Source organism: Carassius gibelio, chromosome B5, assembly GCF_023724105.1.
Source record: "Carassius gibelio isolate Cgi1373 ecotype wild population from Czech Republic chromosome B5, carGib1.2-hapl.c, whole genome shotgun sequence".
NCBI classification, from domain to species: Eukaryota; Metazoa; Chordata; class Actinopteri; order Cypriniformes; family Cyprinidae; genus Carassius; species Carassius gibelio.
In genome coordinates, this window is record NC_068400.1 from 42,098,066 (window position 1) to 42,242,244 (window position 144,179).

Below are 144,179 nucleotides of genomic sequence, written 5' to 3' on the forward strand. Positions count from 1 at the left end.
AAAACACAAGAGAGCTATGAAAAGAAACACATTAATCATTTCTTTCCACACACAACAAAGCTGCCTTTACATGAGCAGAAGACATGTGAGGGACGGAGAGCATGCACTGAACACTGAACCAAGCTGTTTCCTTCCCACAAGCTGTCTGTAATCTATAGCTTACTGTGTTCGGTGGACTTTATGATGAAAGGAAAGGTCAATGCAGAAGGCCTACAGCTCTACTAGTGCTTGACATGTGAATGCGACAAAAATTAACCAGTAAAACTAGTTCCTTAAAGAGAACAACTTGTTGCAGTGTAATGCATTTTTCTGTATTGTTACCTGTATTAGCATATCAGTAAAGTGAACACCTTTCTTCAGCAACGGTGCAATCAGTCGATCAAAAGTGAGAGTAGAGACAAATATTTATTTCTAATGTCAACATATTAGTGTGATGTGACACTGAAAACTGCTGAACATTCAGCTTTGCCATCACAGGAATAACTAAAACTACAGTACATTCAACTGTAAAAAGATTTTACAGCACTCGTTTCCTTGCTTTTTAACCAATTAATGACCTAAAATTGTCATTATAGAAATTGATATCATGGGATTTGATGGGAAACAATTCATTTTGTACTTTATTATGCAGAAGGTACACTTTAGCTGTCTTGTATTTAAATCCTAATCATTACTGACATTAAAACACATTTTAGGCTTAACATCAAGAAATGTGCATTGTACTTAAATAGCACTCAAAAATAAATAAATAAATAAATAAACACACACACACACATTTTTTTTTTTTTTACATTTTATAAATATTAGCTGTTAAAAATTGTGAGAACATTGTTAGTACAGTCTTCTATATTAATAATAATAATTATTATTATTATTATTTATTTGTCTCCTGTGCTTTTACCTGTCTGAAGCGGTTGTGAGTTGATTATTGCAATTACAGCAGGTTTTAAGAACACTCTGGAAAACTTCTTGAAGGAACTTCTGGAGATCTGAAAGATATCAACAGATAAAACAAAATTTATACCATCAATATAAGTTTTACAACGAGGCATTACAATATAGTATGATTGTTTATAAGTGCATAAGAAGGCCAGTTCAATTTCCCTTCCGTGTGTTCTGATATTTATGCTTTAACTTAAGCGAATCGTTTTAATATTGTGCAAACTTTTATATATTTTCTGTTGTCATGTCCACCATAGTTCTCTAATAGAAGCCGCGTGCACGTGTAAAATGATCCGCGCGCGCCCTCTGCTGGATGAACACTATTTCTACACACAGTAAAAACTCGCACATGATCTACATAAACAGAAGATGACAGCAGAAATTACCATTCAGCCCGTATATTCATCCAATAACTATTCAAACAGATTTATCACCATGAAAATACCGTCTCCCTCAAATACAACACTTGATTAACTGAGACAAAACACATGCATCTGGAGTAAAAATGAAGTTTTCATTACAGAAAATAAACTGTTGGAGACAGATGCAAAAGGAAGACATAACTCTTAAATAAATTGGTTGGCTTCATGCCTCATAAACACAAACTATAGCAATGTCATTTTCAGATTTATTATCTATTAATAATATATAGACTTAATAAATTGGGAGACTATTCATGTCTATAAGATGGCATAATAAATAATGAATGTTCAAGGCTGATTCTTCCCATCAGTGATTATTCTCAAATACATTCTCATGCTGCAGGTTTTCTCCCAAACCTAATTAAACCGGCAACAATAGAACTTAGTAAAGAGGGATATCTTCAGAGTCCAGCTCTTGGGTTTCACCCTTAAATCGTTTGGATTAGTCCCTCGCTCGATTAGGCTTTATTAAGCCTTTTGATTTCTCTTATAGGAAATGAAATAGACGGTAAAAACTGAGCGAAAACAAAGGAGGCATTGCCAAGCTCCCAAGCTTTCATCTCTGATCTGATCTGTGGGGTCTAGAGAATTTCAGCTAATTATCTTCAGGCAAAAATGCAAGATACCTATAGTGTGCATTAGGCCCCTGTCACACGAAGGGCCCTAGCCGCCACAGAAAACAGCAGAGCATCCGTGCATTTAAAACCAAGGGAGGGATTCTTCAAAGATTCACCGAGAGGAAAGATTTGCACCAAAACGCTTTCCTGAAAGTGATGCTTATTTTAGTCTTTCTTTGTCCTGAGAGGCAAACAGCACAACGCTGAAGTGCATGATGATGATGGGATGCACTGTTGCCATGACGATGTGCTACATGGCAGTGAGGCGGGAAACAGATAACACTCGTTTTGTGCTCCATCCATCAAGAAACGAGTGTGTCTCTCTGAGTCAGTAAAAAAAAAAAAAAAGGAAACAAGTGTGTAAATGTTGTTTAATCAAAAATGTTGCATTGTGAAAATGATTAGAATTTAAACCATCTGAAATCTTATTTATTCCTGTGATGCAAAGCTGCATACTCTTCAGAAATCATTCTAATAAGTGTCCAGAAATATTTCCGATCATCAGTTAAAAACAGTCCTGCTTAATATTTTCGTGTTAAACAGTGCCACTTCATTTTTTCCTGACTCTTTGGTAAATATAAAGGTCATTTAAAGACCTGATTTGAAACGGAAATCCTTTGTAACATTATAAATGTCTTTACTCTCACTATTTCATGAGTTCTCGCTGAATAAACATATTCACGAACCTTTGATTTCTGTGTATTGTATAAAAAGCCTAATTGGAATTTCGACCCGTAATTATCCATTGAATTGATTATAAATAGTCTATATGAGAGTGTAATGTATTAAATGAACAGTTTGAGCGTGTGGTTTGTGATTCACATCCATGTTTTCATTATAGGCTTCTAAACTGATGCACGAGTTGAAATCCTCAGTGGCAATCAACATTTCACCACAGATGGCAATCCTAGAGATCATCTTGAACCCATCTCAAATATTATTCTCATCTTCTCACATGCCTAACACACTTATAAAATCAGAGAGCTTTAAAGAGCTCATGTAAATCATACAGAAGCATGATTGAAGCTGAAGGTTAACCGGTGTAACCTATACTGTGATGATGAAGGGTGATCTGGAGCCAGAGATGACCCGGTTATTCTCTTATTCTCCCTGAAGAAACACCTGATGGCCTGGATGTGAGATGCTGTGTCTGTTAGAGAGGAAAAACAGTGTTGAGGTTATATTGCAACCCAAAATAAAGAGAAGAAAGTGAAGCCACTTCAGGATCATTCTAATTATTTTTGCATTATGACATTATTTTCAAGGCAATTCAAAATCATTCTACAGAACCACACCAGATCCTCTTTACTAATTAGTATATTTAAGAATGTAAATAATACTATACATATTAAACACACACACACACACACACACACACACACATATAGTTTATATGTGTGAGTGTATGTGTCAAAAATAACATATTTAATTTCTTAGTCCTTTCTTTTAATTTTAAAGCAGAAATTGACCTGGATATTTCAATACATTCATTAAAAAAAAAACAAAAAAACAAGACCTACATTATACCGGAAGAAACATTTGAAAGAATATATATGAAAAAGCATATAACTAAAAAATGTATTCATAGTATCTCCAAAATCATACATTTTATAAGACAAGACAAATAAATAAGACACATTTACACAATTACAATCAGATTACAAAGGAAAAATAACTTTTTTATTTCATAGATAACACTGTGCCACTTTGAACTTGTCCTAAATAAAGGGAGAATCAGTGTGCAGATTCATTTTTGTATTATATGATCCTTTTTTTTTTTGATCTGGCACATGGCCAAGATGCTTTGTACGTGCGTACTTTGACTTTATTTATTGAGATGAATGTTTGAATGAATGATAATGAATGTGTGAATGCTTTCACGAACACTATATGTGCACTACAGAGTATCTAGCACAGTACTCTAGTATTGCATTGCAAACACCCGAAATGTTTTGGGAATCGATGCCACAGTGGCGATGATCACTCGGTTACCAGCTCAGATGTTTGGTCATCAAGCCACCTCTCATGTACAAGTTTCCTCCTACAGACGGAGTAATTAGCTCTTTGCTCATTAACTGTGTTTTCCAGAAAGCGTCTAAACCCAGTGGCGTGCTTAAAGAGAACACATCGCTTCACAGAGCCACAGCAACACAAACATTACAGCGTGAAAGAGCCGATTTGGAGGAGCAAACCTTCGGCGGGCGATAAACTGCTCCCACTTGGCCTCTATTGCCTTTTTCTCATTCAGCCTCTTTATCGTGGTTCTGCTCGTTCCAGGGTCCCTGAGAGATACAGAGAGAGAAGGACAGACGCAGACTGATAAAGAGACATACCGAAATTTCTTGACATATTAATTATTCGTGTGATCTCTCTATAATGCGCTGAATATTATCAAACCTGTAAAAGTCACCTTGAGAGGACAGGAGGAGGAAAACAAGCGCACACATCTCTCTCTCTCTCTCCTCCTGGCTTGGGTCTTAACGGCGGCTGATAAAGTTTCATTATTTTTTTGTAATATCTGCTCTCTGCCGTGCTGTACCGGTTTCCCATAAAGCTTCACTTTACTGGAAATTGGATTCGGGGATGGCAGAAGCCCCTCCAGACTCTTCTGGAAGAGGCTTCTTACAATCTCTCCTCCTCTTTTCCCATTTGTTTTGGCCTCGCTCTCTCCGTCCGTCACCTGTAGCTCCAGGAGATGAAGGATTGTATTCTCCTCTCGCTCTTTTTCCTCTTGTATCTCTCTATTTAACACCACCTAAATTTCACGGTTTCATCATTTCTCCATTAACTCTGATCCGTGTTGTTCTAGTTCACTGTTGTTCCTGTAGGATCTCATTAGTGCTGATGGCTAAGACAAGCATTGCTTTTAGTGATTTGAACAAAGCCCTGAACCCAAGCATTAAACTTTGGCACAGAGATGAATAATACCTCATTTTTAGGTAAACTCATTTTTTATGCATGAAAAGATGTGTTAGCAATCACTACATGTGCATGAAACCAATTAAACTGAACCAGCAGGGACTTGTGAAAGAGGTTATACCTTCTTTAAATACAGACGAAAAGTGCTAATAAGTGAAACACAGAAAGAGTAAAAGCCTGTTCAAAATTGTATTATTGCACTACTCTGCACAAAATACTACCATCCAAAAGTTTGGGATCGGTAAGGTTTTTAAAATATTTTTGAAAGAAATCTCCTATGCTCATCAATTTAATCAAATATGTATTTATTTTATAAAAGAGAAAACTAGTTAAAAACAGTTACACTTTACTTAAAGCCTTTATATACAGTATAATGCATTATAAAAGTAGTTTTGATGCATTATTTAATTATGCCTTGCAATGCACCTTATAATATAATCTCTTAAATAATTGTATGCATTAAACCACTCATCAATTCACTGTCACACTATGCATTTCAGATTTGGTTATAATTATTTACAACAAGATATAATGTATTATGAATAATTACAATGCATCATATTGTTTAATATCCCTTTATAAAGCATTATGCATGATAACTCACTACTTAATATTTTATTACTCTTTTCTATTTGAATACATTATATCATATGATAGAATTTATTTATTTGATCAAAGCATCATTACTCCATTCTTCAGTGTCACTTAATTCTTCAGAAATGATTCTAAAATTCTGATTTGCATCTCAGAAAACATTTCTGATTATTATATATGTTTGAAACAATTGTGCAGCTTCATATTTCCTTTTTTTTGATGAATGGAACATAAAAAAAATTGCATTTTTAAGAATTGAAAATCCTTTGTAACATTATTTCTCTTTTGATCATTGCATCGCAATGCATCTTTTTCTAAATGTCTGTTTTAACTTTAAAAAGGTGACAAAAAAAGGACCACTGACCAACAAAACCAGATTCTGCAATGCTGTAGATCCTAAGCGACATGGTCTATAATGTATGGGGATGTCTCAACACACAAAAATCCTCTGAACCACTGGTGGCCTAGTAAAGAATGCTCCGGGCCCGTCATTTCAGGATTACAGGTTCAAACTCTGGAACATCCAGTTCAAGCACAAGAACACAGTTGTGCCCTTGAGCAAGGTAGTTAACTTTAGGTTATTCCAATGGGGATGCTCAGTGCAGAAAGGATTCTGGAAGATGTGTGGCTGCTAAATGACAGACCAATCCACTAAAACAGATTGACTGAACAGATCAGTTCTCATCCACAGTCCAAAACATTTAGTGTCCACAAGCTGCTTTTTCATGCAAAGCACATCAGCTTCCTGTCAGGCCATGTGAAAAGGAAGTGATCTAAACATGTTCTTTGTTAAGATTGTCGGGTCATGGTTTATTATTCTGTACTGAAAGCACAACTTGCAAAAGGCTTATGGTTTTGGTTAAAACAGTACTGGAATTTAATAAGGATTAGTACTTGCTATAAATAACACAAAGTTAATAATTAATTTTTGAATCTCAAAATCTCTAATTTTGAACCCAAGGCACAAGTCCTTACTCAAAGACCCATGTTTCTTTTTCACTGAAATGAACTGAAATGCTGCATGTTATTCAGTGACTAAAAAAACATTTAGAGAGAATTTGTAGTAATTATAATGGCAAGAAAAACATGTTTGAGGTCCATGTTGATGATATAAAACAGATAATTTATACTTTTATTTGGTAATGATACATGCAATGATCAAAAGTAGCAGTAAATGCATTTAAAATGTTACAAAATAATTCTATTTCAAATGAAAGCTGTTCTTTTGAACGTATTCATCAAAGGAACCTCAAAATGTTTCACAATTTTAAGGAAGGAAAAAAGGAAGGAAGGATGGATAGATGGAGGTAGATATAGAGAGATAGATTTATATTAACTATATATTAAAACAAACAACAACAACCAAAAAACACCCATAAATATGCCAATGCAATTTTCTTGCAGGGCGCAACGTGCAACCTTGAGTCAGCAACAACGCTCAGCTTTGAAATCCTGTGTAATTGCTTAGTTTTTATAAGATGATGCACAACAGAAAGCCTAAAACTAGAGCCTGACAGCTTGCTTTTCATAATTATAAAAAAAAATCATGATGTACGAATCACATCAGATGCAGAATCAAAAGCTTTGTAAAGCTTGAAAGCCCTCTTGACGACAAAACAGAAACAGAACTTTGCTATTGAGGCTGTCTAGCAATAATTATTTATATATATATATATATATATATATATATATATATATATATATATATATATATATATATATATATATATATGAGCCATGAGTAAAAAAATAAAAAGCATTGTGCTTCTGTAAGAGACAGTTTCTTTTAGTTAGACAGTTGGATTTTATTTGTGTCTTCACAACTATAGTAACACTTTGGGGGCATTGTCTGCAAAAACTGTGAGAATCAAATCTATTGTTAATAGATTCAGTGTTTAATCTCCTGTTTAAAGATGAAAGAAAACTCTAATGGAAAAAAGGAACAGATTGAGAAAGAGAGAGAGAGAGTTACCCTGACTGTGCTTTGGCTCATTTGTTACAAGCTAACATCTCAAGGCCATCTCCGTGTCTAAATTAATTCCTCTCACTTTCTTTTCAGCATGAAGTAGAGTCATCACTTTGCTCTCTGCTTTCTGTTCAAACATCAAGGTTAAGATGTTCAATCAGGCCTTCAACCAAACACATCCACCGACTCACTGTTGGCAGACAACAAGCTTCTTGACATCACGCCACATACACAGGATAGTTAGCCACAGTGTGAAACGTGGGTTAAATATCCGGCTCAAAAGACACAAAGGTGATGGAACAGGACTCCTATAAATGCCACATTCAAGCGGAGGCGACCAGACACTCAGGGAAACTGTTAATCATAAGATCTTCATTCAAAAGACCCTAAACGGTAATTTTATTATCATAGCTATTGGCTAAATAAGAGAACATATTATAATGATACTGAGATGCAGATGTGGTGTAAGATGTCATTATTTTTTAACTATTTAATCAAAAATTATTTTTATTTCTCAAAAGTTTTTTACTGAGACAACTTGCCCCATTTAGAATATATTTTTGTAAAATTAATTTTGAATGGATTTAAAAGATCCAGTCATATTGTAACTTGTAGTTAATACATTAGTTGAATTATAAGGAGCTTTTAAAAGACTCAAAATTTGGGGGTGATTACGATTTGTAATGTTTCTGAAAGAAGTTTCTAACGCTACAATAAAATATAGAAACAGTAATGTTATTATAAAATTAAAATTCTGCTGAATACTCAAGTCTTAAGTTTCACATGATCCTTCAGAAAATATTTTAATAATTTTATGGAAAGCTTGATTTATTTATTTATTTGTTATGGACCACTGAAGCAGAGTAAGATTTACAAACCTGCATTGAACTTACTGATTGGAGTGTTTTTTTTAGGCTGCAGCAACTGATCTTGATGAGTTTACTGACACTGTGACATCCTACATCAGTTTCTGTAAAGACACGTATTTTCCCACCAGGACTTATTTATCTTTTAACAATGGCAAACCTTGGTTCAGTGCTACACTCAGGCCCCGTCCACACGGAGACGGAGCTTACCCCAATCCAATCTTTTTTTTCATCGTCTCAAGAAATTTCCGCGTCCACACGAAGCCGCAAAACGATGTAGTATACATGCCAGACCAGTATGTGGCGCTGTAATTCTGCCACAGAGATACACTAAAAACAGAGAAGAAGACTTGGAATATGCTCAAAAACCTTGCGCGTGGTACACAAACGAACATGGAACAATACATTTATTAATCAGTGTTAATGATAGTTAATAAAAAGACAATTGTTCAGTGTTTGTTCATGTTTTTGTTGCTGTTACGTGAAGTAGAGGTGTCTGACTAGGGGGGAGACGTGGGCTGATGATGTCATCGTTTCAGAAAATATACGGATTAGCAGTCCAGACGAAAACGCAAAGACGACGTTTTCAAATTTATCCACTCTGGGACCCGGTTTCAAAAAATAGCGGTTTCAACTTACAAAAACGCCGGATGCGTGTGGACGAAATGCCTATCCGATAAAAAATTTGTGCGTATTCACAGAAACGCGTCTCCGTGTGGACGGGGCATCAGTCTGTACTCAAGGTCTTCGATGAGGATGTGTGCAAAGTCTTCAGAAGCAGAAGATACGGAAATCCAAATGCCCAGATGGGTTCTCTAAGCCTGTGGTGTCCAGCTATCACCCATCTTCACATTGATCTTCAACAGACCCCCCCCCCTGCTTCAAATGCTCAGCCATCATTCACTTACCCAAGAAACCAAAAATGACAAGACTTAATGATTACAGACCTGTTGCTTTAACATCTGTGGTCATGAAGTCATTCAAGAGACTGGTGCTGGGCTACTTGATGAGTTAGTCAACATGAGATTGCACTATATCCTTCAAACCAGGGACTTATGCAAGAATCTTGTTTGTGGACTCTGCTTTCAACACAATCATCGCGGACACCTTTCAGAATAAACTCACAAAGCTCTCTGTGCCCACCTCCATCTGTCAGTACATCACAAGCTTTCTGACAGAAAGGCAGCAGCTAGTGAGGATGGATAAACTCACATCCAACACCTGCAAAATCAGCACCGGAGTTCCTCAGGGCTACGTTCTCTCCCCGCTGCTCTTCTCCCTGTACACCAACGACTGCACCTCTAAGGACCCTTCTGTCAAGCTCCTAAAGTTTGCAGATGACACCACAGTCATCTGCCTCATCCAGGATGGAGACAAAATAACCTGCCTGAGAAATACCTCCATATGCAATGCATCACTGTAGATACAGGTCAGGAGTGTGTATGTGTACAGTGCCCTCCAAAACGTATTTGTGCACTTTTAAATACATGTAAAGAATATCAAAGCAAGTGCATTGGATAACAAAATATCAAACCTATAAGCCTACAGGCCACCAGAGGTAACTATAGTATAATCCCCATCAGAACCAAAAATTTGTTTCAAGTGCTGGCAGAAAATGCAAATAGGTCATCAAAGGAGTAATGGTGCATCGAAGATGTACTTTGACTCCAGCATGACGTTACATTCCATCAAGAGACACTGTAAATGAGCCATGTTTATTTTTTCTTTTCATTTTGCTGCATTAGATCCTTCTAGTCAGAGGGTAATCGCTCTATCCTGCTGGGTGAGACTGATGGTTGAATGGATTTTGTTTTTCTGGAAGCTGAGACCCTCACGGTGAAAACTCGCACAGATTGCTGTGGCTCATTCCAGCAGAGAAAGGCATTATTTTCTTGTTTTTCGATTTGGTTTAATGCATTTTTATGTCTGTGTGAACTAAATGTTAATGTCAGGAAAAACATGAGAGTTTTTCTGATGTGATTTGTCAGTATCCTAACCATCCGTGTGAAAATGTGACACACAGGAACTCTTTAACCACATGTACAAATCATTGAATTATGACTTAGAAAACTGAAGTTAATTCAAAGGGAAAACATATTCATATACTGTACATCAATGACAGATTTGTTCTCGTTTTAAATGTAAACTCACTTTAGTTTTAATTGACCAGAAAACAAGACTTTAACTACTGTATCTCAATTTTGCATCTTAAGTAAATGCATCTTGATTCAATGATGTTAATAATATATTTATATTACAAAACAAGATGAGGAATGAGGAAGATATTAATTTTCCGAATGCATGCAGCATTTAATGCAATGACTTTATAAATGATTTTAAGGCTTTAATGCGAGGAATGACAAAATAAGACCTTTTTTTAATATCGGCAGAAACACTGGCAAGTGATATCATGGTTAAAAAAACCTTCAACTGATATCTATGGCAATAGTTATTGGCAATTAGAGTAAATTCATGTAAATACGTTTTTTATTCATCTCAGTGGAAAGAAGCTGCACAATTTCCTTTTTGCATTCATTTAATTGTTGTGAAGAAATTATAACCATACCAGATCAAATTTAATAAAAAAGTATGTTTCAAGTACATGATGCCCAGAGATTTAATCAATGATTTTGACCAAGCATGAAGTAATTGAGAAAAATTTTAGAAAAAGCAAAGACTGATACAGAGTAAACATATATAACTTGAATGCAATGTTAATTGCGTTGTATTAAAGTGTCTGCCAAATGCTTAAATGTAAATCCACTCTCCTGAAGCCCCGATTTACAAAAATTCACTCACCCTTAAGTTGCTCCAAACCTGTTTTCTGCTGTTGAACACAAAAAAAAAAAAAAAAAAAAAAAAAAAAAAAAAACAAAAATCACAAACTTCTACTGATTGTATTTAGGCATCACAATTCATAAAGATTTAGTTCAGTTGTGAAGATTATGAACATGCAAGAATCGTAAGCATTTGTTGGTCACAAAGCTAATTTTCTGCAATAATAATCTTTGTGGGTTTTTGTCGAGGGAACCAGTATTTTTCTCACTTCCAGGTTGGACTACAAAAATATGTTATCTGTGCATCATGGCATTTTTTTTATTACTAGTACATCAGCTACATATTTCATTAAGGCCAAAAGTAAAATTAACTAAATAACTGAAGCAATATTGAACAAAATACTCTATAACTCAAAAAACTCAAAAAACTTTATATGCACAAGAATGGAGACCTTATCCTTTCTGTGTTTCATTGAAAGCAGCCACAACAATTGCATTTTTCCCTTCAACAATGCCAGTCTTCATGAGAATGAGTATGAATATTTCAGCACGCTTGGCTACGGTTGTGTCTGTCATAAATGTCAACCATTTTGCGATGCGCAGAAAGAGAAGCAGAGGAAGAGGGTGAGAGAGGGACACAGAGCTCTTGCCTGTCGTGAGAATGTGTTAAAATCCCTCACAAACAAAATGCCATCGGTGATGCCTGCCAGGTTGAAAGCATAGCCGCTGGGCAAGACGCAGTGGGGTGAAGAGGAGGAACAGATAATAATAGGTCTTGATGCTAGAACACACAGTTTAATTTAAATTACTGGCTACATATGAATTTCTTATTATGCTTTAAACTTAATCAGAGCTGTTCTGGTGTCTACTGGGGGCAGAAAACAGAAAACATTATACTAAAATGTCAGTACTTCTCAATATGATTTAAAGGGATACTCCACCCCAAAATGAAATTTTTGTCATTAATCATTTGATGATTTTATTCACCAATTCCTTTGTCCAAAGTCTCCTCTGTGACTCTCCAAGCCACAAGGATGTGTTGTTTCTAGCTTTGATTTGAAAGAAAACAGTGCATCCTTGTATGTGGCGGACACAGAAGAGCATAGACAGCATATGTTGACAAAGAAATTTTTTTTTTTTTTTTTTTCACACAAAAAGTGTTCCCGTTGCTTCATATAAGCCAGATTGCATGTCTGATAGCAGATGGAGCATTTTTTCATAAGTTTTCTGGACCTTGACACTGTTATTTATTTTTTATTAAAATATCTTAAATTGTGTTCCGAAGATGAACAAAGCTTTTACGGGTTTGGAACGACATGGGGGTAAGTGATTAATGACACAATGTTCATTTTGGGGTGGAGTATCCCTTTAAGAATTTCATTATCTGAAGACTTTTGTGTTCTCTTGTGCATGTCTTCTTTTTAACTCTTCCCTCATTATGATTTAATTAACTGATCAATGCAGTAGAGGTGTGACAACTAGCCGCGGCATGAATGTTCTGTCATGTTACTCTAAATCTGTATGGCTTTCCTTAATCTGTGAAACCTGAAAAAAAAAGAAAAAAAAACATGAGGGTGATCATGTTATTTATGAATTTTATTTTATTTTTTACCTATTTTTTTTTTTTTTACTGCATTCTGTTTAATACAGTTATTTGTAAATTAAATTCTACTTATATAAGTTCATGACAGCCATCAATAAATATATACACTTTTGCTATATATTTTTACCTTGGTGACATATTCAATAAGCAAAAGTGCAAAACTGGCATCAATTATTTGCTACATTTTAAAATTCATAATCTTCTAATGTTCTGTGCATATAAATGCATGTAAATGATCATCACATAATTTTTACTGACAACACACCTAGTTTTCCTGTGAAGAATGTGGTTTTGTGAACGAGATCTTCATCAACTTCAGAGATCTTCTCATTTGGTGCCAAGTAGAAGAACACAAGGCATTTCAGGAAGATTTTACTGGCAGCACAGAATTAAAGTACAGCCCACAGAATCCAGAGAAGATGTGGCATTACATCATAAAAGAAGTTAATTACAGACAAAGTGCTTAAAGTTTTTCTCCACTTAGTGATAATGAATTTCAAAAAAGAATTCTGGCTTCATCAAAGATGTTTCACAGCAGCTAGCTCATTACATATACGGTTTTATTTTCTCATTTAAAAAAAAAGCAAAGTAAATAAATTGCTACTCATTCTGTTCTAAACCTCATGGCCCTAACTGAGACTTGGATCACATCCGCGGACACTGACACTCCTCTCCACTAGTTTAAGTTTTTCCCACACCCCTCACGTGATTGGGATGGGTGGAGGTACTGGTCTACTTATATTAAATGAATGGAAATTTGATCTTCTACCATCTATTACAGGCAACAGTTTATTTAAATCACATGCAATTACTATTACTCACCTGGTATAATCCACTTTGTAGTTGTTTATCATCCTCCAGGTCAACTGGGTAACTTCTTGGAGGAGTTGGATGTGTTACTATCAAACTTTTCTGAGGACGGTTTCTCATCTGGTACTGCTTGGTGACTTCAACATCCTCCTAGAAAACCCCAGGCTGCTGACTTCAACACATTTGATCTCAAGCGAGTGTTTACTACGGCTACTCACAAATCATGTAACCAACTGGACCTTATCTACACACTCACAGATTAGCAACTCCACTGCACACCTCAGACCACTTCTTTATCACTTCTAACCTCACAGAGAGCACACACTTCTACGCAGGTAACATTTCAATGTAACCTACACTCACTCTCTTCCTCTCGCCCATCCTCTATAATCGCATCCTCACTTCCTTCACCCTCTCATTTTCAGCACTGGACATGAACAGTACTACTGACACTCCTGTCACTCCACTCTTTCTACTCTGCAAATGTCTCCACTAATAAACACTATCACAACAAAATCATCAACTCTTGCAAACTTTACAAAACTTTCTCTCCTCTGTCCTCCTTCACCTCCCCCTTCATCAACTCTTACGGCTGATGACTTTTGCAACATTCTTCATAAATAAAACTAGAAACATCAATGAGCAATTCTCCACACCACAAATAGATGATAACTTCATAATGACAAATCCACACTCTCCTCCTTTCTCTCCGCTCTCGGAGATGGACGTTTCCTAACTTATCCTTTCCAATCATCCTACTACCTGTCCACTTGATCCTATCCCCACTCACATACTTCAGGTAATTTCTTCAGTCATACCTGAACTTACTCACATGATCAACGCCTCACTTCACACTGGTACATTTCTAATTGCATTTAAGCAGGCTCTGCTAAGCCCACATCTTAAAAAACCCTCTCAGGTATGTCTTTCAGGGTGTCACAACTTCTTGCTACTGGGGTTCCTCAAGGCTCGGTGCTTGGACCTCTTCTCTTCTTCATCTACATGATGTTATTAGCATCTGTCATTCCCACTGGATGATGCCACAATAGCTGTTAACATTGTAGCTTGTCTGAGAGACATTTCTAGCTGGATGATGGACCATCACATTCAATTCAACCTTGCTAAGACAGAACTGCTCGCAGTCTCAGCCAACCCAGCACTTCATCACAACAGCTGGGTTCGTCAACCATAACTCCTTCCAGGACAGCCAGAAACCTTGGAGTTATAATCGATGATCAGTTAAACTTCACAGACCATTTTGCTACAATGGCCCGGTCCTGCAGATTTGCCTTATAAAACATTAGGAAGACAACACCCTTCCTATCAGAGCAACGTCTTGGCCAAGCTCTTGTTCTCTCCAGACTGGACTATTGTAATGCTCTCCTGGCGGTCCATCCTGCATGTACTATCAAGCCTCTGCAGCTGAAACAGAATGTATCAATGAGTGAGAGTGGTCTTCTACGAGCTGAAAATGCTCATGTTACACCTCTCTTCATCAGTTTACACTGGGTAACAGTTGCCAATCACATCAAATTCAAGGTACTGATGTTTGCCTACAAGACAGCAACTGGCACTGTACCAATATACCTAAACTCGCTAGTTCAAACTTCTGCGCACCCCAGAAGCCTGGGTTCTGTAAGTGAATGATGCCTTGTGGTGGACCTGGACTGTGCCCAGCTGGTGGAATGAACTCCTGATCTCAATTTAAACAGCTGAGTCTTTTGCCATGTTTTTTTATCTGCACCTGATGAACTAATACTTGCACTTACCTATTCTATTCTATTCTGATTCTATTCCATTCTATAAAAAAAAGTCCTAGCTATGTGTGATTTGCATGACTAACTGAGACTTGTCATTGTCAGTGTGTGTGTGTCAGTGTGTGTGTGTGTGTATATATATATATATATATATATTACTGCTGTCAGTAAATTAAAAAATAAAAAAGTAAACATTTATATTTAATTAATCACAATTAATTGCACTGAAAATTTTTGTTTGTAATAAAATCTATATTTTCCACCTTAAATCCTCAAATAATGTAAAAACTCATAAAGACAGCTTATTTAAAATATTTGATGAATAACTTATTTTTAGTTAATAAGAATTAAAGTCAGTATCACTTGTACCAATACTAATACTGATGCCTGTTAAATAGATTATTTAATCAATTTCTCAGGATAACTGTAGAGCTTCTGTCACTAAAACAAAGTCCTTGTACGTGTAAACATATCTGGTAATAAAGCTCATTCTGATTCTGATTAAAGAAGTACATTCAAAATTAAAGTAAAATTTGTACCATAATTTTAAACATTCAATAGGCCTAAACTTTTACAAAACATTGAAGAAAATAACTTTTAATTTAAATTAAACAAAAACAATTTTCCCATAAAACAATTATAATAAATGTCACATTTAGCTGTGCCTTTAATATAGCGTGTTATATATAGTGATGTTCAACAAAATATATAAAGCAGAAATTTTCATTATGCATTATTTTCAATTTCTGTTATTCTTTAAAAAAAAAAAAGGTAAATGCCCGGGATAAAATCAAAAACAGTGCTTCGGTTCACTGTAAAAGTGCATGCATCTCTGAATGCCAGCTCCCTCCACTATGAAATACCACAGGTCAGATGCATCTCATAATTCTGGAAAAGAGGTAGAAAAAGAGACAGAGGCTGAAAGAATGTCTCCTTTCTTGGGCAGAGGTCTCTGCTCCGGCCGCTCCCTCACTCATGTCCTCCATGCCCTTGTCCACATCTTTGCTCTCCCCTGCTGATAGATGATCTCATTTGCAGTAAATCTGCTTGTGTCTGAGCCAGACCTGCCAGAAAGCTGTGCCTCCACTGCTCTACCCCTGCTGGGCCTAAAGCCACAACATATGAGCCGCATTTAAACACAGTTTAAAGAACCGTTACCTTAAAGAGTGCATCGACTTCACACTGACCATGCTTGGTTACTAAAAATGGCATATTATGTTCAACAGGACCATAATCAGTGAGGTTTATGGATTATGTTGACACGATTACAGCCATTCAGAATGCATTTGATTTTTAATGCATAGCTTAATGCATTTTTTTATGGCTTTTATTTATCATTTTATAATTAGAAGTTGAATTTTTCCAACAACACTTAATTTGTCCTTCCACAATGAAAGCCAAGGAGCTGTCAAATTTTTACATATTTTATATTTAATATACAACAGAGGTGGGTTGCAGGTTTTATAGGTTTAACTTCTAAAAGAGAGGTTGGATCAAGGAAAGATTGTGGACCACGGGACCAGAGCTGATAAACTTGATTTAGTTGAATCAGTGTGTTTTTATAAATTAGTGATTAATTGATCAAATAAATGAGACTCTACAATGTGACTGTGATAAAAAAAAAATGGACGGAGTTTAAAATATATTTGGAAGCTCACAAATAGTTGTATAACACAAGAATCAAAGTAGAAACTGAAAATCCTAAATTAATCTACATCGGGTTACAATTTTGCATTTTTGTCACATTTTATGTAATGTAGTTTCGCAAATGTGATATTGGCTTTATGCTTTAATATCAAGTGACATAAATTTTAGGCACAGTGTGGTCACTCTTTAATAATTTAACCACTAATTAAAGTGTCTTTTTTAAAAGTTTTTTAAACATTAAATTATTTTTTATTCAAGATATTATAATTAAAACATTAATCTCATAACATTATGCAGTTGCTTTATTGCCCCCAGATTTTATTGTTTGTGAATTTATTGTTATTTAAAAACAAAAAGAAAACTATCATTGTACGATTTTTGTGTGTATGTAAGATTGCATACATTAAAATAATCGAAAAATACCCATAAAAAAGTTTAAATAAATAAATAAAAACAAAAACAAATTTGAAGGAGGCAAAAGCTCCTCATTTTTTTTAATTTTGCAAAATAAGTAAGTTCACGGCTTTGGATTTATAGATTGATTCATTAACTAATATAATTTGTAAATAGTTTTATAGCTATAGTTGTTTTGAGCCAGATAAACATTTTTCAGATTGCTAAATTTGGCAATATCTGAAAGCTAAGCAATAAAGATAGTGCCTCATTATCTCTACTATTTGCAAACTACTTTCAAGAGGGCAGCTTTACTTAATTACTTTTAATTATGAGTATCCTATTATAACTAAAGCAGCTTCCCTCACACCAAAACTATTAAAGTAATACTTTAAAAGGTTGATGCTTTAAAACAACAACAACAACAGAATACATCGAAATCCTCCTTAGGCAAATACAAACGTGCATATGTTCGCTTCATTGCTTCAGAGAAGTGAGCACACAGGTGGCAAATAAAAGCACACCGCAGGAGCACAAAGGACATTTGTTTAGTCTATCCTTGGAGAAGCCTCACGCTATCCTGTTTCGACGCAAAAGGAATGTGTACAACAACCGATAATGCGACTAGAATGTTAAACAGACCATCTGGGAGAATAGTTTTAAGAGCACTGAAATAGTTTCAAAAAGCATGGTGTAAATATCAAATCGTACTTACAATTGCATAACAGCATTCCTTACGTTACTGTTGGCATGCTACCTAATAACAATTCTCTCCCTGTCACTTTAAACACTGAGAACACACAAAAGCCACCTGCCCGTGCATGCCTAAACATATAATGATAATAAATGGAAAGCTCATAGCTCTGGCACTCATTTAATATTGTAAATTCGCATTGAGCGCTAGGTTCTCATTCATTCTGTTCTCAGAATGTTAGCTCAAAGACTTAATGTATATGTTTTTGTTGGACGTTAAATTCAGAAAACATTCCCATTATATTCTCTAAATGATAAAATGCAACGTTCTCTTAATTTTTTCTCCAATGTTCACATACGCAATAATAATTAGATGTTTTAATCATCACTTTTTTACATTGCATTATATGTTTTGCCCTTCACATGCAACACAACTACTACAGATATCTCATCATAAAACTAAGCATTTAAATATTAAATATTGCATATAGAGTAGTAACTGATATTTATATGCACTTTCTGTAATTAGTCTGCTATTCTGTAATTAAGATCTTACGGATTGACATTTGAAAAAAAATATCTGAATTTCAAATGGCATATTGTTGCTTAGTTTGGACTACTGAAGAAAACATATGAACGAGAAGAAAAAAAAAATTATATATATATATATATATATATATATATATATATATATATATATATATATATATATATATATATAAGGTTAGTATGATTAAAAAAAAAAAAGAAATTATGTGCATTACATTTATCTAAAGTGACAGTAAAGACATCCGTCATTTCACAAATAAATAAATACATTTATTTCAAATTAATGCTATTAATGTTTTAAAAATTAAAATGCTATTAAGGCTTTTAAACGTTCTATTTATCAATGCAAAAATGCATTAATCGAATACATGTAGCCTTTGTGAGCTTCACAAATATTAATACAATCGTACCAACCTCAAACCGTTTAACAGCAGTTCAGAAATATTCAGGCCTATAAAAGCAGCAGCAGTCTCACAGTGCAAACTCAGCCTAATGTTAGCCGCTTGTTCTCTCTGGTCGTAACAAGATGATTAAAAAACAGTCTGAACCTGTCCAGCCCACGGTTTTTGAAGCCATGCTGGATGGATTATTAGCACAGTTGTGCATCAGATATTACACGTTTAAAATAACAAGCATCTTTATAGTAACACTAAGTGAAATAACATTCACTGATATACTTTTTTAATCAAACTGCACACCAGGTACAGAATCCAGAAATACAGCATATTAAATAAAACCTGAACACAACAATAAAGTGTTGAGCAAACACAATAGTGCAGCAGCTGAGATTAATAATGTTGAGTTGGGTGCACTAGTCCCATTAAAGAAACTCCCCTCCGCACTCTTTCATTTCTTATTCCAGGAAATAAAGTTAACAAGCACTTAGACACCTTCACAACCTCTATATAGACACCTGAGCACTTTAATAGTTTCTACATGACCATTAACGATCAGTTCAATACAAATCTTGTTGCCTGTCAAAGGCTTAGCAGGATTTCACTCAGGTTGTTCGTTCTCATCAAATAGCCATTTGTTGCTTCCCTTTTAGATCTATAAATATCCTTAATTAGCATCTCCCACAGAGCCCCTCCACCCTTCCAGCAGCAGACTGAACCTAGCCATCACTTCGTTCCTACATTCTCCTCTGGAAACATCATGGTTAGTGCTTAGTAAGTGTTAAAACACAAGGACGCTATATAAACAGCGATATTAGAATTTAAATAAATAAATAAATAAATAAATAAATAAATATCTCTCGACTCTCACGTCCACAGTGTCTGTTTATTTACCCAAGTAAGTTACGCGTTGTCATTCACACCCGACGAAAACCGCCCACTGATTCTAGTGCTTTTGACTGACATGTAAACTGGCCAACCATCGATGAGCGTCTGTACGATCCAGCCAATGAAATTAGATCTTTTTGAGGCAGGCGGTTTGTTGGCATGTAGTATTTTACTAGATTTATTTATTTGAAAATTAAAATGGATATTTCAAAATTCATCTTCTTCTCCTTCAAAAAAGGAAGTAAACCCCCCCCCCCCCCCCAGCCAAAACACTTTAATGCCAAGATAAAACAGCTTCAAGTAACATCTGTAACTTTTAATCTTAGTATTATATTTCTTTTTCGGTTTTAAATTGTGTCTGATTTAACCTTACATTTTGAACATCTAACAGTTAACGGTTGCGCAGCACAGTCTTTAGGACACACACAGACACACACACTCCGCTCCGAACTCCCGAACTGCTTCAAATGATTCACGATCCTCAAACAGACTCAAATGATTCGCGATCCCGCTACGAACTCCCGAACTGCTTCAAATGATTCACGATCCTCAAACAGACTCAAATGATTCGCGATCCCGCTACGAACTCCCGAACTGATTCAAATGATTCACAATCCTCAAACAGACTCAAATGATTCGCGATCCCGCTCCAACTCCCAAACTGGAGTCAGATGACTCAAATGATTCGCGATCCCGCTACGAACTCCCGAACTGCTTCAAATGATTTGCGATCCCCAAACTTACTCAAGTGATTCGCGATCCCGCTACGAACTCCCGAACTCACTCAAATGATTCGCGATCCCCAAATTGACTCAAATGATTCGCGATCCCGCTACGAACTCCCGAACTGATTCAAATGATTCGCGAACCCGCTACGAACTCCCGAACTGACTCAAATGATTCGCGACCCCCAAATTGACTCAAATGATTCGCGATCCCGCTACGAACTCCCGAACTGATTCAAATGATTCGCGAACCCGCTACGAATTCCCGAACTGACTCATATGATTTGCGATCTCAATACACATAATGCTATAAAAGTGTGCACATCGAGAGAAATAAACAGCAGATGTTCATGTTAACAACTTTTTAAACTTGAGCAAATGCTGCTAATACATATACATTTGTTAATAAAGTAAATAAAACGAAAACATGAATGTTTTAATGCTACTGAATAAAAATATATGATCCACTCGAAAGTCTCTGCTCATCATGACAGGACCTGGATTTTTTTTTTTTTTTTTTTTTTTTTTTTTTATGACAGGACCTGGATCAGTGAGCTGCGTCTAGGGCCGATGACGTCACTTCCATGGAGGCATGTTGTACACGCCCCCGTCCACTGACTCCGCCCCCGCGTCAAAACAGTGCCACAAAGAGAGACGTGCAGAAAAGTGAAGCGCAAAGGAAAAATGGCATCGCAAGCTCAAACTAGACTGACACGCAAAATAAAAGCAGCGTTGCAAATAAATTAATAAATATGACCATGGAAAATATGTATTGCAAAAAATCATTGCTTTTGCGCTGTTTCATTTGTTTTGCAATTCTTAATTTTTGTTCGCATAAAGCAAATGTATTTTCCTCAATACTTTAAATAAAATGTTTTAAATTTGTTTTTGTTTTTATTGTTTTTTTTTTGTATATTTGGTAAATCTTTCTGATTTATTAAAATAAAAAAGTCACATACATAGATTTTTCTGGGCTAAGCCCCAGATCTCCACTCACCCTAGAACCACCCCTGGTGATAAATACTACATAAGATGATTTTTACATTGATGTTTTGTTTGTAAGGAGGACAATATTTGTCTGAGATGCAACTATTTGAAAATCTGGAATCTGAGGGTGCAAAAAATCGAAATATTGAGAAAATATTCATGAAAAATGAAGTTCTTAGCAATGCATGTTACTAATCAAAAATTAAGTTTTGATATATTTATGGAAGGAAATTTACAAAATATCTAACAAGATCTTTACTTAATATCTTAATGATTTTTGGCATAAAAAAGAAAAAGCGATAATTGCGACCCATGCAATGTTTTTTTTTTTTTTTGGCTATTGATAAAAATATACCTGTGCTACTTATAACTGTTTTTGTGCTCCAGGAACATATATAAATTGATCTAAATTGATCACTTTTTATCAGGTTCCTATGTTTAGTTTCAGTGATTTTACTAATAGGTTCATTTCTATGTAATTAAAGTGAAAGAACTGAAACTAATTATAGGAGCCTGATAAAAATGCTCATTTCAAATGGCCCTTAGAGGCTTTTGCATCTGAACTCTTCATATGTAATTTTGTATTTAATATCAGCTACCAAATGACACCATGTATTTATTGAAAGTTCCATTGTTGATATTTTTAAAAATCTCAAAAATATAAAATGCTCTTCTTTGAGCTAAAGTTATTAATCGCTCAATTTTTGATCTATAGGTAAGCATGATGAAAGACGAGATGAACATGGCTTCATTGCTAGATGTTTCACAAGTGTGTTCTTGTTGAATAAAAGTAATAATTTATGTTTTAAAAATCCTTTGAATGGTAGACTAAATGCCTATTTTATTCTGTTTAGCACAGTGTGTGTGAAATTTTCACAAAGCTGTTCATCATGAAAAAAAAAAATTAACAGATTTTTTATTTATTTATTTTTTTACCTAAGACTTCCAGGTGGTGTTGAAGCTGAAAGTCCTCTGATGTCAATATCCCCATCCAGGTATTGATTAGTTCTGACAGCTGTTTAATCTGTAATCATACAGTCTGAACATTTTCATTTATTGAAGCTCAAAATCAGGCACTGAGTGTTCTGGGTGGCATGCATTGCACTTGTTTATAATACATCCTCAGTGGTGTTTTCTGTCATTCACGGTGAAATGGCCCCATTATTATCATTACTGAAAACTTTTCTTGGTAAATCCAAGGGGAAAACACTACCCATCCATCCACTGGTGCCTAATTGGATTTGTATAAAAGCTAGACATCGCAGGTAAGTAACTGTCTACCAGAAGCTGAAATACTGGCAAAAAGCTGACAGCAATTTAAGTTTCCAGGAGAAACTATAGTGTAATGACTTGAGTGACTTCTCAAAACCTATTATTTAAATTATTTTGTTGTTATATTATTGCATAGGATCTGGCCACTCAAATGAACTTCTCTTGCTTTAGAAATGCCAGATATTGTTTACCCGTTGCATGTATTTTTCAGCCAATTTATTAAGGCATCAAAACAAAATGTTTTTTTATTTTTTATTTTTTTGCATCAAAGCCAAAAGGATTTCAGAAATAATTAGAGGTATACGATTCTACAATGCCCCATAAACGTCAAATGCCAAATTTAAAGTCAGTTCATAAATTAATTACCCAGCAATTCCAATTACCAGGCTCATCACTGTTCTAATAACCAACAAAGAGATTCAATGCAAGCTTATTTTCCCGCAGGGGACATATGGCCTTTCTTCACAACCCAGAAAATTAATCATTTTTGTGTACACCGACCCTGGCATTTTAGGGTCTTGATGTGGCATTTAAGCTCTTGACTTCATTTAAAGACTGTTTTGCGTTTGGCACAGGTGGAGGAAACCATTGGAGGAAAACAAGAAGTTGAGTCTCAGACCTGCGTTGAAGCCAAAGCCAAACCAGAATCATTTGAAGGAGAAACTCTTGTCCCAAACTGAGCATGCTGAAGGTGTACAGCTCACCGAACCCGTATCTGATGTAAATCCATCTAGAGACATACAAACCCAGTCCAACTCAGAAGCTGCGATGGTTACCATTGAGTCCGGAAGAGAGCGGGTCGGTGATCCCACAGAGGAGGACAAAGAAGCTGCTTTTCAAGAGGCAACAGTGGACACCAAACGAGACAGAGAGGAGTCTGCAGACAAGCCTCAGGCTCCAGAGACTCCAGACAACATCACCTCCGAACAAAGAGAGCAGGCAGAGGTCACGCCACATCGAAAACTGGAGGGTGAAGAGGAATATACAGACCCTGCTGTGACAGAAGATAAGCAATCAACTTTCAGGGCAAACCTTCAGCATGTGCTCCAAAAGAAGATGGATGTAGACTACATCAACATCCCAACTTTTTCCTTAGCCTTCAAATTTACTCTAACATGCATCTTCTTTGTGTAACCCCTCTCTCCCGGGTCCTCTCTGACACTCCTCACAATCACTCCAAGTGGGGCTTGAACCCAGGTCTTTGGCATGGGAGGCGGACGCACTAACAAGGAGGCTAAATGGCTACAGCCACTAGCATCTGTCGCTAGTGCGTCTCTTGAGATCGGGGAGTGAGGTTTACCTGCACAGCACTACTCGCTGGCCTCCGTTACACTCATCCCCCTAAACCTCACTCCCATCCGGGTCACGGCACCAATGTAACCCCTCTCTCCCGGATACTCTCTGACGCTCCTCTCACTCGCTTCGAGCGGGGCTCGAACCCGGGTCTCCGGCATGGGAGGCGGACGCACTAACAAGGAGGCTAAATGTGAGGTTTTACCTGCACAGCACTACTCGCTGGCCTCCGTTACATTTGCACTAATAAAGACCTGAGCAAGAATGTGTGAAGCTTCTTGTTGGGCTTTACAATAGCACGAGTAATTAATCAGTAAAAGCTGAGAAATGTTTCTAAATGAATGTGACAGATTGTGGCACCTAGTTGAGCTTGTACAGAATTGTATATTAATTTTTTTTATGCAGTGAATAATGTTGCACATTACATCCCTCGAGTTCTAGGAAATATTGTGCAATCCTCATCTAACTCGGATGGTTATGATGCCAGCGCCTCATGAGCATGGTTATATTTGTGATTCATTAACCCCAAACCCTGAAAATTATACAGTGCGAGAAAGCAGATCGATTTGAGGGAGAAAAATCCAATGGGCAGAGACGTCAGTTAATCAGCAGTGGAGTACCGTTTTCTTCAATATTTTCTCTTGTCGAGGAGATTGAAAGCGAGCCAAAGCGTTCAGAATAATCTCCACACTAATCTGTCACCCAATTACAGCCACCGTGCAAAGACAGCTCCCATGGAGTCGCTCCCATAAGCACAATCTGCCGAGCCAACACCCAGATGTGATGAGGATTGTGAGACAGAGAGAAACCAAGGAAAGCGTGATGCTTGATGTATTACTCGATGGCATAAGGAGGTTATATAAGTGGGATAAGCAAACAGGTGTAAAGCTGTAGGAGAAATAACATCCGTAATGCAGCTCATTTATTAACTTTAGAGATTTACAGAGAGGAGTAATAAATACAAGGCTTGCTTTCGTAAATGTCATTTATTATAAAAATGCATGGCATACATCCCTACACAAAAAGATGAAAACAACACACACATACACACACACACACACACACACATAAGAAAAGAAGAAGAGAACATACCAGAACATACTCTACACAATCTGTAGCTCCACAAGCTTGATTTTGCATCTCATAGTAGTTTATGTAGAGTAACATTTGATTTATGGACTAGTCACTAGCAGATTAAGGACTTTTGATTTAAGTACATTTCTGAAACTGATAAAACTAGATTTTGGCACTGGCTTGGAACAAACACCAAGGGACTGTCAGCTTGCGTTCACTCCCTGGACGCATAGACTTCGGCTGAAGCCATGCTGGGTTCCTGAGGTCTGGCCTCGTGTTCTTCCATGGGTTCTGTGGGCATTTCGTTGCTGTAGAGGTAGTACGGAGGGGTCTGCCGCGCTTCAATGATGAGAACCCCTTCTGGAGACAGAGAGGCGAACACAGTGATTGGGTCCACATCGGATGGGATTCTGTGAAAGAAGAAAGAGGGTTTTCACATCAATGCCATAAACCACTGTAAAAGGACCACTGTGGGTTCCTCAGAGATCTTTCAGTAAGCAGTTCTTAAAAGAACCCTTTATCTTAGGGTGAAGAACCTTTAAATAATCTATAGAACCTTTGTGGAATTAAATGCTTCAATGGATGTTAAAGTTTCTACACATAACCATCGATGCCAATGAAGATGCACCACTGAACCAGAGGCCATTATAAATTGTCATTGGACTAAAAGCTAATATGCCCACAAAAGCAATAGGAAACAAATACACCGTATGGGTCAAAATTATATTTATTTTTCTTTATGCAAAAAATCATTAGGATATTAAGATCATGTTCCGTTAACATATTTTGTAAATTTCCTCCCATAAATATATCAAAATAAAATTTTCTGATTAGTAATATGCATTGCTAAGAACTTAATTTGGACAACTTTAAAGGCGAATATATTTATATATATTTTTTTATTTTTTTTTGCACCCTCCGATTCCAGATTTTCAAATAGTTGTATCTCAGTCAAATATAAAAATATATTTATTCAGCTTTTATATTACTTAAAAGAATCTGACCTTTATGACTGGTTTTGTGGTCCAAATCTACTGTAATTGCATACCATAATTTTTCACATTAAAAAGCACTTTTGTTTTACACTCTGCAGTTGCACTAAAGCTTTAAATCAAAATAGGTTAAATATTAACAACTACCCAGTATTGCCTGAACATAACAAACCAAGACTATTCGAGTTTTAACTCGAGTCTAATGTTGATATTAACCCAGAATTGATCAAGTTGCTCAAACTATCCCCAATGTGTACTCAGTCTATTCTCATTTTGGTTTAATTTCCAACAAACTTCATTTTCTTGTGTGGCAGCTTGTGGCTAGAAGATAATTCCCAGTGCATTTCGTGGTTTTCATTTAAATGTTCTGCCTGCCATCACTTGCAATGAGAGAAAGAGAGAGAGAACGTGAGCGAGTCCTGCTCCCTCCAGGTGCTGGGCTCAGAAATAGAGTCTGTTGCCAATTATTACAAATCGCCTCCTGATGCAAAGTTTATCAGCAGAAATTTCCATCTACACACTTGTCTAATCATCCGGCAGGCAGACTGACTGCAGCGGTTTTAATGAGAGGAGTTCTTACTGTCTGTTTGCATTGTGATGCCTTTAAGCCTGGATTGCCATAAATTCATATCTGCTCTACAGAGAAAGGGTGGAACTTGTTTTGAACATGAATGGGTGGTGATGTCATATAAAGTCACTTCCTGCTGGTGGGGGAACTTTTAGGGCCACTTTAGAGATTTAAGGGGCGGATGCAGGGTTTGGGTAATGCTAGATAAAATAATTGTACTTAATGCAATGTATGGAAATAAATGCATTTCCATGGTCAGCAATACATTACTAAATGCACAGCAAAAGACAACTTCCAAACCTTCCTTGTAATGCTTTGAATAGGCAGAATTAGTTATAGAGTTTGAAAAAAATGAAGTTTCAAAACTAATGATGAGATGCAATACTCTTAACAAGCATAAAAATATACAAAGCACACAAAACCGGACCATTTTTAAGTAGACTGACTTTTTCAACATATACTTTCAATATATTATCATTGTCAAAAAACTGTTTTCACTGAATACCGCCGTTCAAAGGTTTGGAGTCTAAGAATTTTAATTTTAGTGCAAATAATTTTATGTGCACCAAAGATTTATTTGCACCAAGAAAATATAAAATATTTTTTATAAAAGTAATTTATTCCAGTGATGGTACAGCTAATTTTTCAGCATCATTACTCCAGTTCTCAATGTCTCATGATCCTTCAGAAATCATTGTAATAGGCTGATTAGCTTACAATAAAAAAAAACAAACAAACAATTGCTGCTTAATATTTTTGAGCAAACCACAATACATTTTTTCTTTTCAGAATTTCTTGATGAATTTAGAAAAAAACAAACATTTATTTGAAAATTCAATCTTTTGATCAATTGTATGTGTCCTTACTGAATAAAAGTATTAATCCCAAAATATTTTGCATTACACCTATTCTGCCTAGTTAGTGCTCACTAGAGTTTTGTTTAGAACAGAGCTACTGTCATGTTTCATTGTTGTTTCTTAATCTCTGCCTTTAGAAAGATACAGAGACAAAGCGAGAGAGACAGAGAGACTCTGCGCTGTGTCTGTCATCATGACCAAATAAGGATGGAAGGTTCCATGCTTGTTGCCAAGCTTCTGTGGAGTTTATATAAACCTTATCATGAAGCTGCCTTCAGTGACCTGACTCTGTGCAATGCTACAGCCATCCTGCTCTGTGACTCCAACACAAAGACTGAGATTTCATTCAATACTGACAGCTATCAGTTAAAATGATTAATGATGCATAACTGTATCTTCTATCAGAGTCTTGTGTTCTTAGATCAGCAGAAAACTAACGTTAAAACACTGTTTCTAACATTTAGCATCACTAACATGGTCTGTCAACATCAGATAAAACAATCAGTTTAGACTGTATTTAGACTTGATAAAATACAGTAAAAACAGTTATATTGTGAAATATTATTACAATGTAAAATAACTGTTTTTTAATTTTAATATGTTTTAAAATGTAATTTATTCCTGCGATGCAAAGCAGATTTTTCTGCATCATTACTCCAGTCTTCAGTATCACATGATCCCATTTTTCTAAAGCGGATCACATTTCCATTTATTATTTTTATATTTTTGTGTAGCTGTGATATATTTAAGATTCTTGGTAAACAGAAATACAGAGATGAACATCTTCTGAAACAGAAATCTTTCAAAGCATTAAAAATATCTTTACTGTCACTTTTGATCAATTTAATGCATCCAAGTCAAACTTGAACAAAGTGAATAAAACAAACTTTCTGTTCCCCAAACTTTTGAATGACAGTGTGTTAGAATCCTAGAATAGTGCTGCATTTGTTCATTATTTTAATTCTTTTTCTTTCTTAAGAGTCTCGTTCTTGGTCTCTGACAGAGAAACAGCATGGTGACAAAAAAGAACAACGTCAAATCGCTGTGTCGCTTAATTACCGCAGACATCAGAGCCACATGATATGTTGTCTGACTCTAACAAGAGTTTTCCCTTCTCTATTTTATCTCCTAACTTTGATTCTTTTCTCTGTCTCTACCATCCAATTCGACTCTGAAGAGCGAGAAGAAAGCAGAGAGGTTGATTTGGCTGGAGGAGTGGGAATGCTGTGTGTTGCTTTAATAACTCAGAGTGACGCTTCATCGTTCTAGAAGATTCCAAATCAGAAGCCTCCGGAAACTTTTGATACAGTCATGATGATACTTACTGAATTTTCTTTGTGAAGTTTTTGGTAACAATTCCGCCCTCGTCTTGCTTTTCCTCATGCTTCCCTGGTGAAAAGACATAAGGGCATGTGTTAAAGCAGCGAGAGGATCGATATGACCATACAACACTTATGACATTCTGCAGTGTTTAAATAAGAGGTGTAGAGAACTGCTTTTGCTTTAAATACAACATCAACACACACAGGTATCTTGAAGTCGATCCCAGCACTGGTTGCTCATGAAAAGCTATAATGTTTGGCACAGAAGTGTAACCTTTACCACACTGACATTAAATTAGACTCAGACAGTTTTGTCCATATGAGGATGTTTTTGTGTTGCTGTTGAAGTCTCTTCCCGTTTTACAGTCATTGTGAAGGCAACACTATATTTTGTGCTTCTTCTAATCGAGACGGTCTGTTTAAAAGCCTCTTGGCCTCATTCTCTGCAGCTGTCGGTCACTAAATGCCAGTCATGCCACACTGTGTCTCGCCGTGGCCTACATATCTACAATAACTGGCTCTTTAGAGAACACTATGAGCACAAACACGTTTGATTGATTGTCCTCCTGTCAATGTGCTCATGCTCTGTAGCTAACATCATTTTAGCTAACAGTTTAACATGTGTATGTCTGAAAAGCTACATTTCTCAATGTAAATATATATATATTTTTCAATTCTCATAATTGCGAGTTTATATATTATATATGCAAGTTATCACAAGTAACAAATCAGACTTTTTTCCCTCATAATTCTGATTTCACATTTCACAGTTTTTAAATTTTGTAAAAAATTCCGAGTTTAAATCTCGCAGTTCTGACTTTTTTTCTCACAATTGTGACTTTCTTCTTGGAATTCTATCTTACATCTTACTCTGGATTTTAGAGTTTATCTCATAATTCCGACTTTTTTTCCTCATAAATGTGTTTATATTTTAGAACTGCAAGTTATAAACTCGTAATTGCAAGTTGTCGCAATTCTGTCCTAATTCTGTTGCCATCTAACAGTTGTGTTAGAAGATTCTGGAAGAAACAAAATCAGATTTGCAAGATGTAAACTATGTTTCAATTATGAAAAATAAGCTCTTAATTGCTGGTTTATAAATTGCAATCGCAATTTTGAATAATAATAATAATAATAATCTGAATTATGGGATGTAAACTCCCAACTGTAAGAATAAAACTCAATTGTGAAATAAAAAGCCTTAAAATTAAAAAGAAGATGTTTTAACATGTCTGTGGCATTTGTTTGACTATGCTTTCCTTCAGGATAAAGTTGATCATCAGAATCTGAGTCTGTGAAAAGGCCTTAGGCAAAACAGAGCATATGTTAGAGCACTTTGATATCTGTGTGTGACGCTTTTAGATTGAGGTTGTGTGACGTTGAGTCGTCCTCACACTGTGACTGAGAGACCCAGCTGGAATACCAGAACAGAGTTTATACAAATCCGTCTCTCTCCTGAACTCTGTACTTCTGCCCTGCCGTCACAGTCAACAAATATATAGTGTTTCCCCAAAGAGAAATACAAGGTATGCCAAAGGCCTTCCATTCTCAAACCGTGATGTATGGAATAAGCATATGGAGCCCAAAAGGGCATTTCTGAAAACCTGGTGGGGTTTTCTTTTTCTTTTTATATTTGATTAATGGTCGGGGTAAGCAAAAGAAAAGTTGCATATAAAAATTAAGTCAAATAAAATGTCATTTTATTTTTATATTTAATTGTTGTGTTGATGAAAATCATTTAAAGTGATAATTTGTATTAAATTAGAAAAACAAATCAGAAAAGTAAAACTCGTACTAAAGGAGTTGTGTGCTCTGTGCAAACAAACAAATGAGGAAATAAATACTTTTCTAAATTACAAAAATAAAACTCATACTAAACGAGTCGTATGCTTTGCAAATAAATAAATAAACAAAAATCTAAGAGAACATAGAAAAATAAATAAAAAACATACTAAAGGAGTTATGCTATGCTTCATGCAAATAAATAAATAAATACCTGGCCAAATGTATTTATTTGTTTTGTTTGGTGAAAAGAGGTATGTAGATAATATTTGTGGCAATAAACGTTTCAAATCATCTCATAATCTGCTTTTTTGGTTGTACGTATTGTATATAACATTCCATGATTTATTATTTTAGGCTGTAAAATATGTGACCCTTCACCACAAAACCAGTCACAAGGGTCAAACTGAGACATCTTATCCTTTCCATTTGCATTAAATGGCTTTCCATTGATGTGTGGTTTGTTAGGAGGACAATATTAGGCCGAGATACAGCTATTTGAAAATCTGAAGGTGCAATAAATAAATAAAATATATAAAATATTGAAAGAATTGCCTTTAAAGTTGTCCAAATTAAGTTCTTAGCCATGCATTCCACTGATAAAAAAAAGAAAAAGAAAAAGTTTTTTATATTTTTAACAGTAGGAAATTTAGCATTAAAGATAACTTAATAACTTTGCCCCATACATTGTATTGTTGGCTAATGCAACCAATAAACCCATGGTACTAATGACTGCTTTTGTGCTCCAGAGTCACATTTATTCTCAATTCCCCATCCTTGCGTTTTCTCACCTGACACCTCTACAAAACCGTCTTTAGTTTTGACATTGAGCTCCTCGGGTCTGAAGCTGTGCACGTTCACGCACACTTTCCACGGCTGGTCAGGGTCGGTCAGAGGAGCGCTGGATCTGCGTGGACCCTCGCTGTATCTGGTGCTGAAGCCACGCGGGAAGCTCGAGCTCACCGGTCCCGTCCACGGCGCGTCGAGGCGCGCGCTCAGTCGAGGTCGTGCCCAGCCGGGCCAGTCCATAGATAACTCGTCGTGAAACGGTGGCAGTCCAAAGTCATCGTCCATAAACCGAGATGCGAGCGACTGTTCACCAAACGGATCCCTAGGAATCCTCTGTCGATTGCCCATAGTGTAGTAATCCCCTTCTGCCATGGTGAAACTCGGAAAAAGTGACTTTAAAGAACTTTTTTTTTTTTTTTTGGTTAAAAAAAAACGCGTTCCTGTGAGAAATCCGGAATTAATCAATTATCAAAAAGAGCGTAGTTTGGAAAAAGTCTCCAGGCGCGTAATGACGCAGCAAAGTTAACGCGTAACACTGCGCTCACGTACGAGTTCTAGAAGTTTACTGACGATGTTAGCACTTTCCACTGGTTTATATGTGATTTACCAGTCAACAAAGTCCAGAAAGTGCACACGACAGCTGACCGAAGACCCTCCCCTTCCAAGTTTAGACCCCAGGCTGTGACTGGCTCCACCGGACAGAGACTGCTCCAATCTCACCCTCCCCCAGATGACTCATTCACTTCATAATAGAAAACTACTCACTGCTCAAGGCCGGAGAGCAATCACACACTCGTATGAAGAACGCTAATAATGTTCTAAACACGAGATGTGACGAAAGGCAACAGAGGCATGCGGTATCTGCTTCTCCTTCTTCAGATGAGTCATTGCATATGAAGAGTAAAGCTGAAAGATGAGCAAGAAAAACATGCAACAAGATATAGCTATTTCAGGATGTATGAAGTGTGCACTGGCCAAAAAAGCTCACTTTAAATGTGATTTCACATATAAAACCAACTGATAATTATTTTATCAAACAGCACTTTTCTGTCAGAAAACACACACACACACACATATATATATATGTATATATTCTGCACAGAATTTAATCTTGCACATTTGTTAATGTTACCTCTACTATCTCAATTTGTACATTGTTACTCTTACTGCTATTATTATTATTAAGTAGTTGCACTCAATTCGCTAAAGGTCACTGTATTATTGTTTTGCACATGAGTCAATATTGAACACTTGGACATACAGATTTGCACAGTCTATATTTCTGTTTTGGCAACATAGTTGTACTTTTATTATCTTTGTGTGTTTTTAGTTTTTACATAGCTTGCACTTGTCTCGGCTTTTACTGTGGACAGGAAATAAATAATTTAATTGTACAATGAAACTCGTTTTTCCTCACTGTGCACTTGATAATAAATGCTCGGAATCTTGAATCTTAAATAGCACAATTATTTTTTCCACTCTGGGGTGCGTTTCCCAAAACTATAGTTGCTAGCTAAGTTAGCAACTTTGTTGGTTGCAATGCAATTTCCCATTGCCAACTAACAGGTTAGCAACTATGGTTTTGGGAAACGCAACCCTGGCTGACTCATCTTACCCCAATCTGCCTTTTTTTTCCACTTAACCAATCACGAATACAACTTCAGTGTGAATAAAGAAGCAAAACACTGGGAGAAATTATAAGATGAATAATTTATTTAGAAATCTTTGAATATCATTACATAATCAGACCACAGAGAACTAGTCATTAATTTACTTTAGCGAGGGAGACACTGATATTCTTGTGCACATAGACAACAGTGTATATACATTGGGGAATAATTGAAATTTGGGAATGTTCTTGACACAGTCTTCCAGCCTGGCATCCTGCATTGAGAAATTTGCGCTAAAACACAGACTTGCTCGTTTATTTTTTATTCTGTGCAAAAATAAATAAATAACTCATATTACAGGGGTTTGCAATATTTTTTGCAATCACAGAAGCCAGATTTGGTGAAATCGGTTGGATTCATGGCAAAATTTCAGCATGTTTTTTTTGTGGGGAATGCAAATTTAGTAAATTAGAAAGCCAGCCTTGTCAACAGTCAGCATCGCTACTCCATCTCAATAAATAAAGCCCATGCCTAATATTGCCGCACTAAACGTTGGCATATTTACACAACGGATTTACATAATCATTTACTAAACTCATTTACGGTTTGAGAACAAGATGAATTCAGGAACATAAAACATTTGCGATACACTTTCACGTTTTTCATCTTTCGTCTACGACTTATTATCTGTACAAGAGTCAGAATTCACAACAGTCAGACATCTAATAATGTACAGTGCATAGAGATCACCATGCCTTCGTTAGACTTTATGACACAGAAACAAAGAAGCTGCCATCATCTGTCATGATGAAGGTGATGATTTTTACACGCCGCTTCATCAAGCGTTATGGCACAGCAAATATATATCTTTGATCCTTCGAGAAAAGTCCTAGATCTAGTCACTCGGACTGATTTCTTATGACAGCCATTTTCATTTTCCCGGTCTGTAATCGTTTCAACCAATATGCAACCAATAAATATGCTTTATAAATCATTCATATTTATAAACATCATTGTGTGTGCTTTAATTAATGCAGGACTGGATCTTTAAACAGAGGAAAACAAACGGAAACTAGTCAGAAATGAATGATACGATACGATACGATAAATGATACGAACAAAACACTTTTTCTATGTGAATATCAAAGGTCTCACCTTATAAATAATTCAAGCGGTCTAAATAATAAATATCCGAACTGCACTAAGAAATTATCTCTGATTAAAAAATAATAATATTATTTGAAAATAACATACAATTTAACACATCTCAAGTGTAGTGCATCTCGAAATTGACATAATAATAATCCTAATTATTGATTATAGCAGTGCTTTGTACCTCATAAACTACAGGACATTGAACATATACCTTTTCTAGGTTCGTTCAGACGCAGCCTCGAATCCTACGGATAAAAATAGGTCTGTGAGATTAATATGTATGTTTATGCATTTGGTAAAAACCCGGAAAACGTTTCCCGCCAGTGGAGCACATCCGCTGCATTTTGATTGTCCACCATCTCCATCACAGACAATGACATTTGAATTGTTTTCCAGTTCAACAGAAGATAAATAAAGCTGGCATTTGAGCCGATGGGGCGTGCGCTTGCCAATGGGGCCGATTCGGATGGCACATATTTCAAAGCGAAGGTGTGGGCAACACAGAAGCAGCTGTTATGGAAGCAATAAATCTGTCTCCTCAAGCGCTTCTGACATCTCCTATGAAACAAATACATTAGATTCATACATGGGCTTTTACGGTGACCCTGCACTTCCTTTGATAAACGACTAGCAGTATTCTCACACCTATGAGCAAAACTAGGTATGGCAGAACTCACAGATTGAATTTCCCGGTCCGGTCTTTTCTACAACAGCAGGCTTTGTGATTGATAGACAAGTTTTCCTTTGAGCGGGATGGATGAAAGCACACAGTTTAGTACACAACAATATGGAAAGCTTCAGTCTTATCTGACACTGAACAGATGATCCTGTCACTGCCTGGTGTTCCACATCTAAGCACAGCATGTTCTTCTCAGCGCCGCTCCATTTCACTTTCAGTTACAGTGAGATGTGGTCCTGGGATTGTGCTGTAGCTCAGTTCTTCTGTGAATTAGCGCCGGGCTCTGCTGTAGCTCACTACTGACTCATAGCTTCTGCTCCGACTGCGACTGCGTCTGCTGTACATAGAGTTCCACGACGAGCTGCGACTGTAGCTCCTGTACGACGAGTAAGTGTGACTGCGACTCCGTGAACGGCTGCGATTGAGAGAAAACAGACGCCAGGACAAGATGCTGGAGGATCGGCTGCTGACGGAGGGACTGGGACGGTAATATGGGATCGGACGCTTTCTGGCACTGTGCAGGAAAGAGATACAAACAATGGCATGTTCATACATCATTCTGAATGGGGAATAAAAGTCACAAAGAAGCTGGAGTGGTCCACACATTGAGAACATATAATCAGACCAACAAAGGACTATCGAAAAAATATATTTTATTTTCCATGTGCAAAAGTGCAAAGTATTTTAGTCAGTAAAAACCAGTCATAAGTGTCCATTTTTCAAAATTGAGATTAATGCATCATCTGAAAACTGAATAAATAAATGTTTCATTGATGTCTGGTTTGTTAGGAGAACAACATTTAGCTGAGATACTACTATTTGAAAATCTGGAATCAGGTGCAAAAATTCTAAATGTTGAGAGTTTAAAGCCTTTAAAGTTTTCCAATTGAATTCTTAGCAATGCATATATATATAAAAAAAAATATGCATTTAGCAGACGCTTTTATCCAAAGCGACTTACTATGCACTCAAGCTAACATTTTTTACCTAACATGCATTCCTTGGGAGTCGAACCCACAACCTTACCACTTGAGCCACAGAAACAACATTATTACATTATAACAACAAATACTTATAATCAAAAATTAAGTTTTCATATATTTATGTTAAGAAATTTACAAAATATCTTCATGGGACATGATATTTACTTATTTAACATAATGATTCAAAGAAAAAATGTTGACACATGCAAGGTTTTTTTTTTTTTGTTTTTTTTTTTGGCTATTGCTACAAATATATTCCAGATACTTACAGTAAGACTGTGCTCCAGGGTCATATATTTCATGGGCACTGAAGAAAGCATGGGCTGAAATGTCTGCTCTTTGGCCTGTTTTTAAGACAGTTTGCACCTTTTTCACTTTTGCATTTGGGAAATGTATATATATATATCTTTTTATATACCTTATTTGGTCAGTGTGATTCTCCACTTCAGCTACTCGGGTGACTAAACTTCTTTTTTTGTTTACACATTATTAATAATAATAATGATAATACAGAAATTACATAAATTAAGGGATATAAAATACAGACTTTTTTAGGTATTTGTCTAAATACCTAATTTTATTCTGCTTTAGCAAAATAATAAGTAGATATTAAATTTGTAAATTAGATGTTAGATTTTTTTTGAAGGAATGAATACATATGTTCAAAAAAGATTCATAAAATGTATCAAAAGTGAAAGAAATGACTATTTTATGAAAGATAAAAAATTCTAAGATTTCTATATCTATTATTTTTAATGATATTAAGAAATATCACTCGATTTTACTATTGCAATTAAATTTTCCCTCTTTTTTTCACGACTTTGTTGTATAGCTGTATATCTTTATACTTTGTAATGTTTTTTATTCCTTTTCAATGCATGCTAATGTTTTTTTGTCTAATAAAAAATGTTATCACTAAAAAGAGAAATGTTTCTTGAGCAGCAAATCAGCACATTAGAAAGATTTCTGAAGGATCATGTGACACTGAAGACTGGAGCAATGACTGATATACTGATATATACTGTATACGTACATTAATTTGAAGAATTAATTTGTTTCTCTTGAGGATGCAAGCAGAAAGAATTGGAACGCTGACATTCCTGCAACTTGCATTTTAATTTGTTAAATATTTTTGCTAGTTTGATGATGCCTTCAGCTTCCAATCAGAATTCTACCAGTATATTATTAGCTCAGTTTAAACATTTAAATCCATTCTGCAGTTTTCCCGCTCAATCAGTAAACCCATCTCCAAAGAAAGATCAGCAGAGCAGTTTCCATTTGTGATTCATACAGTAGGTTGTTAGCTTGTATTGTAACACCATAGCTCTGTAAGAACAGACCTTGTAATTCGCCGGGCTTCCAGGTGACTGGGGGAATCTCTTCTTCTCTTCCTCATTGGAGAGCGAGGTCTTCTTCTGCTGTGTTTTCTACTCTTGCAGGAACTGCAGTCTCTTTTCCGCTCTCGAAACCTTTTTATCCACACATGAAAGAGATGTGAGCATGTATGTGTTAATAAAGTCGCGGTCATCGCCAAACCATTATTTGAGATAAAACACTTCTTCTTTTAGCTGAAATTCACCTGTCTAGCGTGCACCGTGAGTGATTTAAACTGCGCAGACTGCTCGCACTAGACTGACTGTCTCTCCTAGAATCCAGGGAATAACTGGATGAACGGGAATATGATCTGTAAATGAGCCGAGGGAGATGATATTGTCAGATTGTCAGTTTGCAACTAAATCGAAAGCGTCAAACCAAAGAGTTGTGTTTTCTATAATGAATAGTAAATGTGTGACCCACCTCCTCCCGAGGGACAGGGATCGGCTTCTGGAATAGCGTCCTGAGTATCTGCTTTGGGATGATATGCTTCTGCTTCGAGACCTCGCTCGATCCTGATATCTATCATAAGACGGACTCCGATTCCTATCAGTGACGACACCCAGGGGCTGTGTCTTCTCCAAATCAGAACACCGGCCCGCTTCTTCACTGCAATTATAAGAGGGAATTATTAATTACACTGGAAAGATATCGTTAATGTTTATGGCATATGTTAATGGTATTTTAGACAGTAGGTGCATTTACATGGACACTTTTTGCTCCCATCGAAATTAATTCATTCTGATTGACGAATCCGAACGTAGTGTTTACATGAACGATAAATAAAGTGATCGGGTTGATTTGCGCATTTACATGTCACAAGCTTCTGATCGGATTTACTCTTTTGACATGCGCACACTGCATGAATATACAGAGTTTCTGCTGCTGTTTTAAAAAGCACACGTTATATTTATCTACTTCGGGTCCTAATTAGGCGACGACCAGCACAAGAACTGTTGTGCCGCTTAACTTTACTCTGGAAAAAAAAAAGTAGTAAAAGTGCCTCTTCCAGCACTCAAAACTAGTCATCTGTTGACTAGAGAGTTTAATAAAAAAATATTACCAAAATAATTGATCATTTATCCACCTCAGAAATAATGACAGACCTACTGCACTCCCCTACACAAGTTTTTTTTTTTTTTTAAATAAAAAGTATCGTATTGGTATCGGTATCGGCGATACTGACCCTATATGTATTTGGTATCGGATCGATACCAAATTTTGCATTATCGCCCACCTCTAAGATTTATAATTACAGGACACTTATCTATGACACTTTATTCACCAGGAAGAACAGCTCGTTCCGGGCGTCATACGTCATTACGCTATTTCTAAGTCACAGCGCATGCGCAGTACTTTCCAGTTTCGGTTTTCAATCCGATCGTGTTTACATGTCCTCTCGCTCGGATAACAAAAGGGATAAAACACCCCTTACAATCCGATCGAAATTTTAGTCGGATCGAGCCAATTCAATTAGATCGACGTGTTTACATATTACATTTTTATTCTGATTGTGCTTCTAGTCCTATTACGATCGGATTAGAAGGGTCCATGTAAACGCAGCTAGTGATACATATATGACCCTGGAGCACAAAAGCAGTCTTAAGTCTCTGGGGTATATTTGTAGAAACAGCCAACAACACATTGTGTGGGTTAAAATGATTGATTTTTCTTTTATCCCCCAAATCATTAGGACATCAAGAAAAGATCATGTTCCATGAATATATTTAGTCAATTGTCTACTGTAAATATATAAAAACCTATTTTTTGATTAGTAATATGCATTTCTAAGAACTTTAAAGGTGATTTACTCAATATTTAGATTTTTTTGCAATCCAGATTTTCAAATAGTTGTGTCTCAGCCAAATATTGTCCTAACAAACCATACATCAATGGAAATCTTGTTTATTCAGATTTCAGATCTATTGAAAAATTGACCCTTATGTCCAGGGACACATATATTCTGTTTACTTACTCTTACTGTAACTGTAATAGAATGAATTCAGACAGATGTAAAGCTGATGTAAAATGCATTTGAAGCAGTCTCACCCTTTGAACTTGTTGAAGACGGAGCTGTGTAGTGTGTTTTCTTTAAGCACTGGTTTACCCAAAGAGTCATAGCTGGTTAGAGAGTTGCCTGAATCTGAAGCATTGTCCCCGTCGTTCAGCCTAAGCTTCTCAGGAGATGTCAGATCCTGACATCTGAACTTTCCGTTAACGGACACCTTTGACTTTGGGATGCCCGTTTTACTGGACAATGGAGAGGACGTGTCATTTCCTGAATCGTAATCTGCATGTCCTTTTCCCTTATTGGACATCGAGTCCTGGACGATCACCATTTTGTGTAAACCCTCAACCCCAGGACGCGATGGCGAGACCTGCGAGCAGACAAAGCAAAGTTGTTGTTATTTTTCCAAAGAAAATCAAGGCAGCGTTAATAATCTGCAACCTGCATGATGCAGTTTGAGTACGTCCCTACATACGTCCCTACAGAGCACAGAGAGGATGAATCAAGTTTGTTTTCAGGGGGGACAGAAACTAAAAGATTAAAAACGCCATGCAGATCTGTCACATGCGAGAAATTTGAAAAGAAAGGAGAAGAACAAAGCAAGAACTCTTACAAAAGAAACTAATGAAATAGAGACTGAAGAGAGAAAATAAACAATGAACCGATGCTAATGAGAGAGACGGATCAGAAAAGAGAGAAAATAACCTACAAGAAGAAACTTCAAGCTACTTTTATGTTAGAGGAAAGAGAGTTAAAGGAAAAAAAAAGAAAAACAGAAATCCCCAATTTGAAAGCACTTTTCCTTTAAGGAACACTGAACAGACATCACAGAATGGGCTTAAGTAAAAAATAATATATGTAATTATATGAAAAGGGTTGCAGACAAAAGAAATATCTCCATCAGTCTAACTAGGTAAAATCCTTGAGAAAAACAAAAGAACATGGTTCTGCTTTAGTCCCCTGTCGGAAGAGATTTTACAGTCCACCAGCGGCCTACAATAAGTCCCTAAATCTGCGGATAGCATCGACTTACCAATCAAGACTTCCTCCTTAAGTAGGTAAGGTGTAAGAAAAAGGGAAGAGCGGGTGACATAAGTGCATCATTAGAGTGATAAAGTGCAAGAAAAAGACAATAACCCTCTCTTCTTTAAATCCAACTCCGCTCTGCCACATACCGGGGCATGAGCCTTTTCTTTACTTTTGTTGTGCACCTGTTTTTTTTTTTTTTGTGTTACATGAGTTCTCATTTTCTGTTGTGGGACTGATGGAACAAATTCAAACAGACTCTGCTTTAGTCCCCTGTCGGAAGAGATTTTACAGTCCACCAGCGGCCTACAATAAGTCCCTAAATCTGCGGATAGCATCGACTTACCAATCAAGACTTCCTCCTTAAGTAGGTAAGGTGTAAGAAAAAGGGAAGAGCGGGTGACATAAGTGCATCATTAGAGTGATAAAGTGCAAGAAAAAGACAATAACCCTCTCTTCTTTAAATCCAACTCCGCTCTGCCACATACCGGGGCATGAGCCTTTTCTTTACTTTTGTTGTGCACCTGTTTTTTTTTTTGTGTTACATGAGTTCTCATTTTCTGTTGTGGGACTGATGGAACAAATTCAAACAGACTCTGCATCCTTCGTGGAAAATGGAAAGAAGCTGCTAAACTTCAATCAAGTTTGCTACAGTGACGCAAAAAGCAATCAAACTCTGGTTTGTGGTAGAATTTGCACGACTCTGACAGAGCCCTGTGGTTGTTTGTAAGGATCTAGCTGTGAAGTGAGACTGAAACAATTATGTGCAGGTTATGTATAGATCATCAGCTTTTTACAAGCTTCAATATATGAAACACACCGCACCAGAGCAAAGCATGCTTTATACAAACAGAAAAAGGCCACTGCTAACCAACAGTGCAATAAAATGCATCAAGACAAAAAACATTAGCAGTGATTAAAATATTATAGAATGCATTAAGTGTAACTATAATGATCATGTCAGGAAAAGTGATTTATCTTCTGTGCATACTGACCATCACCAAGGGCTGCAAAGCTATGATACAAAAGCTTATCTAAAACCTTAATGCAATTAATGTTAGAAAACCCACAATGCACTATACAGGTTTACGTTAATTATTAACATTAAATTAGGACATTATATGACTTCTCCCCTGGACCATGTTCGTTAGTGACAGTGAAATTTTCTTTATTGAATGATTTTAGATGTTTGTCTAGGAGTGGATGCAGTTAGAGTGTAGCAGTAGGTTGCATGTCGCTTTTTTAAAAAGTGTAATTACTGAGAGCGGAAAACACTCGAAAAGCACTCTCATTCAAAAGTTAATTAACTGAAGTTTAAATTGTGTGTCAAGCATGTGTGGAATATGCAAATCTCACGTTGGTTAAAAATTACACCCACAAAAATAACCTCACTCAAAGGCATTGCTACAATAGTGATTACTGTTCCCATTAAAAAAGGAAATGGCAATGCAATATTTGCTAATTTTCAAAACAAAAAGGACTGTAGAAAAACTTCATCAGTGAGAATTAAAAATGCTATACTTTTAGCTAGCTTCAATCCAAATCCTACCCACTTTTATTGTAAAAGAACTAAAAAACATGCATAAATCACAAAAAATAAAATACTTTTCCATTGACACCTTGACACCTATTAAGCAAAAAGAATCAATGGTTTCACGAGTGCCTTAAACTGAGCAAGAGTTTGTCGCTGAAAGTGCATCAGGTATAGCCATCAGAAACACTTACGGTGCTTTCAGAAAAGTGGCAGCAGCACTTAGAGGAGATTTTACTGGTCAGCTTGATTGCCGACCTGCATGAGTTGCCTCCACGGACAGCTGATGAATGGCCACCGTCTTGCAAACCAGATTTTCCACAATCTTCATATCTACATACACAATGCAATTGATATCATTGTTAATGTCCCCTTCACGTCAAGGAGGAATTTAAATGTTCATATTCACATTAAATATACATAATACTGTAAGTTGAACCATTTCACCATTTCATAATGTGGGACAGCGAAGGTATAACAGTCATTCATCAGTTTCTACAGTATCTGGGCAGAGAGGTGGAAAGGTGAATCCTCCACGGGTTAGCATATGGAAAATATCATTGCAAAGAAAATGTCAAAAAGTATAAAAAAGGAAGCACTTTGTCAAAGGAATCCATTATGCAAACCAATATTATATTTCTGCTGAAATAGCAATTGAAGAGAGATCCAGCTAATGTCCATTTACTTAAACAATTGGCGACATGCAGACTTCTATTTCATTGTCTTCCATGATCGGCTAGTTCCTCTGATCTGCACGCGCTTAAGGTGGAATAAAATGGTTTCCTATGAAAGGACGTGCCAATTATACCAGCTCAGGACATAGATTATCTGTAATAGGTCTTTGTGAAGTGAATGAGGATTCACCGGAATGGGAACTGACGGTCATTGTTCCTGTTGTGTGGCGTGAGTGGGCTCTCTGTGCCTTTTCAACTCCTGAAACCATGTAAAGCTTCACTGTGCTCGCTTTCTATAATGATTTCGTCTTTTGAATATCCCTACGAAATTCAAAATAATGGAGAGATCAGTTAGGGATTTAAAAGCAATCATCTCCAGCTCAAGATTATTTCAATTTTGAAAGCTGAGCGCGTTTTTCTCTGGTCTTGAAAATGGCAGATATTCTGTGATGAATGAATGAAAGCAGCTTTTGTATGAAGGACTGATGAAGTAATCAGAGGGGTGACACCTGGGAGAGCGTTTGAAGCCAATTTAATGCATGAAAAACTGTGTCTGTGATTACTCTGATGCGTTCATCTAATTCAAAAAGTGTTTTAAAAAAATACACCTTTGACCCAGTACAGAATGGTCTTATTTTACATCTAATAAACTACTCTAGTTCAAGTCTAGTGCAATACTTCAACATCCTAACTTGTTTGAGCATGTACATGGGCAATGAGCGAGATTGACATTTATATGCTTTACTGATCTTCACTGACACCTTCTATCAAAGGAAACAGATTTAAACTTGAAACTTTATTTCAACACTATTCCCTGTAGTGCTTCATCTCTACAGTACCTGAACCCCATCACCCCACAACCCACTCCAAAGAGGTGCAACCGTCCATGGGGGCGAGATCTCAAATTTCATTCCCTTTCCCGTTTCGATTGATCTACACGCCAAATGTTGGACATCAGCTGTGAGAGGCAGATAAAAGAGTTTCCTCTGTGTCACCTCTACCTTTATCAGTCATCGCCACAGTGCCACTGGATGCTCACTGATAAGATAAAAGCCTGACTGGCCAGCGTTAAGCCATAAATATCTCTGGCCGCCCAAAAAACCCTGAAAAAGTTTTAAAATGTTTGGAACGTTCATTTAAAATGTTCTGAATATGAATGTTCTAATCTGTATGAATGTGGGAATGTGCAGGTGAATGAGTGTGCTTAGAAACTTCTATTCTATTCTATTCTATTCTTACTTGAATTTGACTTAGATCATTAAATGTGATATTATAATGCAACTTATAGACTGGAAAACAAAGCAGCTAACTTCGGTTTTAGAATCTATTCTATTCTGCTCTATTCTATTCTATTCTATTCTATTCTCTTCTATTCTATTCTATTCTTACTTAAATCTGTTTTAAATCATTAAATGTGATGTTATGATGACACTGATAGACAGGACAACATAGCAGTTGTCCTCAGTTTAAGACACTCTATTCTATTCTATTCTATTCTATTTTATTCTTACTTAAATTTGTTTTAAATCATTAAATGTGATGTTATAATGCCACTGATAGACTGGACAACATAGCAGCTAACTTAAGTTTTAGACTCTTTATTCTATTCTGCTCTCTATTATATTCTATACTATTCTTACTAGAATTTTTTACACAATTAAATGTGATGTTATAATGCCACTGATAGACTGGACAGCATAGCAGCTGCTTTCAGTTTTAGACTTTCTGTTCTATTCTATTCTTCCTTGAACTTGTTTTAGATCATTAAATGTGATATTATAGACAGGACACTGATAGACAGGACAACACAGCAGTTGTCCTCAGATTTAGACTCTCTATTCTATTCTATTCTATTCTATTCTATTCTATTCTATTCTATTCTATTCTATTCTTACTTAAATTTGTTTAAATTCATTAAATTTGATGTTATAACGCCACTGATAGACTGGACAACATACCAACTAACTTCGGTTTTAGACTTTCTATTCTATTCTATTCTATTCTATTCTATTCTATTCTATTCTATTCTATTCTATTCTATTCTTACTTGAATATGTTTTAAATCATTAAATGTGATGTTATAATGCCACTGATAGACTGGACAACATAGCAGATGTCCTCAGTTTTAGACTATTCTATTCTATTCTATTCTATTCTTAAATTTGTTTTAAATCATTAAATGTGATGTTATAATGCCACTGATAGACTCAACAACATACCAGCTAACTTCAGTTTTACACTCTCTATTCTATTCTGCTCTATTCTGCTCCATTATATTCTATTCTATTCTAACTAGAATTTGTTTTACATCATTAAATGTGATGTTATAATGCCACTGATAGACTGGACAACATAGCAGCTGCCTTCAGTTTTAGTTTTAGACTCTCTATTCTATTCTATTCTATTCTATTCTATTCTATTCTATTCTATTCTATTTTATTCTATTCTATTCTATTCTTACTTAAATCTGTTTTAAATCATTAAATGTGATGTTTTGATGCCACTGATAGACAGGACAACATATCAGTTGTCCTCAGTTTAAGACACTCTATTCTATTCTATTCTTACTTAAATTTGTTTTAAATCATTAAATGTGATGTTATAATGCCACTGATAGACTGGACAACATAGCAGCTAACTTAAGTTTTAGACTATTCTATTCTGCTCTCTATTATATTCTATACTATTCTTACTAGAATTTTTTACACAATTAAATGTGATGTTATAATGCCACTGATAGACTGGACAGCATAGCAGCTGCTTTCAGTTTTAGACTTTCTGTTCTATTCTATTCTTCCTTGAACTTGTTTTAGATCATTAAATGTGATATTATAGACAGGACACTGATAGACAGGACAACACAGCAGTTGTCCTCAGATTTAGACTCTCTATTCTATTCTATTCTATTCTATTCTATTCTATTCTTACTTAAATTTGTTTAAATTCATTAAATTTGATGTTATAACGCCACTGATAGACTGGACAACATACCAACTAACTTCGGTTTTAGACTTTCTATTCTATTCTATTCTATTCTATTCTATTCTATTCTATTCTATTCTATTCTATTCTTACTTGAATATGTTTTAGATTGTTAAATGTGATGTTATAATGCCACTGATAGACTGGACAACAATCCAGATGTCCTCAGATTTAGACTCTCTATTCTATTCTATTCTTCTCTATTCTATTCTATTCTATTCTATTCTATTCTACTCTATTCTATTCTTACTTAAATTTGTTTTAAATCATTAAATGTGATGTTATAATGCCACTGATAGACTGGACAACATAGCAGATGTCCTCAGTTTTAGACTATTCTTTTCTATTCTATTCTATTCTTAAATTTGTTTTAAATCATTAAATGTGATGTTATAATGCCACTGATAGACTGGACAACATAGCAGATGTCCTCAGTTTTAGACTATTCTATTCTATTCTATTCTTAAATTTGTTTTAAATAATTAAACATGATGTTATAATGCCACTGATAGACTCAACAACATACCAGCTAACTTCAGTTTTACACTCTCTATTCTATTCTGCTCTATTCTGCTCCATTATATTCTATTATATTCTAACTAGAATTTGTTTTACATCATTAAATGTGATGTTATAATGACACTGATAGACTGGACAACATAGCAGCTGCCTTCAGTTTTAGTTTTAGACTCTCTATTCTATTCTATTCTATTCTATTCTATTCTATTCTATTCTATTCTAACTTGAATTTGTTTAAGATCATTAAATGTGATATTATAATGTCACTGATAGACAGGACAACGTAGCAGCTGCTTTTGTTTTAAACGGTCATAAGATCACCACTGTACCTGTTTTCCTTGCAGGAAGAACTCCTAATTTCAGCTTTCCGGCGCCGGTGTCTGCGATGAGAGTGGCTCCTTGCCCTGAAGGGTAACCAACAGAGACATGCATGCAGGGAATTAACTATCTTACCCGCATATTCTACTATTTCGTACTGGGAAAGCAACATCAAGACTCAAATTTACATTACATTCCCATTACACCTCTTATCTTATTATTGCAGTGATAGAGAGAGGAAAAGAGAGAGCAATCAGTGAGTGTAAGATTAATTAAAATGCCAACAGACAATAAAAAAACATGACACATGAATTCTCTAAAGTGATATAATTTAATGTAGCACACGTAAAACAGTGTTAATTGAGTCTGAAATTGAGACAGTTTAGTCGCACATTCAGTAGTTGAGTGCAGAATGACACGAGATTGCTGAGTGATTTCAATTAAAGTCTTAAATTGAATTCAGCTGCTCAACAAACTTTACATTATGAAAGAGCAGAACGTGTTTAATAGATTGATGTAAAATGATTACATATTAAACAGCAGCTTTTACAGCTAATATATTCGATTAAGAGATAAACATTAAGGTGTTGTTTTGAGTACTCTATTTTAAATATATATTTATATGGTCATCCTGAATTAATGTCATTACTTATTCTATGTTTTGAGGACAGAGATAAGGATCTTAATATGCAGCTTTCACAACTTTCTGGGTTATCTCTATTTTTATGTTAAAGTCAATCAAAGGGCTATTTTTTCTATCGGTCGGGTTACCAAATTTATCACCACCCTATATCTTAATTACAGGGTACCCACAGGGCCTTAAAAAGTCTTAAATTTAGTGCAATTAAATTAATTCCATATAAGACTTAGATACGGTAAATTGTATAAGAAATGTTTAATTATAATTTCAAGAGGTCTTACATTTGATACTGTAGACAAGAATTGCAATACAGCTTAATGTGATGAATAAACTTCAAAAGGCTCGGATTTCATTGAGTATAATGTGGTCTAAAAGTCAAAATGCGGTATGGGTCGTTTTATATCAATGAATCTCTGAGGAGTTTTGATGGCATTTCTTTCCGGCATTTATTTAATCTTTCTTATAATAGCTGATAAACCAGCATTTATGAGCATAAAACTGCATTGTGTGCTGGCATTTATTTATTATTTTTTTTATTGTGGAAACCACTATATTTCTGTAATTCCAAAAGTGCCACCTGCTGGCAGAGAATGAATGTGCATCATTGATAATTATACAGATCAGTGATTTGCATTGTCAGTAAGTCCATCTGCAATTTAAAATAGTGAAGGGCTACCAGAGATTCAGAAATTTAGCAAACCCCGATTTCTTAGTGTATAAGGATACTTTATGAAAAAAAAAAAAAAAACATTAATAAACATAATATTTTCTTCTGGGGTGGAATATGAATATCAGATGGAAAAAATCCATTCGTGCAGAAAAGATTCTCATGCCCTGACTATTTCCTAAATCATCCTCAGCATCAGAAAATCAAAAAATTTCACATAAATCAAGAAAACACATAAATGAATATAACTGAAAATGAATGAAATAAACAGTTTCCGTACATGTGCAATTCAGTTGCAAAGGACAAAGAATTTAGAGTCCTGGGTCGTAAAGCAAAACCACTTGAGATCCACTGATTTAACTCACTCGTTTTGAGCATCAGAAGCCCAGCGAGGCACTTCTTCTCTTGCTGTGTGTGCAGCAGACTAGCACCGTGAAATTGGTTCATGTTTCTGTCTCTGTGACTGCACTGGTCTCCTTCAGTTTGAGAGCCAGTAACAGCAGTCTCTGAGAGGAGCTGAGGTGCACTACAGTGTGGCTGTCAATGCATCGTAATCTAATCTAGAGTATGTGATTCTCCTGCATTAGAGCTCATGCAGGTGCCTTATTCTCTGGAATGCATTAAGCTTTTGACACTAAATGATAAACCACAGAGGAACTTGAATATAACTCAATGAACGGTCAGTGCTTGAATACATTCAACAGAAGTGCGAGCTAATGGATTTTAAATTATTAATTTTAAATTCACCAACCTCTTTTTATGCTTTTTGTCCTCCTTTCTTTTACTTCTGGGACTCGAGCCACTGTAAAATGGGAGAAAAACTATCGATTAGGTTTACATTAAAGATCCCACAGGAGAGAAAGCAAACAAATGAGATCTCTTTGCGGTTTCTGCTAGAAAACATTAAAATTAAATGGATTCTGTTTGTACAGATCCCTATAGTCTTACAGTATGTAAAATTATCTTAAAGAATTTTAGGAGAAACATCCTGATACTTAAATGATACATTATTTCAATCTCCTGAGCTATGAAAGAGGAACTCTGAGCAATAAAATCGTCCTCCGGGGAGCCATAAACTACTTAAGGGCACAATAATCACAATAATCATCAGGTATTATCTGTACTCTGTGAAAATCACTGTGCCCTTTATTCTAGGAACAAACACTAAAAACTAACATTAAATAAATATAAAATTTACCTGTGACGTCCCTTCCTTGAGGCAGACCTGGAGGCAGAGAGGAGCTGACTTTAAAGGCAGTCGTGACAAACACACACACACACACACACACACACGCACACACACACAAACACTCTAAGCAAACCTCTAAACATGATCTGATCTGAAAATCAATCACTACCTATGTCGCTTCCTTTTCTTTGAGCTCTTCTTTTTCTTCTTCTTCCTCACAGGTGATGGACTGCAGGAGGGAGATCTGGAAGATCAAATATGGTCACATGTAGCGAAAACACATATAGCATTCTGTTTTTATAGTAACGCCTAAGGGATTATTTAGCCCATATATGAAAATCTTGGAATGTGGCTTTTATATAATTGAATATACTTTAAAATAATTTTAAATATAATTCAAAAGATGAGTAAATTTTTGTTGTTGTTGTTGTTTCAAATAAATTATTTTCAAATAAAAACAATGTACACAACTTTAACGGATTACAACTGTTTTCAACATTTATAAAAAAAAAATTAAAAAAAATCCTGAAGGACCAAGTGGATAAGGCTGCCAGAATTTCAGCTTTGTCACCATAGGAATATAAATCACATTTTAATATGCATTAAAATAGAAAGCTATTAAAATTTTTAACAATATTATTTCACTGTATTTTTGATCAATTAAATAAGCTTTGGATAAATCCTCTTAACTGACACTCATGTTTTCCAACACGGACTTTATAGAGCACGATTCAAACTTAAATTTTTATAATTTATGACTGAAAACATTTTGTAACATGATATTGATGTGCCATTTACATGGTAATGCAGTGTCTGATTTTAAAATGGGCTTTAAAGGATGAATTTTGAGATTTTAAGTTTTCAGTTGATATATAATGTCTGATGATTTCTAAAATGTGATAGAGAAAAAGGCAACAAAGAAGTCTTTTTTTTTTTAAACAAGGTCAAAACTCCTGTTATGATGTAGATTTTTGAGGGTGCACTCTTGTTATAAATTAATCTATTACTTTTCCTATATAATTTTTAACAAAAAAAAACATTGGTAAAATATATATTTGGGATTCTTAGACCTTTCCAACGATATATAGTTTGACAAGATTAGATTAGATTTGATTGTAATATAGTGAAGTAGGTGTCCTGTATACTGGACAGGGTGACAGTTAAAGGGTTAAAATAATAGACCTAAACTTCTTAACAGTAATGATATATGATACAGTTACAGTAGCATGTGATAAGGAAGTAAATAATAAGGAATTGAAGACATATGCTTTGAAGATATACAGTATGTTTTGCTTTGGATATTGATTAAATACAGCATGAAATTGCTCTGTCTATCTGAACTGTATCACGTTGTCAGTTTTGTTGACTGCTATATAAAATATTATTGTTGTCATATGATTTCATTCTTTCTTTCTTTTGGCTGACCTGTGTCTCCTCCTCTTTCTCTGTGACTTCTTCTTCTTTTTCTTTGCTTTAGGCACCGGCCGAGGTGAAAGATCAGAATCAAAAGAGACACTGGAAAAGCAAAAACACAAGAGGGAACACATTTTTCACAATCTGTTTCTGCTATTTCATTTTATACAGTAGGTCATGCAAAGACAATTATTCAATAGTAGGAGCTTGATGAATGACCGGTCAACCACTCTAAGAGAAGGTCAGGGTTAAGTTAATCAAAATCTGATTCATTTCTAACCACTATAAAAGACAGAACATTTCTGAAATGGAAGAATCCAATGCTTTAGCAAAACAAGCTTATTGAAAAAAAAAAAGCATTGCTTTTTACACACTTTTCTTCCAAACCTAAGTGATACAGATGTTAACTAAGCAAATGCAAACCTCAAAATGCATTCGTTTACAAATCATGCACTATTGGAAAAAAGTGTTCTACTGTCATAACATAGTATTGTGCAAGGAATTGCATCTTTATTAATCAATAATTAGTGTTTTAGTGCCACTAGTGTTCATTTCAGCATCTAACTGCAGTGAATTTATGGGAGTTTTACAAAAATGTTGGTAGAGGCACATTTTTTTCAATCAACCTATATGCTGGCAATCCATTACCCAAAACTTCTAAATTCTTAAGAGCAGTAAAGGCTCTTGTTAAAATAGAGGTTAAATAGGAAGGACGCGTCAAAGGAGAAATAGAAATAGAAAGCTGCATGCCCGGACAGGTAGCTTTTAAAATCAAATTACTTTAAGCAGCAACACTTCTGCAACAACAAAGCAGAAGATCAGAGAGAACGGACGGCGAGTCCTGATTGAGCGGGACATGTGTGCCGTTTCAAAAGCACCGAGGTGTCACCTCAAAAGCATCTTTTAAAGGCAATAACATCGAGTGCACGGAAGGATTTGAAGCTTAACAGAGAGATGCCACACTGCATCTTCTACTGAGAGTCTCGATTCCTCGGGAAAGCAATTCAAGTGCAATCATCAACAGAGACATTTATATCACACGTTTGCAATGTTTACTAAAGCACGGGGCGCAACTGTTATTATTTTGATTGCAGCGATTGCACACCACTCTCATTCCATCAGGAACGGCAGAAGATTCAATCAAAGGTGGGCGTGAAACGCTTTACCCAAACCACCAATAATGCAGATTCAAACCCAAACTTACACACATTTTTCACGCTAATTGCAAAGGTTACATTTCCGACTCCCGAAACAAAGGGGATTTATCAAATACAAAAACCAGAATTCTGGAATGAGCAAACGCTATTCCCACTGCCCTTATCTTATTCAGCCACATCAAATAATGTCCTTCCATTTCTTTTAATCCTTTTGAAAAAAAAAATCCATTAGAAGCTCAAAAATCCCCAATCTGTAGCATTCAAACACTGATAAGGCCCATGAAACGGAAAAGCTGACCTCTATAATATTTTCAAAGGCAGATTTTCTGATACTGACCCTATTTATATCAAAGAGATTCATTTTAGCTTGTTATTTTTATCTTAAAAATGCTCTGTGACCGAAAGAGCTTGTCTCGCTAGAATTAGCAGTGGATTGAACACTGAAAATGTAATGCTTTTTCTTTTATGGAGGTATGTGTGCACTAAATAGCTCTTTATACTGTACACATACACATCAAAACATCACAATGACATGCATCTGACAGGCAGCTATGAACATATAAAGCGTGGGAGAAGGTATACAGGATATCCATGACAAATACACATGACTCGGTGCAGGTTACAGGAACGGTGGCAGCAGCAATGAGATTTCCTTCTCGCGGCACATCGCTACAGCAGGATAATGATATTTCATAGACACAGGGGAGAGCTGTCTGTGACAGTCGATGAATTACAGTCAGACTGCTTTGCCCAGCCAGTCAGTGATTCAATATGAGCACTGAGAGGAAACCATTTAGATGCATCAAAACACAGACGGAGAGCCAGTGATGTGCTCGCGGGGGATCGGGCTGCTGAAAGGTGGTTTGGTCTGATATAGGAATAGTTCATCCAGCCGTTGTTGCATAAGCAAGTCTGAAATGCATTAAAAGCTGATAAAAGCAAGTGGCATTTCTGCTAAATTAGGAACCTTTGTCTCACATTACACCGTCGACACAAAGGCACACACTCACTCACAAACACACAAACACTGCAATAGTTCAGGATTTGTGCGGTTAGTTTTTGGTCCTGCCCTTTTTCTGATAGAATAAATGAGATTTGGTTAGTTGCAAAATATAGAAAAGTAACTTAATCTACACTACAGTAATCACAGTAGATCACATCATTCAAATACACTATTCATTTTTTAGTCATTGTTTTGGTCCTGCTTTACATTAATTATATATATATATATATATATATATATATATATATATATATATATATATATACTGCTGTTGAGGTGGGATAAGCAATGTAAAAACATTTAGATTAATTTAAATGTAAGTACATAGTAGTTATGACCACTTAATATTATATTTTTTATATATATAAAATTTATAAAAATTTATAAAATTGTATTTGGGTTTTAATTTGCTATAGTTCAAACTGATTAAAAACCAAATACATATTTTAGTATTGTATTTTATTAATAAAGTTTGTTTTATTTCAAATAACAAAGTATAATAAATCACAATGGATAGAGTTATTTTTTTAACAATATTTGGCTCACTCACATATCAAACAGACTTATGGGTTGGGTGATGTTGGATGGGGGATCTGGTTAACAGGTTAAACATAAATTCGACCGATCTACTTTTTTTACCCATTTTGTTATAGTTATGGGTCTAATATCGTTTTCGTAAACTCTTTTGGTCATGATAATCTTGATATCATGATAGCCCTAGTTCCAATCAGCTCTGAAATCGACCACACAACCTTTTCTGCAACACTGTTTGATCCACTGCCTAATGTTTTTAATGCTATGCTTTTTATTCAGCTTGTTGGTTTTCTCTCCAGCTTTTAAAGTCTTTCCGTCAGTTTCAGTTGACCTTGAATGCGCACAGGTAACGAACACACCCCTAATGGCCACCATCACTTCAGCTGTCAGAAGGAACGGCGCGGAGAGGGTCGTCTTGTGAGTCAGACCGAACACTGACACACTCAGGAGAATAGACAAGGTTAGAGAGCTAAAAGGCTGTCAACATTGATAACTGACATTTTACTGAGGGTTTCAGCACTGTTTACATTGCCAGCACTGCTGTACGTACCTTTCTGCTTTGGCAAAAAAACACAAACATTACTCTCAAACCTAAAATACAGAGGCTTAAGCTTGTTGCCAATGAAATGAAAGGAAAAGTGTGCAAGCATAAGACAGCACAGAGAGCTTTTGACTACTGACACACTCCAAAGGATGTCAAACCTGCAATGCCAAAGCACTGTCAGAACTAATAAAAGACATTTTACTGTCTTTACTGACACTAAAATTGACACTACACAATAAGACTTTCCACATTTGAGATGTTTCTTTTATTTGCATAAGAAAACAACGGTTTATGTACAGCGGTTTAGGATTCTTCAGGTGTTGTGATGAAGGAAAGAAAGCTGTTTGTGGATTTCGGAGCTTTAGATTGATCTGACTTAATCGCTCTTTGATCTCGCATTGTTGCATGCTTGATTATAAAATCTCAATAAAAATAAAAACACCTTTGCATCTGCCGTTCTCTGGCAGAAAACACAGCATGAACTCTCCTAGAGATTAGCATGTTTAAGATAGCGTCCTCCCTGTTTTACATACTGATGCATTGCTTGTGCTCTGCGTTATCACCAACACTTTGAAGGTATCAGAGGAATTACGGCGTTAAGAATCAAATGCTGAATCGATTTCATTCACCAGCTGAGTTTGAATTTTGGTGGATGGGAAGTAAGAGGACCCCATAAAAGACACCCGTGTTAAAATTTCCAGCAACACCTGAGTGCTTACACTGTGGCGAGGAGATAAGAGTGTTTGTGCCTGCCTCGCTTTAAAGTTTGGGGTTTCTAATTCATGCTTATAGAGTGCGGATGTGGCTTCGAAGTGGATTCGGTGCTTCATATTTTCACGTGTTTGATCTTCTCTGGGGTCAGAAATGAAAATAAAATTCACATTTGAATAGATTTATCTATACAAAGGTTCTGTGGGTGAATTGTACATTTTTAAATGCACATGCTGTTTTCAAGTGCTTCAAAAGCAGCGGAGAGCAGCTATTTCACCTTCAGAGACTCTACAAATAGGTTCTTTTCTAGAACGGCGAATGCATTCTTTACATTGAAGTGTTCACTCCTAAGCACCGAGACATCTTTGATGAAGATGTGTGTATGAGGCACAGCTTTAGAAGATACAGACCTGCGAGCTCGACGGTGACTGTGCCGTTTACGTCCTCTGCGCTTCTCGTGTCCACTTTTCTCATGAGTTTTTGCAACTGCTTCTTTCGTTTTGGCTTTCTCCTCATCGTCTTTAGGTGCTAGGCTGACTGCTGTCTCCAATCTGGAAGAACAGAATGACATGAATTAGTCAACAGGTTGATAAATAATATGTGACAGGACCACAAAAGCAGTCTTAAATCGCTGGGGTATATTTGTAGCAATAGTCAAAAATACATTGTATGGGTCAAAATTATATTTTTTTCTTTTATGCCAATAATCATTAGGATATTAAGTAAAGATGATGTTTCATGAAGATATTTTGTGAATTTCCTGCTGTATATATATATATGGTTTAATAATATGCATTGCTAAGAACTTCAAGCTAAGACAACATTAAAGGCAATTTAATTTTATTTTATTTTATTTTATTTTATTTAATTTTATTTTATTTAATTTTATTTAATTTTATTTTATTTTATTTTATTTTATTTTATTTTATTTTATTTTATTTTTGCACCCTCAGATTCCAGATCATTAACCGCTATAGGTAAATAACAACAATAACATTGTGCAATAAGCGGTAAAGCACAACAAACAAGTACAAGACAATACATTAAAACAATATGGTAAGAGACATCAATTTTTGCACAGCTGGATGCAGATGAGACCAGAAGCTAGACCCATAGAGTTTACAAATGGCCGTGCCCATTTTTACGACAAAAAAAAAAAGTGGATAAATGCATTAATGTTTGAGGAAGCAGTTCTCTTCTGAGAGACATTGAGCATATTCATGTTTCTCTCCTAGACCTTCATAAATGCAGAGGTCATCTGCTCAGCATTCAAATGAGGTGTCAACAGAGAAGCCTTTATTTACACGCCTCAGTTGAACCGACATTTCTGAAATTATTTGTGCGTATCCCAAGGTTGTAAGGCGAATAGTTTGAAAACTCAAGACTCGCATGTGCATGTCTTTTTGTCCATGGGGGAGAGTAAAAAGAGTGATATGAGTATCCCTCATGATCTGATATTAAAATTTCACACTAAATTCACAGAAAAATATACTTTTCATGCTGTCTAATAACCAGTCAGGCTGTAAAATGTAACAATTTGTTATCATTTGGTTTGTGTTAGCTATATAGCATAGAACTTACTTACTTTTCTTTTAAATTCATAGGTGTTTCATGTGAAGTGTACATATTTTTCATATACATATTTCATATTTCGAAATCGTATCCGGTTGAGTCTTGTGCACAGATAGACCCTGGTGATTCATCAAAGACGTGACACTTGAGCCATTCTTTTCCTATAATTGCCAGGTTTTCTTACAAACAGTTTGGAAATAAATGCATAAATAAAACTGATTGCTAGAGCTGTGTAAGTAGGCCTGACTTGATCTCCGTGGCATAATTACAGATCCACCTCTGGAGTGTGAGAGAAGTGTGTGTTGCATGTGGCCCTGTGTGTTTGTACATGAGTTTGTGAGTCTGAGTGCCTGCATGGTGTGTGTGTGTCTGATTGTAATGAGAAGTTAATCAGTCTTGCAGATTAAATGCTGATTGCCTCTCTCTCTCAGCAGCAGGAGGAGGCCTGCCCTCTGCCACCTCTGGATAAGAGAGGGCAAAGCACAATCACATTATTAATGTCAACCTTCCGGCATCGCAGCCTTACACGGCCCTCCAGTGCGCCAGGACGTGATTGGAAAATACAATAGGGGAGAGGATTACAGACGGTGAAACACTGAAAACATGTTGGTGTGAGGGCAGCTGAATGACCCAGACATCAAAGTTCAAGGGAAAATCTGTCATTTAGAATTAATATTTGATTTGATTTATTTTTCTTTTTTATGGATTATTGCCAGAAGCAATGGTTTATATTCATAATGCATGGAATGAACATGCAGATTTTCACATTTCAAGATGTTAAGGATTAGAGATGCGTGGACTGCTTGTGGATTAGTTTGGACTCTCATTCTGACGGCACCCATTCACTGCAGAGTGGTATAGCAAGTGATGCAATACTCCATTTCTCCAAATATTTTGAAAATGAAAAAAAAAATACATTTTTATTTTTGGGTGAACCATTACGTTAAAATAATTTCTAAGACGTTCCTAAATGCAATTCTTGAAAAAAATCTAAATTACAAAAATGCAGAGATTTTTGACATTAGATGAATCTAAAGAAACAAGAATGGAACATCCATAGAAAATGCATGGGAAAAACAAAACATTCTTAACTTTAACCTTAAGTTAGAAAACACAGTTAAGCAGATTTTTATTTTTAAGGATGTTTTGTGAATTTGGCATCTGGTGACCAAAAAGAAGAAACCAACTCTAGCTCAGGAGGTTAGCGATCATTACATCCTTCCGCTGTAATAGATTATTTCTCCTCATTTTCCACAGACTTCTTTAAACCCAGACTCTTTCTTACTGGCCGTCAGCTAGAGATGAGAGCTTTAAATGAAATTGATTTCCCCATCACTGAATGACTTTTCTCTGATCGGCTTCAGAATTTATGGAAGATCTTCTCCATATTATATCTGTCTCAAAGACACGCATACACACGCGCACTTGCTTCGGTTTGGGTTTGCTAACTTTCAAAGCTGTCTTGAGTGCTTGTAATCCATTACTTTGGAAAGTACAGACCATTTGAAGGGTCTAAATGGAACTATTCAAAGTTCACAGCAGGGAAAAGCTTTTTAGCAAATAATAAGCTGCAGATTTTAGCTGCTGAACATTTACCGTAGAATTGTTCAGACACGTCAGCCTTTCTGTTTGTTAGCAGCTAGGGAATGGAGACTTCTTTGGTTTAGCTTGATTACCAAAATAACTAGCATTGGGGAAATATGTTTTCATACGTACATTTTCAGGTTACAATGTTGCTTTTTGGTTCAAATGAAAAGAGCACACAAAACATATATGAGTTGTTATAATTTATAATGTTTGCTGTATATTACAGATACAAACACTCTTTGACAATCCAAGCTTTTTTATGTATCAATCATGCCAATCAAATTACAGTAAGCAGTATAAGAAATTATTTGTGAACCTGGAGCACAAAATCAGTCTTAAGTCACTGGAGTATATTTGTAGCAATAGCCGAAAAAACACTGTATGGGTCAAAATTATAGATTTTTCTTTTATGCCAAAAATCATAAGGATATTAAGTAAAGATCATGTTCCATGAAGATATTTTGTAAATTTCCTACCGTAAATATATCAAACCTTGCATCTCGGCCAAATATTGTCCTCCTAACAAACCATACATCATTTGAAAGCTTATTAGACTTTCTGTTGAATAAAGCTGTACAGTTTGCAGTATTTATCGTGTTTGTAGCACAAACATTGTGGGATGAAAAAAATCTAGTATAGATAACTAAAGTAGAAAAAAACTAAAGTATAGACTTGAAAACGAACTTTGCACACTTTGGATTTCAAGCAAAAACTGTTGACTGCTGCATAGCACTTTCAAGGACAGATGATCAGGCATGTGAAATATCACATCACGTTTTTTTATTAATTCATTGTTTTCAATAATTTATCTTTAGCAGTTTTCATTTTTCTAACACTAAAACTGCAGATTAAACAAATGCTCAAATTTTAAGTATTAAAAACGTACGTAAGAAATCACCAATTAAAAAAAAAAATGTGTTTGACAACTACAACTATAAAAACACATTGTTCATATTAATAAACAGGTAAGGCACAAGACAATATTAATTGGCAAGCAGGGCCTATAAAGTGTTGAAAATGTCCTATGCATGGAGTGCTGCTTGTGCTGTTATGTGGGTCTCACTCGGTGGCAGTCTAATGGCAGCTCTCCAGGTTGTGTTGATGTGTTTCTGTTGTTGTGAATGAGTCACGGCTCCTAGCTTGGGTCTCCTCACTGCCACTGTCATAAGACACTGATACCGGTGTGATGGGAGAGAAAAGCAGGGGGTGTAAGGGAAGAGAAAGGAGCGTGATCCAGAAGGAGAAGGCAGATGGCTCAGGACGCACACAAACACACAAAAAGGTGGGCGGGAGAAATATCTCTTCTTTGCAAAGATGACAGAACACAGGGCTGCTTCAGAAGTTCGAAGACATGAACACACACACATGCGCACACACACACACACACACACACACACACAAACACACACACACATACACACACATTACACATAGAGCAATCAGACTTCAAGCTAATGCCTCAATTAAACCATGTGATATTTCAAATGGGTTGAAAGAGGTGGCGTTGACCTGAAATAACCTGATCAACTGGAAAAATCAAGCATGTAAACACTTGAATCCAACTATTTTCTGAGTTGACTCAAAAATGTCTTCATGTTTCTATAATGTAGAATCTAATGCAGCCCTTTGGGAAAGATCCTAAAAAGCATAAACACTCAGTGTTGGGGAAGCTGCTTTGAAACTGTAGTTTTACCAGCTACAAGCTACTCGTAAATTAAAGTAGTTACGCTACAGTCAAGCTACCCTTCTGAAAAGTAGCTACTAACTGTGAATGGAGTAGCTTTAGGATGTCAGTCAACAGCTGTGCATGTGAATACTGCTTTGTGTGCAATCCTGCCACAACCATCCTTTGTCAAATGATACTACTATATCACAATTTTATTTTCTGTTCGATTAGTGTTTATTACAAATCTGTGGGGGGACAGGTTAAGTAATTGTAAAATATACATTTGATATAGAGTGAAATAAAGCAGGAAAGTTAATCAGTTTAAAAAGGCTATTATTCACCTCCTGTACATGCTTTAAGTCTTCGACGTAGACTGCATTTTAATCTTTGTTATGCATAAAGTGCAGTTGAAATATCCACTCTTGTGCATCCTTTGCAAAATCATCAGACGATCTCATGTTGGTGGACATACTGTAAAACCATAGGATGCATGATACTATATAAATCAGATGGCAATAATGAACAAATTTAGTGTGTGATCTAGTCAGAAGAAAACACTGCGCTGTTTCAATGCATTACAGGCTCGTGACTCGTCAGAAATTAAAACGAAATGTAGCTTAGAAATGTCCCGCAACATCGCTACTTGCTGGAAAAAAGTAGTTAGCCACTGGGAAGGCTACACTGTTTTAATTTATTTGAGTGGCTCAATACAGCAACCAATGTTGTGAGATTGGGATGGGAAAACAGTCATTGTTTTTGAAATTCTGTCAGGTGACAGAAACTTCAGCTTTAATTACCACTCAGGAAATACACGGCTGTCCTTCAGTATATAGCACCAATTAGAATGGTTATGCAATGAAATTTAGAAAAGCATCCTGAGATGACAGCAAAACAGAGAATAATGAACACATTTTATTAACCCTTGTGCATTGTTCTATTTATTCTCAATTTTTTTTGCATAAATCTGTTAATCAACTCTCTCTCTCTCTCTCTCTCTCACACACACACACACACACACACACACACACACACACACAATCATTTGCTGTTATACTCCATATAAAAGCCAGAAACTAAGCCTTTTTTTGTTTTGCACGGGCCTATCTAAAGGGTTAACAGTCCCACCTAGTGATCAACTGTAAAAATAAAAAATTTTACCTCTTCTCAAAGGGGAAAACCTCAAACAATCAAGAATGCATGATTATATGGTGTCATGGCTTTGCAATCAAAAAATGTCGTTATAATGGAAGTCAATGGGGCAAAAACAACCACCAACAACAAATGAGGGAGAAAAAATTAAAATCTAATGCTGCACAAAAACTAACAATGCAACAAAGCCAATCTTGTTACTAATCTTTGACATGCCCAAGACTATGATAAAAGGTAAAAAAAAAAAAAAAAAAAAATACATTCCACAATCACTTTTAAATTGAAAATATGTAATTTTGTGTGTTTTTTTTTTTATAATTTATGAACTTGGTAATTAAAGAGTTAAAATCTTGGATTTTTTTTTTTACATTTGGTAGTTTTGATCAGGACTGAGGTTGATTAATAGATTTATCTATCAGCAGTTTAATTTAGTGGATGTTTTCATCCATGAACATAACGAAAGGGTAGTGAATTTGCCCAGAGTGTACCGTTGAGTTTCTGAAACATTTCAAAGCATTTTCTTAAAATATGGGTCAAAATAAGATTTGTCACGAAAAATAATTCCATTAGCTCAAACACAGAGAAAGTTGAGGCCAAAATAAGTCTCAACTTTTCCCCTAGTGGACGAAAACGTCCCTAACAACACATAAGGGTTAAACATAACCCTTAACCTTTTTATCATAATCTAGTTTGCCTGGATGCACACACAGTTTATGTATGTGAAAGAATATAATTTAAATAATCTCTCGAGTTCTGAACAAATTGCTCATTGTTTCACTTTTCATTATATTGCTCTTAAATCCTAAGGACACTCTGATTCATCAGGGGAAGAAGTATTATTTGAGAGTGCTGCTAGTTACCATGGCAGCCAAATATGAACATGTTTCATGCTAGCTAACGCATGACCCATGATTACATGCTTTAACACTTAGACTAATTAGTGCCATTAACACTCAACAAGAAGACCTGTCAGAGACTGCGACAGAAAAGTAAAACATTATTATTCACATGGATACAGACGGAGGATTCTTTTTTAGATCATTTTGACACACACACACAAAAAAAAAAGAAGTTTCAGAGCTATGTTTTAGTACTACTAAAAACCTTCAATACTAGTCACTGGGCTCTGGGTCTGCAAAAGGACAACAGACATAAAACGAGACACCGTCCTCCCGCTGCGGACACATCTGATATACGAGGTCCATCATGCAGTTCACTGAGGCTATCCAGTTCTATTAGGCCTGTCATATCCACAGACAAACAACTGATAATCGCTTTCATGAAAAAGGCGGGCGGCAGATCATTTTGAGAGAGAGACATGATTGAGCATGTTAATTAAGGGTGGATACAGATTAACTGACTCCAGAGCTCCATCTATCAAAATGGAAAGCGATTATATTGTTTGTGTAACATTCGGGATAAAAGACAACCTCTTTTCATCGTGATATTGATACTAATGATGGGTATGCTTAGACAGGACATGGCAATTAAACTTGTTTAGGCAAATGGACATGTCTATCAGAATCAAGACTTGATATTAAACATTTTAAAATTGACAGAAATTAGAAGATCCTCTGCATGAAATATAATCTGACCAATGACCAGAAAGCTAAGCACACTGTATTATCTTAAAAAAATATATCCTCTCTAAACCCCTCTATAGCTGACAGCAAGCTAAATCTGTTTACCACTTAACGCTAAAATTATATGGGCATACAAACTTGTGAAACTATATATAAAAAAGAAAACATCACCAGCTGCTAAAGAGACACACAGAGCAAGAGACACATGCGTTTTTTTAAAGCACTGTGCATTATAACCAATCACATACGATTCTGTTGAGTTTATGAATGCAAGGACCAATCAGAGGCGTTCAGATGAGTCACAGCTTTTGTCACTGTGCATTAAATCTCTGTTCATTAATTCTCTCATCAGAAACAAGAAAAGTGAAGATCTAAAAATGTAAGGAAGACATTCATTTCACAGTGTAAACAGCTTATTATGGGAGTTTTTCAGAGTGCTTGAACTTACTGGACTGAAGTGAAAATTTTCTTCGATAATGTGTTGGCAATGAAAGTGTTACATGCTAATGAGTAATTCACAATGTTTGTATTAAATTCACATTAAATGCAAAGTCAGCCGTATTAAAAATATTTTGTAGTATGACACCCGTATCTGGTACTTAAAGGGTTAGTTGAACCCAAAAATGAAAATAAGGCCTTAAATGACTCACCCTGAAGTCATCCTACAGGTGTTTATGACTTTCTTCTTTCAGACTAATCCAGCTGGAGTTATTTTCAAAATGGTCTTTGATCTTTCAAGCTGTTTGATGTCACTCAGTGAGTGTTACACTGCATCAGTCCATGAGAAGTTTAATAAAAAGCACATCCATAAAAATAAAAAAAAGTCTCACATGGCTCTGGAGTGGTGAACAAAAGCTTTCTGTAGTGAATCGATGTGTTTTTGTAAGAAAATATCCATATTCAAAATGTAAGAATCACTTAATTAGCTTGCACTCACAGTTGTGAGAAGCAGCTCCCGGGGAATGACGTATGAGGTCAGCTAATTTTCATTTTTTTTGGGTGAACTAACCCTTAAAGTTAAGTTAATAGATTGCTACTTTGCCCATCGCCCATTATAGATCAACTAACATTATCTATAAAGGTGCAAATACTTACACATATTTGAGGATCAAGATATTTCATGATATATTTTGTGAATATTTTGAATAAAAGAAAATATTATATTTATAAAAAACTTGCTGAATAAAACAATAGACACCATTATAAAATGTGTAATGGTTTTACTGGTAATAATGGCACTTGTATTGGTTTTTAATGGAAACTGTAATGGACCCTGTTGGTCTTTACTGGTAATTGATTCGTCTTCTATTGGTGGCTTTTTAAAACCACTAAATCCTACTGGAATATGTCCCAAAAGGGAATACAGGAAACCATTTTTGATGGTTTTAATGGTTAAAAGTTGATGGTTTGTAATGGTTATTTATAGTGGAAAAATTACAATTTTCTGTGATGGTTTTTATTGTTTTGCTTAGCTTTTTCCAGTAGGGACATAAGCCTATATCAGGTTTACAGTGGTACTGTTGCTGCTGTGTGTCACATGACACGGATGAGAGAGACCCCCCCCACCTTCACTTGTGCCCCCTCAAAAATAATGAGTGCATGATGTCCCTTACACTACAATACAAAATTATTTGTCAAATACATGAAACATGACGAAACATTCATTTTTAGTTAGAATTGTTATAGATTACTTCTAGAGACCGCACTGATACATGACATGGTGAAAAATGACTGAATGGATAATAATTAAAGTAGGTAAAGATGTACCCCCCAACTCTCCCCCACTCCACTTAACATCTACTCAGTGTAAGGCTGAGCTGTCGCTTCTTATTTGACAATAATACCAGCTTAAATTTCTGCAACATGAGGCCTGCTGCCTCCACTGAGAAAATAACCTGTGTGGCATCATGGGAGAAAGACAATCACAGCACCAGACCTCATTATCTCCCACAGACAATGTCCTCGCTAAATCCCAAACGAGCCAGGGAAGGTAATTGATTTGTAGAGACACTTTTAGAGCGAAGGGGAAAAGGAAAGCGAGTGAGGCAAATAGGGTGGGGGCAGCCAGAAAGAAGAAAATCCACAAACAGCTGAAGCGAATGGAGAATTGGCTGCCCTATTTCCAACTCTGCATGAAGGCTCCGCTGAGCGATACAAGTGGACATGAAGGATTTAAGAACAATCAGACTGATTTAGCAGCTTATTCCAGCCCTCCCATCTCTCCCACATTTGTTCTGCTCAGCGGGAGGTACTCAGGAACGACATAACACCAGAAAGTTACAACCTCGCAGGATTTCTTACTTCGGCTACAGGGTATTTTTTTCACACAGTCTGATGTGATGCTTCTGTAGAACAGATGTAGAGTTAGGTATGACGGCGAACAGAAGGGTTGGCAGATGGAATGATAAAAAGGAACGATTTCAGAATAATTTTCTTGTTTATATAATAAGCAACCAGAAAATCCTTCACCAACCAAACAGATGCAATGTAATATTTCTAACCTTCCGTGCAAAATACAGCCGGCACACGTAGTGAGGAAAGTCATTCGGAAGACAAGTGAAGTTAGTTTATTCAATTATTGCTACCTGATGATAAAACGGAGCCACATAATGGTTTGATTAATTTCCTTATCACACCAGGCACAAAGAGTAATTATGGCCCGGTCCACTACTCTACGAGCCACCAATCAATCAATTTAAGCACTCTTCACTCCCTACCGTCCCCTCTGCTCAAACAAAACAAATTACCCCTCTCTCTCGCTCTCTCAGTCTCTGGAAGACTTTTGCCCCGGGCCGTGGAAATAATGCCAGGCAAACTCTAGATTTTCACACACACACGCACACACTCAGGCCAAAGTCTCTATACAACAGCCAAACAATTATTCTGCGGAGACGCAGTGTGAGAAAAAGAGCACTGTTCACAATGAGCAATCAACAGCTTGCCTCTTCAACTTCACCGAGAGCAATGGTGGGGAAAACATGTTGAAGCATATGTAAATGACTTAACAGATGCGTTTGGAGCGTGCCTTCATAGTTTCCATATTTTCTCTTGCCTGATCGGCTTCATTTATCCATATATGTCCTTAACTGAGAGGCTTATCTGAGGTCATCAAATATAACCGGGGAACTCCTCACAGTTCAAAGAAAACCCCACTGTTGTGTCAATTAAAGTAAGGTGTATTTATCATAAGATATATTTATGAATGTCTCACATGAGAAGGCACACATTCTGCATTTGATGTCTCTATCAAACACTGTAATAGAAAATATTACAACACTCTCAGAATAGAAATGGTTTTAGGAATAGCCAAGAGAGAGTGAAACAAGACATTTATGTCATACATACTGCATACCTAATCTAGCATTTAACACAATAGTGATAAACATGTTATACATGATATGATATCAATATCTGAGGAAGGTTGTATAAATGAGCACCTTACTGTCTGGACACCTTTGGCTCTGCTCTATATCACTGCTGCCATGTTTCACAGCCCTCGGGACACAAACCTACACCAATCTCCACCCCATTTCCACATTCCCACTGACACTCTTCAAATTCCATTACCTTTACAGCCTCCCATGCATTACAAGCCAATTTATTTCATTTCATTAACTTCTATCAAAAACCTTTCATGATTGCTGGGAGACAGAAAGAGGAGAATGCATTGTTGGACAATTTGTTTCATCTCCGGGATGAAAATAAAGACGCTAATGGAAGGTATTTTTTTCTTATTACCTAAGGCAAAGCAATATGTCGCAGGTTTGTTTAGGAGTATTATTGCCAGTATAACGAAGAGTGAATATCAAAAAAAAAAAAAAAAAAAAGACAAACCATCTGGGTCATATATTACGCCAACCAACAATAAAAAAAATAAAATAAGCAAAAAAATTAAATAAAATAAATACATAAAAAAATAAATAAAAAATAAAATTAAAGATAATATATATATATATATATATATATATATATATATATATATATATATATATATATATATATATATATAAAGATGTAATATATATTGAATTATTGTAATTTACAAAAAAAATATAAAATAAAAAGTACTGTTCCATAGTGCCAAAAAATACTAGTTTATTTGTTTATTTATTTTTAATTATTATTATATTATTATTTCAATAGCAAAGCAATACTCTCTCTCTCTCTCTCTCTCTCTCTCTCTCTCTCTCTCTCTCTCTCTCTCTCTCTCTCTCTCTATATATATATATATAAAATGGTAAAATATATTAAACCTGTTAAAGATATTAAATAATAAACACAATAATTATTATTAGTAGTATTTAAAATAGGATATGTGAGAGATTTACCCCTTTAAACTTGCAGTGCTCCAGTGCACTGAGTGAGAGAATTTTAATGCCTCTCTAAGGTCATATTTAACAATGCTAATCTCACCCTCATCAAGAACAGATATGCTTTCATTTGTTAACAAGCAAAGAATGTGTATTAGATCACAATCACTCACAGAGCCCATCAGCTAGTCAGCAAATTACTCTGCAAAATGAAATTCAAGAAAATGAGGCATTCTTTGTGGTGCAATGATGGAGGCGAAATATTTCAGCACTTAGAATTTCGTGATAAGCCCAATCTCTACAACACTCTTCCTGTCTGCCTCCTGGGGAAAGAGAAGACGCAGTACACAGCTAATAGACAAAGAGACTAAGGGGTCCAATCAGTGGGCACACAGTAGCTAATTACAGTGAAAGGGATGCGAGGAGGACGTAAGAACAAGTGTCAGCTGGGGTTGTTGATTGGAGTGTGGCATTTCAGAGGGAGCAAAGGATCCACCATTAACACATCAGGCATGGATCACTGCAACAGATTTAGCTTCTTAGCACAGAGAAACTCCATTGAGCACCAGGCTTAGATGTGGGCCAGTTGCCACTCAGAAGCAGCGGACCGGAGAATTCGATTGAAAAGATGAGAGGGCTGGTCCAAACCCACGGGCTCGATTTAATACACAAAAGAAGACAGATGGCTCGGCTTGAGATGAGAAACTTCTAAATGTGTACTTCTTTTGATTTGGGAAGCTTTTTTCCACGTTAAGGAGAAGGACAGGAACTTAGCAGGAAGTCTATACGAAGGAGGCCAATTAATTTCAAGCGTGCTGATTCTAGATGGATGAGGAGATGAGCAAAAGACCAAATACAAATTCAAGCTAATTGCTTTTCCGCTGAGACTGTATTACATTCTATGAACTCAAGTGTTGTGGTTTTCATGTACCAGAAAAGTTGAAAATAACGTTTGTGGTGTTCAAACGCCACAAACCTAAAGAATCAAATACTGATGCTGTTAAATAAATGTAAACTGTGCTTAAAACATGTTAAGGATGAATTCCCATTAATTTCTTATTTTTAAGAAGGATCGCTAAATGTACAACTTTTAAGGAAAACATAAAATATTTAATGAAATCATTTTCAAAAATCACTGAAAGAAGAGTCCAACTTGAAGCGAATTAGCTGAGGTGAGTTAGAAGACAAACAGAGAAAGCCGTACAGTCTGTGCTGTCTGATAGGGCTGGAAAATGCAAATAGAGCTTATTATCTTTAAATTACACATGGCTAAAAATAGATTCACAAGCAACGGACCCTCGAAGCTCCCTCCTTATGTGGCACTGGCAGAAACTCCAGACACAGATCAGGAATTCAGAAAACGAGTACTGAAATGTGTAATTTGTTATTATTGAAAAGGGCCATTTAAAAAGTTGGTTGAGGGTCAAAACCTGTAGAGTTTCTCAACAGATGATGTCTTTATATTTGGGATTGTCTGGAAGAACTACTCTGCTAATGCCAGTGCTGTGCTAATAAATGGAAACTCAACTCAACTCCTGCAAAATCTGCTGAAGCTGTACTGTAGTAATGAAGAGAAAAACCTATAAACCTGTCACACTGTGGTGAGATAAATGCACAAAGAATATAAATGCAAATATACCAGGACAGTACAGGTAAGAGACATAATCAACCGGAGGAGAAACAGTGAACAGTGAAAAGAACACAATTAATATAGTGGAGCAGATGATGATAATTAACCAGACACACCTGAAATAAATGACACAATCAAACATGAGGGAAAACTGAGTCACAAAACACATGAGGGATGAAGACAAAAAAAACAACAACAACAACCTTATAGCCAAATCATAAAAGTACGGAGCCCCGCACATGGCATGCAGGAAAATAAACAATTATAAGCTAAACCGTGTGCACGATTTATTATTTTGTTCCCTCGATTTATAAATAGTACGTAAGATTTTCATAGTAATTTCCTCGATTTACTAAAACGTGCACACGATAACTATTTTGTTCCCTCAGTTTACAAATTGTGCATACGATTTACTAATTTGGTTCCTCGACTTGCTAAATCATGCACATGATTTATAAATCATTTTAGTAAATTGTGCGAATGATTTAGCAAATCGAGGAAACAAATTAGTAAATCGTACAAACAATTTTTTACTTTAGGGAAGAAAATAGTAATTGTGTGCATGTTTTAGCAAATCAAGGAAACAAATTAGTAAATCGTAAGCACAATTTTAAAATTTAGGGAAGAAAATAATAATTGTGTGCACGTTTTAGCAAATCGAGGAAACAAATTAGTAAATCGTAAGCACAATTTTTTTACTTTAGGGAAGAAAAAAGTAATTGTGTGCATGTTTTGGCAAATCGAGGAGATAAATTAGTCAATCGTAAGCACAATTTATAAATCGAAGGAACTAAATAGTAATCGTGTGCACGTTTTAGCAAATTAAGGAAACAAATTAGTAAGTCGTAAGCACAATTTTTAACTTTAGGGAAGAAAATAGCAATTGTATGCATGTTTTAGCAAATCAAGGAAACAAATTAGTAAATTGTAAGCACAATTTTTTACTTTAGGGAAGAAAATAGTAATTGTGTACATGCTTTAGCAAATCGAGGAAATTAATTAGTAAATCGTAAGCACATTTTATAAATCGAGGGAACGAAATAGTAATCGTGTGCATGTTTTAGCAAATTAAGGAAAAAAATTAGTAAATCGTAAGCACAATTTTTTACTTTAGGGAAGAAAATAGTAATTGTGTGCATGTTTTGGCAAATCGAGGAGATGAATTAGTAAATCGTAAGCACAATTTATAAATTGAGGGAATGAAATAGTAATCGTGTGCATGTTTTAGCAAATTAAGGAAACAAATTAGTAAATCGTAAGCACAATTTTTTACTTTAGGGAAGAAAATAGCAATTGTGTGCACATTTTAGCAAATCAAGGAAACAAATTAGTAAATCGTAAGCACAATTTTTAACTTTAGGGAAGAAAATAGCAATTGTGTGCACATTTTAGCAAATCAAGGAAACAAATTAGTAAATCGTAAGCACAATTTTTAACTTTAGGGAAGAAAATAGCAATTGTGTGCACATTTTAGCAAATCAAGGAAACAAATTAGTAAATCGTAAGCACAATGTTTAACTTTAGGGAAGAAAATAGCAATTGTGTGCACATTTTAGCAAATCAAGGAAACAAATTAGTAAATCGTAAGCACAATGTTTAACTTTAGGGAAGAAAATAGCAATTGTGTGCACATTTTAGCAAATCAAGGAAACAAATTAGTAAATCGTAAGCACAATTTTTAACTTTAGGGAAGAAAATAGCAATTGTGTACATGTTTTAGCAAATCGAGGAAATTAATTAGTAAATCGTAAGCAAAATTTTTATATATAGGGAACAAAATAGTAATCGCGTGCATGTTTTAGCAATTCAGGGAAACAAATTAGTAAATCGTGTGCACTTTTTAGTACAGCGAGGGAATGAATTAGAAAATCATGCGCACAATTTATTTATTTTTTCGTGCATAGCATGTGCTGAGCTCCATATAAAAGTAACTCAAGTTGTCTTTTTTTTCTATTTTAATTAAAAAAGTTTCACTGTGAGGTTTCACATTTCTATTGCATCTTTTTTGACTGTGCACCAGTCTGTATTGTTGAAGATATCAATCTTCTTGTATAGATAACCTATAAGTATGCAAAGTGAGTGTGTGGCAGTGTCTCATAGACTGAAAGGAAGGGGGATTGTGACAGCGACGAACCGAACGGCTAACATTCTGTGCAGTGGAGCAGGACTAAGCAGCTTCACACTGAGACTCAAAATGGAAACCACAAATCATTGATTATTTCAGTCCTGACTGAGTCCCTCTCTCTGAGGAGGATGCCATTTGTGGAGAATAGAGCCTGCGTCGTTAAACCAAACCCCACCAGAGCAGCCCTAATTATTCCAGGCTATCAACAATACACCATTTGTGAGTGGGGAGGTTCATTTTGTTATAGCCCTGGGAGTACAGTAGCCGAAATAAACATAGAGTAAAGCCTAAAGCAACCATGGCGTTTGTGTAAGACTCCTCCTGATTATGTTGGCATGAATAATTAAGTGAAAAACAGACAGATGTGTCCATCTTGAGGTGAAGTAATTGACTGTATCATTTCCGAGTGTATCCTGCACAGCTACAGGTGTGCGATATTTACATAAAGTGATTCAAATTTATGCTAAATCTCAAGAGAAGGGGTATTGCTATCATTTATAATAGCATTCCCAAAGCTCCTCACAGATAACCTGGCAATCAAGTCCTCGTTTCCATCAAACATGTGTCCCACTTTTTATTCATTTCAGTCACGTCAGTATGGATCAAATCCAATGATCTGATGGTCATTAATATGACAGATGAGTGTATAAATAAATAAATGTTCTCCTAAAAGTTCTTTTCTGAATGCCATAATAATTTGTAGCTTTAATCTCGTCAATCCCTTACTGAAAAACAAAGACAGATATCCTTTTCTTTCCACTGACAAACTGTCCGCATGCGGCTGTGACTCGAGAGGAACTGTGGCCCCGACGAGAGCCAGATACGGTAATTAATGTGATGAGAAGCTGAGACAAGGAAGCAACACTGTGTCATTCCTCAACTCGAGCTTCACCAGACTCCACAACCCACTCCTCTCTGCTGGCCTTTGCTATGCAAAACAGCTCACTGAATAATTCACAAAGCGCAGTCTTTACGAGCGTCCGACGTACTTCACACAGCACTCCTTATGAAATAATGAAACTGAATAAAATATAGATTGTTTTGTGTGGAGAGGAGAGACAGAACTTCTGTAGCAAATTTACAGTTCCTCATAATAGCTTCATTACCTTTTTAGGAGGAATTTCACCTAAACTACTCAAACTAAAGAGTAAATCAGTGTTCTTTGTTAATATTCTATGAAATTTGGGCATCCTAAAGTGTTTTTCCAGTTTAATGAATGCATAGTATTCTCATTACTGAATACCTAGGGATGCAGTATCATCTATCATCTATGCAATATCATCACTACACTGGCTCCCTATCAAACATTGTATAGATTTTAAAAGCTTGTTTATTACTTATAAAGCCCTGAATGGTTTAGCACCTCAGTATTTGAATGAGCTCTTGTTACATTATATTCCTCTACGTCCGCTACGTTCTCAAAACTCAGGCAATTTGATAATAGCTAGAATATCAAAATCAACTGCGGGCGGCAGATCCTTTTACTATTTGGCTCCTAAACTCTGGAATAACCTACCTAACATTGTTCGGGAGGCAGACACACTCTTGCAGTTTAAATCTAGATTAAAGACCCATCTCTTTAACCTGGCATACACATAACATACCAATATGCTTTTAATATCCAAATCCGTTAAAGGATTTTTAGGCTGCATTAATTAGGTAAACCAGAACCGGGAACACTTCCCATAACACCGTACTTTTTACATCATTAGAAGAATGGCATCTATGCTAATATTTGTCTGTTTCTCTCTTATTCTGAGGTCACCGTAGCCACCAGATCCAGTCTGTGTCCAGATCAGAGGGTCACTGCAGTCACCCGGATCCAGTACGTATCCAGACCAGATGGTGGATCAGCACCTAGAAAGGACCTCTACATCCCTGAAAGACAGCGGAGACCAGGACAACTAGAGCCCCAGATACAGATCCCCTGTAAAGACCTTGTCTCAGAGGAACACCAGGACAAGACCACAGGAAACAGATGATTCTTCTGCACAATCTGACTTTGCTGCAGCCTGGAATTGAACTACTGGTTTCGTCTGGTTAGAGGAGAACTGACCCCCAACTGAGCCTGGTTTCTCCCAAGGTTTTTTTCTCCATTCTGTCACCGATGGAGTTTCGGTTCCTTGCCGCCGTCACCTCTGGCTTGCTTAGTTGGGGTCACAGATACTATTTAAACTGAACTGAGATGATGACATCACTGAATTCAACGATGAACTGCCTTTAACGGTCAATTTGAATCATTGACACACTGTTTTCCTGATTAATGTTGTTCAGATACAATTTTTTTACAAACGAGACCTGTAGAATTCTCCTTTACAAAATGTGCACACCAAATAAAACAAAAACAAAATTCTAACATTTAAATAAGCGAAATATATTAACAAAAACTATAATACTAAAATATCTCTGCTCCAAACACACACCCACACACATGCACTCCCTGGACCTGCTCATTAATTGCATGCACAAAGGATCAGATCTGTCCTCCCCACCTGTGCTCTGTTACATGGGCAGATGGAGAGAGGGCTCCACTCTGAGCAGGACTCATCCGTCTACTCTGTGAGGTACAGTACCCAGCCCCTCTCTGCTCTGCCAGACACTGAAACCAACCGGGCAAACACTGCAAGAGCAGCTATTTTGGAGTTGGATGCTACTGACAGTGGCCTGTGTAATGGTTGCCCGCTGACACTGTTCCGCTTGAAAGGATGGGAGAGTGCTGGGACATGCACAGAAAGCATACACGCGGAGACAGACCACCAACCAAGTCCTTTGGTCTTTTATCAATAATTAATTATTGATTTACACTTTTTTTTAAATGCTTACACATTTTCAAAACTTTACACACAAATCCAAGAATTGCACACAGAAAATGTAAAATGCCTCACATCGCTTGCAAAATAATTTGCAATGCACTGCATTCAGAATATCACATATCGCAAACATTTGTATTGCGTTGCGAACACCTTTGCCATAATATTGTATTTTGGGATATATTACACGCACATAGTTATTTAAAACCTTAGCTTCTTGCTCTTCATGTGAGGCACCAATGAATAAGTGTGGGATTTTTTGTTTTGCAAAAACTGTTTCATGAAATTGAAAAAACTGAGTCAAAGGCCAAGAATTAGTGTATGGTTTTGCAGATTTGGTGAATTTTTTTATTTATTTGTAATTGCATACAATGTTCCATTTAGAAAATCAAATGCATGCTTCCAAACTTTGACAGGGAGATAAAAAAAAATGCAAGGAAAATCCCTCACTTGGCGGGAACTGCCCGCTGTAAATGTTCGTAATCTGTGAGTCCTCATTAAGGGGACTGTGACCCCCTCCTAACAAGCAGGTGTAGGAAGGCCATTATGTGGACGCTCAGTAAAAATGCTGCCATCATTTCCACTAACCTTCTATATTATTTAGTACCCCATCAGAAAGAGGCTATTTCCATTTTATGCGAGGGAGGTTCATTCACTTCGCTCAGTCTCCTCAAGAATGCTCCCTTTCAAGGGCAAGTGGATTATTCTGTTATCCATAGTGTGTCACATGAAGTGCACTCAAGGACCTACAATTTACAAAACACAGTGACATTCTGTATGTTTGATGGCGCATGTCCTAAAAAAAGAGGTTATTCATAATATGGTACACAGAATACATTCATTGCCTGTTGAAACTGAATTTCATTACGCACAAGTCAAACAGGGACTTGCTAATAATGCATTCTGGAATTGCCACCAAAAATAATTTATTTTCAAGTCAGTCTTGCAATAATACTGTTGATCTACTAATGTCTAATTGATTCATTTTGTTTCCGTTATTATCCAGTTTGTAAGCTTAAACCCCTGGTGAGGCAATAAAATGAAGTAAATATCATAAACTTGCATGAGCTTAATTAAACTCTGTCCATTCAGTTTTCAGGCAGCTCAAGGAAATGACCGAATATTGCAACACATGCTTCTCTATGCTTTAATTACATTAAGTGGAAGCTAATGAGAAAAACGAGTGCATTAGTATAAGGATTTAATTGCAAATTCTAAGAAGCTAATGAGTAATTGCCTGAATTAACATATTTTATGTTGTTTTTTGTGCAAGTTTAAGGCAGATTTAAAAAGCAGAGGACGTCATCGTCACGTCAGGAAAGAAATTCTGGAACAATTACAATCTAGTGCATTCTGTATGTTTAATTTGAAGTCCAGAAAATCGTAATAACCATAAAACATAGAAGGGAGCACCAGTTTAAAAGTGCCTTAAAAAACTACACTCAACTCCAAGCTTGTGGCATTACTTTGCCCTGTTCTTGTCAGCTTCGATATACTACAGTAAGTCATTCAGAAGTGTCAGTCAAATTTGTGCCGTCCTTCTCCCACTCAAATACCTTTGTTCTTATGACCCTGATACTTTAAAGTAGAAATGGAGAGAGGATGAAAGCATAATAACTGATTAGTCACACAATTTCCCTATAGATTTTGACACAAAGAGAAAATTTCATATCAAAGCAAAATAACTTTTAGCATATACCGCATCGATCAAGAGAACGGGTCTCTTAAGAATAAATCCACAAGCCACTGTTTTCCATATAATACGATCAGAAAAGCATGGCCACAGAATTAAAAGGCAAAAAGTGCAATACTGTATATTGAGGGCGTTTAAATAATTAAATAGCATCTGATTCAAAAGTCTCATTATAATGTGCATGGGAACACGAGCACCTTGTAAAAGGCCTGATTTACTGTTGTCAACTTCTTTACAAAATCCTAGCTCACATTAAGGTGTTTTTCTAAATTCTACAAAGCATTTTTAATTAAAAACTTGAAATAGTCACGTCATTGCTCACCTATCTACATGCCTTTCTTGTTTTGCACATGCACTATTTGAAACACATATGTGAAAGTATTACTTTCTGATAACAGTGTGTTTGAAGATAGCCTCTGAAAAACGTTCTTCAAAGCCTGTGAAGATACAATCTTTTAATAGCTTAATCTTCACTTGGGAAGAATTTAACTGTTTGTGAAAATTATTATTATTATTTTTTTTCAGAGACGTTCGATATCACTTGTGAGTTCTTGCCTTTAATATCTATAGCTTTCGGAGCAGATACGACTGAATCTTAATGATCAGAAGTACAATTTTACGTAAATCACTGTGAACCTCCCATGCAATACGCAGTGAGACAGAATACAGGGAAGCATTATTATAATTCTAGTTCATTAAACTTCACTGTTCGGCCTCGATAGAAACATACACATTACAAAGAAGAGCCAAAAACAATAAAGAGAACATGCTGATGCCAACATCTTAAAAAGCCCATCCTGGATGTTGAATAAATCACTCCGTGGCTTACTATCAGAGCAGTGCAGACAGTTGAAGCCCGAACATCTGCTCAGCCTGAGGGTGAAGGAAAGGAAATGTCAACTTAAGGAACACTTGTCCTTGACTGCAAGATTGATCCCTAAATTGAGAGGTGGGAGAGCTCCATTCGCTCGTTATTGCACAATGCCGAGGCAGTGACATCGCCACAGAAGCAGTCCCAGCCCAAATGAAGCATCAGTTATGCAAATGGAAGCAATTTTGCGTGAGTGGCAGATCGTCTTCCTGAAATGAGGATGGGCAAGGGATGGAAATGAAAAATGACGGGGAGGCAGAGAAGAGGAGAGCCAGCCGAGCTTGAAATGATTCAATTTAGGCGATGAAGGTTTGACTTTGATAAGTTTGCATTTTAATAATGGCCTTTGATCACTCCTGGAGTCCAGTGGTGAGGAAAATAGCACTAAAGCACGTGTGCATCAGTTGTCGGCGAGCTGAGATATACGTGAGACACAGCTTGTAGTAAGATGTGCCTGCTACTCGTCTCATGTTCGGTTTGACACAACCTGCTCGACTGAGTCTCAGAAGATTGTGTGTGTGTTGAGCGACGGTGTTCAGCATCATCGGTGCAGCAGCACGAGTAAATAAGGCACAAACAAATTACAAAAAGCATGTAAGTTGGACATATGGGATATTAATTAGCTGGAGTATATCATCAAGTTTCTCAAAGTCGTGTAGATTTACCTTCAAACCGCTTTCTGAATGTCACAAACATCAACAGAGACTGCTATGTGCCAAACATTTTGATGGGAAAGCTATTTTTCATACAGTGCAGTGTTGCACTTCAATTAATGTTTTATTTATTTATTTATTTATTAAACTATGCATCATGTAAACAAGATGTGCTGGTTTTCTAAATATCAGCATTCTGTCAATCCTGGTGCTGTAGGAAATCATCACACCAAATCTGCATCAGACCAGTATAATATTTGATTACTGAAAATTATTTTTGAATATTTTTTACATAGTTGCATCTCAATAAATTAGAATTTCGTGGAAAGGTTCATTTATTTCAGTAATTCAACTCAAATTCTGAAACTCGTGTATGAAATCAATTCAATGCACACAGACTGAAGTAGTTTAAGTCTTTGGTTCTTTTAATTATGTTAACAATTTTTGAGATTTTTGAGATTTTTGTTGTTGTGTGTTTTGGCATTTAAAAAACGTCTTAATTATTTTAGGTCTTTAACTTAAAATGAACGTGTGAATTGTTGCCTTGGGAACTAGCTATTTTCATATTTTATTTTTATTTTTTATTTTTTACTATTTTTGTCTAACTTACACGAAAGAAAAAAAACATATTGTGTGTTTTTGCTGCATCTGGAAATATTTCCCTATAAATCTGTTCATACAGACTTCTTGGCATAGCATTCTATTCATACTACTTCTAATGAGATAAACAGATATAATAGAGTAATGGAACTGTGACGTCACAGTTTTGTGTCGGCAAAAACCCGGAAGTGAGTTTGAAAGCAAGAGTTTTCTGAATGGGAGTTTGGTTAAATCCCCTAAAATAAGGTCCGTGGTACACACAAACTCAAGATACTTTCATGTTTTATTCTACGACATAAAACACACCAGTCACACCCCACTCTTGACTTTATTAAACAATTACTTTTCTTTAAAAAGACAGTTGTTAACAAGTTGCTAAATGGGACATTTTATATTGTTGTTCTACTATATATATATTTTTTTTTTTTTTTGCTTCGTCTCGAAATGCAACATAAGTCTTCAAATGGAAGATGATAATTTTATCGCTTTTCTACTTAAAGTAAACTCATATTACGATTATTACATGTAAACACCACATTTACTGGCTTAGTCACGGTGAAAGGGAAACTTTAGTGATGCATAGTGCTTAAATCCACAGTAATATTAATGTTTACGGCCACATGAAGCTTTTTAACGAAGCATATAGATTGAGTATTTTCTAGAAGCAAGGATAAAATACAATTTTGTGCACCCACCATAACAAAATGATAGCTAAATGTGGTACTTTATTCACTAAGATAAGTTTAATCTTACCAAATCCAAAAACTCGCTCACTTTGCTGTTATTTAATAGAACAGTACATGGAGACACGTTTTAAAATATAATTAAAATATTCATATTAATCAAGGACTTTTAATGCACCTTATTTCAACATGTTTTCATATGTCCTTTATTTATGATTATTTCATTTATATACTATACTATTTATTACTAATGTCTCAGTCTCATAGTCTTAGTTTGGCTCAAGTTTTGTATTTATTCCAGTTATTATGAAAAGGTTCATGTACAGTAGCATGGATTAAAATCAATATATGAAGCTGAAGATAGTTCATTTATAGCCTAAGTTTAGCATTTATTTACTCTATAGAACCTGTTTGAGTAGCATTCTACTACACAGACCGACAGAGACTGTGTCTCATTTTGAAGGCTGCACCCTCTGAAGGTTGCATTTGTCATATTTCAGAAAAGTACCCATTATATTGCCAAAGTAAGAAAGAAATTACAGTCATTTACTCCACACAGGAATTAGAGTCTGCATTCTAATGGTTGTTTTCTGAAATTAGATGACATTATGTGGCTGCCGAATGCTTTCTCTGAAAGGTGCAGGCTTCAGAGTAAGACACATGCAGTCTGTCGTGACTGTCTTGGGTAATACACACATCAAAATTAGTTTAGCAGACTTGAAGTATACCAGTTTAGTACACTATAAGTAAAACTGCAAGGCATTTTATTGATGCATAAAAATTAAAATGTATTTGTAGTATACTTAGCATGAAATAAATGTATTTCAAATGCATTTGAGTATATTTATATTTCACTTGAGGTGTGAAAGCAGTAGAGATTTGTAGTCGCTTCTTATAGTTGTCACACATGCTTTTTGGCAGTGCTATATTTTTTTTTTTACCTTGTTACACTTTGACATTAATATTAGTTTGGCTTTTGGCTAAAAGAACTGCTAGAAAACATCTTCCCGTGGGATACTTCCTAACAGCCTGTTTTGATTCTATTTGCATATAGAAAAAGTTAAATATAACTTGCTTATTCACGTACGCATTGCTGTAAATCCCGTGCACAATAAATAATGCAGGAAAAGTAATAAAATAATAGCAAATGTAACCTCTCAAAAAGTTCAACCCAGCAAACAAACTAACACTTTCTAAATGCTATTGCAAAATATAAACAGGATGAAATCCTTGGGAAAAATTTGTAAAATGACCGCACCTCTCCTGGAAACTTTAACTTATAGCTTTTATTGTGTATTATGAGTCCAGACAGCTTTACATACATCACAGCTGAAATTCTCCCGAACCACTCAATTTGCTGAAAAAAAACTTTATTCATCTGAAATAAAGTCTGTAAATTATCAAGGCATGGAAAAAAGTGCATAAGTGGATTTATACTCATTAAATATGGCTGTTAATATTTAATGGAATCAGTATTACTTCCATAAATGTATGCAGTCCTGTGCCAGCACTTTATGGATTATTCATCCTGGTGATATTACTCCAGCATAACCCCAGGTTGTACCTCGTTTTCCTTAATCTCACCAGCGATGTTCTACAGTTCCTCTGAACATAGTAAAGGTTTGTGGACTCCACAAGAAAAGGGTAAGATGGGGGTGAAGCATACATTTAGTGTAACATTCCTCCGGGGGAAATGTGATTTAATGTGGAGTTCACTGTGATTAAAATCCAATCTACAAAAGAAAGATTCGACGCTGTGCAGAATAACCTTGAAATAGCCCAGAGAGCTTTAATACATTTCTAAAGTGAATGGCAGCACATATTTACATGCACACACAGTTCATACTCTCACATGAATGGTGTTAGACGCGCTATATAATGACGATTAAGACTTTACTTTGACTTTCTCAGAACAGACATGAAATATTCCATCACTCGAGTATCAGATCGCCAGCATACAGTAAGTCCTCCATATCAAGTCCATATACTGCATCTCCCTGGTGTTTCACAGCTGTGCTTTTCATCTTGTTATTGACTGAATGTTGGACTCTCTTCCGGCTAAATAAAATGTGTCTTCTGCCTCTGCTGGAATGAAACGGTGGCTACATTTAAAAGGAATTATAGCTGAACCCTGCAGGCCTGGCAACCATATCAGTATTTCTCCAGCTGTCTGTGAGACAGAGACCCCACCCACCCAGAAGAACACAAGAAATTGTGCAAAACGGCCTTACAAAAAACTAAATAAGTGTCTAAATAAGATTCCTTGGAATGGCATAACTCTATTTGCGACCAAGCTGATGTAAATCGAATGAATTGGAACTAAACGGAAGTGAGAGTTCTGACTTGGCTTCTACATATGTTAGGCCTTGACACACACAACCTTTGAACAATCCCGCTTCCTTCTGCTTTCAGAGAAAAAACTGGATGTACTAGACCTCGCCAATGAAGAGCACTGAAATCATTGTCCTTCTGTTCGTTTTATAGCTCCAGCAGTAGCTTGGGTTTGTGGTGACTACTCAATTAAAAACAAAAAATAGAGGCTTGCACAAAGCTTTACAGATGTTACATAAAACACAGTATTTTAGGTAACACTTTATTTTGATAGTCCACTTTAGACACTCTACTAGCAGTAACTTTGCAACTACATGTCAACTAGCAGTTAGCAGAGTATTAGTAGATTGTCTGCTTAATATCGTCTAACACTTTCTTTGTCAACTTATTGTCAACTAATACGAAGCCTAAACCTACCCCTAAAACTAACCCTAAACCTACCCTAACAGTGTACTCTGAGAGTTAGTAGACATGTAGTTGCAAATTTCTGAGATTAAGTTGATATGTAGTTAACATGTAGTTACAAAGTTACTTATAGTCAGTAGAATATCTAAAGTTGACTATCGAAATAAAGTGTAACCGTATTTTATATAATGATTTGCAGGTCAATAGCAGTTTTATACATCGGAATTTAGCTTTTGCACAAGAGAATGGCTGTGGAAAATCTTACACGAGCTTGATTGGGTTATGATAATGAACGACAGGGTAACCGCAGTCTTCAATTCATTCAGCTTCATCCAGTCGAATCAATAGCAGACCAACAATCAATCTACGAAACAAGCAACTTCGGTAAACTCAATTCCTTCTCAAAGCAAACATGTCTTGAAGAAAAATAAACCTTCCCTGGAAATTTGTGCAAAAAGAAAAGACCAAGTAAATTCGCTTGAATGTTAGCAGCAGGGTTTTAAAAGCAATTTAAAAGCAAGTTTAAAGATGATATGACAAGTACCAGTCAATTATTCGCATAGGGGCAAAATTGCATTTTTGAGAGAAAAACAATAGATGTAAGTGTACGAGTCAGATTTTACTATTATAGTCAGCAGTAAAGTGAATAAAACATTTATTTAAACTCTATAAATATGTCTTTTATTTAACACCCCCCCCCCCAAAAAAAAAAAAAAAAAAAAAATATATATATATATATATATATATATATAAATATATATATATATATATATATATATATATATATATATATATATATAACAACATCTATTATAAACACCATAGTTGAACAAATTGGGAATGCATTATACAATTAATTCTAGGCTCATGTGTGTGTATACAGTATATATTTATAGGATTTGTATTGTTTACTATATGCTGTAATATAGTGATTTCTCTTCTTTTGGATTCGGGAGCAGTCCCATTCCCAGGTCTGTTACCCTAATCTTTTTATTCTCCTAGTTAAACTAACATCTGCTAGGGGATGTGGTTGTCCCCCTTACTCTTTCTCCCACGGGCCATCTGCTTCCTAACCCACACAAACACACTTAGACTGAGTCCAGCTGAAACCCTCTGCATTTTTAATGAGGTTTGCCACTGAGAAGAACAGATTGTGTGGCTACAGTGACCCTCTTACTGCACGGGGGTGAACTCATCTCTCTAGTCTTGCCAGAAAACACTAGGTCTACAGACGAGGATCAGCAACACCCTTTGTAATCGCCCTGCGCTGTGGGACTCTTGAAAGCTCAGTGACACCACGAGAAAGGAGGAGGAAAATTAAACACAGCCGATTAAGTAGAGAAGAAAAAAAAATCATGCATAGGTGACCAGCATTTTTCAGCTGAATAACCAATAATGATGTTTCTCCAGTCATGCAGCTGATACTACAAGCTAATGGGCCGTATGCTCTGTGATTTATTACTGCAAACAGAAAGACATCATTTTATTTCTCAACCATTTTAACATCTTAAAATCTCGTAATAGCTTGTGTGATCTGTGCCTGCACTGTAAGCAATTGCTGTAAATTTACAGCCGATTTTCAACAATCAAATACTGTTTTCATGTTAAACAGTTTAGTACTGTAGTTCACAATGCATTCTGGGCTGCTTAAATTGGAGCAACAAGACAGAGGCCCAAAACAGTATGATGATGTTTTAAATTACAGGACAATACAGTATTTTTTGGAAACTGCCTGTTGACTGGGGAATTTGGAGCACGCTGTCAAAAGCTTGATTCAACATTAATCTTTTTAAATTGAGGCTACTGCTTTTGGTAAATTTTCTTTACAAATACAGAAATAATTTGCCATTTACTCCTGGATGGGAACCATCATTTGGATAGGAGATTTTCCAGAAGAGGACGCACAATTTAGATGACGCGCTGCACACATCGTCGAGTGTTTTTCATCAACATCCATCGGTCTTTCATCTACAAATTAAACGTCTACAAACATCAAACATCTACAAATTAAACGGTAATTCAATTTTTATTCTTATTGCCAAGAATGCTTGATATAAAACTGATAGGAGCTTGTATTGGTAGGGATTTGAACGTCATTTGACAGTGGGGCTTAGATTTGAAAAGCCAAAACAATATTACTTTTGGGTGGTATTTTATTTAATTTCATTAACGTTAGCCGAACTTAAGCTTCCGAGGAACAACACTTGTTAACCGGCAAGCGAGAGAGCGGCTAATCGACAGATGAAGGCAGCAGGAAAATAGCGTTAGGATACTGGAATAATTAGCCAAATGGTACATTTTGCCCAGTGATTAAGGAATTATTTCAACCAAACCATAGGATTATTTGTACATCGGCTAACCAAGATGGTTTTGGTGAGTTTTATTTGGTTTTAAAGGTGTTTTTTTCAAACAGTTAACAAGAAAATTAAGCTAATTGTAGATCGGTTAAAGACAGTTGAATCGTCAAGGATTTGAATTTTTCTATTTAAATGCCAAATTGGTGTGAAAATATTGTCTTTCTGGACTCTTTGTGAATGTATTTTTTTTTTTTTTTTTTTTTTTTTTTATCTGTCGCTGCGTGTCTCACACAGCCAACTTCTCAACTGTTTTAGAGTAGGCTATAGGCTTTGTCAAAGCGTTTTGCATCATCTGTGGGGTTTTTTTTCACAATATTAACATTGAAACACGGTAAAGGTTAAACATTTCTGAATGAAGACTGATACGGTTTCACAAAAAATTTGCCAGCAGCCGTAATCAATACTAATGCATGTTTGTTGATGAAAATTTTCCATAAGAAATTACCATCGGGCAATAACAAAATGTTCCCCTGTCAGATCTGTTGTCATAATTGTGCTACAATAGTGACATACATAAGGCACATGAGAATTCATAAAAATACACCTAATTTAACCTTTAAGTGTGTTTTGCCAGATTGCAGTCAGACTTTTCAAAAATTTTCAACATTTAAGTGTCACATTTACAGACATAATAAACGTGTAGTTAGGCCTACTTTGTCTGGTGTTGAACTAACATGTCATGTTGATATCTGCAGTGCAAGGTGTGAGACTTTGACTGCATTTTACTCTCATTTGAAAACACACATTAGAGAGGGGAAAAAAGTTGCGTGTCCTTACAGACACTGTAGCAAGAGCTTTACAGTTTTATCCACATTCACATCACACATGAGTCGGAAACATAAAAATGTTGCTGAGGAAAATTTGGCTGAATCCATTGTGAATCCTGGTGTTTCCTATGTGAGTGAACAAGATCAGTCTGATATGCAGATTGATCCTCCCGGTGATGCAGTTGATGAACAAGAGATTTACCCAGAAATTGCTGATGAATCACAGTTCTTTAAAAATTTAGCCCTTTTTTATTTGAAATTGCAAGCAAAGTGTTTGCTTCCATCCTCTGTCATCCAAACAATTATTGATGATTTTCAGGAAATACATGATATAAGCCAGTCACATTTGCTTTTTAAACTCAACGAGAAGTTGATTACACTTGGCATTTCTGAAGCATACACAAACAATGTGATTGAAGTCATGAAAACTGAGGATCTTTTTAGGACCTGCAACACTCGGCCACTGAAAACTGATCAGAAAAGAAAAAATGTTTTCAAGAACAGCTTCAACTATGTTGAGCCAGTTCAGATCTGTCTAGGTCAGAATGAGGCAGGCAAAGAGTGTTTTGTCCAGTATGTTCCTATTAAACAGACAATTGATTCTCTATTCCATTGCCAATCAGTGCAGGAACAATATAAGCAAGTACACTCCAGTACTGGTTTGAAGGATATTCTTAAGGATGTGTGGGATGGCAAAAATATGTCTGAGAATGTGCTCTTCCAGACGGAGAGTTCATCACTGAGCTTGATCCTTTATCAGGATGCATTTGAAGTGGTAAACCCACTGGGATCTGGAAAGAAAAAACATAAGATACTTGCAGTGTATCTAACTCTAGCAGATTTAATGCCACACAACAGATCCAGCACTGATCAAATGCAACTTGTTCTTCTCTGTAAAGAACACGATTTTAAGTATTTTGGTCAAGACTTGGTTATGGGCACTCTTGTTAATGACCTTAAAGATCTTGAGCTCAATGGTGTTACCCTGTCTGATGGAAATGTTTACAAGGGAACTTTGTGTGCCATTGCAGGTGACAACCTAGGCTCACATAACATAGGAGGCTTTGTGGAGAACTTCAGCAAGAGTTTGCACTTCTGCAGATATTGTGATATCAGCAGAGACGCATTCCATGCAGATCCTCTTATCCAGAGCACAAAACGTACAGTGCAGTCATATAGTGGTCATGTTCAGAGCAGTGAAGGACAGTCTACATCTAGTGGAGGTGTTAAATTTGACTCCGCGTTTAATAGACTCAAATACTTCCATGTATGTCAGCCAGGGTTGCCTCCATGTCTTGGCCATGATCTTTTTGAAGGTATTGTATCCTCTGATCTGGCACTGTACATTAACCATCTTGTTAAGGTGGATAAAATGTTTAGCTATCTTGAGTTGAATCAACGAATAAATCAGTTCAAGTATCTCGGTAGGGATGCTAATGACAAACCGTGTGAGGTTAATCCAGACGGTGGAAAACTTGGGGGACATGCTGTGCAGAATTGGTGTTTGCTAAGAATGTTGCCTATTTTGATCGGAGACAAAGTAAAAAATCCAAGTGACAACCAAGTTTGGCAGTTGGTTTTGCAACTTAGAGAAGTCGTGGATCTCAGTTGTGCACCTGCAATTTCAAATGGCCAGATAGCCTACCTAAGAGTTCTGATTGATGAATATTTACTTTGCCGAATTCAAACCTTTCCTGACAAACCACTTAAGCCCAAACATCATTATGTCAGTCATTATCCTGAGCTCATTATCCAGTTTGGGCCACTTATTCGCCTATGGACTTTAAGATTCGAGAGCAAACACACATATTTTAAGCAGTGTTTGAGAAAATTGTGCAACTTTAAGAATCCATGTTCTACTCTTGCAGAGAGACATCAGCTTCTGCAGGCCTTTCTGAGTGCAGGTGCCTTCTTCCCTCCAGATGTTTCAGTAGAAAGGGGCACACAGTTTTTCTCAGATGACTACAATGATGTAATCATAGAAGCAGTTGCAAATCACAATTTTGAGTCCACAAACACTCTGATAGCCAATGAAGTGACTGTGAAGGGGACAAAATACAGAAAGAACATGATCATTGTGATTGATCATGATGATGAGGGGCTTGTTACTGGAAAAATCAAAGTGGTTCTCGTTCATAAGGATTCAACAGTATATTTTATAGCTGAAAAGTATCATGCCCTGCGTATTCCTGACATGGGTGTTTACAGCCTCACACTGATGCAGAGAAACTACTGTTGTATTAATCAGGAGAATCTGCTTGATTACTATCCCTTGCCTGAGTACACTGTGCATGGCACACCACTGATAATTCTTCACCATTATTTCCCTCTAGTCCAGAATGATGGCGAACATGAGTGAAGAAATCAAAGAGATAATCTGCAAGACCTTGCCAAACCTGTCTGAAGAGACTCAGTGGCAAATAATATCGAAACTTCAGAGCTCCGGCTTGGAATCAAAAGAAGACTTAAAATATGTACAACAGGAAGACATTGCTGATCTGTTACCTGTTATCCAGTGCAGAAAACTCCTGGATGCATTCAAATTAGGTAATATATGGTTAATCTAGTGTGACATTTTCTTGTTATATTCTCTTGTTTATTCAGTTGTGGAATTTCTTTTTCTGAAACTATATAATGCACCTTTGAACTTTTCAAATATGCCGAGATATATAACGAGAGTTTAGAAGACTTTTGGCCAAATGTCTGCAGTGACTCTGAGATAGCTTATTATTTATGTGCCCTAAATATATATATATTTTTTTTAGAAACCGAGAAAGTTACATTGGATTTACAAGTCATTCCAACTTCGTCACCAATGAGTAGTGATTGGTCGGTGTCGGGGTCGTCATCACCAACATTATGCACTCCGCCTAATTCTAGCTCATCACAGCTATCAGCCATTTCTTCATGTTCAAGCCAGTCAAGAAACAGTGAACCAAGCAACAGACCTTCCACATCTCAGATACTGAAAACATGGCCAGAAACTTTCCAGGTCCCTTGGGAACAAATGCCACAGGAAATTCGTTCTGCAATTGCAGATGGCAAGAGACCTAAACCAATGGAGCGACGTCAGATGGTACGAGTACTCGCGGATGAAATGAGAAGGTATGAGGCTAACCCCACTCGCGCACAATGCCTAACTGTGGTTCGAAATATCATCAGGCAGTACCCAAAGAGTTTTGCTGATATTGCACCAGATGGGTCACTTCTGTGTGGAGGTTACACATCACTTTTGATTCAATTGAAAAACCGCATTGAGAATTTGAACCGTGATGGAAGCTTCTCATTCCACCGATCCTCTACAGCCAAGAGGGGTCCAACTGACACATACGGATGTACACGATTTCAGCCAGAGCTGCCCCCAGAAGAAACTGATGAAACTGTGGAACAGCACCGCCAGAGACTGGAGGAGATTTATAAACAGGAGGGAGCAGGTGGAGCAGAAAGAGCAGAAGTAAAAAATCTAATGGAGCTCACATTCTCTCTACAACGTCGCCATATAAATACAATTCCACCACCTGACATTGAAGATGTGAAAAGCAAATGGCCTTTTCTTTTCACGCCAAGGTATATATACGGCCATTTTGAGTTGCTCACAGACATCAATGTGCTTCGTAGCTTGGAACTCAGCATGCAGGAATGTGGAAGAGCCATCACAGAATACTTCAGGGGAAAACCTACCAACAAAAATGTCAAAGATATCCTCTCTAATGGTGAAGATAATGAGATGGCACTTCGTGTTGTTCAGCTGCTCATGGCACACTTTGGAGAGGACATAACTGGGCTGATCCTTCTTACAGATGTAAGTTTTATTTTTTCTCTCTTACCCTGTGTTTTAAAGGGTGACTCCACCAGTCTTCAGTGTCCAGACGCCTAATGTGTGTACTAGTTTTGGGGAGTACTACTACATATGTGAAAACAGAAGTGTAAATTATTTTGTAGCTTAGAGCAAGCTGCGTGTAAGCTGATAATTTACCTCCATGTTGTCACACAGTTGCTAAATTGCATTATGGGTAAAGTAGGTGCAAGGTTTTAACAAGTATTTAACTTGTCTTCTTTGCCCTACTATGACACTGTTGAATGTTTTAAAAGCAAATAATCAAATCAATACAGCAGAAACACAAGTATTAACTTTTTTATTCCACATTCTTCTTCCTTTTCATAACCTGGTGCCTACATTATCCACAATGCAACCTGACCACTGAGTGACATCCCTGGAGGCAATTTATCATATAATGTGCAGTTCCCCCTAGAGTCCCAAAAGGGTTCATACTACGTTTTAGACGTCTGCAGTAGAACTCCCCAAGACCTGTAAAAATTAAATTGTTACCCTTTAAATTTTGAATGCCAAATTTATTTAGCAGTTTGATTGTAGGTACTTCAGAAGCCTACCTCATTCACCTCTTGGTTACTCTATCCTAGTGTTTACAAATTATTATTCTTTAGCTAAATATTCTTCTTCAAAATCTTATTATGGTAAGGATAATGTATTTGTTCCCTTCAGGTGTCTGCCACTGCAGCTGACGTTGAGACAACTCTCAGTCTTCCTGCAAGTCCTCGCCTGATACTGCCTGGTAATATACATTTAATTTATATTAATTGATAGACACATTGTATATCATATCGGCTATTCATCTTGAGTTTACAAATGCTTACACATGGTAACAATTATTCCCATGTTGCTATGACTTGAAGTTTCAGGTGCAACAGGGCAAGTCACAATTAAGGGTTGGATGATCACCTTTGAGGGCCGTGTAATCTCTGAGGGCATCACACCAACATTTGCAACAGGACTTGCTGCTATTTTTGCAATCTACTACATATTGAACCTTCAGTATCAAGAAGAGGCAGCCTGCACTCTGGAATTCATTCAGAGGTAAACCCCCTTCATTCCCTCTCATCATTATATGGATATATACAATTAAATCAATGTGTTTGTATTTTTTTGCATAAAATGGTTATTAGTACTGTACATTTCAAGTCTCAGTACACACCTACACACACACACACACACACACACATCTTCACACACACACACACATCTACACACACTCACACAAACAGAGGGTATAGGCTTCATTATAGTTCCATTTGATGTCATTCAATCCACTCTATTTGTGCAATGCAATGCAATTCATTGCATTTAATTGCATGTACAAAAAACATTATTTTGTTGCAACCGCACTGTGATCTTAGACTATTTTGATTTCAGACGCTTCATTGGTATAAATCCAGAGAGAGGGACAAAGGCCAAAAGGGGCAAGGTTGTCTCTAAGAAGAAAGGTGTAATCGTCCAGAAGAAGTCTTCTGCAGTCAATACACACGTCGCCACGCTACTGAAGAATCTCCTTGACTTTGAATGGAACTTCATATAGATTGGTGAGCTCTATAATCTTTCTCTCTTTGTTTTGACACTCTGGCATTGTCACATTAAGCCACAAGAGAACTGGTATTATTAAATTTATAAGCATTAGCTTGGAGTGTATGCTGTACATTCCTGATTGTATAGTTTATTTATTATTATGAATATTTGTTGTTTTTTGACAGTGGAAGTACTGGAATAATGCTGCACAGAGGAACAGCTACTACCAAAGTGATGTTCATCTCTCCTTGATCAACAACTGAGATGTAAAAACACAAGCCTACCTCACAGGACAATTTTAAGAGGTAACCTGCAAGTCTAGCTTGCAGTGACACAGTTGCCTACCTTACGGTTTCATCCCTAAATGTTTTTATTGATGCTGTTATTGATTCATCTTGCTAAAATGTTATAGTTTCAAAATGGCCTTAATGCGCATTTTCAAAATGTTCTTAGGTATGTTTTCAAAATGTTGTCAATTCTGCACATGTTCAGATGTTATTATGGAAGTATATATTGCAGATTACAAATATAAATCTTTTAAATTGACAAACTTTTTTTTGTATTCATGTTGACATTGACATTGCTCTTTTAAATAAAGGTATTTGATTTAGAAGTTTTATTGCTTATTTTGCATTATATTCACAATAATTCTTAAGCAATTGTCTTTAGTCCTGGAGTTCATTGGGAGACTGATATTTTAAATATCAATGAAGACTGATATTTTAGGAAACTTCTAAATTTATGTTATTTATAATACAGTTAATGTAATTCAGCATATCTTTGTGATTATTTGGAAATGACAATAATAGTGTTTAGGTTGTTACTTTAACTTCTCACAGTTTACTGTAGACAGGCCCAGTAGACGTGCCTGTCTAAAGTAAACTGAGATAAGTTAAAGTAACAATCTAAACAATATTATTTTAGTTTCCAAATAAATCACACAAATGTACTGCATTTTTTTAAACTTTATTAGACTGTGAAATCATTTAACAGTGTGACTACAGAAATATACTGTATTTCTGGTTTACAGACTACCACCGTAAAGTAATTTTACGTATGAATACCGTAAAAATAACGGTATATTGCTGGCGTCTTTGCTGCCAGCTCTTTACTGTAAATTATATAAATACAGAAACATACCGTTTTTCTGGTTTACAGACTAATACCGTAAAGTAATTTTACGTATGAATACCGTAAAAATAACGGTATACTGCTGGCGTCTCTGCTGCCAGCTCTTTACTGTTATTTTACAGGACATTTTTTTACAGTGTGTGGTAAAAACAACCAAGTCGACCCCGAATGCTGAATTTGCACTGGTTAAATCAGTGATATTGATTTGGTTGTTAATGTTGCTGTCATTACCAACCCTGTACACATCAACATCAACGTCAGGTGCACCCTGAAGGGCGAGCAGCCTTATGAATATGTAAATATTCACAGTGAGATAAACAGGTAGAGAGGAAGAGACTAATGAAAGAGCGAGAAGAGGCTACTGGAAGCAAAATTAACAATGTGAATTTTTAATCTTAACGTTCTCTCTGACGATAACAACAACAACAATATAAAAAGCCTCTTTTTTAAAGAGACAATACACTTTATAAAGGATTTTTTCATCCAAAAATTTTAATCCTGTCATCATTTACGCATCATTTTCACTAGACAGTTTTCTAAAAATATCTATTTTTGTGTTTGGAGCAACATTAAGGTAAGTAATAGTTTCAGAATTTTCATTTTTGTTTGAAAATGTAAAGAATGTTTTGTCAAGAATCCTAAATTCTAAACAACTGGTTTAACTCTTAAGGTCAATTATATTATTTAAACAACTTCAAATGACGATTTCTCTTTCAAGTCAGGAACAACATTTCCTTAAAGCAATGCTACATTTGCTGTGTTTACAGAATACTGAGACACAGAAAGCAGCAGGTTTGCGGTGCATTTCGACTATGAAGCAGTTATGTGCTAACAGACTACGATAAAACCTTAGTGCTTCTACACTGCAAATCCAATCTCCACGAGACTGCAAGATGAGTTACACGGTGCATGGAAAGGTACATGCATAAGAGTGAATCACAAATCAGTTCTGCACTCCTTACCGGCGTAATGAGCGAGGAGTAAGGCTTGATCCTGATTAACAGGAACTGAAGGAAAGGGAAGCAAAGCCCTGGTTTTTCTATCGCTATTTCGCCTTTTCTCTCTATTCGCCATGCCTCCTAATTCATGGGTGAAGGAGAAGGCGCTGAGATCATCTTCATGTACTAACCTAAGGGCATGATGAAGGGCTCCACTCTGACTTGATTCATTAGGACTCTATGTAGCCTCTCGCTCTGCTGTGCACTTATGTGTGCACAAGTGAAACTGACTGGCCTCCAGTGAAGGACGGACGATGATGAATGTAGAGCACAGGAGAGCACAGCGTTTGTGTGATATAGAAATGGGAGAAAAAGTTGCATGAACACAAGCAAGGGCAACCAAATGAGAAATCTGAGAGAGCTAGCTCTTAAAAATAAAGGTTCTTCACGATTCCATAGAAGAACCATATTTGGTTCCAATAAAGAACCTTTAACGTCTGAAGAACCTTTATGATTTTGTGGCGAAAAGAAGGTTGTTCAGATTATAAAAAGATAAGAAATTCATGTTTCTTTAAATTCTTCATAACTTTTCTTCTATGGCATTGCTTTGAAGAACCTTTCAAGCACCTTTATTTTTAAGCGTGTACTGAGATCCCAATATAAAACCGATGGTAGACAAAACAAAAACAAGACAAATTTCAGGAATAAATAATGCATTTTGCTATCTTACACTTTATTTTAATTTGTATTTGGTACAGTGTAATTATGCATGAGAGTAATATCAATTAGGGTTAGGATTAGGGTTACTTGCATGTTATTATGTATCATTTTTGGTATTATAATAGTAAGCACATGTAACGTGTAACATGGACACCTTAAAAAAAAGTGTTAGCATGTTGTTGTTTTTTTAATATATATCTGGCACTCCAAAAGGAATGCTATTAAATGGTATTATAAAACAAAACGACTGCTAATCATCATTTTAGAAAGGGCATAAGAAGCCCCAGGCTGCAGGACTCACTTTGTCACGGCTCTGCGCGCGGTGATGCTGGCGACGATGATGCTCTCGGGTCTCGGCATCGCCACGGCTTTGAACGTGCCCTGCCAGAACTTCTCAAAAAGCTGCTTCTCTCCCTGAAGCACACTTGCCATGGCGTCACGATGTTTTAGGGGTGAATACCGAGTCGGTTGTGTGCCGTAGTTCCGCTGAATCCTCTCCCGGTGGATGTGTGTAGGCGGCTGACCGAGGGAGCTGTCCAAGTTCTGAAACCAGCGAGTGTTATGGCTCCTTTCTCCGGTGTTTGTGTTTGTCTTACGTTTTAAGTTCTCTCCAGAGTCCGTTTTTACGTTTCCCCCATCAGTTTCATGACGACTGCGGCCAGCTTCTATTTATTGCATCTGCGTCCCTCTTCGTGCATCCCGTCTTCAAGTCATTTTAAGAGTCTGAAGCCACCTGCTGAATCGCTTTTTTACAATATGCATTGCACTCCCTTCAGTTAGAAATTACATTAACGAGCGTGCATTTAGTTAGATATTAGATTAACGAGCGTGCATTTAGTTAGATATTAGATTAACGAGCGTGCATGAGTCCAGTGCCAGCGTATGTGAACGGAAGAGTTGTGTCAGCCTCAGCTCGCTCGCGTCGCGATGTGAGAAACTCAGCCGATGCTGGCTCGCTTTTGTTGCGCGCGCCTTGTGACGTTGAAGAAGCGAAGAGTAAAGGTCACGGGGAGCGTGACCATCCCTCCGTGCTCGTTCTCTTTCTCTCTCGCGTCCTCTGACTCGAACAAAAGACGGTGCCTGTTGCCTTAATCAGCATAACAAAAGAGGCAGGGGTCGGCGCAGAGGCAGCAGACGGAGCATGTGTCAGGCACAATACTTCCGAGGCACAGCATTTCCCCCATCAGCCCTCGAGGGCCCACAGTAAACCCCCCTCCCTCTCCCAAACACCACCTGTCACTGAAACCCCACCTGCAGAGTGCACAGGTGATAGTACTACAAACAAAAGGAACACGCCTCCACATTTTGTGCCTTTGTATATATGTACACTCTTCATATGCAAGTCATTCTTTCAGTTTGAAAAACATCACTGAAGCTAAAGTATGCACATAGGTTCATTCTTCAGAATTACTATTGTTCACATTTTAGAATAACTGTCAAAAGCCATTAAAGCAGTAGAATGTTAAAACTTTGTATTGGTCAAACATTTGTTTGGCAACACTTTGCAATAGGTTTCATTAGTTGATAGATTGGTTTCCATGAACCACAAATGAACAATACTTCTACAGCATTTCTTAGTCTTAGTTAATGTTGGTTTCAGCATAATGCATTATTAAAATCACAAGCTGTGTTTGTTAACATTAGTTAATGCACTGAGATCTAACAAGAGCAAACAGTTTTTAACTAGCGTTAACAAAAATGAATAAATAGTGTATTAAATGTATTGTTCATTGTTAATACTTTAACTAATGTTAACACATAAAGCCTTTTTTTAGCCTATTAAAAGCTTCTAGGCATTTGCATTAAATAATTAAGATCCTGAGAACTATACAATCATGTGTCTGCTAAAGGTATTGTGAAATAATCAACTTATAAAACTCTAAAATAGTAACATTTTTGATATCCCTCATAAATAACAAAGCAACCATAACTTAACCCTTAAATCCTGGTGGTATCCTTGGGAATATGCAGACTTTGATCAAATTTACATTGTAAAGCGACTACTTTAGTGACTTCAGTATAAAATTCTGGATTAAATTTACCATTTTGATCCAAAAGTAACATGGGTGCATGCTGTGAGAAGGCTCTCTGAAAGTGATAAAATGTTGTTACTTTCATAAGATACACAAACTTTAGATTTAATAAAATTGCAAATGGTTTGGATGAAGCCTTAAATTATATTTTTGCGTTTGAATTTATGTGTTAAAATGTATCTGTTATTTATTTATACGTGTTAATGACTTGATGATAGCAAACATAAAGTGTTACAAAAGTATCAGTTTGACACATCTGACAAATGTTTCAAAAGCTGATAATAGATGACATGAAGGGGTTATGCTGAAAAACTATATGCTGAAAGCAATATGATGGATTTAAATATCTGACACATGAGTGAAGCAGCTGAGCTTTTATCATAAGCATACATACTAAGTGTAAATAAGTGATAGCTGCCATTCATTAGTTCTGCTTATTGCTAACATGCTAACATGCTAACATGAAACTCCATGTGCAATGCCACAATCCACTTCATTATAAAGGAGAACCACACTGCAGTGATATGAATGAGGATTAAGTCTTGGCACGCTTCAATTGAACCAAATTCAAAGATTACTTCATCTTAACATCCCATATGTTATGTTTATACAGCTTTTCTTTAAGATGACTATGTGCACAATCAAATATCAAAAACATTTTTTCTCTATGTATCAAAATACTGTTTTTTCTTTTTTTGCACTAGCTAATTTTTGAATCAAATATGAATATTTATACATTTATATCTCTACTTTTTTAACACCCAGTGAACATATTTTGAGCAACCCTTCACTACGTAAGAAACAAACACAAAATGCTAATGTGCAAAAGCTTTAAAAGAGATGTGGAGTTCATTTTTCTTTTACTGTTGTTCAATGCAAAACATTAATCCACTCTTAATCCACTTTTTGATTATTTGATTTTGGAACTGGCAGGTAGTTCTTAAATCATATATCCTTAAAATCAGCCTGCATGTAGAATAATATTTTAAACACATACAGTATTTAACACAGGAAATTGCACCATGGCAAAAGGAAATGTAATGCAGGGTTATTATGGTTAATTAAAACCAGAAGCCGTAGCTTAAAATAATGTATTTATTTATTTATTTATTTATTTATTTATTTATTTATTTATTTATGCATATATATGCCCCAGTCTTTGTCAATTATGAGCGATCTTTAAAAAAAATGCTGTTTGTTTTTTTATGAAATTAATCACTCATGTATTCTAATATTAAAATGCATTGAGTGTTGGCTGTCATAGCATCTCTTTTTTCTTCCTTCTATCATGTCCATTACCACAGAAGCCTGGCTCTATTCCTGTCACCACATGAAACAGAATTGAGGGTAACTGCTCAATCCTGTCAGCTTTTGTTTAATTCCAGTAGTCAACATGTCAAGAGATGGGATGCTCCGTACACAGCATAAGGACGGGGGGGGGGGGGGGGTTGGGGGGGAGCCACATAAATCACTGACAGAAATAAACTAGCATGAAACATCATTCTAGATACAAACTGCCAGGGCAAGATGTTGATTCATATTTAATTTCCTTGGAGTGCATTGCTGCATGAAAAGTCATCGAAATGCAAATATATTTTGATAACTTTATATTGACGACTGAGAGAATGGACAGACATCATGTGATTTAATCCCTGTGAGGGAGATATTTTGTTACTCATTACTAATTGCATGTTGTAAAGAGGCATATTCATTAGACTTCATGAATTGGCAATTTTTAAAATGTAGTAGTGTAGGTGTCACACTTATGTTCTTTTGTTGTGTTTTCATTCCTCGTGTTCTGTGACCTAGTTTTCCCTCGTGTTTGCTGCTATCGTTATGTTCAGGTGTGTCTTGTCAGTTATCCTCATTTGCCTTCATATTTAAATTGTGGTCAGTTCACTGTATTGTTGTTGTTTTGCAGCGAGTTCCCTTTGCATCTATGGATTATCATCTGATTGGATTCTAATTGAACTCTTTTGAGTATTAAATGCATCGTCGTGTGCCTTCCCTCTACACGAGTGTGACAGTAGATTTGTTGAGGGCATAAAATGCATAAATTAGAAGAAACAATATCTCACTGATTCTGGCCTTCACACAGACATCGCATTTCAATATGCAAATGCAAAATATCATATACTCAAAAATGGCATCACTAGTTTACTGTGAAACAGACGTGATTGTGCGAATTACCAACAAAAATAGCCAAACCAGCTGCGATGTCCTGAGTATTCTTCAATTAGCACATTTCACTGTGATTCACACCCAGTCTGCTCTACAAGGACAAATCAGCTGGAATCAATAGCCCTTATCCACCGTCTACCAGTGATCTTTATCATAGTGAACAAATTAAACTGAAGCTAAAGGCAATCAGTTAATGAACCAGCAGTCTTGAAGCTCATTCCGTATCTTTGTCTGTCTGAATGCCTCTGGATGACTTTGCACTGGATTATTCTGGAAGAGCATTATTCTGGAAATACACACAGTGGAGTATGGGATCTTCTTTTTTTATCTGGAAGTAAATAGATTTTTTTTTTTCATCATTTTAACGACATGCTTTCAGTAAAGCAAAATATATAAAATTATACCCCATTCAGATGTTTGGGGTCAGATGTTTTTATGCTTTTGAAAGTCTCTTGCACTGTATGTTCATCAAGGCTGCATGCTGTATTTATTTGATCAAAGTACACAAAATCTGCAATATTATGAAATATTGTTACACTTTAACATTTCATTTATTCCTTTTGAAAACTGAAGTAATGCTGGAAATTCAACTTATATATATATGATATAATATGATATATGTAAAAATTGATAGCCTGAATGCACTGTAAGTCGCTTTGGATAAAAACATCTGCTAAATGCATAAATTACATTAAAATTATATATATATATACTGTATATATATATATATATATATATATATATATATATATATATATATATATATATATATATATATATATATATATATATATATATATATATATATATATACAGTACAGACCAAAAGTTTGGAAACATTACTATTTTTAATGTTTTTGAAATAAGTTTCTTCTGCTCATCAAGCCTGCATTTATTTGATCAAAAATACAGAAAAAAAACAGTAATATAGTGACATATTATTAAAACTTAAAATAACCGTTTTCTATTTAAATATACTTAAGAAAAATAATTTATTCCAGCGATGCAAAGCTTAATTTTCAGCATCATTACAGCATGGAAACAGTTCTGCTGTCTAATATATTTGATCAATAAAAGGTTAAAAAGAACTGTATTTATTCAAAATAAAATAACAAAATCTAATAATATATTTTCTTTACTATCACTTTTTATCAATTTAACACATCCTTGCTGAATAAAAGTATTGATTTTATTAAAAAAAGAAAGAAAAGAAATTACTGACCCCAAATTACTGACCAGTTGTGTATATTGTTATTACAAAATATTTATATTTTAAAAACATAGCTTATTCTTATTTTTTTTTATTCATCAAAGTATCCTAAAAAAGTATCACATGTTCTGAAACAATATTAAGCAGCAGAACTGTTTCCAGCTTTGATCATGAATCATCATATTAGAATGATTTCTAAAGGATCATGTGATAATGATCCTAAAAATTCAGCTTTGCATCACAGAAATAAATGATCATTTAAACTATAATACATTTAAAAACAATTATTTTAAATTGTAATAATATATCACAATATTAGATTTTTTTCTGTATTTTTGATCAAATAAATGCAGGCTTGATGAGCAGAAGAAACTTCTTTCAAAAACATTAAAAATAGTAATGTTTCCAAACTTTTGGTGTGTACTGTATATATATATATATATATATATATATATATATATATATATATATATATATATATATATATATATATATATATATATATATGCACCATAGATACCCCACATTTACATTTGAAGATTGCAGTTGTTGATACAAAACTTAAATGCTCACTGAAAGTCAATGATTGCTCATCTACTGTAAATTGTATATAAGTCTAATTTGCTGATTTCTTCTCCCCAAATGTAAAAATCAACTGTTACTTAAATTGTGGCCTTGCATACTGTAAATGCTTGTTACAGCAGTTCTTTTACCCAACTGACCAGCTCCATAGAGGGTCACAGTTCTCTCATCAAGTGCAAAGCCAGCATTATAGCCCCAAAAAAGTTATCAAATCATAAGAGGAGGCAATGAAGCAGAACTCACCCAGTACGGTTCAGCACAAGCTGACAGTGTCAGCTTCTGGCCATATTTGCAGACATCTAGGTTTTGCCATCAGAAACAGCATTTACTGCCGTTTTTGCATTTATCCAATTACAAACAGTTGGTATTCGTATAGCCTGTGTCCGTAGAAAAGTACAAGATTCAATTAGCTAAGTGCTGAATGTGATGTTAGATAATAGTTTTCCTAATGGATTGTGCTGTATAGAGCATATGATGATAACTAAAGTTGTGCGGAGGCAAAAAAAGAAGAAGTTCTGATAAGGATCATTAGGTTTTTGTTGGGAAATATAAACGCCAGTCATTTTTTGTTGATGATCAAGTCATGTCTTTCCTCTCAGGCTGCGGCTGATTCCCGCATATCACAAACTAGCATTTAATGAACCCTACAGTTCATGTTTTTAAAGGTTAACTTCAAGTTAAATAATGCTCTAGTTTTCACTTTGCATTTTAATAACAGCTGATTCTTTTTAAAGGAGTAGTTTACAAAAAAAAAGATGTAGATGAGTTTGCGTCTTCACCAGATTTGGAGAAATGTTTTGAAATGTCTTGAAATCACTTGCACAGGAATGCTCTGCAGTGAATGGGTGCCGTCAGAATGAGAGTCAGAACAGCTGATGAAAACATCACAATAATCCACGAGTAATCCATCAATTCAGGTTTTGTGAAGTGAAAAGCTGTGAGTTTGGTGCTTTCAATCCAGTATGCTTTCACCAGTGAAACTTTCTTCCGTAAACTGATGGATTTGTGGATTATTGTGATGTTTTTATCAGCTGTTTGCACTTTCATTTTGACGGCACCCATTTACTTAATTAGCAAGTGATGTACATTTCTCCAAATCTGATGAAGAAACAAACTCTTCTACATCTTGGATAGCCTGAGGATGAGTACAATTTCATGTTTTGGTGACGTATTCCTTAATTATTGCATTATTTGCACTTTAGCAGACGCATTCTCATTCAAAGCATCTTGCAGTACATTTTCACTACAGGGACAAGCATCTAGGAAGAAAAACGAGAGGTTAAGTGCCTTGTTCAAGGGCACAAATGGTTTTAGCGCATGGATGACGCCATCTGAGACCTGAAATTACAACCTTTAGCTTAGCAACTCAAAATCTATGACCACTCACCCGCTCCATATTTTTTGTCACGAGCACAACCAAACCTAGCTGAGTGCTGGTTATTTCCTTTAGAGTGAAATTACTGCCACAACCCTTTTTGCCATTGTTGGCGTTCTGCATGCGTGTATACATTTAGAGCGGTCCTTGATGAGTAGATGAAGTAGTTCAGCTACTGTTAGCTCTGCAACGGCATCTAAGAGAGCAGTCAAACATGGCAAGGGTACGAGGGACACATCCATCCCCTCGCATTAACTCGCTGTCATTCTTCCCACACCTCAGGGTAGAAAGAGGAGACCTTTCGAAACAGAGCTGATGAGACACAGCCAAAGGCTAGAGCATAATGTTTATCAATAATGATAGTCGCCATTTCTAGTTAGGTTAATGGAAGCCGTAAATGGTAACTAAAGAGACAGCTTCTCCTCCATAGCAGGGTTAGGGTGCTATTTTGGGCTGTTGTTCAGTCTCTTAGTCACACTCTTGCAGAAGACAGCGCTTTACAGTCGCTGCTATGCTTGTAGCAATGTGTGCTAGTGTTTACGTATTATTCTTGTCTGTTTCTTCCAGTAAATTAGGTTGAGTTCAGCAGAATGCTGTGACTAAACACTGTTGCTTCCATCTGTTTATTTATGCATTAACCGGTTTGTTGTTTATTGGATGGTGTGACACCTCTTTCCGTCACAGTTTGCTCTATCTACAGGCTGCAAGCTGCATTTATGTATTATGCATAGATCACAGAATTACTGCAGTGGCTAAGCTATTTTGCGCAGTTGATGTGCCAAGTGACAGACAAATAGAAAACTATCATAATTCTGCTAGAATTGACAATTAACAGCATTATCTGGTCCTCACAGTCTTTAACAGCCAACAAGGATACTCAGTGTTTGTGTACTTTATAAATACATATGGAATGGATGTTATTGACATTGAAGTTATCATTCAGTTTTGGATTTTTTTTTTCTTTTTTAGTGAATACACCCCAAAGTACAGCCGTTCAAAATTTTATTTCCTGGCAAAAATAAATAAATACAAATTTTAAATAAATTTACAAATGTAAAAATAAAATAAAAATAAAAAAAATGTAAAAAAATAATTTTTTAAAAAAAAAATTAAACAATTTAAAAAAAAATTAAAAATTAAAAACAAAAATTAAAATATAAAAAAAATTACAAATTAAAAATAAAATATATATATATATATATATATATATATATATATATATATATATATATATATATATATATATATATATATATATATATATATATATATATATATTTATAATGATGTACATTGGAAAAAAAATAAAAATAAAAAACTGTACAACTAAAACTGACTTGACATCCATGGACCTGGTTTGCAATGAAGAAGAGCTGTTTGCGCAGTAGTTAGAAAAAAGTTCTGTTGACACAATAGATATCTATCAAACAACAATATGCATTTATATTTGGGACAAAGACAGAATAAAAACTTATTCTGTCCAGGCAACTATATGGTTTCATTCACACAGCAGCAATTAAAAGTGGCAAATATGCTAATGATCATATACAGTCTGGCATTTAAAAGAGAGACAACTACAATTTATTTATTTATTATTCTATTTTTATTTTTTATTTGACAGAGACTGCTTTTTTTTATAACTAAAACACCATAAATCATATACCGAGGCATAAAAATGTTATAAGTGCGTTTGGTTGAAGTGTGCTGAATGAATAGAACATCAGTGCACATTTAATGCAACAATGCAACATAAGTGCAGGTTGTTCAGTTGCTGTCAATCACTAATGTTAGATCTGTCCACCTCTCTCGGCTGCAAGAAAGTGCAGAAAATAGAGGTATTGTGCAGCAATAAAGCAAATGTTTCATGTGGGAACACAAAAAGGTGGGGAAATAAGCAATTTTAGAACAATGAAAGCAGGCTTACATAAATGACTCGAGAGCAAGAGAAGAGAATTGTTGTTACCTATCTATCTATATATGTATATGTGTGTGTCTTTAATTGATTTTTATGTTAGTTTGCTTTAGTAAATGAAGTTCTTCAAACTATTTCAGTTAGTTGCAACGTTGCTTTCACCAAACATTTACAGTACACTTCTACAGAAGGACACACACATATGATTGTGGGCACAACAAAATACCAAATTGTAATGAAAGATCAGCAAAAATATATTAATATATTAAAAAATAAAATAAAATATATTATTACAAAAATAAAATATATTAATATTTTCTAATAAATATGACCCTTACACTCCTTATAATTTGTATACACACTATTTTTGTTTGTTTATAAACAATGTTTTAGATCAGTATGGCATTTAAATGTAATTTTTTTTCGTCAAGGATGCATTACATTTATTAAAAGTGGCAATAAAGCTGCTTGCATGGTTAAAGGAAATTATTCCAAATAAATGCTGATCTTTTGAGCTTTCGATTCATAAAATAGTACTGAAAATAAACATATTGCTGATGGTCAGCAAATCAGCATATCAGAATCATTCCTGGAGGATCCTGTGACACTTTTACATTTTAAAATATGCATTTATTCTGTAGTATTCTTTTTACAATAATGCTATATTTAAAATATTTTGAGCGAATACATGCAGCATTGGCGAGTTTTTCAAAAACGCTGAAAAAAGCTTGCAGACTTCTGGAAAACAGTGCATGCTTTCAGTGAAAAGATTTGGAGGTCAAGGTTCGCCTGGGTTGCATGTCTGCTAGATGTCTGCTTCCATGTTATACTCAAAGTATTTTAGCAGTATAATGTAGTGTTTCTCATCTTTTTGTATGTTTTCTTCTTTTGATTTCGGCCTCAGTGACACCTGCCACAACAGAGCATCATTTCACATCAGACTACATACCATCTTCACATTTTTTTTTCATTTTTGTGCATTCCTAACTTTTCCTGCCAGTAGTTAACTTTAGACAACTTTGAGTATGCATTTAACGTTCCATGATTCTAAGAAAATGTTTCATGCTCTGAACAAGTCAAAAGCAAGAGTACTATCACTTTAATTAAAGCAGGACAACATGACAATTATCCGTCCTGCTGTGCACAACCCTTCACAGACAAACAGCAAACAGTCCCGAGTCTGCCGTAGATTCACAGCAGCTTCATTGAATTAAAGTGCGATTGAGGGCTGAGAGAGGATACTTGTTATTTTTCCATGCACAAAGGCAACACTATTCTGAAAGAGTGCATTAAAGTGAAAAGCGATCAAATAGAGAAGATGTGTCTTATCCAGGTAAGTGACCATCCTCGGCCAATTAAAGCAGCAGATCTGACACACGGCTCATAGGGTGCAAGCACAGTTCACTCAATAAATATCGACTGTTATGTTCTCTCTCTCTCTCTCTCTTTCTCTTTCTTTCACTCTTTTCCCATCAGTCTTCCTGCTGCCTCAGTGTCAACTACACAACTTTGGTCATCTCCAGGGGATAAACCTCACTCCACTCGTGCTTGTTACACAAAGGAAACTGCATTTCTGTCTTGGAGAAAACGTGACTCAAAGCAACAGAAAAGAAGCAAACAATCTGTTTTTGCTCTGTTGAAAAGCAAACGGAAACAGAGAACTCATTGTGTTTTCTATCCCTCGCTTCATTATTTCAAAGAGAGACAGAAATGGCTTTTTATTTTCCATCAATGCAAACAGCATGAGGAAAGCACAAGCTTAAGACAGAATAAAGGAGACAGACAAAAGCCTTTGTTTTTGCTTTCTAAACGGGACGGGAATTAAAAATCGATTTAAGTTTGAAAATGAGTTTGATGTTTTGCTCGTGAGATTTATTCACCCTAATGTTGTAGTAAGAGTCCTCTTAAGTCCCCAAGTTTACCAGCAGGGTATAATAAATAAATAAATAAATAAATAAATATTTTGGCTGGCTCTTCTGGATGAACCAGTTACTTCAGTTCAGTTCAGAGAAATTTAGCATTACATCACTTTCTCACCTCTGCAGTGAATGGGTGCCGTCAGAATTTGCTTCTTACAAACACATGTTCTTTTTCAAAGGAGGTTAATTGATGGACTGGAGTTATATTATTATTTGTTAGTTATTTTGGCATTTTTATTATCAGCTGTTTGGACTCTTATTCTGACGGCACCCATTCACTGCAGAGATCCATTGGTGAACATGTGACGGAAGTGCGATGATGAAGTAAACTCTTTTCGAACGATACAGTCACAATGCTTAATTAATATTATTAATAAATTAATACGTGTAGAAGTTTGGAAAACATAAAGGGGTAAATATTGAATTTTCTTTTTTTGGTGAACTATTTATTTAATTAATCTGTCGCATGCATTATGGGTTGCAACTGAAAAGGTACTGTATTAACTGCTGGTTTATGCACGAAGAAATATAATAAGTGCAAAACACACTTTTCAACTAGGCATTTGCTTTTTATTTATTAATGCAATAAAACAGTTGGCGCTTCAATGCAGGAAAATAAGACAAATATATGCATAAAAACCTGTGGAAAATGAATTAAAACTAAATTCAGTGTGCTGGATCTTCACAGTGAGGGCAGCACACTTATCTGTGCATCTTAATTAACACTTCTGTCATTGTGAACATCTTCGCACAGTGGAAACTGGCCGTATAAAGTGAAAAGTCTTGGTGGTATCTGTGCAGCAATTTAATTAAATGCTTCTATCTTTTATTAATATATCATACATTTATTGTAAGCGTGGTAACCCAAGGAGGTTAAAACAATGAGTTCCACCCAAACGTCTGCCTTTTACAATGGAGCAATTTTATTCTACATCTGAAAAATGTGAAGATCATGAAAAATGCTTGATTTCTACAGACAGAGTCTATTATTTGATTTCCAGGATGATGATTTATGATGAATGACGCTTTATGGTTTCCAGAAGGAATAAGACCACAACACTCCTCTTTTCTCTCAGGAGGACATTCTGGAGAAGGACACTGACAACAGAGCTGGCAAAGATAAGAATCAATCAATACTGCAGTATGAAATTATATTCCCCTCCCTGAATAATCCTCCAGGAGACAACAACTCAACCAGGACTGCTGCTGATAAAAGAAATATATATATATATACTAAAAAACACCATTCAGACATTTAACAGGCTATTTATAATCTCAGTGTGGTTTACTTTCAGGGTTTAAGTTACTAATTCTGAGGGAATAATGTGACAAATTGAATCTATATATTACATATCTTAATATTAAATCAATGTGAAAAATAAAGAGAAAAGAGAAAATCAAAATAAGAAGCTGTACAGATGCATGCTCATGATTATGAAAAGATGTTTCTGAAAAAAAGTCTTTTTAGTCCAAGACTGCATTTATTTTACCAAAACTACAGCAAAAGCCAGTAATATTACTAGCTCTGTATTACTAGTTATACAAACTAAGTAATATTATGAAATACTATTTAAAGCTGATTTCTATTTAGATATATTTTAAAATATCATTTGCATGTTCAGCATTATTACTCTAGTCTTCATTGTCACCTGGTCTTACAGAAATAATGTTCTTTGCAAAGAATCGTGACAAAAATGTATCATATTTCTGCAAAAAAAAAAAAAAAAACATTAAGCAGCAAAAACAGTTCAACATTGATAATAATAACCATTATGAAGAATTGTGTGCAAGTACAGCAAATCAGCATGAAACGTTTTACCATTGTGTATATTTGATTAGTGACCTAGAAATAGTGCAAATGGTAAATATTTCTTTCGTCATTGCATGATAAATTCATATATGCAAAATCATAACAAAAACACATCTTTTCGGTTTGGAACCATTGCAAAAAAAAAAAAAAAAAAAAAAAAAGGAACTGCATTCATACATTTTTTTTTTTTTTTTTTTTTTTTGCTATTAGGGTGTGAATAAAATATCTGTTGTCCAACTATAGTGCATCTATGAATTGCTCACTACCATCTGATATGCACAAGGCTGCACCTGGGAGAGAAACCATTCAGAAGTGTTTCAGTCAGTCACTTTTCTGACTCAAATGAAAACCAAGTCATCACAAGACCTGCATAAACACACCAGCACTCTTCCTCTGCGCCTCTTTCCTTAATACGCAAAGCCACTTTTGTATCAGCGTGGCGTGAACAAACAAAGCCATTGATTTTCCTCCCCAGTCATATTTCCTCTCAAGCAGACAGCAGCGCTCCGTCTTGTTAATGGTTTTGGTATTTGAGTTTATCGGAGTCTGTGCTGGAGTTATGGCAGAAATGTGTTTCTAGCTTACTGATTCATATACATCATGACTGCTGCAGTCATAACATCCGATCCCATCGGTTGGTCACGCTTTATAACTCCTGATTACTGTGTAGCGATCAAATGAATCGGTGTGCATTAGGACTGATGCAGGAAACAATGAATCCACTTTACAGCAAATGTGTTGATGGGAAATCTGTGAGAAACTGCTTACCGGGTGGCTGCTTTGGAAAGGTAGAAATACAACACATACTGCAACATATTCCTTTAAAGCCTGCAAGTTTTCAGTTTCACGTCCTAGAAAGTCATTATTAGATAACTCGAGTGTTACAGTGTTAAACTCGATTTGTATTTTAGCTGTGGATATTCAAAATTAATTTAAACTCTGCTCTGACAAACTCTCACGTTAAAGATCAAGTTCAGATTTACATAAATCAAAACCCTTCGTTCAGTCAAACCTCAGTGTCTTCAAAATGTGCCATCTGTGGAGAAATGCTTTATTAAGAAAAGGAGGAATCTTGACTATTTTTGCAGATTCTTTTTTTATAAACAAACTCAAATCATGACCATTTTATTATCAAATTTAAACGTTAAATGCCATTTTGAAGGTCTTTTCATTCAGTGTCCAAAGCTTGTTAGTTCGCTGAAAAAAAAAACTTTAGAAAAGACCACATATCTGAAATCATAAATATATTGAATATTAAAATATTCACAGTACATGCATTTATTTCTATTTCATTTGCTTCATCCGATTCTGTCATTAATATGAGAAATGGCTAAAAACACACGTCTTCCATATTTTTTTTTAACCCTCTAACTCTAGCACTCTCTATTCTAATTCTATTCTTTTGAAAATTAAAGCCTTGCTCTCCATTTACTTTCCATAAAAAATGAATGAAAAAGGGCATAAAAAATGCATTTAAAAAATGCATTAAAAAATACATAAAAAACCAAACTATTATATATTTTTTTTAAAGTGCTGCATTAAGCTAACTGAGACTTTCATAGCATTTGCACATCGTTGCTCTTTATTTGATTTCGATTGCTTATTTGCTTCCACTTGCTTTATACGTCGCTTTGGATAAAAGTGTCTGCTAAATGACTAAATGTAATACAATAACATAAATATAATAAATAGTTACATAATAATCCATCAGAAATAGGTTTTTATGACAGTCACCATTTAGATAATTACACCTTGACAATAAAGGATAATAATAAGCAGAGAGCAGAGACTTTTTTAACCCAAAATTGATCTCATTAAAACTCCTAATGTGTTTCTGACGGGAAACAACACAAAATGACTGAGCAGGTCACATATATCAAACAAGACCATTGACCCAGGCACAAGACCGGAGGAGAAAACCGACAGGGTGTGAAAACCAAAGACAAATCTGAGGGTGTTTTAGCGCTGGGTGTTGCATGTAACCTTCAGTCAGCTGGGACAGAGCTGCTTTGTGCTAAAACTCCTCCAGCGTTCCTCTGTGATGCACGTGTTTTTATTTTATTTTATTTTTATCTGTCTCAGACATATGTCTCTCATCACTCTGTGTTCTTATCAGTCTTCTCTCAGAGTGAGGTCTTGACCACCCCGAGGGAGGAGACGATCTTTCCACTAAATTCACTCTCTCCACTGTAGGCCCTTGTGATCCGGAGAGCTGTCACTCATCCTGACCCATGTGACCCTTGAAGGAAAGAGGCTGGGGTGCTACGGATTACTTCGGTGTGTGTTGTTAGATGTAAAAGTACTCCACCGGTGTGTGCTGGTGTCTTGCTGTGACAGCTGTCTGTCAAAGATGACTTTTTTTTTTTTTGCATGCAGATTTGCCCACTGTGACCTTACTAAAAATTCAACCTGATATAGTGCTTCCCATCAAGAGGAAATCTGTCAACTTAAATGTCATTACACTTTACCCTCTCAAAAGGTTTTATTCATTAATTTTATTAATTTTTTTTACACGCTTTTAACTTCTAAATATGTATATAGTCTATTTGATTTAATATATATTGCATAATGTATAATTTATTGCATTTTTTAAAATAATGAGATGAAGACTCAAATAGCGTTAAAATAGCTTTTTCAAAATTAACAGAATTTGCAACCCATTTTACTTTTACTATCTGAAGGATTTCTGAGAAAATTGCAATATTTAAGAAATAAAACTGTAGATTTTATTCGTCGGGAATTGATTGTAAAAGGTATTAAGGAAGTGAATAAGGCCAATTTAGATTTTTATGTCAACTTTAAGATTCACAAAGAACAAGTCCTTTGGAAAACAATGCATGTAGAAAGCAACACACTGAGGAATACTTTTGTAATTTGCAAATATATATATATATATATTCAAGAATGAAGCACGATCATTACTGAACATAAGGTAATCAGAAAAGCAGTCACATGCAAAATAAAATGCGGTTATGTTCTTTTATAAGTGTTTAATGGAAGCAGGAGGTTAAACCCCATACTGGTTTCATTCTGTTGAAATTACAACTTAAACAGATTAATTAGTGAACCATGTATAAATACATTTGTGCTGTTCTCGGTTCATTTGCCCCGAAAATAATCTGCAGATTCATTAATAGGGGTAATTACCCAGAGAGCCTCAGAACTACCCGTTTAAAACAATGCTTCATCTACTTTCAATTACATCTAAAGTGCAGAGGAATACTGAACAGATCCAGCTGTTGAGCCATTAACACTTATATGGTTTGAAATGGTCTGTTTCCAGTATCTATAAGCTTCAAGGACACCTGACGCACAAGTGTTTCAATTCCATGCACATTTTAATTCATTATGAGACAACATGAAACACATGCACATGAATGGAAACACTGATTCACATTAGAAACAACAGTGAGCTCACTAGATAGATAGATAAGAGCTGTCTACAGGCTTTAATTCAATTATTACATTGTAAGATGCTGTTTCCAACGAAAAACTGTTATAATTCTATAATTCTAAAATTCTATAGAAAACAGAGAGCATGATATGCATGTTATTGTAGAACTATAAATGTATTATAGAACATAGAATGAATGATATAATTTCAGAAAGAATGATAGATAGCACCATATATAAAGAGAGAGACAGAACAAATGAACGAACATACAGTATAGACAGATATAATTGGAGAGTTATGTTTGCAAACTACTGTTTGAAATTTCCTTCTAAAATTAGCATTTTTTTTACTAGGTTCCTACATTTATATTTTGTTTTGATTTATTTATTTTTTCATTTTAATTGCAAAATAACCTACAGTATACAGTGCATTGCCATAAGAGTAAAATGCATGAAAATGCTCATTTTAGATGAACATTTCAGATGGCACTTAGAAGCTAATGCATCTGATCTCTTCAATTATAGAACACAAAATGAATGATATACAGAATGAGGGATGGACACACAGACAGATTTAAGAGCCTGCATTCATTAACTCACTGAATAGAATAAGACATCATAACCAGGAACTCGTTTTCTCATGATGTTGTATCACATTCCGCAGAGCTATCAGCTCCGTGTGTGTGTGTGTGTGTGTGTGTGTGTGTTAACAGTCTTGCTCGGCTCGTTGTGTTCTTCAGCAGCGACTGTATTTGGAAAGGCTCCTCCGTCCGCTCTCTATTGATCCCTCTACATCTGTTTGCTCTAAATGAAAAGCAGAGAATGGAGATGGTTGATGAATGTGAAAACGAATGCTGGATGACAGATCGAGTGTACAGTGCCAAGCAGTTTGCTCTGCTCTCAAACGATGGCATTTGATTTAGTCTGGCTTCTGCAAGTGTTGTTACACACAATCAATTTCTCTCTCGTTCTCACGTCGTCTCGTTCTTTTTCGCTTTCCTCGGATGACCAATTTACTCTCGTTCCCTTGCTTTTTCTTTCTTTCTCTCCCTCTCTTTCATTTCTGGGACATGTGTGCACTCTATTCTTCCTCTTTTTCACTCTCGTTTCTTTTCTTGGGTTCTCTTGAGTCACTGCGGCTGCCCTCTTGAAATGTTAAAGTGGCTCATTCTCTGAATGACCGGGAAGCATTGCTACGCACAAGACTCTTGAAATCATTTGCTGGCATTCAATGTAAAGGATACTGCAGTAGCCTAGATACTGAATCAATGCAATGCAATGCAAAGAGTCAATGATGCACTGAAGGCTATACTTGAGGCGAATTTAAAAAGAATATATATAAATAAAAATAATAAATGATATATGCACTCACACGAAACACAGTTCTTGGAGATTGATAAATTCATTGCATTTGCATCTTTTATCTTGAGTCTCTGAGAGCAATGCAACATTTGAGTTTATGGGATATTTATTCTGAATATCATTTTGAATTTCTGCAGTTTCCAAAATAAGCTGTGCCCATATGAATGTCTACGAGGTGGCAGGTGAGATGATGAGTGTTATTTTAGAATTTTTTTTTTTTTTTTTTTTTGGCATGTGAGACAAACTGATTTATGACAGCTCAGGATTCGAAATGCCAAATCTCTCATCCTGATGCCACAGGCAGCCCTCGCTGCTGTCATCTGGGATGTGTGAATCTGCAGAAGGAAGACACTGGTCTACAGTTCAGACACCTCTACTTGAGAAAGAGAGAGAGAGAGAGAGAGAGAGAGAGGAGAGAGCAAAAAACGAGGAATTAAGCCTCAAAAGGGATATTGACATTTATGATAATGTACAAGATTTAAGGGAGACAAGGTTTAGTTGATATTTTACTACAGTGAATAGAAGACAAAGACAATTTTGTTAAGTCTTCACAAAAAAAAAAAAAAAAAAAAAAGCTACTGAAGATTTTGACTGTTGTGATTGAGGGTGGAGGGTCAAATACAGCTTTATTTAACATACACTGGCCTTTTATAACAAGGTCAGTATACGCTGACTCTCCTTCCAAAAAGGAATGGAACACTACCTAAATCAAGTACAACGTGTCTTCCACAATATCTCCTTATGTTTTTTTTTTTGTTTTTTTTTCATTTTTAATGTATTTTCAAAAAGAAGTTCTGAAAAGAGCCTTTCTTTCTCTTTATTAATACCTTCCCTTTCTAGCTTGTACTTATTTGAACAAATGCCTAAGACTTGGTATTATGAGCATTACCTTCTCGTAAAATTTGACTCTTTAAGAAGAATTGCTTCATTTATCCCTCAATTGTAAGTCGCTTTGGGTAAAAGCATCTGTTAAAAATTACTAAATGTAAATATATATTAAATCAATGTTATAGCCATGTAGCCAACAGATGCAATTGTAGAATTCCAGCGTATAAAATATATGTAACAATTTGCCAAAAGCCTTAGACTTTACACAAAAATGTGAAGCATTCTTCAATTACTGAACTGGATTCTTCAACTGTTCAACATTGATAATAATAATAAATGTTTCTTGAGCAGCAAATCAGCGATTTTTTTCTTTGCCACAAAGAAATAAATAAAATTTCCAAATATATTAAAATAGAAAACCTGCTGTAATTATATTAATTTAGAACATTACTATTTAAAAGGACAAATTGTAATCATTTGAGACATTTGACCTCCAGTGTATATAACTTGAATTCTCTCTTTTTTTTTTTAAATAGAACATTTACAAGTAATACAACATTTCTAAAAGTTCGAAGAACACCCCTTTTAGTTCAGAATCTCTTCCTAATTTCTTTGTTTTTCCAGCCTTCATTTCTTAGTCCCTTTCTCTCTGTTTGCCAGTCTGTCTTTCAGTCTCGGCTGTGTTCATGAGCCAGCGGTGTTCAGTCTCTGAGCTTCTCCCTGGTTGCCATGTATGATCTCCATCTGTATGGCCTCCGTGGTCCAGCTGAGAGCCAGCCTGAGTGCTGTCACACACTGCAAGAGTAAACACGAGGATCTGGCAACCCACAGATCTCCTCTCTGACATGATGGACCGGCAGAGCTTTCCAGCACTGGGCACAGAAACCATTACAACATGAGTAAGATGCTTGAAAAGACACGGTGGATGAGCAGCAGCTATAAACTAGAACAGATGCAGAATCACTGGCCGTTCAGATTCAAATATGTTGCATAATATGTTGGCACAAGGAACGGGGGCATGTAATTTAAATTTGATTGCTCGATGTCTGTCTCTCAATCTGTACTGACACATGTTAATTGACAGATGTTTGAAAAAATGTGAGCTTAAGCTGTTATATAAATATGACAAACATAGTAAACTGTGTGGTTGAAATAAAAACACTGTGTAAATTTACCCAATTTATTGGGCACAAATATACATTATTCCTCATAATTTTATACTATAAAAACATGCTCCAGTAGGTCAAGCAGGAGAAAGGCAGTTACAGTATGGTATATATTAAAAATAAAATGTTAGAGGGGTTTAAACAATATAAATAATAAATATAATAATATATTTTTTTCAGTTTTATAGTAGGACTATAATATATTATGCATAACTATATTACCTTAAATAAAAAAACTAATTTTTTTGTTTATTATATTATTTTGATACTTTTCAAAATATGAATAATACTCTTTCTACTACTGCAATAATAAAAATAATAATCTTTACATTTTAAACCTGTACATCTGTTTTCATATATATATATATATATATATATATATATATATATATATATATATATATATATATATATATATATATAATACATTAGTTATATTATATTCTTTTAACATTTATAAAAAATACATATTTAAATAAAAAAAGTAATTTATTGTAATATAACTTTTAAACTATTGTGGGATTTTTTGAGCTTATATTATATAATGTATTAATTATATAATATAATATTATATATATATATATATATATATATATATATATATATATATATATATATATATATATATATAATATTATATAATTAATACATTAGTTATATTTTATAATTTTTTTAACATTTATAAAAAATCTATATTTAAATAATAATAAAAAAAGTAATTTATTGTAAGATAACTTTTAAAATATTGTGGGACAATTATTTTGAACACCATGAGTACGTGTGTGCATGAGACAGAATGGAAAATATGAAAATACAATCCTTCAAATGCTGGAGGGATCAATGCTGGAAAGAAACCTGAATCCGGAGACCGTGGCATTTTACCCCCTAATGTGCCAGGCATGCCAAAGTAGTTATCTTTTGTAAACATATATGTGTGGAGTTTGCTTATATTACGACTGAACAAAACAGAAATATTACAGGCCACCGACAGCAGCTAAGTGCACTTCCAGTTTGTGCATGCAAGTATCTGTTGATTTGTGTTCATTGTTGGGTTTCTGTCGACTTGCCCTTTGTCCTTGACAAAACACACAATTCCACATTTCCATATTTGGACAACAGACATGTTTTGGTGTTCACAAGTGGCTTCAGCTGGAATGCCAAGGCTGGCAGTGGATGCACACATCTGTGCTGGAGCTGATAGGGACATGCTAACGCTGCATTGTGTGTGTGTGTGTGTGTGTGTGTGTTTGTGGAGTGTGCTTTTAATTGTTTAATATATTATGCCAGACAGGCGCACGGATGAGTGGCTGGGTTTAGGCAGGTCAAAACAGGATCAAATGCACAATTATTGTCCTTTTGAGATTCTACAAATCAAAGGCTTTTCTTGGTGTGGTAGATAGTAATTCATAAAGAATGGTTTATATTTTTTTAGCTTATTTAACAATTAAAGTCACATTTAGGTTCTTTATTCTTCATCGTTGGTAAGATAATACATCTTGATATTTGCATCACATTATGTATGTTTTTTTTTTCTGATTTGGTAAACTTGCTTGGTAGTGCACCTGGTACAACACTGCACTGCCCTAAATCACAATAAAAGAGCTCAAAAACTTTTAGACGCAAAGGTTAAAATGGTATGGTTGCTTCAGCAAATGTGTTTTTATCTTACATTTGCTTTGGGTAACACTTACAGTATAGTTAGGTTTGGGTTCAATGTGGGTTCAATGTAGGTGGTTGATTATTTTTAAATGCATCACTCACTAGGCATTTCATTTCTGAACTACCGCTATATGAAAACCAATGCAATAAAACTTTTCTAGATTCATGTTCATCATCTTCATATAAAACTTGGAAACCTGCATTTTAGTGCCGCTTTTTTTTTTTTATTTGAACGTGTCATGAAGTGAGCAAGAATCAATGCAATATTTTGCTTAAATGTTGCTACCATTTTTCCAATGAGGCTAGGATGGACTGCATAATGGGAAGCAATGCATAATATTGTGAACATTACATGTGAACCTACCAAAAAAATAAATAAAAATGGTAGGTTTAGGGGCAGGGGTTGGGTAACATGCTCATAAATAGTGTAACAAATGTAAATAATATAATTGTGAACATATGCAATAATGGCAAAAATTATTACCCAATATAAAATGTAATCACGACTATGATAACCCCATTGCCTTTTGTGTCTGCATATCGATGCCAAAAGTTTCTTATTCAAAGCAATGATGAAACATGATGCAAAAGGGGAACTTAGTAAGTCAAATAGAGTCCTAAGCAAGATTTGGGAGTGAGAATGTGTAGCCATCCGAACTGCTGAAACCATCACACCTTCAAAAAGAAAGCACACCTTTTCTGACTTAACCAGCACTTAACCATGCCACAAAATTTGGCATAAAAGCTTCTGCTAAATGCATCAATTTAATTGCATCTGACACACTATAGCCTCCTTTCTTATCATGCCTTCACTGTGTCTACAAAAATAGCAACAAGGCTAAAAATAAAACTGGGTTGAAGTAATTGTACTTGTGTATCTGTTTACGTACGTCCTGGCCTGATTTCTTTTTAATACATCCATTTTTTTAATGTGCATGTCTTACTCTCTTTGAGGAAATATTATTCATACTCAGTTGTCGCGCTGCATTAACAGAGAGTCCAGATGGCAACTGATGCAGGGAACAGCATCCCCCCTACAAACTAATGTCATTGTGCTGCGGGAAACCAATGATCCCTGACACATTTTATGTCATGAAAATGAGCTGAAGTTGGCTATACTTTAACTCCTGCAGAGAGAATTTAGCAACACACATTAATTATCAAATGGCAAATTATTGCAAATGTTAAATCCTTTTTATCTGTTCACACCGCTGGCCAAAATATATGGAAATAAAGCATTTTTTTATTTTATTTTATTAATATATCCAAGCTGACATAAACAAATACATGCATGCACATACTCAAAACTAAATTAAAGGTTAAAACTGGAAACTAAAACTGAATTTTTTTCACCCCCTCCATATAAAATTTGACATAGTTTAAGAATTTGACCATAAACAAATAAATAGGTAAATAAATAAACAAATAAACGCATATACAAATACTAGGTCACTAGTCACACAATATTTTTTGGGGGGGGAATCAATCAGACCCAGAAAAGGTTGTCATCAAAGGGAAATATAAAATTATTAAATTCACTTCAATATTTTAATTAATTGCATCCATCATGTTATTATGCTGATAATGAAACATAAAAACGTATTTAATAAGAAATATGCCAAATTTAATTTTGTCGCCAGTGGCCTGAGACATTTGGACCTCACGGATACATGTCCCTTAAATCGATAAGTTTGAAGCTAGTCCTCTTCAAAGACTTTCTCTATGATTTTGAATTTCGAAGAAATAAGTATAAAGCATTAAAAAAGCACCGCAACGGATTGAGATTAATGAAAGTCTTGTTAGACTTCAAAGCCACCGCATCTGTAATAAAAATAGAGAGCAAAGACAGCTTCAGGTTCCCTCTGCGGCTGATGTCGTTAAGAGTCGTTTTGGACCCGAGCAGTCACATTCAAAAACAAAATGCTCATAATTAATGCACTGCCTTTCATCACGAATGAACATCAAACAAGACACAACACTGCTGCTCCCAGGATGCTCTCGGTGTGTGAATCTAATTCTCCAGAGTCGACCCTTTAATCCCGCTCAGGATTCAACAACAACACTCTCTACATTCATCGTGATAAATGAAAGCATCTCCCGAAAGCCTGAGTTTTCTTTAGAGTCATCCCTATTATGGTAAGAATGTTACAAAGTGCTGATGCATTGCTGTTGTTACTGATGCATTTGTTAGACTTGTTTACTGTTAAAATGCTGAGCCAACGGAAAGAAAGTTAAAGGTACGTTAAATAAATGAAACCGCTGTCACTACTTACTCTTTTGTCATTTGATCTCATCAATTTCACATTGGAGTAAGATGTGAAAGTTCTAATATATTCAGTTATATTATTTCCGCTTTGCTTTGACGCGGTGCGTAGTTCACGCAACTTACGCAACATTTAATCAAAGCGGCAATGATTCTCCAAAACGACAATTTAACAACCAAAAATTTGCAATAAAGAAATAGTTTAGCTAACGCTAACCCAAACATTTACCTCTTACCTGGTGAAGGTATTTTAATATACTATAATGTTAAATATAATGCATGTATTAAAATTAATAATCTTTAATTAGATTAACAATATTAATAAAAATTAAGAATATGCCTTTCACCTTTATTTTTAATTTATCTTTTCACACTTTGAAATGTGTTTCTATGATTGTCCAAAGCAAATATGAATGGACCCTTTGCACGGAGCTTGATTGACATTCATAATCATACACAAATAGTCATATTTTATACAACAAAAAATAATAATAATTAATATCACAACTGTTTTAACTTGTGCCTGATTAGTGGTTCTGAAAAAAACAGGAAACGACTGAAAGTGACCAAGAATTCAAATGAAGTCGACAAAATGAAGATCGCGAATGAAACTTGTTTTGTCCTATACATATTGGTTAATTAGTTACAGTTTTACTCCTGAAAGCGCACAAATGATGATTAAAGGAGGTAAATTTCCCCCTGGTCTTGAGAGTGGCACAGATTTATCTCAGAAGAGATGTGACGGAGAGTCAGTACTTGTATTAATTTCTCACTCCAGAATGAGAATTATTGATTCAGTTCTCCCTGTGTTCTCTCCCAGGATGCTTTGCAAATGATCACATAAATCATAAAATGTAATTAGATGTGCACCATCTGCTGAAATAATTTTTCGTGAGGGGAAATACATGCTGGTTTTAACATCTGAAAATGAAGCAACAGTTGCATGGAGTCTTTTCAGATATGTAAGGGTCCTGGAAAATCGAACCATTTGACGTCAAGTCGAAATCGTTTTTCACACCTTTACGATTTTGCGTGCTTATACAAAGCAGTCAATCAATCAATCAATCACCTTTATTTATATAGTGCTTTAAACAAAATACATTGCGCCAAAGCACTGAACAACATTCATTTGGAAAACAGTGTCTCAATAATGCAAAATGATAGTTAAAGGCAGTTCATTATTGAATTCATTGATGTCATCTCTGTTCAGTTGAAATAGTGTCTGTTTTAATTTGCAATCAAGTCAACGATATCGCTGTAGATGAAGTGACCCCAACTAAGCAAGCCAGAGGCGACAGCGGCAAGGAACCGAAACTCCATCGGTGACAGAATGGAGAAAAAAACCTTGGGAGAAACCAGGCTCAGTTGGGGGGCCAGTTCTCCTCTGACCAGACGAAACCAGTAGTTCAATTCCAGGCTGCAGCAAAGTCAGATTGTGCAGAAGAATCATCTGTTTCCTGTGGTCTTGTCCTGGTGCTCCTCTGAGACAAGGTCTTTACTGGGGATCTGTATCTGGGGCTCTAGTTGTCCTGGTCTCCGCTGTCTTTCAGTGCTGTAGAGGTCCTTTCTAGGTGCTGATCCACCATCTGGTCTGGATACGTACTGGATCCGGGTGACTGCAGTGACCCTCTGATCTGGACACAGACTGGATCTGGTGGCCACGGTGACCTCGGAACAAGAGAGAAACAGACAAATATTAGCATAGATGCCATTCTTCTAATGATGTAGAAAGTACGGTGTTATGTGAAGTGTTCCGGTTCCAGTTTACCTAATTAATGCAGCCTAAAAATCCTTTAACGGATTTGGATATTAAAAGCATATTAGTATGTTATGTGTATGCCAGGTTAAAGAGATGGGTCTTTAATCTAGATTTAAACTGCAAGAGTGTGTCTGCCTCCCGAACAATGTTAGGTAGGTTATTCCAGAGTTTAGGCGCCAAATAGGAAAAGGATCTGCCGCCCGCAGTTGATTTTGATATTCTAGGTATTATCAAATTGCCTGAGTTTTGAGAACGTAGCGGACGTAGAGGAGTATAATGTAAAAGGAGCTCATTCAAATACTGAGGTGCTAAACCATTCAGGGCTTTATAAGTAATAAGCAATATTTTAAAATCTATACGATGTTTGATAGGGAGCCAGTGCAGTGTGGACAGGACCGGGCTAATATGGTCATACTTCCTGGTTCTAGTAAGAACTCTTGCTGCTGCATTTTGGACTAGCTGTAGTTTGTTTACCAAGCGTGCAGAACAACCACCCAATAAAGCATTACAGTAGTCTAACCTTGAAGTCATAAATGCATGGATTAACATTTCTGCATTTGACATTGAGAGCATAGGCCGTAATTTAGATATATTTTTGAGATGGAAAAATGCAGTTTTACAAATGCTAGAAACGTGGCTTTCTAAGGAAAGATTGCGATCAAGTAGCACACCTAGGTTCCTAACTGATGACGAAGAATTGACAGAGCAACCATCAAGTCTTAGACAGTGTTCTAGGTTATTACAAGCAGAGTTTTTAGGCCCTATGATTAACACCTCTGTTTTTTCTGAATTTAGCAGTAAGAAATTACTCGTCATCCAATTTTTTATATCGACTATGCATTCCATTAGTTTTTCAAATTGGTGTGTTTCACCGGGCTGCGAGGAAATATAGAGCTGCGTATCATCAGCATAACAGTGAAAGCTAACACCATGTTTCCTGATGATATCTCCCAAGGGTAACATATAAAGCGTGAAGAGTAGTGGCCCTAGAACTGAGCCTTGAGGTACTCCATACTGCACTTGTGATCGATATGATACATCTTCATTCACTGCTACGAACTGATGGCGGTCATATAAGTACGATTTAAACCATGCTAATGCACTTCCACTGATGCCAACAAAGTGTTCAAGTCTATGCAAAAGAATGTTGTGGTCAATTGTGTCAAACGCAGCACTAAGATCCAATAAAACTAATAGAGAGATACACCCACGATCAGATGATAAGAGCAGATCATTTGTAACTCTAAGGAGAGCAGTTTCAGTACTATGATACGGTCTAAATCCTGACTGGAAATCCTCACATATACCATTTTTCTCTAAGAAGGAATATAATTGTGAGGATACCACCTTTTCTAGTATCTTGGACAGAAAAGGGAGATTCGAGATTGGTCTATAATTAACTAGTTCTCTGGGGTCAAGTTGTGGCTTTTTTATGAGAGGCTTAATAACAGCCAGTTTGAAGGTTTTGGGGACATGTCCTAATAACAATGAGGAATTAATAATAGTCAGAAGAGGACCTATGACTTCTGGAAGCACCTCTTTTAAGAGCTTAGATGGTATAGGGTCTAACATACATGTTGTAAGTTTAGATGATTTAACAAGTTTATACAATTCTTCCTCTCCTATAGTAGAGAATGAGTGGAACTAATTGCAATATTTTGACAACTCAAAACTGTATTTGCATCATTTAATTCACTTTGCATGCCTTTAAGACCATGCAGAATGGAAGCCAGTTACTGAACTCTCATATCCTTCATCTGTCTAATAATACTTTTTTGTATTATTTAATTATATATCATATTATGCAAACAGTCTGACTAACATTCCCATAGGGATACATGGAGGATTGCATCATCAACGTTGACCTCTAATTATGAGAACAATGCTCATCAAGAGCGAATGCATTTTTGTTTCCCTCTCTCTTTCGCCTTTAGCTAAACACAGTCATTGCAAAACATGGCTCTCGTTCTAACTAGCCCTTGTGCTTTATTTGGACATTTGTTTGGCTACCACTGAAAGAGACTAGATGAATTTATCAATGGATGCATGTTAAAATGTTTTCTTTTATGGCATAAAAACACTGTGATCTAAGATCAGCAGACTTAATTGAGTTGCACTTATCACTCAACTTTATCTCTTATATTTCTCTTAAAGTTTCTTGGGAGAAATACAAACAGACACAAATGAGATACCTGTTGGCTTCCAGTAAGAATATAGAGCTAAATAATGTAGATATCTTTACTCAGATACTATGGACTTGAGAGAAATCTCAGGCTGTCGGTGGCAGACTTTTTCAAAAGAAAGTAAAGCAGCAGATTTGGACTTAAATCTCATTGCTGTGATATATAAAAAAATATCTTATTTTGGTTTTTTTCTTTCCTATAGGAGGACTCTATTGGAATAATTTGTGAATAGAGACTTGAGTGCTATTTGTGTGACAAAAAGTTTGAAAATAACATAGTATCTACACAAAACCTAACCGACAGTGTTAACAGAAGTAAAACTGAAATGAAAAACGCGTTTGCCGAAGCTACGATGCCATTTTAGCTTGCACTTTGAGATTTATTGTGACTTGGGACTCATACAACCCTATACCAGGTATGCTACCGAGCAAGTTTACTGAGATATCATCATTTGTGTGAAAAGGAATATAAGTTGTTGGTGTTTTACTGCCACAAGTGTTCATTTCAGATTTCATTTCAGTGAGTTTGGAGCAAAAATATTTTGTGGTCTTTTGAAATCCAGTGTATCCCTTTCGATGAATGTCACACAGAAGCCTTGATTGTCACAGCTCTCATTACACCCTTACACACACACACACACACTCATCTTATGATTTGATTGCAAAATTATGCAGATTAATCCCAGCCTCCTATTAGTGTCTGCATCAAATTACAGGCCTAAAGCTTCAGGCACAACAATTTGCTTCACATGAGTTAGATTCATTCAGATGGAACCCATTACGTGATTTAACATTTAACAGACGGATCAGAACATACTGATTTCATTAATCTTGGAGTGAATTTCGATGACGTCATTAATATCAGACTTGATGTGCTTGCATGTAACTTTATTGTGCCAGAAATTATTCTGAAGTTTCAAAGCATCTTCTTACAAATGAAGTTGTGTCCGTAATCTGTATTCAGTCTATAAGTGCATTATGTTAATAATTAGAAACCAGCACAAGCCCATTGTCTTCAGAAGAACTATTACACAAGCTTACTTCTCCGAAGTCGTTGGCCATTATGCATTACATTCTACACCCCGCTGGATAAAATCAATCTGAAAGAAATATTCCTCACCTAGCATTGTTTCTAAGGTGATTCGCCCTGACAAAAACACGATTGCGAAATCTTTAAAACAGAAGTGTTCTTTGAGAGAAGATAATGAGTGGAATTCTAACAAAGGGAATTGAATCCAGTGTCTCCACCTGCATGAGACACACAGCATCTGTTAGAAAACACAGGCTTTCGCCGCGGTGTCATCAGGAGCTGCCGAGTGACAATCTGCACTTTCAGACACCAAAGACTGATGGTTAGTTTCGCTGGGTCTGAAAAAAAAAAATAGTTTACAGTTTTAAAAATAGTTTTAAAAAAAGTTTACGATTTTTTTTTTTTCTCAGCCTCAATGATATTATTTTATAAAATGTAACATCAGCTGGGGCTTAAGGTGAGTGGAATGGTAAAATGACATCACAGTGTGAATAAATTTACAACATGGTTATGATATGTAGATTACGTTGGAGTGGTAATGGTTTATATTTTAAACAAATGTGTCAACCAGTGCATTTTAAATAAATAAATACATATTTTTTGTTTTGTTTTGACTTTGACTTATGTGTAAGTAACATAAGCCAGTAGACACACACACACACACACACACACACACACACACTGGGTGGCCTGGCCATAGTTTGTGCCAACCCTATGAATAAATTTTAAAGTATTAGACGATATGACAGGTTAGTAGGTTGGCCTTGACAGACTACATCTGCCTGCACTGCTGCTGCAGAACAAGTACAAGACTTACTGCTAAGCGCATCCACAGATATACATCCCACCAACACAGAAGACAAGCTGCACAATCACAAGACACGCACCCCTTAACAATGCAGATCCATGCTCATCAAGTCTGCCATGTAGGGAGCTCATAGAGAGAGAGAGAGAGAGAGAGAAAATGAATGAGGTTGGACAATTTAAATAGTAGAGATAGAGAGAGTTTATGACTGACAGATGACGTGCCAAGGACCGATCAGTGCACAAAAATCATATGTGTGCATGAGCTGTTGAGGTCAGGTTTGATTCTGTGCTGTTGGTTCCACCAGTGATACTGAGAAATGTTATTTCATGGCTTGTTATGACTCTGTCCTTCACCCTTTGGCATCGTAATTACACGTTGCATGTATAAATGCAATGGCATTTTGCATTACTCACACATGAACAAATATCGGCTGAGCGTCTTCAGTGCAGTCAGGTATGAGAAGTTCTTTCATTACACACACAAAGCCATTACCAGCAGGGACACGGACACACACTCACAACAATGATAGCCGAGCTGGGAAACGACAGACACACTCAAAGTCATGAGCACGCACCCTGAAGGACAGCCTCCACACCTGAGAAAAAGAAGGAGCCTTCTCTGAAGTTACCCATTAAGTGTGTGATGAATGAATTCCTGCGCTTGAATCGAACAAATCAGCCTACCCTGAAAAGTTAAGTCAGGCTTAAATCAATAAGACATTCCACTTATTTGCATATCAACTCAGACCCCTAAAATTCTGGGGGGAAAGGCTTCATTCATGTGGGAGATGTGTGGAATGACCCCAAGTTTCACGGTCGTGTGAGGATAAATCTGAAATGAAGCACAGCCTCTTCCCACTTGACTGCTAAGATTCAGTTATTCATTAGCTAATAATATATTTACTTTTAACATTTATTTCAACAGAAGGTTAATTAGCCTTTTCTCCTTGGTAATCAACAACAACGTCACATTGAGTATACGAATGTTGAAATCTGAAATGTGCTCAGTCACACATAACCAGTGTCTTCAATTTTGCATTTCAGTGTCATTCAAATGAAAAATCACTTATAGAATCGTCAGACTTTCATAAATGTCAGGGCAGCATTTGCATTGCTAAACGTATATTAGAGATATCTGAGAATGCATGCTATCTGCTTTAAGCACGGGTTCAAATTTGACTGAGACATAGTCAGTCGTCCTCTATACAGAGAGAGACACACATCAGAATGTAATCGTCCACAACGGGTGAGAGCAAAACAGACACAAAGCCTGAGGGCTTCTTGAGAAACTGAAAACTTCATTTCTATCCAGATTGAGGGCAACATAGTGAGGTCAAAGACGTGCAATACCAAAAGAAATAAAAAAATTAATGTACATGAGTTTTTCCCCCTCATCTGAGAGATTGTAAATGGCCAGCAATGACTTGCGCATAACAAAAATCGAATTCATGTATTTTGTATTTGAGTTTATATACATGCCTGCAGTGTCAAATATGTTAGGAATTTTAATGGGGAATATTTGAAGACGCTACTTTAAACCTTTAAAGTTTCATTTTAAACCAAGGGCATCTGAAGCTTACATTTTGTTAAAATGTATTTTCATGTTAGAATATGGTGCAAAAATATTTAATGTGTGAACTGTACCAATGAGACTCCAATCCAATACGGGAAAATATAGAATTAGCATAAAGAAAGATAGGTCACACTTTATTTTAAGGTCCAATTCTCACCATAAACTACAACTTTTGCCTCAGTAAACTACTAATTTGCTGCTTATTAATAGTTACTAAGGAAGTTTTTAAGATTAGGTATTAGTTAGGATTAGGATTGTAGAATATGTCATGCAGAATATGCGCTTTATAAGCACTAATAAACAGCCAATATGTTAATAATAGACATGCTAATAGCAACTAGCTAATAGTGAGGATTGGTCCCATACTAAAGCGTATTAAATTCCCCTAATACATATAGCATAAAAATTCAATTGCATCAGTATATTTGTGTTAGTGTTGACAAGTGACTGTCTTTATGAGCGAGCCACTGGATCAAAAAATTCACTCAAACAAACTGATCGATCCTTTAATCAAGCAATCGACTGCCTTTATGACTGGATCACTGATTCATTCAGGAACGGAACAATTTTACGAGTCATTCAGTCGATTTAAAAAACAAAATAAATAAATAAAATTGAATATTTCAGGACTGAATCGCCTGTTCCTCACTGTTGCAGTGGTTCTCCTCCAACTTTGTGAGTTACTATTGTCTTTGGCGAAGATAACTGCCAATGTTGTGTTTAAATTTAAACTACTCAATAGCTATTCATTTCCTGTTTATTGAACATTGCAAAATCAAGCACATCAGCCCTTTAAAATGAAGCAGATTGCACAGATGTATGTGCAAAATCTTTTCTTTTACTCCCAGCTCTGTCCTGCCTTTGGTCATTGCTCACAGTACAGTCACCACATGACCTAGAAGACCGTTTTCTTTCTTGCTGTCTTCACTCTATTTTATGTTTTTCTCATCTCTGCTTTTTGCCTTGAAGTGATCAGCACGTAAATTTTTTTTCTATCACAAAAGTGTATTTTATATTTACTGAGACCACTCAATACATTGCTTTGTGATTTACGACACGGCTCAAGCAATGGTATGGGTGTGGGCGGGGTTATTGTTCTGGTCGTCCAATGGCATTCATGTGGGTGGGGCTATCGGTCAGGTCAACCAATGGCATGTATGTGGGTGGGGCTATCGATCTGGTAAACTAATGCGTCAGTGTGGGTGGGGTTATAATTCTGGTGGATCATTTTTTATATATTTGCAGTTGGTGACCATAATAGTTTAAAAATTTCACACCTTTAGTCAGTACGTTTATTTATAGGCCTCTTTTTAGCCATTTTAACATTTTGTAACATTACTTTCATGACAATTATCCACAATTTATCTCCAAAATCTCATTACAGTCATTAATATAAGGAAAATTAGGTTTATGTAAGTGCAAATATGATAATGTAAGTGTGTAAGTTATTACGTTAATGTAAAATATGCTTGTAATTTTCATGAAAATAATGTCACAGATTATATAAAAATATGCTTGATGTTACAGAGGGGATAAAACATGACCTGTACGTGTTTTTTTCAATAAGAATTTTGATTTGTTATTTATAAAACCAACCATAATAGAGCAATCAAACAAAAATATAATTTTATTTCACATCAGTGGCCACTTGTCTCAGTATCAGCACGCTATTGCCTCATTTCCACCCGATCAATATTAGTCCATTTGAGGATTTCGGATCTCAGGGTTGTAATTAGAGGGTGGATTGTCCTTGAAGCTTTCTTTTGAGTCCCTGAAGGTAGCTGTTGTTAAGACTAATGCAAACTATTTCAATCATATACACCCTGAGGTGTGTGTGAGCTCCGAGCTACTGAAATAGCATTGCATACATGAGCTAAAGAGAAATGCAAGGGTTTTGCAAGCTGATTAAACTTAACAGTTAATAAAATAAAAAAGTATATTAAAATAAGCAAATGGGGCTGCACAATTTAAATTCTGTTTGTGAACCCAATGTCATTTCATTTACATTTGTATAATTGACAACATTTTGTGGACAGAGGTGTATAGCATTTTACCAATATATTCTACTAAATAAAAGTTTGACGAGTCGATATGTTTAATGCTCAAGTGTTTAAAAGTGAAGAATTTAAGACATGCTGTAAATATGGGTATTGTAACTTGAAATTATTTATTATATTTATTTGTATTTAATTTTGTGTGTGTATGTGTGGATGTATCAGCAAACAAAATATAATAAAACAACAAAAACAACACAAAACAATCAAAACCCAACCAATCAAACCAATAAATAAACGGCTTACTTAAAAAATAAAAAATAAAATGATTCAGATTGGACGAACTTTTCACTGGAGAAAGCAAAATTATTGATAGAGGAATTGTACTTTAACCTATTCTGAAGTGTTTTTTTCTAACAAAAAAAAAATGCATGTTTTCACTTCATAACATGTTAACAGATGGAGATGGAGTGGTGTGGATCAATTGTGGGTTATTGTGTATAATCCTGCTTTTTTTTGCACCTATGACTTCAGACACGTCTACACTGAGACTATTATAGATGAGTCTGAGAATCTGTTGTAGACTTCTTTGAAATGCTAGCTGTAGTCTGCTCATGAAACACTTTGTTTCGTTTTCTTGTTGTTGTTTCAGAATCCATTCCTTGCACACACAGAGGTCACCTTTCATTCTATTAGACGTTCCTCACAAACTTGCTTGGTAAGCACAGAGGAAGTAACGATTTTTATTCTCATTTAAAGAAGTAAACAAAACAAGCTGGCTCTCTATCAACCTCTGTCCTGATCATGCCATTGATTTTAGCGCCAAAAACACGGTTCTGTCCTACTCAATTACATCACGAGTTACAGTAGCTGAGGGCTGTGAGGAACGAAGAGCATTAGAAAGCACTGACAGATCTATCTCATGTACAAAGAAAAGGTGTGTTCATACAATGCATCTGTGTGTATATATATATATATATATATATATATATATATATATATATATATATATATATATATACAATAAGAAAAAGTAGAGTAATGGAGAAGGTACTGCCTTAACATACATTATCCATTTTGAATAAACCTGATGCAATCATTAGAAATATACAGGTAATATAGTGATACAGTGACATAGTGTTAATATAGATTTAATTCTAAACCCGCATGCTAGTAAATTCATAGTTATTTACAAAGAAATGTCAAGTAATATTGTATTAAACATTAAACTTTTATGTAAAAGACTCGTAAAAACAGTCTTTTTTTTAATAAACAGTGTATATTAAAAGTGAATAAAGATCTATAACATTAAAAATGAAATGCATTCACAGAAGATAGGGATTAGAACTGATGACAGATTTTTTATTTTCAAGGGAGCGGTCCCTTTAAAATCCCACGGCTGTTTTGAAAGCCATATTTTTATACAATAAAAGGTATCATTTTGCATCTCAGCTTGTTTATTTGACCGTCGTGGCCATGATTATGTAGTTTAGAATGCCATCTTGCCTGATAAAAAACGGTGTCAGAGAAAATAACATGCACAGAAAAACAGAGGCTGCATATTTATGTTTGATTACACAAGAGATGCTCTCAGTTTTCTCATTTTCATCTATATCAGTACATCGTCATGTATCCATACACACACTGACTGTGGTTCTGTCATGCTGAACCGTTCAAATTGAATTCCCTTCTGCTTTAGAAAGGTCTTTAAATATCCATTTTCTTCAAACGTCAGACTGTTATTAAAGTGTCTGCGTGCCACTTAGAAATGAAGGCGACAGGTAAAACAGCCTCGAAATGAATGACAACCATTTAAACTAACGCTCTGTCTGTTTGCTTTTTGTTTGCTGCGTTTAATCATCCAGAGTGGGTCTGGTGGACAAACAAAAAAGAAAATAATATGTCATCAAAAATGCAACTGCACTTGCCATCTCTGACTTTCTACTTTCAGCTTTAAAGAATCCCTCTTAAAGTCCGGCTGTAAATATAACTCAACAACAGATATCTGTCGAAAACGAATCATACAAATGGCTCTATGTTGATGTTCAGTCACCACTGCCAATTATCCTGATGACTGCATCTCCAGCCAGTTTCCATAGATCTGTCCATGAGCTTGCAGAGATACAATCCTTCATAATCCTTTGGTAGAGCACCGAATACTTTTTAAATCGTGTTAATGAAAAATACAAAATGTGGTCACTGACAGCAGAGCAAATATCATGCTTGATGCAAATAATTAAATGCAATTAATCATGCAGTTAGGAATATAGAAATATAGAGCTGAGTATCATCAGCATAACAGTGAAAGCTAACACCATGTTTCCTGATGATATCTCCCAAGGGTAACATATAAAGCGTGAAGAGTAGCGGCCCTAGTACTGAGCCTTGAGGTACTCCATACTGCACTTGTGATTGATATGATACCTCTTCATTCACTGCTACGAACTGATGGCGTCATATAAGTACGATTTAAACCATGCTAATGCACTTCTATTAATGCGAACAAAATGTTCTAGTCTATGCAAGAGAAGGAATATAATTGTGAGGATACTACCTTTTTGTAGTATCTTTGACAGAAAAGGGAGATTCGAGAAGTGAAAATCTGTGTGCTTGTAAGAAACAAATAATTAAGGGGTTTTAACTTAAAAATACCAGTCTATAATTCATAATAATACTTCCTCAGTGAAAAAGTTTTGTTTTTTTATGTCCCTTAATCCTTAACCAATAATCTGAAACCTGAATTAACCTGTAACTAAATTGATAAGTTAATGAAATCATCATATTAATCAGTCCAGAACATGTATAATGAGATTGGTTCACAACAACATATCATGATTACATTTTGTATTTTCTGTTTTCTTTTTTAATGGTGAAGTTATAAAGTAATTTTATTGTGCATTTTTATCAGTTTTATTTGTTTTTGTTTTTTGAAGCATGCATTTTTAATCAGTTTTAATTTGTTATTTTAGTACATTAGGTTAAACTACATGGAAATGAGATGTTGCCTTGGCAGCTAGCTGAAAAAAAAAAAAAAAAACGTTTATGTTTTCACATTTTAAGTAATGAAAATATTTAATGGCTTTCATTTTAGTTTTAATTAACTAAAATAACCCTGTCCTGCAATGCTTTTCAGAACATTATATGCGCACAGTTACTATTTATTCTCTGAATAACATTTTTTTTTTTTTTAAATGTAACCAGAAATGTGGCATGTGCAAAGGTCCGGAGAGCCATCGGTCTTTTCTGGCACAATGTCTGAACATTTCTTTTCATTCAAGGTATTCAAGTCTTTTTTTATCACTTGCCAATCAGAATGCTTGTGATTTAGGAATAACTGTAAGGTTTACATGCACAATGGAGTCAGGTGAGGGTATAATACAGTGCAATAATAGTTCATGCATTAACTGTAAGAAATTTCTTCCAAAATCATATAAAGTGACCTCTTTCCAGGTGACCATGAAAATACTCTTAGTTTTAGATTTCTTGTCTGTGTTTGACACAATACTACATCCATTAGAGATTTATTTCATCCTTCTTTTAGACTGCTTATATCCACTATACACTCCAACAAATGAAGATATTCGTCTGTCTTTTATTCTGATGCACAGGAGACGATATGTTTTTAGAAATACATATTCTGTCAGAATTGGCCTCAGGGCCGAGAGTACATACAGGGCAGCCTCCCACACAGCGGAGGGAAGCAGCGAGCGTTTGGGCAGAAGTCAGTGCACTCGGCAGGATCCTACTGTAACTTGCCCTCAGCTAAACCCATTAGAGAAGACAACAAATGCTGCTGGAAGCTGAATGTGCATCAGAAGAAAAAGGACAAATGGAACAAACAGGGAACAGAGTTGCTTTGGAGATAGAGATGGGCAGATTTGTTTCTTTTCTATGCATCTCACAATACATCAGGCTGTGATGTGCCCCTCGGCCATGTGAAGAAACATTTCTATAGTGAAGCTTAGTTCAATTTGAACCAGTGTGTTATTTTTAGTTATTTTTTTTATTTTTTTATTTTTATGTATATATATATAGTTTTATTTTAATCTTTCATTTAATATTTAATAAAACAATTTATTATTAATCTATTTATTTTTTTCTTTTAAAATTATTTGTTACATTTTTAGCATTTCGTTATTTTATTTATTTAAAATATGTCTGTCATTTGTAAAAAGTTGGCCTTGGCAACCACAAAAAAAAAAAAAAATAATAAAAAAATAAATAAATAAATAAAAAAAATAAAATGGTTTTGAAACAAGTTTGCTAGTAATTTCACAAATAATTACAGTAAGAGCAAGTAACATTAAATTAAAAGGGTCATGCACCGAGAAACCAAAATGATGGGGGGAGTTAAAAACAGGACAGAAAATAGCCTTTATTACCTCTAAATGATGATGTTTTTTTATATAAAAATCTTGATTATATTATAAGTGGACCTCAGAGAACAATTCACAAAAAATAAAAAATAAAATTCCTTCATGACCCCTTTAACCATTAAATGTTGCTTTAGAAAGACCAAAAGAGTGTATGTGTGTGTGTGTGTGTGTGTGTGTATTACTGTACTGTACATTATATAACACAATGCACGACCAATACAAAAGCATGATTGTGAGTAAAATAATACTTTGACTTTCTTGTAAAAAAAAAAAAAAAAAAAAAAAAAAACTTTTTTCAAGGCTAATTTGAGACAATATGGTTGTTGATGACAAACCGAAAAATAAACATGTATCTGTGATCTGTTTTTTTTTTTTTTTTTTTGACTAATGGGCACCACTTTAAGATTATAGGACCAGGAACATGTATGAAAATAAATTTAAATGTAAAAATTATTGCGAAAGAATCTAATCTATTCTGCAAATATGCTTTTCATAACAGTCATTAAAATGAAAGTATGACTAATCATGACATTAAATTCAAAATAAAAGATATGGAATCTGTCACACTCCCTGATTTTGACCTTTATTTGCTGTGTTGTGCTTCAGTTTTATCAGCGTGCTTTCTGAAGTAAAAACAATTAGTCCCACACTGTTGCCTTAAATTGCTTAGTTAGAGAGAGAAAGATGAGTTCACACGCATTTATGAAACATATATTTCCCTGCAGCTGGATGAATCATTTTATCTGATTTATCTTTGAAAAATCAAACGGGATATTTTGAGCCTCCGGGCTTTTCTGAAGCAGGGCTCTACACAACACATCATGAGTGACTACCAACCAGTTTTCATTTGAGTGATCAGAATCATTGTAATTAGGGTAAATGGCACAGTTTATCGTAGATTTGCCTTTAAATTAACTTTATATACTTTCTTTTCTCAGTTGTGTGTGAGTGTGTGTGTGTGTGTGTGTGTGAGAGAGAGAGAGAGAGAGAGAGAGAGAGAGAGAGTGTGTGTGTGTGTGTGTGTGTGTGAGAGAGAGAGAGAGAGAGAGAGAAAGAGAGTGTGTGTGTGGGTGAGAGAGAGAGAGAGAGAGTGTGTGTATGCGTGTGTGAGAGTGAGAGAGATAGAGAGAGAGAGCGAGAGAGTTTGTGTGTGTGAGAGAGAGTGTGTGTGTGTGTGTGTGTGTATGTGTGGCTGTGTGTGTGAGAGAGAGAGAGATAGAGAGAGAAAGAGAGAGAGACTGTGTGTGTGTGAGAGTGTGTGTGTGTGTGAGAGAGAGAGTGTGCATGCGTGCGTGTGTGTTTGTGTGTGCGCGTGTGTTTGTGTGTGTGTGTGTGTGTGCGTGTGTGTGTGAGAGAGAGAGTGTGCATGCGTGCGTGTTTGCGCGTGTGTTTGTGTGTGCGTGTTTGTGTGTGTGCGTGTGTTTGTGTGCGTGTGTGTGTGTGTGTGTGTTTGTGTGCGTGTGTGTGTGTGTGTGTGCGTGTGTGTGTGAGAGAGAGAGTGTGCATGCGTGCGTGTTTGCGCGTGTGTTTGTGTGTGCGTGTGTGTGTGTGTGCGTGTGTTTGTGTGCGTGTGTGTGTGTGTGCGTGTGTTTGTGTGCGTGTGTGTGTGTGTGTGTGTGAGAGAGAGTGTGCATGCGTGCGTGTGTGCGCGTGTGTTTGTGTGTGCGCGCGCGCGTGTGTGTGTGTGTGTGTGTGCACTCTGCAGGGTCCAGTTCTCTCTCACACGTTTCTTTCACTCTCTCTCTCCTCTTGTCTCTGAGTCACATTGTTTAACACACACATATAAAAATACCTTCAGTTCTTCTTCCCTGGGTGTGATACTGGAAATTAAATCTGCATGCATTCTGTGATCTCCTGAAAAAATACACCAGATCTTTTTCATTTCATCTTCAAACAATCTGCACAGTTCTCTCACGCTTTAGTCCTGTGAATCTGCTTCAGGGTAGGGTTTTTTTTAAGTCAAGCACCTTAATGTACGTTTTTACCTTGAAATATGAGTTTTAGAATAATTATGAAGGGAATCACATACAACTACTTACAGTTACCTTTCACAACATACCTTAATTACTTCCAGCAAAATATAAACAGGTCACTTAAAACATATTGACCTTGTGTGACAACATGCCCCTAAAGACAGACATGCTGGAAACTTGGTTTTATTTTGACTGTTTTGAAATATAAATGATGTGTGAAATAGTTTCTTGAGCAGTAAATCATCATATTTTCATGATTTCTGAAGATCATGTGACACTGAAGACTGGAGGAATGATGCTGACTGTGCATCACAGAAATACATTACATTTGAAAATATATTAATATAGAAAACTGTAATAATATTTCATATTTTTATTAAATAAATGCAGCCAAGATTAAAAGGATTTTCCTGAATCCAAACACTGGAAAGGTAGTGTATTTTTTTAAATACAGAATAATATGTAGTGTAACTAGGTTGATTTTTATTTTATTTTGAGAGCCAAATAATTTAGCATCATGCTTGAGGAAGGAGAGAAAACGAGCTCTGCGTTGTCACAGCAACACTAATTGGTGCTCATTTTGTGCTCAATTTTAATAAGAGGAACAAGAGACAAAGTGGTGTGTCCATAGCAGCGGGAAGAAAAGTCACACACTCGACTGTGCTATATACGCTCTGTGTGTGTGTGTGTGTGAGCATGTGTGTGTGTGTGTGTGTGTGTGTGCGTGTGTGTGTGTGTGAAGAGTGAGCAAGAGGAAAACTGATGACATTCACAGTGTGTCAGGAGCCATAAAAAACGCAGAGGACAGTGAATGAGATCAGATCTGCGTACAGCTCTTTCTCTCTCTTTCAGGTTTTACTCATCTATGCTCTCACATTTGAAACTGATGCAAAGTCATGCAAAGTCTAAATAATCATCCTTTTACACCAAATCATTTCATTTGTTTGCACCAATATACATACCTTTACATTAAAAACAGCACAGTTTACTAAATAATTTTAATAGAGTATACTGTTCGAAAGTCATTTTTGAAAGAAGTCTCCTATGTTCACCAAGCCTGCATTTATTTATCAAAAATACTGTAAAAGGTATATTGTGAGATATTATTACAATTGTTTTTATTTTATAAATAATATTATTTCTGTGATGCACAGCTGTATTTTCTGCATCATTCCTCCTTTACTGCTCAAGAAACATTTATTATTATTAGTGTTGAATACATATTTGTGACTCTGGAGCCCAAAAGCAGTCTTAAGTGGCTCTGGTATATTTTAATTAGTAAAATGCATCGCTAATAATTAATTTTAACAACTTTAAAGGCGATTATCTCAGTATTTATATTTTTTTGCACCCTCAGATTCCAGATTATCAAATATTGTCCTCCGAACAAACTATATGGAAAACTTATTTATTCAGCTTTTAGATGATATTATAAATCTCAATTTCCAAAATTTACACACAAGACACTTGACATATTTATATAGTCATATATTGTATGTCAACTGTCATGCTTTGATTAAAAGAAAAAAATATTGCAATATAAATTGTTTACAACATTTTAAATGTCTTTCCATTTTTTATATACATTTTATATACATTTCAAAACTGTATACTGTATGAAAAAATTCAAAACAGGAATGTTAAGTGATGCATATGAATGACCGAATCAGAGTTTTGATTGATTGACACAAATGAATTGAAAATATGTGATGAGAATATGAGTGAAATATTATGACTTAAATAATTGTTTATTAATAGTTCACTAGTTTAGTTCCAAACCTACTTGTCTTTCTTCTGTGGAACACACAATGAGTTATTTTGAAACACAGTGAAAGTTGATGTGAATTATTATATCTTTAAAAAGCAGCTTTTTCTCACCCGAAGATGCTATAAACACTCTCACACAGACATGTTTGAAATGTCTTCGTCATGTTGTCAAGTAGTGAACTCCTGACTCCTGCGAGATGTTTACTTCTCCATCTGTTCCTTCTCAATAAAAGAGCAGTTCTCCGACTCTCGCTGTTCTCTGGCAGTAATCAGACGTAGGCTGAAGAGAACAGGGCTGATCGATTAATCGCTAGGTTGTAGAAAGCACAAAAGCAACAAATGCAACATGCACCGCTGTGCTTGAGCCCTGCTGCACTCGATCATGTGGAATACACGTGGCTTTATCGATCTATAGTGATGCCATCCGTTCCCACAGCAGCAGCTCTATAGAACAAAACAAGCATGCAAAAGTCAAAAAAGCATGCAAAACAGTAAAAAAGCATGCAAACAACAAGCAAAGGGTGATTTATCTGTTGTCCATAATTCTCTCTCTCCATAAAAAAACTTCAAATAATGCACAAGATTTGATTGCATTTTAAAAGCGAGTTGTTGTTGTTGTTGTTTTTTTAAGATTTGGCACCAAACACTGTGGAAACACAACAAAACAGCTCATATAGACCAACAAACTAATACTTTCTCTCGTGCAGGTATTGACCAAGACTCGCAACACATAATTAAGCCATTATTCCCTCTACGGCTCTAATTTCCCCTCAAGAAACAGAGGTGTGTGAAATATCACATATTCATGCAGCAGCTGTTAAGCATCAGCGTGCAAGAATACAACATGTAGCCAGAGAGATGTAAATCAGAGAGATGTAAAAAGAAAGGCTGTGAACAACAAATGGATTTTCACAGTCACAACTTAAAGCAGATGATAAATCTCGACAAAGAAGGTCTGAACACCACAATGCATATTTGAATAGAAATGAGGGAAAAGATTATATAGACAAAAGCGTTGGATGAAAGACAAGAACAAGCAGAAGAAAATTGCATGCAGCCACTTTAAATAACTACATCAAGCTTGGAAAAGGAATAGTTCAGCCCGAAATGAAAAAGTACTGATTCTCAGTTCATCCGAGATGCAGATGAGTTTGTTTCTTCATCAGATTTGGAGAAATGTAGCATTGCATCAGTGTCTCATCAATGGCTGCTCTGCAGTGAATGGGTGCCGTCAGAACGATAAAAACATCACAGTAATTCACAGCACTCCAGTCCATCACTAAATATGAAAAGTTGTGTGTTTGCGAGAAACAAATCCACCATTGAGACCATAATCCATAAAGCTTTGTCCAGGAAAAGAAACTCTACATCTTGGATGAGCTGAGGGTGAGTACATTTTCAGCAGATTATTGGGTGAATAAAAAGAATAGTTTTGTCATCTTTCTAACTCACTTAAGTGAAACAAAATGTTGCTCTCTACTACTGTACCTTAACTTTAGATATAATATTTTCAAAATTTTAGTTTTAACTGTATATGGTTTGAAACATACAATTCTATAAAAAATTATATATATTTGCTCAAATGTCAGCTTGAGAATTCAGATGTAAAAAATACGCTAAAAAAATGAAATATCAGCCTCAAGACATTCAATCCCCCCCCCCCCCCCCATCCAAAAAGATTCAAAATACTTTTTTTTGTCATTTTCACCATTCACCAAGTTTAAAGGCAGAATTGGTAAAAGTGATTTGAGAGCTACACTTAAAAAAAATAAAGGTGCTTCAAAGGTTCTCCAAAGTGATGCCATAGAAGAACCTTTTTTTTTTTTTTCCAAAAGTTCTTTAAAGAACCATCTCTTTCTTACCTTTTTATAATCTGAAGAACCTCCACAAAGTACCAAGGTTAAAAAAGAAAGCCTCTTCAGATGTTAAAGGTTCTTTATGGAACCATTTAGACAGAGAGAGAGAGAGAGAGAGAGAGAGAGAGAGAAAGGTTCTATGGCATCACGAGGTTACAAAGGTCACAACACTTATTATATAATATAATGCTGCTTGTTTGCATGACAGAGACAAAAAAAAAAAAAAAAAAAAAAAAAAAAAAAAAATTACAAAAGTTTAGAGATTTAAAATTCTCAGAATGTACATTTTTGGATGAACTATTAACCCATTAAACAGAACTTGATCCTTCAGGATGGCTGAAGTGGCTTAAATGCTCAGCGTTGAAAAGCCTTAATGAAATCCTTTTCCCAAGACCAAATAATAACAGTTTAAAGACAACAGTTTATTTCTAGAGAATAGATGATGAGAATAGATCACTTGGTCATTACTATGTATTTGTATCTAATGCACCCTTGCTGACCCGTACTGATATCGATTTCAGTAATTAGGGATCATTGATTTGACTGGTGATTTATTTGATTCCGATCGACTGGAGGAACCGTGCATTTAAATGCAATGACTAAATGAGTTTGTGTGGATTGTGTTTTTACAGAGGCCATGCAATAATTAGTGACAGGTCTTTAAAAAGGAGTTTAAATATTGTGTTTTAAAATTTGACATATGAGGGTAACATTAGGCATCAATCCGATGTTTTTAACAGTGTAGTCTTCCATGTATGGGTTCCACATTTACAGTGAACACTTTTTTTTTTGTTGTTGACTTGATTCTAGAATAATTTTTCCCATATAGGGATTTTTTTTTTTTATTCGTTTTTACATCGTTTTACATCACTGCTGATTTGCATGATACAAAAACAAAGATGATGATTATTTATTGAATGCTGTTAAACAAGTACGATTTGACCACAAGCAACAAGATGTCAAGGGAGAACATTTCTGTCAGGAAATAATGCAAGACGTCTTATAAACATCATGAATTGATTTGACACCAAGGACTATTTCCTGAAGAAGAAAAAAACAACTTTAAAATGGACATGCCGTCTCAGTCTTTCCGAATTCATAATAATAATTAACAGAGAGTATTTAAAGACTCAAAATCACAAGGACAACAGTCTAGTTTTCATTTATCTTTTTCTAAGTGAAGCTGTGTGTTTGTAAGAAACAAATCCATCATTAAGATGCTCTAAGACCATCATCCATAATAATGCTTCCTCATAAAAATCCCCCGAACTTATTTGCTTGGAACGGTTTTGGACAGTTTCCACTGGATGTGTGCATATTCCTCTCCTGATTGAGACAGGATGATGCTTTCTGAGGTAATTATATAACGCAAAATTTACCCAAATCTGTTCTGATGAAGAAATAACCTCATCAAACCTATCATAAAGGTGTTATAACTTTAAACTATCACTTCCAGGTAAAATTCGAGTCCATAATCCATAACAACAATTCCTGCAGTGAAAAAGTGCATTAAAATAAACCAACATATCTGTTCAGAAAACATTTGGACTTTTTCTGTCCATATTTCTGCGCTGATTCAGACCAGAATACTTTTTCAATGCAGACAGACTCATGTGAAGTTAAAAGTGTCTTAAATTGGGAATTTTCATTTTTTTTGGTAAACTAGTGCTTTAATCATTGTTAGAATATAAACAGAACATGCACACCAAAAATAATACAAACCGTGAGATCCAAGCTTAGTTTACCTAGGCTCTACAAACATCTAAGTTGTTTGTTTAAAAAATTAATAAATAAAAAAAAGCATCTGCCAAGAACATAAATACAATGTAAATGAATGCTTCGGATTATACATGCAAGTAGAAGGGCATTAAATACAAGGTCAACTTACGGCACAAAAACTGTTCGGAAGAAACAAATGTTGTTTTGCACTGTTTGAGCCAAATTTATTTAATATTCAACTGAATACAAAATTAAAACTAGCAAAGTAATTTCAAATCCTGTAAACTTTCAAATGCATGGAGAGAACAGATTATGGCATTACATATCAAAGAAAAGAAAAATACAACTAAATACGATTTGTAAATGCCTCACTGTAATAGAATACAATCCCAAAGTGTTTTGAGCTCTTGCTGAGTTCATAGAGAACAAAAAGACAAAAATAAACATAAACGGGAAACATTTCATGATATTCGTTGGGAAATCTATTCCATATGTGTGAGAGTGATAGAAAAATAATATGAGAAGCAGGAGGAAATTTCATGCATGTAGTAACTGACTTGGTAAAACAGGAAGAGCTTAAAAATGTTTGTTTAAAAAAAAAAAACACACACACACACACACACACACACACACACACAGGACGTCTACGCTGCAGATCGGCGTCGGATGATGAAGGCCCCTCGTTGCAGCTGTCCTAAATAGATCCTCATCTTCGTACTGTCGCTTGTCTTTCTCACCCAGATCTGCAAGAGAGTCGAAAAGCAAGACAAAGCACTTCAGTATTCATCCTGCACCACCTTCTTCCAGCATCCAAACGAATCCCAAACAGTGATTTGTGCTCCACTGGCTCAGCAAGTAAACGTCCAGATCTATGCAGTGTGCTACTGACGCTGGCATTAAAAGGATGCAAATGAGACAAAAGCTACTGGAAAGACATCCTCGTTCAGTTTTATATGGATGCAGAAGATAATAAATAAGAGTGTATAAGAGCTGATGCACTTGTGCTGATCTCAATAACCTGCTGTTTATTCCCCCTCTGAGCAGCTCATTAGTTTTGAAGAGCACAGTCATTTGTTTAGCACCAATCAGAGGAGAGAATCAGACACGAACCTCATTGGTCCCCACAGAGCTGATGACACAGCTGATCTTGGTGTTCTCCTTGGACTCCAGATAGATTGTTTGACCTTTGTGGTACCTGAAACAATAACAGCATTGGTCATTTGAGATCCTGAACTAAATGAAAGACCTTTAGAGAAAACTCCCTTTAGGGGTACTGTATGTGAGCTTTTCTTAAATGCAATTATGCATGCCTTAAATGCAATCATTTCCTTTTATTATTGCATTATATTTAAGCACACAAATTGCATTACAGTTAGTACAGAATACAGGAAAACTTCTCTGTTTGTGAATCACAAATACCGTTCGCACTGTGTGTTTGTTTCTGGCGTGCAACCTGCTAAAGAGGACAACTTAAATCTTTTTGTTACATCACAGTGAATACAGACTGCAAACTCACTTTTACAAGTCAAGTAAACTATGATTTATTTTACTGAGGGCACAAAAGCAATGCAATGCAAACGCCACTAATTAGAGAGAGAGAGTTTGTCATCTATTAAAACACAGAGCAAGAGTCGCCTGTGGCTTTAAACTTCTCACATAAACGTCGTCTGGAAGAGTTCAGATAGCAGCATAACCATAAATAGTATAATAGCAGAATAAAACTGCATTTAATGTACATGGAACATTATACATTTAATGCCCGTGGTATCACCCTAGACCACACGTCCTCCTCCGCTCACTTTCTCCTCATCTGCACACAAATATTCCGGTTGGATTGCATTTCTGAAAGCTACGGCAGCCCACTGTCTAAAGGGCACGACTGGATGAATGCATGCTGACACACTCATAAAAATCCAGAGGCATTCCTGACGTTTAATGTCACAAATGCACAAGACAGAGTCATCTTCAGACCTCATCCTAAACAACAAGCTTCCTGTGCACTACGATCACACAAACAATGAAATATAGATCATGTATTTAGTCTGTACTGAGTACTGCGTGTCAGAACATGTGGATGATATCATGACACAGACGGCGGTAAACACCATGTCTGCGATGCATGACCTGAATCCTGTCTCAGGAAACTTCATCACACACACAACCTCATGCACACACAGCTACAGGAATAACTGAGATACTACAGACAACAGCTTACAGCACACACACAATATAAATCTGAACGCTTCCAGCTTTAGAAATGTACACTTAAATAACCTCTTCTGCATTCCATGCTACTTTAATGCCAGAATCATTCTGAACAAATTGAAGAAAAAATTAAAATAAATTATATTAAAAATAAGCCTTTATAATGATGATGGATGGATGGATGGATAGATAGATAGAACGGTAGATGGATAGATAGAACTGTAGATTGATAGATGATAGATAGAACAGTAGATGGATAGATAGAACGGTAGATGATAGATGGATAGATAGAACGGTAGATGATAGATGGATAGATAGAACGGTAGATGGATAGATAGAACTGTAGATTGATAGATGATAGATAGAACAGTAGATGGATAGATAGAACGGTAGATGATAGATGGATAGATAGAACGGTAGATGATAGATGGATAGATAGAACGGTAGATGGATAGATGATATGGATAGATGGATAGATAGAACGGTAGATGGATAGATGATATGGATAGATGATAGATGGATAGAATGGTAGATGGATAGATAGAATGGTAGATAGATAGATATAACGGTAGATGATAGATGGATAGATAAAACGGTAGATAGATAGATATAACGGTAGATGGATAGATGATATGGATAGATGATAGATGGATAGAATGGTAGATGGATAGATAGAACGTTAGATGATAGATGGATAGATAGAACGGTAGATGGATAGATGATATGGATAGATGATAGATGGATAGATAGAATGGTAGATGGATAGATAAAACAGTAGATAGATAGATATAACGGTAGATGGATAGATGATATGGATAGATGGATAGATATAACGGTAGATGATAGATGGATAGATAAAACAGTAGATAGATAGATATAACGGTAGATGGATAGATGATATGGATAGATGGATAGATAAAACAGTAGATAGATAGATATAACGGTAGATGGATAGATGATATGGATAGATGGATAGATATAACGTTAGATAGATAGATAGAACGATGGATTGATGGATGGATGGATAGATAGTGTGGTCTCAGCTCTGTGATGTGTCTGTCCTTTGTGTAACTCTAATGAATCATTATTGATCATCAGAAGGACGCTTGCTCCATCTTGTGGTCAGTATTAAACTCTAGAGAGTGACTGGAAGAGTTCTTGAGGAATCAGAGGGTCAAGGTCACTGTGCTTTACCCTGAGACATCATCTCTTTAAACCGTCATTAATAATCACTGAGCTCATGAATACACAAACCATCATGTGCTGCCAGAGATGAGAAACATCAGTGTGAACAGAGTGAGACACAATAACGAGAGAAGCTTACCATCTCTTATCATAGTAGAGTTTGCCCTCCTCGATCCGTGCCTCGTAGCGCTGGGATGGAGCGTCCACCGGAGTCGACGGGAAGTGCTCCGGAGAGGACGGGGACACTGGAAACATCACACACACAACTCATTTCACAACCTTTGTGGCTAAACTGATGGGAATTTCTGGTGAAGTATATGGGGAATCACCTCTAAAAGACAAAACGTCCGTACCTGGTCTTTTGGGAGATTTAAGCTATAACGGAAATAAAACACATGAGGAATATCATTTTGATTTTCTTCAGCAATCTCGGTTTAAAAAAACAAACAAAAAAAAAACAACAGATAGAGACTATCAAGATGATATATCACGGTCAAATCAGCAGTACATCCAATAGTACATAATTACTGTTTTTGCAGCTTTAAAAACTAATCTCATGGCCTGCAAACGGATATGCAAGTGTTTTTCAATTTGACTGACGATAGTATTGCTGTAGAATGAGACATATTGAAAATCAGGCCAAAAAGCACTGTATCTGTGATGCAGTGAAATTTGTACTTAGCTATGCTTCATAAAAATGCAGCCAATTAGAGTCTTGCTGAGACGTAACCCTACCTTGTTTAAGGTTCTCAGATCCTCCGTGATCTGTTCATCAGTGAGTAAATAGTTTAACTGAGGTGAAGAGAGTTAAGAAAACCTGCTTATTAAAAAAAAAGGAGTTAATTTACATCATAAGCTCTTAAAGGTACAGCATCAACACCAGCCTGTTTAATACTAAAGCTCATGCATTCCATTGTTTTTGAGTTTGACTAGCACTAGAAATGGAATTGAATCAAGTGCTACAGATGCATAAAAGACGAGCTCTTGTTTCCGGTGAGGATATCAGGTGCAGGCTTTCTCCGCTTGTCTGGAATCGGCACAGGGTCATTGGGTCGTCTCCGCAGCTTCCGGGTCATTATAGGTTTCATCTCCATGGAATCTAAAATGAATAAATAAACGGCCAACAAGATTTAAAGGAATATGTGTAAGAAGTCAAAAACGAGGAATTGTCAAGGCTGTATCAATTTTTTTTTTCATAAGACTGCAATGAATGGCTTTCAGCCTTCAGAGAATGATGAAAGAACAGCATAGAAATATAATTAAAGCATCTTCTCTCTCCAGTGAGTTAACCACTGTGACTGGATCATTGTGTATTGAATTGTGGACTAGTGAACAAATCATTCAGTTTGCTTTTATAAATCAGAACAACGATTCTTTGACTCAAAAGAATGATACATTTATGAATTGTACACTGCTACTTTGCTCTTGTGAATTCACCAGAGAGTGATACTTTTATGGTGTTTTTTTGTTTGATCTTTTTGAACTCCCTTTTAGTGTTCCGTTTTTTTTCTTTTAACACAAAAGAGAATAGCTGAACATTCTGCTATAGGGATGAGATCTGCGATATAAAGAAAAGCTTGCAAAAAAAACCTCCTGTCAGCTCCATAGTTAATTTCTCATTCTCGATCATCTTCTTCTTCTCCTCCAGCTCTGCAATAAGATTTTCCTTCAGTTCCACTTTCTTATCGTCAAACTCCTTCACCGCTGCTTTCTTCTCTTTGATGTAGTTCCTCTCCACCTGCTCTGTCTTCAAGACATTTATCATTAATTAACCCTTCACAGTTGTTTACAAATCCACAGGTATAACTTGCAGCTCACCTCAAGTTGTAGAAAGAGGTCTGAGGAGATAAAGAGATGGGAGGGGAATAACATGAAAAGGAGATACTCATTAATAATGCAAGGTTGTAAATGTAAAAGCTTTATTATATCTGATCTTCACCGGCGCTGCGCAGTCTCTCTTTATACTGCTGATCAAGCTTCTTCATTCTCTTCTGGTACTCCTGCAGTGTGCCTGTGGAAATACATATTCATTTAGTTATTAGAAACTGCAAACGAGAAATCAGTTTGTTTCTGTGTGCTGTATGATAGTAGACGGATGTATAGAAATCATATATAATTTCTATCAACGTGTGTGTGTTCTAAAGTGCTCGAATAAACGCAAAGGATTCAAATAATATTAGTCCATTTATTCTAAGCAAGCAGCTATTTAAAATATTAACACAAAAATTAGGTTTAATTGGGTTTAATATTTATTGTATTGCTTACAGGGTGTTTAATATTTCAATGAGAAAAATAATAATGTTTTATAGAGTTTATACACGTTCAATACTCCAATAGTTATATTAAAGTTAACAGTAATTTAAAAATTGTCTTCTTTTTTTTGTTGTTTTAAGAGATTTTTTTTTTACTTATTAAGAAACTGTTGATGTACAGTAACATTTGCAAATAAAATAAACAATAAATTCTGTGTACTTTCGTGTTCAAAGTGCTTGACTCCAAAATGAATTGTGTATTTCTAAAAATAATAATACTACTAATATTTTTTTAAATAGTGAATTTAGTGATTTCCCGTCACCTTCTTGCAGTTGTTGTAGCTGTCTTTTCAGGGATGCCAATTTGTCCTGATACATCCTGAAATCAACATAAACACAACATCTCAAAGAAATGATGCGTGCAATTGTCATTAATAAATGATAATAAATTAGTAAGAATACTTACTGTTCTTTGATCTCAACATAATCACCCTCATCGTGTTTGGCCAGATCTGTTTCACTGGCATCTTCTGTGTCTACAATAACAAAAATACAGAAAGAAATTAATTAAACACGATAGAATCTTGCACAAAACCCAAACTTGACTCCACTGAACTCCTTTTGGGATGCAATCCAGTTTATTAAAGTGATAATAACTGCACATATACAGCATCATCTAGTGGACACACATGGCAGTTTCAGCTCATTCTTAAAGGAGTCATATGATGTTCCTAAAAAGAACATTATTTTTTGTATTTGGTTTAATGCAATTTGTTTATGCGGTTTAAGGTTAAAAAAAAGATTATTTATAGCCCAGATATATAGCCCAGAATATGAACACAATATGCTGAGCTGCATATTAAGCTTTTTCTTGGGGTAGAACGTGAAATAAATCAATACAGATATATGTTTATATTATACATGTATAATATATATACAAACTGCACAACGCACACATTCCCGCAGCCGTAAAAATACAAATACCCACACTAATAGACAAATACTACATCATCAGCTGCTTCTAAAGACACTTGCATTCAAGCAGTTGCATGCTTTAATTCAGCAAGGATGCAAAATTGAATAAACTGGCAATATGTATTGTTACCTGTAATAAATGCTGTACTTGTGAACTCTATATCAATTAATTTTTGATTGCACTTCTTCATTTGATTGTATATTTGACCAATGAAGTTTGAAAAACAGAAATATTCCATTTAAAGAGGGATTTGTAGTTTCTAAATTATTTTTACTAAATGATAACGGCATGCACGAGCAGAATACATATAAAAAAATGTAACATTTTAAAGTCACAAAAAAGAAAAAGAAAAAAAGAAATGTCTTTGGGGACAATTTTCAATGAACTTCTATATTTTTTCTATGAAGACAATCGCTATTTTGTTAATTTCAAAATAATTGTATTTTATGAGATCATAATTCAGTATTGGTGAGGTGACATTACAGAATGCTATACATCTATTTCTCTCAGAACTGCATGATGAGCTTGATACATATTGGAAAAAGTTAATAAAGGTTAAAAAAAAAAAAAGTTTTCTTTCTTTCTTTTTTTTAAGAGTTGATAGATTAAATAAATGACGTCATGCACACTTGATCTGCTCTCAGAAGTCGCATCTCCTGTGTTTATGACACCAGCAGAGGCTAACATGTTTATGTTTGCCAACATAAATCATCTGTTTCCTAAAACATGTTACATTTAAACAATAAATCCCCTGGTGCACATGACTTCGAGGCTTTACGTGTGAAAACGACAACAACAACAACAAAACATCTAACTTCATGTATTTGTTTCCTGTCGCGTGCTAATTGCTAACTGTTTATCAACAGGCTGAATATCACATAAAACATGAAGCTATAAGAAAATACATAACCGTAATTCGGTTTAATGCTTACATAACCATCGTTCAGCTTTAAAAATATCAATATACGCATTTAATGACACATAAACAATCTAGTTAGCTCTAAAATACCGTTAAACGGAAAACACCTCTAAACACGTACAACAGAGCCAGCATTTCATTACCAATCTACAGCCAGTTCAATCATTAACAAATTAAACATGTCTCTCAGTCCATAAATCATACGTGAAAGAGATTAAAAGGTAAATAAACGTGAATTATCGTGCGTAATCACCTTCTTCTGAGTCTCTGCCTCTGAAACTGCGATCTTCATCTTCATCCACACTGTCTAGCTCTTCCTCGTCGTTATAATAATCCACCATGGGTGACAGCAGAGTCGAGGCCATTTATTATATTTAATATATATATATATATATGTGTAAACAATAACACTGCACCGACAACGTTTTCAGTCTCGTCTCGAGCCTCTTTTTTTTCAATGGGTAGGCCGAGGATTCTGATTGGTGGAATTTTTCGAGCAGTGCATGATGGGAAATGTAGTTTGAACAGCTAGCGCGCAAGTGTGACGTGTGTGAGAGAGAGAGAGGTAATCGTATTTATGTCATTATGAAAAGACATTCATGAAAATTATTTATAATTTAGTTCCATTATGTGTCTGTAATAGGAATTGCTTTGAATGAACCTTGAGTTTAATTTCCATCCCACAAACTGGTTTGAATAGGGCTGTTTCATTCATTGTGCAAAGCTCATATTATAGGCTATTCGTGTAATTGTT

At 35.7% G+C, this 144,179-nt stretch overlaps 3 protein-coding genes across 3 annotated transcripts; all 3 read right to left on the minus strand.

Moving 5' to 3' along the window:
- Positions 1–25,086: 25,086 nt before the first annotated feature.
- Positions 25,087–32,459, minus strand: LOC127956991 (heat shock protein beta-8). Its single transcript, XM_052555316.1, has 3 exons — positions 31,502–32,459; positions 28,932–28,995; positions 25,087–25,599 (listed from the first exon to the last, which is right to left on the minus strand). Exons 1-3 carry the CDS (start codon positions 31,869–31,871, stop codon positions 25,404–25,406), a joined length of 630 nt encoding a protein of 209 aa, XP_052411276.1. The 5' UTR covers positions 31,872–32,459; the 3' UTR covers positions 25,087–25,403.
- A 731-nt stretch (positions 32,460–33,190) lies between these two features.
- On the minus strand, positions 33,191–92,294 carry LOC127957012 (serine/arginine repetitive matrix protein 4-like). Its single transcript, XM_052555343.1, has 13 exons — positions 91,461–92,294; positions 54,627–54,767; positions 50,280–50,369; positions 49,024–49,098; positions 48,864–48,890; positions 48,417–48,467; positions 46,370–46,444; positions 42,060–42,198; positions 39,350–39,678; positions 37,724–37,909; positions 37,506–37,610; positions 37,267–37,395; positions 33,191–35,457 (listed from the first exon to the last, which is right to left on the minus strand). Exons 1-13 carry the CDS (start codon positions 91,589–91,591, stop codon positions 35,214–35,216), a joined length of 1,722 nt encoding a protein of 573 aa, XP_052411303.1. The 5' UTR covers positions 91,592–92,294; the 3' UTR covers positions 33,191–35,213.
- A 43,793-nt stretch (positions 92,295–136,087) lies between these two features.
- On the minus strand, positions 136,088–143,793 carry LOC127958585 (sin3 histone deacetylase corepressor complex component SDS3). Its single transcript, XM_052557476.1, has 12 exons — positions 143,679–143,793; positions 141,997–142,066; positions 141,854–141,909; positions 141,218–141,289; positions 141,097–141,116; positions 140,869–141,025; positions 140,282–140,377; positions 140,014–140,075; positions 139,632–139,653; positions 139,418–139,523; positions 136,999–137,083; positions 136,088–136,631 (listed from the first exon to the last, which is right to left on the minus strand). Exons 1-12 carry the CDS (start codon positions 143,788–143,790, stop codon positions 136,533–136,535), a joined length of 957 nt encoding a protein of 318 aa, XP_052413436.1. The 5' UTR covers positions 143,791–143,793; the 3' UTR covers positions 136,088–136,532.
- Positions 143,794–144,179: the final 386 nt, after the last annotated feature.

Bases quoted from the DNA above. Each gene is read 5' to 3' on its own strand.
- LOC127956991 (XM_052555316.1), bottom strand. From the start codon at position 31,871: ATGGCAGAAGGGGATTACTACACTATGGGCAATCGACAGAGGATTCCT. The intron at 28,996-31,501 runs GTGAGAAAACGC...TCTTTTCACCAG, and splicing joins CGGTTTTGTAGAGGTGTCAG to GGAAGCATGAGGAAAAGCAA. The intron at 25,600-28,931 runs GTAAGTATCATC...CTTCTTTCACAG, and splicing joins AACTTCACAAAGAAAATTCA to AATCCCATCCGATGTGGACC.
- LOC127958585 (XM_052557476.1), bottom strand. From the start codon at position 143,790: ATGGCCTCGACTCTGCTGTCACCCATGGTGGATTATTATAACGACGAG. The intron at 140,378-140,868 runs GTTTTTTTTGCA...TATTCATTTTAG, and splicing joins AACTATGGAGCTGACAGGAG to ATTCCATGGAGATGAAACCT. The intron at 140,076-140,281 runs ATATCCTCACCG...AACTCTCTTCAC, and splicing joins GCGGAGAAAGCCTGCACCTG to CTCAGTTAAACTATTTACTC.
- LOC127957012 (XM_052555343.1), bottom strand. From the start codon at position 91,591: ATGGCAAGTGTGCTTCAGGGAGAGAAGCAGCTTTTTGAGAAGTTCTGG. The intron at 50,370-54,626 runs GTCTGTATCTTC...TTGCTTTTCCAG, and splicing joins AGTCACCGTCGAGCTCGCAG to TGTCTCTTTTGATTCTGATC. The intron at 39,679-42,059 runs GTAAGTGTTTCT...GTCTGCTCGCAG, and splicing joins GCCACTTTTCTGAAAGCACC to GTCTCGCCATCGCGTCCTGG.